Raw genomic sequence first — 144,179 nt, forward strand, 5'->3', positions numbered from 1 at the left:
TTTATACGTACCTATGTGTACGGAGGCACTGGGTTGTACACACTTCCTTCTGTGAGTTAGGTCGTTTGAGAGTCACTGCTGATATTTTCAGTAATGACCCAGAATACAAAGAAAGCTTAGATTATAAAACTATTCTCTTGCCCCCCAAATGACCAATTTAGCTGCTGCCACCGTTTTTTCTTCTTTTTTCCCCTTCGGTTTTAACAAGTAAAATTTGCTGTTGTTCAATGTGGGGTTAATGGACTTCAGCATTCTTTTATGAGACAATGGTTTCCTTTTGAAAGTTCATTTTATTTTTATTTTTTTATTTTTATTTTTTTATTTTTATTTTTTTAATAGTTATTTCCCCAGTACAATTTTTTTTTCTACTATACAGCATGATGAACCAGTTACACATACATGTGTACATTCTTTTTTCTCACATTATCATGCTCCATCGTAAGTGACTAGACATAGTTCCCAGTGCTACACAGCAGGATCTCATTGCTAATCCATTCCAAAGGCAATAGTCTGCATCTATTAACCCCATGTTCCCAATTCATCCCACTCCTTCCCCCTCGGCAAGCACAAGTCTGTTCTCCAAGTCCATGATTTTCCTTTCTGTGGGAAGGTTCATTTGTGCCGTATATTAGATTCCAGATACAAGTGATATCATATGGTATTTGTCTTTCTCTTTCTGACTTATTTCACTCAGTATGAGAGTCTCTACTTCCACCCATGTTGCTGCAAATGGCATTATTTTGTTCTTTTTTACAGCTGAGTAGTATTCCATTGTGTATGTATACCACATCTTCCTAATCCAATCATCTTGTCAGGGACATTTGGTTGTTTCCATGTCTTGGCTATTGTGAATAGAGTTGCAATGAACATGTGAATGCATGTGTCTTTTTTTTTTTTTGTCTTTTTGCCTTTTCTAGGGCCGCTCCTGCAGCATATGGAGGTTCCCAGGCTAGGGGTCTAATCAGAGTTGTTGCTGCCAGCCTATGCCAGAGCCACAGCAACACCAGATCCAAGCTGCATCTGCGACCTACACCACAGCTCACAGCAACACCGGCTCCTTAACCCACTGAGCAAGGGCAGGGATCGAACCGCAACCTCATGGTTCCTAGTCAGATTCATTAACCACTGTGCCACAACAGGAACTCCGAATGTGTCTTTTTTAAGGGAAATTTTGTCCAGATACCCAAGAGTGGGATTGCTGGGTCATATGGTAGTTCTATGTATAGTTTTCTAAGGTACCTCAATACTGTTCTCCATAGTGGTTGTACCAGCTTACATTCCCACCAACAGTGCAGGAGGGTTCCCTTTTCTCCACACCCTCCTCCAGCACTTGTTATTTGTGGATTTCTTAATGATGGCCATTCTGACTGGTGTGAGGTGGTATCTCATGGCAGTTTGATTTGTATTTCTCTAGTAATCAGGGATGTTGAGCATTTTTTCATGTGCTTGTTGGCCATCTGTATATCTTCCTTGGAGAAATGTCCTTCAGGTCTTTTTTGCCCGTTTTTCCATTGGGTTGCTGGCTTTTTTTGCTGTTGAGTTGTATAAGTTGCTTGTTTATTTTAGAGATTAAGCCCTTGTCAGTTGCATTATTTGAAACTATTTTCTCCCATTCTGTAAGTTGTCTTTTTTTTTTTTTATGGTTTCCTTTGCTGTGAAAAAGATTGTCAGTTTGATTAGGTCCCATTGGTTTATTTCTGCTTTTATTTCTGTTGCTTTGGGAGACTGACCTGAGACAACACTTGTAAGACTGATATCAGAGAATGTTTTTCCTATGTTCTCTTGTAGCAGTTTGATGGTGTCTTGTCTTATGTTTAAGTCTTTAAGCCATTTTGAGTTTATTTCTGTGCATGGCGTGAAGGTGCGTTCCAGTTTCTTTGATTTACATGTGGCTAAGTTTTCCCAGGACCACTGACTGAAAAGACTGTCTTTTTTCCATTTTATATTCTTGCTTCCTTTGTCAAAGATTAATTGACTGTAGCTGTCTGGGTTTATTTCTGGGTTCTCTATTCTGTTCCATTGGTCTGTATGTCTATTTTGGTACCAGTACCACACTGTCTTGATTACTATGGCTTTGTATGTAGTATTGCCTTCAGTCTGGAACCATTATGCCTCCTGCTTGGTTTTTGTTTCTCAGGATTGCTTTGGCAATTCTGAGTCTTTTGTGGTTCCATATAAATTTTTGGATTGTTTGTTGTAGTTCTGTGAAAAATGTCCTGGGTAATTTGGTAGAGATTGCATTGAATCTGTAGATTGCTTTGGGTAGTATGGCCATTTCCATTTCTTTGAATCCTCTTTAATTTCCTTGATTAATGTTTTATAGTTCTTAGCATATAAGTCTTTCACCTCCTTGGTCAGGTTTATTCCCAGGTATTTAATTTTTGGGGGTGCAATTTTAAAAAGTATTATATTTTTGTCTTCCTTTTCTAATATTTCACTGTTAGTATACAGAAATGCGACTTATTTCTGAATGTTAATCTTGTATCCTGCTTTGCTGAATTTGTTGATCTGTTCAAGCAGTTTTGGGGTTGAGTCCTTAGAGTTTTCTATATATAGTATCATGTCATCTGCATACAGTGACAGTTTTACCACTTCTCTTCCTATTTGTATACCTTTTATTTCTTTTGTTTGTCTGATTGCTGTGGCTAGGACATCCAATACCATGTTGAGTAAAAGTGGGGAGAGTGGGCATCCTTGTCTTATTCCATATTTTAGTGAGAAGGCAAAAAGCCTGTCTTCTGAAGGTTCAGTTTCCTTGGAGTGGGGCTTGTTGCCTCTGCCTTTACATTTCTGAAATCTCTTTGCATCTTAGGTTAGTTGCACAAATTATAGTCCATATCTCATTCAAGTACAAGGGCAAAAGTCTCCCAGGGTAGTTACTGAAGAAATAACCTTTGAGTCTCCAACTAGAAATGCTGACCTAGAACCAGATAAAAACTCTACTGATAGGAGACCTTTCCCCTTCATGTAGATCAATAAGATCAATCAACAGTTGTACAAGTCACCAAACTAAACAGGGCACTCCAAGTTTCAACATGCGTAATTTCAAGACATAGAGATCACCAAGAAATCTCTGCAGTGACTACCTGGGAGTCATTGCAAGAGGAACTTGGTGCTCTTTGCTTTCATTTGTCCTGGCAGCATGGATGAATGGGGTCTGGTTTTTTTCTCTGCAGCCTCACATAACAGTCTTACTTTTTCAGGTTGAATGGCATTCTCGGTGCTTCTTAACCTCATTCTCTGCTGGCTAAAATTATGACTCATTTATATGTGTAATTGCCTGACAAATTTCATTTTTCAGTGGAGATAAAGAGAGAGAGGAAGAGGAGAGGGAAAAGAGAAGGGGAGGGCAGGTCCTTAAGGGAAAGCCTCAAAAATGGGGTGAAAGGAAAGATACAGTACTAAGGCTGGCAAAGAATCTCAGGATTTTATCTGCTTGGAACTCCGCCTCCCTCCCTTCTGTCTTAGTTTGAAAGTCATGTCCTCTGGGCAGCCCTCCCTTCCAGACAGAACATATCTTTAACTTTCTGTCCTGATCTTTCCTTATGTACTCACGTCAGTGTGTCTCCTACTGTGCCTTAAGGTCACAATGTCTTTGTTTTGCTCATAAGTGATACTGCCAAGATAGCACAGAGTGTGGCTGTATTCCTTGTGCTCAGTCAACCTTTGCCCATAAGAAAATGACTTTTCTTTTCCTACTGTGTACACTAAAGTTCTAACTGGATGTGTATGGCCTGAGGCATGAATCTGCGGTGTTGAGGAAATTGAAGCTTCCCTGGCCCTTAGTGAAATATTTTCCCTTTTCCCCTTGCCTCTATTTCAGTTTTCTTTTTATTTATTTATTTATTTAGTCTTTGCCTTTTCTAGGGATGCTCCCGCGGCATATGGAGGTTCCCAGGCTGGGGGTCTTATCGGAGCTGTAGCCGCTGGCCTACGCCAGAGCCACAGCAATGCCAGATCTGATCTGCATCTGCAACCTATATACCACAGCTCACGGCAATGCCGGCTCCTTAACCCACTGAGCAAGGCCAGAGGTTGAACCCGCAACCTCATGGTTCCTAGTCATATTCGTTAACCAATGAGCCACAACGGGAACTCCTCAGTTTTCTTTTTCATTCATTCATTCCTATCTCAAGTCTTTTTTTTTGCTATTTCTTGGTCCGCTCCCGCGGCATATGGAGGTTCCCAGGCTAGGGGTCCAATCAGAGCTGTAGCCGACGGCCTACACCACAGCCACAGCAACGTGGGATCCGAGCCGTGTCTGCAACCTACACCACAGCTCAGGCAATGCCGGATATTAACCCACTGAGCGAGGCCAGGGAACAAGCCCGCAACCTCATGGTTCCTAGTCGGATTCGTTAACCACTGGTGCCACAATGGGAACTCCTGAATACTCCATTTGAAAAATTCATCTATAGTTTTGTACTGCAGAGAGAAGTTTCTAGAAGGTTCTATCCAAGAAAGAGAGTTTCCATATAAATGAATAAGTGACATTAAATTTCAAACAAGTTGGACATGAGCTGGTTTTATTTTAAAGATTGTCTTATCTGCTCAAATGTGTAAATATGTTAAAGCTGTAACTTATTTAGTTAAATAAAGGGGGAGAAACACTAAGGTATAAGTGACAATTGAAAGACAGTCTAGGAGTTCCCGTCGTGGTGCAGTGGTTAACAAATCTGACTAGGGACCATGAGGTTGTGGGTTTGATCCCTGGCCTTCCTCAGTGGGTTAAGGATCCGGCGTTGCCGAGAGCTGTGGTGTAAGTTGAAGATGCGGCTCGGATCCTGCGTGGCTGTGGCTCTGGCGTAGGCCGGTGGCTGCAGCTCTGACTAGACCCCTAGCCTGGGAACCTCCATATGCCACAGGAAGTGGCCCTAGAAAAGACAAAAAAAAAAAAAGGACAGCTGTAGAGTATCTAGCACCTGCTGAGATTGTAGCATTGGGTTATTTTAATCAGTATGACTTGCTCTATCATGTTCAGGTTTCAAAAAGGTCAGATATCCTTTAATAAGTTAATCACTTGAGGCTTACTTGCCCAGATGTGCAGGAAGTCGGCTTTCTCTCTTGAGGGCCTCTACCAAGAATACCAAAGGGTTATTGCATTGTCCAAACATCTTTTCAACAGAATCTGCAGAACCTTAGCTCACTAATGGATTTCACATTTTCTGAGGCTGTTGCTTCTTTGAATCCCCTTGGTGTATGCTTACATGTTCATCAACAGTTCCCCGAAGCACAGATTCCTTGCCAGGATAGGCCATGCACTCTGCTGGAACCAGCTCTCAGTAATGGAGACCCTGATATGAGTCCTTGAAGTCCAGGCCAGTTTGTTCTTTCGTTCTTGGCAAGATTCCCCTTGCAGACAATCTCAGTTCCTTTGAGAGAATCAGAAGTCCCAAAGGGTAGGAATTGAAAGTCTCTACATGTTCCCACAAGCTCCTGTTTCCCTTTGCAAATTTTCCCACCTTCTCCTCAAAACCGACCACTCCTGCCTTTCATGGAGTAATGGAAGGAGCCTACTTGGATAGTCAAAAGCAGGACAATTCCAACCAAAAATTAAAATTAAAATGAAGGAGAAGTGCTTCTTTAAACAAGATTATTTGCTGGGTGAGAGGTGCTTGACATCGTTTAAAAGGCAATATCTCTAGGTAAATTTAAATTCAGGATCAATCACTAAAACATTCCAATTTATTACTCCAACCCCTCTTGTACTAACCTTATTTTTCTTTAAAGTTTGTGAGTAAATCGTCTCTATTTTTGGATGAAAGAATTTAAGGACCACTCCATAACACATTGACAAAAAAATGAGGCCACCTTTCTAGCTTTAAAATATGTTTTGTGGTATATGCCGCCAAGGAATAGCTCTGAATTTTCTATTTCTCATAATTTAACTTCCTATTTTTGAAGTCTGTACTCAACTTCAAAGGCTCTCTTCTTAAAAGAAAATGGTGAACCAAATCTAGGTTATCTGACTAAAATACAGCAAGAAATAATATGAATTTGTTACAGATGGGTTACAATTTGATTAGTCCTCTCATGCTTGGCAAACCTTGGCAGCTTGACCATAATCAGATGTAGACTTATTATCTGAATCAAATAAAATCGAACAAACCAAAACACCTCTTTAGTTTAGCTATCTTTCAATCAACTTTTGAATAGGATGTTTTAAAGATTCTGCATCTTCATAGTAGGGACGTTTAAATGTATTTTCTTAAAAATGCATGTGTGGCTTTTTTCCTCAATACTCATGCTTTTACTCTTGAATCATCAGAGCTGGAAGTTATTTTCTTTTATACTTTTTAACATAAAGTCTTCTTTTGGGAAACAAAGACTTTCTGTTGCTAGTCACTTATAGGGCCTCCTTTTGAATTTCAAGAATTAATGTTGTTTGAAATCCACTGAAAAAATTTCTCAGTCACATCTAGATGTCTCTAGATTTCAAGGTAATATAAATGATTGAAATATCCCATATGTAATTCTGATTGCTTTATATACAGTTTCCAGTTATTTATTAAATAGTGAACAACTCAAACTTGAAAATTTTTGTAGGATTTATAGAAAACCACTCAGGGTAAAACCTCTGCCGCTGATAATTAAGTTTATCCTGGCCAAGTTCTTTCAAAATGTTTACAAGTTCCTTTTCAAGGTCAGAACTGCATGTATGTGGTATTCTCATACATTGACTTTAGTTGGATTTTTTGGCAGAGTTAGCCCATTAGCAACACTCCCTCTGGCAAGGAGGAAAGAAGATTCTTTGCATTAATTAGGACTTTTTTTACAAGTGACAGAAAAATACCTCTAATTTAGCCAGTGAAGGGTATTTATTGGATCACATAATTAAGTCTCAAGATAGATAGTCTTCAGACAATTTTGAGCTCACACTTCAATCGCATCAAGAAGTATATCATCTCTGGTTCTCCAGGGTATCTTGCCATCCTTTACTCTGCCCAGCAGCTCTAGTGGCAAAGTGACTGTGGCATTCTAAGACTTCACATTTTCATATCACACCTTCTTCACAAACCTAGGGATTTACCATCTCTTTGCCCAAAATTGTGTAACTTGTCCATCCCTGTAAAAATCTCTGTGGCCAAAAGGATGGAAGACATATATAATTTTTTTTTTTTTTTCCTGCATCTGTGGCATGCAGGAATTCCCAGGTCAGGGATCAAACCCACTCTTCAGCAATGACCTATGCCATAGCCGTGACAATGCTGGATCTTTAACCCGTTGAGCCACCAGCAAACTCCAAGACATCTGTAATCTTAATCAACCACCACCCACTTCCCAGAGATGAGATTGATCCATTGAGCAGGGTGTGAAATTCCTGTGGTACCCTGTTGTCAGGAGAAGGGATCATGAATATCTAGGAGGGGCACCCTTAGGTACTATGACACCCTTCCTCTCCATGCTCTTTTCTTTCCCATTGCCTTTTAGTAGGAGACACATGAATGGAGGAAATGCTACAGATGTCAGCAGCCTTTCTAATTGTTTTTGGATGGGTGTCCTCCAGGGTAACCTGTCATCTCTGGCTATTTCCCTAGAGCCAAAAAAAAAAAAAAAAAAGAATGTTTGTACTCCTTGTGGATGTAATTGATTTAACCATCAGTTCATTATTTTGTTTATTCATATATAGTGGTGTACTTTTCTTCCCATCTCTTCTTTTAGGACTGGGTGAAGGTGCAGGGTCTGGCTGAAGGAACTGAATCCAGGGAGAGCCAGTGCACCCAGAGGTGATGAGAGCAGAGGGAACAGTGTTTGAATAATTTTCTTCCTAATATGCAAGCCTCCAAGAACTTTTCCTTATGACTTTACACCTCCACTCCCACTCTTACCTAAAAACACCTGGCGAATTTCAAGGGTTGTTAATTAGCTATTCAAAGATAATCCTTGGGGAATTCCTATTTTCAAGCCAAGTATCTCTTAACGGTATTTGTAAAATTTTCCTCTTAGATAACAAAGGTAATCACTGCCATTTAGGGAACGCCTACAAGGCAGTACTTATTCATTTTACTTATATTATTTTATTAAATCTTTATAAAACTCCAAGGTAGGAATTATACTTGTACCCATGACAAAATGAAGGCATAGAGAGGCCAAGCAAATCTCTCAAGGTAGGAGGTGACAGAACCAGGATGTAAAGCCAAATCTGTCCAAGGTCAAAGCCAGTGCTGCTTCTGTGGGCTTCTCTCCCCCACAGGCATAACCCACCAGATTAGTAAGTAGCCAAGTCTAATTTTTACTATTAGGTAACCCTTAACCCCATCTATCATATCCGTGTCTATTCAATTCAATTAAGTCATTCTGAAACTAGTATCTGGACCTGGAATGAATCTACAATTGCATTTTCAGAATTTAGGTTTTCCAACCCTCAACCCAGAGTTCTTTTCTGGATCCCACAAAAGAAATGACACAGACACCCCCTCACCCACACACCACTTGAGCTTACACTCTAGTTGGAGAGCAAGACTTACAGAAGATGACTCTGCCCTTGGCTATCAAAGCAAATTGTACAAATACAGTAGAACATCAAATAGAATGCTGTCAACAGTAAGAACTGCAGGAGGAACCCCCCTGTACCCCACGCCTGTGCTTTCTTTTACTTTTCACAATTGTTGGGAGAAATCTTATTTTGTCTTGCCTCATTGTTCCACAGGGAAGAAAGCCCGTCAGAATAACACGCCTGCATTGCAATTGAGTTATCTAACTGGAAGATGGCCAGGCTCCCCTGGTTAATGGTGCGAGTTCCTTGATTGGGTAAAATTAATCTATTTAAAATCTGCAAGGCTGTTACCACTAGAGATTCATTCTCTTCCCTCTCTGCCAGACTATTGCAAGGCAGTGATCCCAGATAAGCACATTTGCTCAGGTGGTTGGCCCCATAGTCCAGATGGTGACGTGGGCAAAGATGATTCACAAGCTCTGCCCTTTGGGCCACAGGTTTATATCCATGTTCTCCAATCCACGGCTGCTTTCATCTCTGTTATTCTCCTGTGTCTTATTTCCCAGTTGCTTCAGAACTCCGTAGGGGAAGAAGAAAGTGTTATTATTTACTGACCTCTCAAAACTCCCTAAATATAAAGGATCGACTTTCTTCTTTATTTAAAACCCAGGAACCACCATGGCTTATTCCTGAGTCAAAGGAACTCAATATTTGCTAAGAACCCTGCTCCGTTTTTATCCTTGTTGTTGATTGGCTTTTTCTCTTGGAGTCGCCCTATTTCAGTACTGTGGCAGGTTAGGTTCCCTAGAAACATATGCTGAAATGACCATACAGTACATTTTAAAGGGAATGCTCACAAGATCAACAATTAGGAAAAGAGTGAAGGAAAGGGAGCAAAATTGAGCAGAGGAAGAAGATGGGCTGTGACACAGATGCAACAGGGGCTCATCCCACCAAGAGTCCTGAAGTTGGAAGGGCTCATCTGGGTTCTCCTGAATTGGAGCATAACACTGCCCTTCAAGATACAGAGGCAACCTAAGTGTCCATCAAAAGATGAACAGATAGGAGTTCCCGTCGTGGCACAGTGGTTAATGAATCCGACTAGGAACCATGAGGTTGCGGGTTCGGTCCCTGCCCTTGCTCAGTGGGTTAAGGATCCGGCGTTGCCATGAACTGTGGTGTAGGTTGCAGACGCGGCTCGGATCCCGCGTTGCTGTGGCTCTGGCGTAGGCCGGTGGCTACAGCTCCGATTCAGCCCCTAGCCTGGGAACCTCCATATGCCGTGGGAGCGGCCCAAGAAATAGCAAAAAAAAAAAAAAAAAGATGAACAGATAAAGATATGGTGTATATTTACAATAGAATACTACTCAGCTCTAAGATAGAATGAAGCTTTGCCATTTGCAGCATCATGGATAGACCTGGAAGGGACGATGCTGAGGTGAAACAAGTCAGAGAAAGGCAAATACTCTCTGATATCGCTTATATGTGGAATCTAAAAAATAAAACAGGAGTTCCCATCGTGGTTCAGTGGAAATGAACCTGACAAGTATCCATGAGGACGCAAGTTCAATCCCTGGCCTCACTCAGTGGGTTAAGAATCCGGCATTTCCAGCCACCAGCTACAGCTCCAATTTGACCCCTAGCCTGGGAACTTCTATATGCCATGGGTATGACCCTAAAAAAGCAAAAAAATAAAAGTTAAAAATTAAAAAAAAATAAACTAGTGAAGATAACAGAAAAAGAAACAGATGCACAGATACAGAGAGCAAACTAGTGGACTACCACTGGGGAGAAGAAAAGTGGGGAGGGGAAAGATAGAGTCGAGGTTTAGGGGAACAAACTACTACATATAAAGTAAATAAACTGCAAGGACCTATTGTACACCAAAGGGAAAATAGCCATTATTTTATAATAACTTTAAATGGAGTATAACCTTTAAAAATAGTGATTCACTATGCTGTACACCTGAAACTGATATAATACTGTCAGTCAACTATGTCTCAATTGTTTAAAAAAGCTAGCCTTGGAAGTTCTCCTTGTGGCTCAGCAGTAATGAGCCTGACTAGGAGGATGTGGGTTCCATCCTCGGCCTTGCTCAGTGGGTTAAGGATCTGGAGTTGCCCTGAGCTGTGGTGTAGATTGCAGACTCCACTCGGATCCTGCGTTGTTGTAGCTGTGGCGTAGGCTGGAAGCTATAACTCTTATTTGACCCCTAGCCTGGGAGCTTCCATATGTGGTAGGTGTGGCCTTAAAAAGTGAGGAAAAAAAAAAAGCTAGCCTTGCTTACTTCCTTGGGGACCAGTCCTTGGATGTTGGCTGCTTCTGGGATGAGATCGTGACCCGGGGCGTAGAAGGGTGACTCAGTCCAGGCAATTTCTACGGAGAGCTGAGAGCTGAGGGCTGGTGGCTGCCAACATTCCCAGCAGCTGAGGAAATAGATCCTTCAGCTCTGAAGGAATGAGGGAGAATCTGGGAAGCACAGTGCATCGTCCACCATCCTTCCACCTTCTCTCCTTCTTCCGTCAGTCATTTTCCACCTTCTCTCCTTATTCCTTCACCAGTCATTTTCATCCTCCAAGTCCTGGGCCCTCAGCTCTGTCTAGAGACCTTCTGGGTAAAAATCAAAGATCAAGCAACACCTTAAGAAGGAAAAAGGAAAATCCACAAAAATTGTGGAAGAAGGTCGTCCAGTTTCTTGCGAAAGAAAAATTGCCAAAAGTCTTGTTTTTGTTTTGTTTTGTTTTTTAGTAAATGAAGATTTATAATCCAAAATGTATTTCTGAAACCTTAAGACATTCTTTTCCAGATACACTGAACTTGTGTATTCCATAGGAAATGGAAACTTGATTTTAAAAATAAATCTTGAAGCAATTTAAAAATAAAGAAGACCTTCATTTTGAACGGATGCTAAAAGTTAAGCAGGCCCACAGGCACTGTGAACCAAACTTCCTAAGAGTTTAACATTTGAAAAGATTGGAGTAACAGATGTCTTAGAGTATGTGGCGGGATTCGTAAGTAGTTTGGGAATACTGAGCAGGCAACTGGTTAGAAATGTACATTTTTTTTTTTAAACTTAAAATACATTCTACGGTCTTTCAGACATTATAAAGTTATGTGATGATGAGTGCAAGCCCATTTGGAAGTTTCAGCAACTCAGTGTTAAGTCACTGTTGCAACCTGAGTTGCATGTCCCCTAAATCCCCTAAAAAAAAAGATATGTTGAAGTGCTAACCCCCAGTATCTCAGAATGCACCTTTATGGGGAGATAGCATCTTTACAGAGGTAATCAAGTTAGAATGTGTAAAATAATGGCATTAGTAACACAAAATATAGAGGATTTTTTTTTCTTTTTGTCTTTTTCTTTTTATTTATTCATTTTTGTCTTTTTTTTTAGAGCCGTACCGGCGGCATATGGAGGTTCCCAGGTTAGGGGTCAAATTAGAGCTACAGCTGCCGACCTACGCCAGAGCCACAGCAATGCCAGATCTGAGCCATGTCTTAGAACTGCACCACAGCTCACAGCAACGCCAGGTCCTTAACCCACTGAGTGAGGCCAGGGATCGAACCTGCAACCTCATGGTTCCTGGTCAGGTTCATTTCCGCTGTGCCATGATGGGAATCCTGAGGGTTGTTGTTTTTTGTTGTTGTTGTTTTTTTGCGTATTATATTAGCTAAAATAGATAAGATCTTTTTTTTCCCAGGTGCATAGAAAGTCAAGGCCATCGCATACAGCTCTGATTCGACCCCTAGCTGTCTTCCAACAAATGTTTATAAGTCTAGGGATGGCCAGTTTGACCCTCGTAATTTTTATGCCCCTTAGAGATTCAAGCTTAGCATCATGTCCTCTATCCATTAGTGCCCATTATTAATATTGCTGTTATTTCTCCTTATCAGTTCTCAATGATCAAAGCCATTAAGTCTCCTGAAACAAAGCAATGAATTATCTGGATGTGCTGAAGAAGTCATAAACCAGAAAGACAACAACCTTAGAGCAAGCACCCAGCTTTTCTTTTCTTTCTTTTTTTTTTTAAGGTTTTTATTTTTTCTATTATAGTTGATTTACATTGTTTGGTCAATTTCTGCTGTACAGCAAGACCCAGGCTTTCTTGACCTGCCATTGCAAATCAGTCTAGGGACACCACAGACTAGCTGGCATTATGGGTAATGGTAAAGGAGTCACCCAACCAGAAACAAGCTTCCAGTGTCTTTTGAGGCAGAAGTGTACATGAGGCTTTATTATTTTCAATGCATTTTAAAAACCAGATAATCACCCTTGGTTTGTATGGCACAGAATCTTTCAAATAATACCAAAATATTACAAAACTACTTATAGGTGATCTTTGGAATATTGGTTAGATTTGATTATCTGACTTATTTTCTTGCACTGACAGAGATAAATAAATATTGATTAGATCACAAGATACCACTTCACTCCTATTAGGATGACTATAATAAAAAATATGGAAAATAGCAAGTATTGGATACTTGATATGGAGAAATTGGAAACCGTATGCATTGCTAGTGAAAATATGAAGGTGCAGTGCTGTGGAAAGCAGTTTGGTGCTTCCTCAAGAGAGTTTAACAGAGAATTGTCATATGACTCAACAATACCATTCCTAAGTATTTTCCCAAAAGAACTGAAAGCAGGAGCTCAAACAGATAGACTTGCACCAGCCTTCACTGCAGCATCATTCACAACAGCCAAAGGGATGGAAATAGCCCAAATGTCCATCAACAGATGAATGGATAAACCAAATGCCGTATATTCATAACAATAGAATATTCATAAAAAGAAATGACGTTCTGATACATGTTACAACATGGATAAACCTTGAAAACATTTTAGTAAGTAAAATAAACCAGACACAAAAAGAAAAATGTGTGACTCCATTATATCTAGAATAAGCAAATTTATGGGCTCAAAAAAGCGGATTAGAGGTTACCAGGGGTTAATGGCTTAAACGGTACAGAATTTCTATTTGGAGTGACAGTTTTAATAGATGGTGGTGATGTTTGCACAACATCATACACGTAATATTTTTTTGGTAATGGTCATACCTGAGGCTTATGGAATTTTCCAGCCCAGGGAATTGAATCCGAGCCACAGCTGCAGCAATGCCTGGTCCTTAACCCACTGTGCCAGGCTGGGGATTGAACCCTAGCCTCCGCAGCAACCAGAGCCCCTGCAGTTGGATTCTTAACCCACGCTGCCACAAAGGGAACTCTCATACATATAATTAATACCACTGAATTATATACTTTAAAATGGCAAATCTTATATATATTATATTTTACTACAATTAAATAAAAGGAAAGAAAAGTCAATTACATCATCATTCTATTCTTTTCACATGAAACCAGGGGCTCTATATACATTGATGATCTTATTTCATCTTCACCACAGTGTTTTGAAGTAAGGATCACTCTCTCATTCTGACAGCAAAGAAAACTAAGACTCAGAGAGAGGCTCATTGCTAAACAGCTACCATCTGACAGAACTGGGACTGGCTTAAAGTTCCAAGCCTTCCCCAGTGCTAAGTACATGGTACTTAAATTTCTCTACCTACCATCTATCAAGATGGCCCAAACATAGACATCCATTCTCTCTCCTTGGCAGCATATCCGGGTTAGTAGAGAAGATGGTTCCTGTGGGTTCGTGAAGAAGCTCTTCCGGCCTCTGAAGGGAAATTGAGCAGTTTTCTCAAATCCAGTTGGTGATTCGTAATGATAAGCTTTACCTTGAGAGTGCCACTGGAACTCTTTATATGTTTGTGACCTCAGCTGTCTGGAAGACAGCCAAGGATCCAGAAGTAAGCAAAGTCACCTGCTAGCAACCCATAGGGGAACAGAAATGAGGGAGGCTATGTTAAACTGGCTGTGCTGTTGAGGCTGTAGCCTTTTTGCATATTTTTGCGAAGCCTTTCCTTAGCCCCACTTCCAATCTGAAGTTTTAGCCCAGAGGGGCTGCTGTGCGGAGGAGAAAGAGACAGTTTTTCAAAAGAGAATTACACGTGACTGTGAAGTGAATCAACTATGCCTTAATTAAAAACAAAAACAAGGAGTTCCCATCGTGGCACAGCAGAAACGAATCCGACTAGGAACCATGAGCTTATGGGTTCGATCCCTGGCTTCCCTCAGAGGGTTAAGGATCCGGCATTGCCATGAGCTGTGTTGTAGGTCACAGATGTAGCTCAGATGTGGCATTGCTGTGGCTGTGGTGTAGGCCAGCGGCTATAGCTCCTCTTCAACCCCTAACCTGGGAACCTCTATATGCCATGGGTGTGGCCCTAAAAAGACCAAAAAAAAAAAAAAAACCCCACAAACAAACAAACAAACAAAAAAAACAACAACCCGAAAAACAATGAGGACTTCCCTTGAGGCACAGAGGAAATGGATTCCTCTTCCTCTGAAACCTCGGTTTCTTTCTTTCTTTCTTTCTTTCTTTCTTTCTTTCTTTCTTTCTTTCTTTCTTTCTTTCTTTCTTTCTTTCTTTCTTTTTTTTTTTGTCTTTTGTCTTTTTAGGGCTGCACCCAAGGCATATGAAGGTTTCCAGGCTAGGGGTCAAGTTGGAACCATAGCTGCTGGGCTACACCAGAGCCACAGCAATGCCAGATCTGAGCTGCATCTGCAACCTACACCACAGCTCACAGCAACACCGGATCCTTAATCCACTGTGTGAGGCCCAGGGATGGAACCCGAAACCTCATGGTTCCTAGTTGGATTCATTTCTGCTGTGCCATAATGAGAACTCCTGAAACCTCAGTTTCTATTGTAATGATAGCACCCACCAACCAGTCACCCAAGCCGGAAACCTGGGAACCCTCCCAGATTCTCCTCTTTTCTCCTTTCTTTTCCTTCATGCTCCTTAGTTTTTCTGTCCTAACAACACTATTTCCTGTATATTCATCCCCCCTTCTCCATCCCACAGAGTTTTATTTCCTCCTTATCAAAACCTGCCAGGACCACTGAACTAGCCTGTGCTTATTTCCCTTCCTCCAGTCTTACTCCTTTGCAATCTGCCCTCCAGGGAGTGATTAAACAAACAAAACCACAGTTGGTCATATTTTATTTCTGCCTAAAAACTTTCAACGGCTAATGCTTGCTTGCAAAATAAATTCCGAGCATCCAGACTTGGCATGGCTGACAAGTTCATTCATGTTCCCTTCGGCCTTGTCTTAGGCCACTTTCCTGCACACACCTGAGCTGTAAATTAACCTGGCTTATTTGTTATTCCAAAAATGTCCCATGGCTCACCTTGCCTTTGTGCTTGGGTACATACTGTCCTCTGTGCCTAGAATGTTCATCTACTCCTTATCGTCCACATCTCTACACAATTCTTACATGTTCTTAGGGATTAGTGAGATCGTCATCTTCTCTTAGAAGCGTGTCCTTACTGCCCTGAGCTATAAAAGAACAAATGCTTCTCTTTCATAGTCTTCCCCTATCAGCCTGTCTTTTTTTTGTTTAGCTATTTCTTGGGCCGCTCCCACGGCATATGGAGGTTCCCAGGCTAGGGGTCGAGTCGGAGCCGTAGCCACCAGCCTATGCCAGAGCCACAGCAACGTGGGATCCGAGCCACGTCTGCAACCTACACCACAGCTCACGGCAACGCTGGATCGTTAACCCACTGAGCAAGGGCAGGGATCGAACCCACAACCTCATGGTTCCTAGTCGGATTCGTTCACCACTGCGCCACGACGGGAACTCCTCAGCCTGTCTTAATACTGATTTTCTCATATAGGCTAATTATCATAGGCAGGATCAGGGTCTAGCACTTGTGTGATACATAGAAGTGATGAAAGATATGTTGAATGTATGCTTCCTGCCTGGAGCATTATTCCTTCTCAGCCTAGATCATAGGGGGTTGATAAACAACTCCTCCCAGCATTGACAGTAATGCTCTCACGGCTCACTGAGACTCCAAGTTTGGCGAGAAAAGACCAGTTGTTTGAGACCTAAAAGTCAGAGAATGTTAGGCAGACATTAAAAACTTAAAAAGAACAGTAATGATAATGAATCTAGATTATTCTGTGTGGCTATGTGTCAGGGAAACTTGTGGGCATCTCTTGTTTTCCTCTTCTGGCAACAGTTTTCCTTTCTTCTAATAAGAGTGCCTTGGTACTACCTCCCCCACCAACTCAATCCTTGTGGTTCAGGCGGGGCTTCTGCTCCATTAGTAGGCATAGACCTGGGTCTGTCCAATCAGATCATCCCATTTCCTCTCCCCAAGCAATTGGCTCAGAGATAGGTACATGGCCCAAGCCAGACCAATGACACTAAACACCAAGCATTCATGGAGCTAAACAGGACAGATTTTCTGTCTCTGCTGAGGTTGCTTGGTGGAAGTATAAGGTAGATATTAAGTCTGCAGTGACTGGTTTCCTACTTTGGCTCATATGGGCAATGACTTGAGAAAGACGCCCATACAAAAGAAGGAAGAGCTGGGACAGAAAATCACATTCCTGGAGTTCCTGTTTTGGCTCAGTGGCTAACGAATCCAACTAGGAACCATGAGGTTGTGGGTTCGGTCCCTGCCCTTGCTCAGTGGGTTAAGGATCCGGCGTTGCTGTGAGCTGTGGTGTAGGTCGCAGACATGTCTTGGATCCTGCGTTGCTGTGGCTCTGGCATAGGCTGGCGGCTGCAGCTCTGATTAGACTCCTAGCCTGGGAACCTCCATATGCCACAGGAAGCGGCCCTAGAAAAGCCAAAAAGACCAAAAAAACCCCCAAAAAACACATTCCTGCTGCTACTGTTTGAGTGCCAAAGCCATCTTTGCATGAAGCCAAGCTTGTTTTGTTCTTCTAGTTACGAGATAAAATAACTTCCACTTTTTGCATAGAGTAATTCAATTTGTGTCTCTGTCATTTGCAACCAAAAGAGGCTTTATTAATACTGAAATCAGGGTAGTCAGAAAATCTAGAGAGAAGATGTGAATACAGAGGACCCTGGCTCTGTGGTCATGGGACAAGGATGTGTTCCTTTCCATCTAAGTCATTTCACCCAGTGACCCTCTGGGCATAAAGTCATTGATCCTCTCGGGGTCAATGTAGCAGAGGAAAGAGTACCCTAGAAGGAACAGTGGGTCTCAAATAATGGCCTAGCGAGATGGGACACCCTTATTTCCCCTCCTCTTTGTCCAAAAAAAAAAGTGTTTCAAAATGTATCTTGCCTTATATTTATTTTTAATTGCCAAGAAAATGAATACATTTTTCAAGTCAAAATTAAATTATTATAGAAAATGCAGAATGTCTTCTGACTTTTACTTGGCCATACTCCTGCAGAGGCTACCTTGTATTCAGCTTGTATCCTTTAAACCCTATAACACAGTATCAACACACACAGGAACATCGATGTTTGTTTTATATAGTGGCTATGTGGGGATGGTGACTGTGATGATGTAGGTTCTGCCTACAAATGCACTAAGAGTAAAGTTGCATTAAAATGTCTGAACTACAAAAAATACCTCCCTCTGATTCTATCATCCAACTGTAAAAAGAAAAAAAAAATTTAATAAAAAAATAAAGAAATGAAACTTCCTGGAAAGGGAAGAATGAGTTAAAAATATTTTCTCATGTTTCTTATTCATTTTGTAAGAATTACATATGAATACATGCTTAATGTAGAAGATTAAAAATATATAGAAATACTGGAATAAAAAATGAAATCTGCCCTCGTCTCATGACTTGACCACTCCCCTCTCTCCACTCCCCATTAAATGGTGTATTTTTCTGGTCCTTTTTCTCTGCATTTTCGTTTTATATAAAGAGTAGCAATGTGGAGTTCCCGTCGTGGTGCAGTGGTTGATGAATCCGACTAGGAACCATTAGGTATGGGGTTGGATCCCTGGCCTTGCTCAGTGGGTTAAGGATCCGGTGTTGCTATGAGCTGTGGTGTAGGTCGCAGACGCCACTTGGATCCCACGTTGCTGTGACTGTGGTGTAGGCCTGTGGCTACAGCTCCGATTAGACCCCTAGCCTGGGAGCCTCCATATGCCACAGGAGCAACCCTAGAAAAGGCAAAAAGACAAAACAAACAAAAAAAACCTAAAGAATGGTAGCAATATGTTTTAGAAATTTTATCCATGTCAGTGGAATAAGATTAAAAGATTAAGTTACAAAAAATAGAGAATTTGCCTTTAGGTAATGAGATAGGGTATGGATAAGTTTTGAAGGGGCTGGGGCAGGAAATCTTTGTACAACACGCCTGTATAAGATTGGGCTGCTGGGGTGTGGAGAGTTTGTGTGGTGGCGAGCACTTAGTAGGGGCATTTCAAAAGTAAACCTGACTGGCTCCCCATGTTTTCCATCCTGCTTTTCAAACCTGGAGGCAGGTTGGTTGTATTTCTGGCCACAATTGGACTTAAATTCTTTTATTCTTTTTTTTTTTTTTTTTTGGTCTTTATGCCTTTTCTAGGGCCGCTCCCATGGCAGGTGGAGGTTCACAGGCTAGGGGGCTAATCAAAGCTGTAGCCACCGGCCTACACCAGAGCCACAGTAACGCGGAATCCAAGCCACATCTGCGACCTACATCACAGCTCATGGCAACGCCAGATCCTTAACTCACTGAGCAAGGGCAGGGATCGAACCTGCAACCTCATGTTTTCTAGTTAGATTCGTTAACCACTGTACCTCGACGGGAACTCCCAAATTCTTTTATTCTTAACTTCTAATGAAAGCTCAGTATTTTTTTTTTAAACATAATATCTTTTCTTCCCCTTTTCAGATTAAATCAGACTAGATATCTTTTTTTTTTTCCCTTCTGCACCAGTTTCAAGCATGGCTGACTTGAGATGGATGATCTTTGATGATGATTTTTGTTTTGAGTTCTCTTTTTTTAACTGGTAGAAACTTCCTCTTCCTTATTCTCTCCTTCCTTTTCCTTCATAAGTCTTCCTCCTCTTCCAGTATTCAACATTTTTTTTTAGGGGATAGGGCATGCATTTACTTTATTTTCTTTCCATTTTGGACTCTCATTCACTTCAGACTCAGCTTTAGGATTACTTATCCAACACACTAACTGTTTTACACCAAGGCCTAGAGAAGGCTGATTATACTTCCAAAATATTTGAGTGCATGGACATTTGGTGTGACATAAACATACTATCTGGATTACTAACACTACTGCCTGCTTCTCTGGGATGCAATGCAGTTCCATGGAGAATATTGTGAGCTGGGAGTCAGACGGCCTGGATTAGGGTCCAGGTTCTGCTACACACTAGTTTGAGGCTCTCTAAGAGCTACCTGATAAAGTCTCAGTGTTTTCTGCTGTAACAGGAAAATATTTCACTGGGGGTATTTACTTCATTAAATAAAATAATTTATATGTAAACCACTGATTCGATACATATGTACTCTTTTTCCATCCTAACATTTTGACTTAGAAGATAGTCCGACAGAAATGTCACACTGTCTATCCAGTTAATCAGGACAGAGGAGGAGAGAGTGATACAGAAGATCCGCCTAAAAGAAAACACTGCTTTATGTTTCTCTTTTGCTCTATCACTCAGAAACCTGAGCTTGCCTGACCTAGTGCAGGAAGAAAAGGGAGGCTTAGAAATACGATTCCTGCTTCACAGACAAGGATGACAGACTATATGGTAAATGACCCTGTTTGCCAAACACGTAGCCACAATTGCATAATAGTAACAAGCTACCTTTCTGAGTGTCCATGAATTTCATTTTGAAACCCTTCTTTCGATTTTCTGTTTGTATACCAGAAAGTGTGTGTTATGAATAAGCAAGAACTAGCTTAAACAAACACACACATATACCCATACCCCTCCACCCCCCCACCCCGACACCCACATACTGACTTATTTTGCTGGAAGGAATAGCAGTGGGCTCAAGCGCACACTAGCTTTGGGCTTTCTTACCACTACCTCTTTCCCGAGGTGCATTGGTCTACCTGCTTGCTTCTGAGAGAGAGTTGATCTGATTCAGCAAACTTTCGCCTTAGACCACCCTAACCCAGCTTCCTTCTTAGGATACAGATGTAAAATGCCAAGGATGGACTCTGACTGGGCCTTGCTGGACCATGTCATTGCTCTTGACCCCACTATCTGTGATTGAGTGTGGGAGTAGGATGTTTTGATGGGCAGGTTGGGTCCTGTTTGTGGCCGGTGTTGACAAGATTTGGTGACGAGTAGTTCCACCAGAAATACACAGAGTGGAGAGGGGCCCTTTCCCAAAGGAAGAGATGGATTTTTTTTTTTTCTTTTTGTCCACACCAGCGGCATATGGAGGTTCCCAGGCTAGGGGTCTAATTGGAGCTGTAGCTGCTGGCCTACACCAGAGCCACATTTGCAACCTACACCACAGCTCATGGCAATGCCAGATCCTTAACCCACTGAGTGAGGCCGGGGATGGAACCTGAAACCTCATGGTTCCTAGTCAGATTTGTTTCCTCTGCGCCATGACGGGAACTCCAGGAAGGGATGGATTAAATATAAAAACTGGGGAGTTCCCTTTGTGGTACAGTGGAAACGAATCTGACTAGTATCTATGAGCATGCAGGTTCGATCCCTGGCCTCAATCAGTGGGTGAAGGATCTGGTGTTGCCCTGAGCTGTGGGGTAGGTCGCAGACTCGCCTCAGACCCTGAGTTGCTGTGGCTGTGGTGTAGGCTGGCAGCTGTAGCTCTAGCCTGTAGCTTTGCTTTAACTGTAGCTCTAGCTCTAGCTTGACTCCTAGCCTTGGGTCTTCCATAAGCAGTGGGTGCAGCCCTAAAAAGCAAAAAATCAAACAGAAAAAAAGAAAGAAAAAGTGGGTGAAGATTTGCTGGGAAGACAATGCAACAGATGTCCATGCAAGAGATAATCTCTCTTTTTTTATCTATACAAATATTCTTTTTTTAAAGTAGTGATTTTTATTTTTTCCATTATAGCTGATTTACAGTGTTCTATCAGTTTTCTACTGCTAGCAAGGTGACCCAGTCACACATACATGTATACATTCTTTTTTCTTACATTATCATGCTCCATCACAAGTGACCAGACATAGGTCCCAGTGCTACACAGCAGGATTCCATTGCTTATCCAATCCAAAGGCAACAGTTTGCATCTATTAACCCCAAATCCCTAGTCCCTCCCACTCCCTCCCCCTCCCTCTTGGCAACCGCAAGTCTCTTCTCCAAGTCCATGATTTTCTTTTCTGTGGAAAGTTTCATTTGTGCCATATATTAGATTCCAGATATAGGTGAAATCATATGATATTTGTCTTTAAGAGATAATCTCTTATAAATAAACTTCCAGGTAGAATTTTACTGTGCTTTTATAGATTAAAACAGAGTTTTGAAATGTTATGTATCTTTATCCTCTATGAGAGTATATTTGTCACATCATTACTTCTGGGAAACAAATCCTTATGTACTAAGGGAAACTATTTTCAGAGTGGCTTTAATTGTGGTCGTAGGGAGGGCTATATTGGGGCATCTCACCCCAAAGCAACAAATTCCTACTAATTGTCTGCTTTGTGGTTTACTTCTTTCTGCTCTAGCTAAAAGGAGCTGATTAAAAAGGGCATAGGTGAGATTTATGATTTTGTAGTTAAAACCAATGTGTAGTAGATTACTTTGATTTTCTTGAATTAATACCACTGGTGTAAAATAAGGTTGAGAAGTATATTCTGTCATTGTAGGTACTCACTGGCATCATTTAGACCTGGCGGGGTGAGGGGGCTGAGTGGGGGGTTATCTTTGAGAAGGCTAGGTTCCTCAAAAAAATTTGCATACTTTTTTTTTTTTTGGAGAAATTTGGTTCTTCAAAACATTTGCATACTTTTTTTTTTTCATTTTCTTTTTACTTAGCACAGCTTGGGGGTAGCCGGAGTACCTGATTTTTGGATGAGTAGCAAAGAATCACAATGAACTTCAAGTCTGTCCTTCCATCACCTTTACCTCAGTTTTTTCCCCATCTGTGGAAAGTTCCATTAAGTTCCTGTTCAGCAAGCCAAGGCCCTGGAAATCCGAGTTGCTCTCTCTGTTCTCTGGGCCTTAGAGTTTTTCTTTCTGCACCTGGCTCTCATCTAATCGGCAAGTAATCTCCATCTGGTGGCTGAGGACCCAACAATAATGTTGGATCAGTGCTTCTTGAACTTTTCTATGCACCAGAATCACCTGGGAATCTTGCTACAATGTGGCTTCTGATTCAGTAAATCTGAGGAGGGGCCTGAGAGTCTGCCCTTCTAACAAACTTCCAGGTGAAGTAACAAGGTACTGAAGTCACAGCGAGGTTTTCCTAACTGAAGTCACAGGTTTTTCTAACTGTTAGGTTAGGATTTCCCTGGTTCTAATTAAAGCTGTTTTGTACTCAGGTGAGATAAATTAAGTGCTTGCTAGACTTTTTGTTAAGGCTTTGGTAGTTTCCAGAATTTCTACTTTAGAAATTACGTAAAAAGTATAAAACAGATAACATATAAAGTGTTTCTATAATTGCATGTGGATTCTGGAAATGTTCACAAGATCCTTAGAGATTCAGCATAAACATGAATAAATTAACAATTGGTCAATGGGGACCTACCGTATAGCATAAAAAACTCTACCCAATATTCTGTGATAATCTATGTGGGAAAAGAATCTGAAAGAGAATGAATGTGTGTAAAATAAAATAAATAAATAAACTTCTTGGGAAGAGTGTTTATTTGCATCTTGCTAGTTTATTCCTTTATGTATATACATATATATGTATAATACTTTTTCCTTTTCCCAAGTTTTATTGAAGTATAGTTGATTTACAAGTTTGAGATCATTTCTGCTGTACAACAAAGTTATTCAGTTATATGTATACACACATTCATTCTTAAATGAGAAATTGGAGTTCCCGTCGTGGCGCAGTGGTGAACGAATCCGACTAGGAACCATGAGGTTGCGGGTTCGGTCCCTGCCCTTGCTCAGTGGGTTAACGATCCGGCGTTGCCGTGAGCTGTGGTGTAGGTTGCAGACGCGGCTTGGATCCCGCGTTGTTGTGGCTCTGGCGTAGGCCGGTGGCTACAGCTCCAATTCGACTCTTAGCCTGGGAACCTCCATATGCCACAGGAAGCGGCCCTAGAAAAGGAGAAAAAAAATAAATAAATAAAATCTGTCTTTAGTAAGAAAAATATAAATGATAAAGATTTTCAAGATCTGAAGGAGCAACAGAAAAAAGCTGACTTCTCTGTTTTGACTTTGACCACAGGTCTCCATTCTGTCTATCTGATGCTTCTACCTTTAAGAGAGTAGAAAGAGACAAAGAAAGGGAGGGATATCAGAGGAGAAAGCAAGAAGACAGAGGAGAGGAGGGATATTTCACATTAATTTGTACCTTCTCAAAATTGGGATAGTGAAATGAAAAGACACAGGTCCTGGAATAGATGTTACTGTGTTTCTTTTCCCTCATCTGAGGAACACTTACCCAGAGCTCTTCCTCACTCTAAGCCGATGTGCTCAGTACCACTGCTGACCCAACTCCCAGTCTGGGGACCCTGACTAACTTGAGCCAGAATATTTGCTGTGAAAACTTATATAATGGCTATTTTTGAGGTAGCGATGGCGGATTAATCCAATCATGGCCAACATGATGCAAGATATTCCTAGGATTTATGAAAAATTAGCCATTCTTTATTGGGCTTGACTTGGTGATTTGAAGAGGAGTAGTTTAGGGCTGGGGTAGCCATGGATGATGAAGTCAATCCATGAGGGCGGACGGCTCCAGAGTGAGGAGACTGTCAACATGTGAGTCTGGAGGAAACTGCACCAGAAGCCAAGTCTACCTGGAGAGTTTCAATTACATGACTGAATAAATGCCTTTCTTTATAGAATTAGTTTGAGTTGACAATGTAAATGATTTAACCAGTATTCTTGGAAGCACATGAATATTCTTCTTTATGTCTCTTCCCTCGCTGGGCCCATCACAATGCTTTTGCATGCAGTAGGTGCTCACTAATGAATGAATATAGTGGAAACCTCTCTGGGTTGGAAGCTAAGAATTTAAGACCTGATCATCTAATCCTAGTGAATGTAATCAAGAATGTGTGACTGAGCACACATCACTCACTTGTATGGACCCCATGTTCTCATCTGAGATATGAAAGGATTGGACCACTTCCTGTACAGGTGGCCCTCAGTTGTCTGAGGACTTCACTTCTGTGGATTCAACCAATCACAGACACTGAGAGCTGACTATATTCATTGTACTACCCCACTTTACTTTTTTTGTCTTTTTTTTTTTTTTTTTTTTTTTTGTCTTTTAGGGCAACACCCATGGTATATGAAGTTCCCAGGCTAGGGGTCCAATCGGAGCTATAGCCTCTGGCCTACACCAGAGTCACAGCAATGTGGGATCCAAGCTGCATCTGCAACCTACAGCACAGCTCATGGCAACGCCGGATCCTTAACCCACTGAGCGAGGCCAGGGATCAAACCCACATCCTTATGGATGCTAGTTGGGTTCGTTAACCACTGAGCCACAATGGGAACCCCTGTACTACTTCATTTTATATAAGGGACTTGAGTATCCAGGTGGGCCGCCAGGACTACTCCTCCTCAGATACCAAGGGACAACTGCATTCTGGGTTGATATTATGCCACTTCCCTCCGGTGCTGAATCACTGATAGTTTGCATCCTGTGTCTATTGTGATTTTGTTTGGTCAGTACTTCTGCTGTGCTGGTTACGTATTTTAAATCTCTCTCATCTCAAATGTATTAATTCAACAAACATTTATTGCCTACTACCTATCAGGCACTGGGTTAAGCCACTGAGACCCAGAGAAGAGTGGAAGCACGTGGTCTGCTCTTTACGGCTCAGTGCAGTGCTGATCAATACAATAACCACCAACCATAGGTGTCTACCGAACACTTGAAAGGTAGCTAGTCCGAATTGAGATATGTTATAAATAGGAAATAAACACTGGGTTTAAAAGAGCACTCCTGAAGAGTATCTCATTAATCATTTTTATATTGAGTACAAGTTCAAATGGTAATATCTGGAATATATTGTTACATAAAAATATACTACTAAAATTAACTTGGCTTGTTTTCTTTGTACTTTTTAATGTGGCTACCAGAAAATTTAAAATTACATGAGTGGCTTCTATTGTATCTTCAGTGGACAGTGCTAGTCTAGAGCAGGAAATCCACAGTTCTCACATTTTAATGTGTCTATGAATCGTCTGAAAAATCTTGTCAAAATGCAGAGCTCATCAAGTAGGTCTGGGATAGGGCCTGAATTTCTTTCTTTTCCCTCTTTCCTCCCTCCCTTCCTTCCTTCTTCGCTCTCTTCCTTCCTTCCTTTTTTCTTTTTCTTTTTTTTCAGCTGCGTATGTAAATTCCCAGGCCAGGGATTGAATCTGAGTCACAGCTGTGACCTATACCACAACTGTGACCGATACCACAGCTGTAGCAATGCTGGATCCTTGAACATCATGGGCCAGGCCGGGGACTAGGGGCAACTCTGAAGCAATGAGCTTCTGCCGTCAGGTTTTTAACCCACTGCACCACAGTGGGAACTCCTCAGAGACTATGCATTTCTTTTTTCTTTTTTTCTTTTTAGGGCCGCACCTGGGGCATGTAGAAGTTCTCAGGCTAGGGGTCAAATCGGAGGTGCAGTTGCTGGCCTCCACCACAGCCAGAGTAACTGGGATCCTTTACCCATTTAGGGAGGCCACAGATGGAACCCGAATCCTCATGTATACTAGTCAGTGTTGTAACCCACTGAGCCACAGTGGGAACTCCTTCTGAGAAGAGACTCTGCATTTCTAATGGGATAGGAGTCTTCCAGCCATCTTGCTGCCGGGAGGATGGGGGCCTCAGGATGAAGCAAATCCTGTTTGTCACCAAGGAAGTAGGTCTGAGGAATGAGGAGAGTCAAAACTGCTCTTTCTGGTCCTTTTGGGTTTATATCAAGTTGTCCCTCAAGGCAGAGGTAATCCCTTTAATTTGAAAGATAATAAACTCCATTTGCTTAAGCAAGTTTAATTTGCCTTTTTTTTTTTTCCTTGGCTGCCCCTCAGCATATGGAGTTCCCCAGCCAGGGGATCAGATCCAAATCCTTAATCCATTGTACTGGGCCGAGGTTTGAACCTGCTTTACTGAGTTCCAGAGATGCTGCTTATCCCCCTGTGACACAGTGAGAATTTCTCATTTGCATTTTCTATTCTTTGCAACCCAAAGAGGCCTAAGCAACAAATCAATAGCGTGAAGAAAGCACAGAGAATGGGACAAGCAATTTTGCTTAGGAGTTTCACAGAGCATTTGACATTTGAATTAAATGCCTTAAGTGACAAAATAAGATTGCTTGGACATTTTTGTTCCTTGTTAGGCCAAGTCCATGTGATACAAGAATATGTTCCTATTCTCTGGAAGAGGCTCTCAAGAGTTGGAAGATGATTTCCCTGCCAAAAATCTCAACCAGTTCCTCATTAGGACTTAAATGTCACCTCTCAGAGTTGTCTTTCCTGACCTCTTCATTCAAAACTGTTTTTCCCCTCCTTTCTCACCGTTATCCTGTTTGTTTGTTTATTTATATTTTTTATTTTTTGTCTTTTGAGGGCCGAACCCACAGCATATGGAGGTTCCCAGGCTAGGGGTCTAATTGGAGCTGTTGCTGCCGGCCTACACCACAGCCATAGCAATGCCAGATCCTAGCCTCATCTGTGACCTAGACCACAGCTCACGGCAACGCCGGATCCTTAACCCACTGAGCGAGGCCAGGGATCAAACCCGAAACCTTATGGTTCCTAGTTGGATTTGTTAACCACTGCGCCACAACAGGAGCCCCTATCTCTCTCTTTTTTAAAATTTTATGTTATGGCCACACCTATGGCATATGGAAGTTCCCAGGTCCGGGACTGAATTTGAGCCACAGCTGTGACCTACGCCATAGCCGTGGTAATTCTGAATCTCTTAACCCACTGTGCTGGACCAGGGATTGAATCCACCACTCCACAGCATCCCAAGATGCTGCAGTGGGGTTCTTAAACCACTGTGCCACAGTGGGAACTCCTAGGTTCTTTCTCTCTCTCTCTCTCTTTTTTTGTCGTTTTATGGCTGCACCCGTGGCATATGAAGGTTCCCAGGATAGGGGTCGAATCGGAGCTGTAGCCGATGGCCAACACCACAACCATAGCAATGCCAGATCCCAGCCATGTCTGTGACCTACACCACAGCTCATGGCAATGCCGGGTCCTTAACCCACTGAGTGAGACCAGGGATCGAACCTGCATCCTCATGGATACTACTCAGATTTGTTTCCACTGTGCCATGATGGGAACTCCTAGGTTATTTCTTTTTAATCATATATATCGTCTCTATTTCAGGATACCTTTGAAAAATAATAGAAAAACAACTATTCTGGGGACTTTCATACAACTGCCTGAATTCAGAGCTTTTACAGATATAAGATGGAAAGGAGAGTCATATAAATTGATAAATTGCAGAGAAGTTTTGATAAAAATAATATAAAAGGCTGAATATTCAGAAATTCATACATAGAACAGCAAACAAGTTCAACAATGGGTTTGAAAAGACTTTTGGACACAAAAGTATATATAGCTAATAAATGTTCACTGCCTTAACTGGAAGTTATCATTAATCAAAGTGAATGAGGAATTAAAAAGCATGTGTGGTTACTTTAAAAAGCTAATTAATTTGAGGCTGTTTTAATGGAATTATGACAGGTAAGGGGTGGGAATGGATTCTTTCAATATAGCTTACGATTGTCAGGCCCTTGTTAAAATTTAGGTAGTCTGTTTTTTCCGCCAAATGATGACAAAGGGAGAAGAGGAATAAAAATGACTAAAGAGGTAGAAGATAGCTCATTTGAAAGAGTTAAAAAAAAAAAAGATGGTCTGACCTGGAAAAGAAAAAGTGGCATTTAAAGTATTTCATGAATATGAAGGGTTTCTAAAAGAGGTTGGCAAGTTCTTAATCACTAAAGTGGAACAAAGTTAAATGACTTTAAATTGAAGAAAGAACATTGCTATTAAATTGAAGAAAGAACAGTGTTTATGGAATTCACCGTCACTGAAGACACAGAATTTGAGAATCTCAATCCCTAGACATCTTTATAAAGTAGACAGTGGATGTGAGGGTATCCCTCTGGGGTGTGTCACCCCATGATCAACCATACACACATTTCCTGAAGCTAATACCTATGGTGCCAAGGACTTCCTAGAAAGGACTTCCTGGAAAGGAGTTCCTAGGAAGAGCACAGGATTTGGATACACAGGATCTCCTAGAATTCTCCTGATTCTTTCCTTGAAATTCAGTAACTGGAAAATTTCTTGAACTATATCACATTTTTTTTTTTTAATGAAAGGATAAATGGCAGACACTACTGATTGCCCACCTGCAGTGGTGGTGCCCTGCACATACACCCTGGGCACTCACGTGTCTGATGTCCAGTATATGCTGATGGCCCCTGTGAAGCTCCACCACAGGGTTTTCTCTTTACCAGAGTGTAAGGCAGTCATTTGCTTGTAATGGGGCTGAACATCACCTGGAACAGGTCTGCCAATCCTACTAAGTCTTGCTGGCACCACGGTCTGAGCACTCACAGAGTATCTGATTTGCCATCATGGAACCTTGCATACCACTGATCTGCAACTAGGAAATCCATTTTCTGGCAGAGTTGCATCAATGGACATGTGACTATAGGATCCATGGGTACTACCATATACATGCTGCCTGATAGAATTCTTAAAGGCCTCTTAAAGCCCCAGCTAAAGAGTCAGCTTGAGGATGATGCTTTTTTTTTTGGGTGGGGTCAAAATTTGGCACATACTTTGAACCAAAGGTCAAACGAAGCTGTTTCCCCAGTTGCTAGAATACCCTCTCCCACCCCTGGTGGATGATCTATGACTGAATTAAGCTTATCAGGGCGATTTCATTTGCTAGTGATTAGTTGAGGGGAAGTGGGCTGAGTACATCTTATAAAGATGCAGTGTTCCATAAACACATGCTGACATGTAGGAGAAACCGATTTTCTCTTCTGGCTTTGGATGTAGTATTGTGTAAAGATAATGCTTGGAGCAGTTGCAAGCATTTTGTAACCATGAGGAGAGAGAACATGAGCACTGAGAATGGCAGAGTGAAGAGACAGAAGGGGCTAATGACACCAGGATGCCTTTGAAGCAGTTGGAATTGTCCTCCTCTGGACATTTTAAGTAACACAATAGACGATTTTACTATTTAAGCCAGTTTTAGTCAGAGATGGGTAATTTCCAGTGATATCCATGGCCGACACTGCTAATTAGGCCTTCCCACCGCTGCTTCTGTGTTGACAGTGCCCATGCTCCACTCGAGAGGTCAAAAATGCTGACATTTCCTGGCCACTCTTGAAGCTTGGATATGATCATGTGACCCAATTCTGGTCACTGGGACTTGAAGGACAGAAAGTTGTTAGCCTTCTGAGAAAGGATTTCCTCCTTAATAAGAAGTGGCATTGAGGAAACATGCCCCTATTCTTTGGCCAGATGCTGTTGTGCCTTCGTGTGACACTTGAAACTGGCTGCCATCTGTGACTATGTGGGTCTAAGGATGAAGCCAATGTGCTGAGACTGAGTGAAAGATGTAAAAGCTCAGGTCCTCAACGACCTGGCATAAGCCCTGGACCCATCTTCGATTTGCTTTGCCTCTTGAATTAACTTTAAGTGAGGTAAATAAATGTCATAGTTTAGGTTGACTTTTGTTGAAACTAAAAATAGAACTACTATATGATTCAGCAATGCCACTCCTGGGCATCTGTCCGAAGAAAACCATAATTAGAAAAGATACATGCATCCCAATGTTCATGCAGCACTGTTTATAATAGCCAAGACATGGAAGCAACGTAAATGTCCATCAATGGAGGGATGGATAAAGGCGACATGGTCCATATGTACAATGGAATATTACTCAGCCATAAAAAGAATGAAATAGGCGTTCCTGTTGTGGCAGAGCAGAAACGAATCTGACTAGTATCCATGAGGATTCAGGTTTGATCCCTGGCCTTGCTCAGTGGGTTAAGGATCTGGCATTGCCTCGAGCTGTGGTTGCAGATTCCATGTTGTGGCTGTGACAGGCAGCTACAGCTCTGATTCGCCCCCTGGCCTGGGAATCTCCATATGATGCAGGTGCTACCCTAAAAAACAAACAAAAACAAACAGAATGAAATAATGCCATTTGCAGCCATGTGGACGGACCTAGAGATTATCATTATCATACTAACAAAGTCAGACAGAAAGACAAACATCATATGATACCACTTACATGTGGAATCTTAAAAAAAAAAAGGATACAAATGAACTTATTTAGGTCAATGGGGACCTACTATATAGCCAAGGAACTCTACTCAATATTCTGAATTACCTATATGCAAAAAGAATCTGAAAAAGAATGGATTTGTGTATGTAAACTGAACTACTTTATTGTAATGCAGAAATCATCACAATATTGTAAATCAACTATACTTCAATGAAACTTTAAAAGAAAGAAAAAAAAGGTTGGCTTTTGTTGGATGTTTTTCTCCTTGAAGTCAGAGTCATCTTATCTCCAACATAGTATAGTATGCCACTCCAATCACAGTCCCCTTGCCCTTCCAATCCACAGGAAATGAGAGAAATGTTTTTGTTAAACTTTTAAAATCAGCTGGTCCTGGTTTATGTTATGATGATTATGGAAAATGCTAGTAGTATGTAGTTTGCTATACAATCAAAGACTATTTCTGTGACCGTTCACCTGAGAGAGATCATTAGGTATTCAAGAAAATTACAAAGACATCTCCTCTCAGTACCCTTGTAATTTGGAGAAATAACAGAACTGTAAAAGAAAATGCTGGATGTTGTCATTCAGTTGGCCAATACAGATTCTGAACTGAATTTTTCTTTTTTCTTTTTGTCTTTTTGTCATTTCTTAGGCTGCTCCCGCAGCATATGGAGGTTCCCAGGCTAGGGGTCGAATTGGAGCTGTAGCCGCCAGCCTACACCACAGCCACAGCAACACGTCTGCAACCTATACCACAGCTCATGGCAACGCCAGATCCTTTACCCACTGAGCAAGGTCAGGGAACGAACCTGCAACCTCATGGTTCCTATTTGGATTTGTTAAACACTGAGCCACGACAGGAACTCCCTGAATTGATTTTTCTAAAAAGAAGGAAAATGCAGCCAAATTCTAAAATTTTCTCAAAAGCTCTAAGTAAAAATAAAAATGTACTGAAAGCCCATCTAAAAGAAAAGCAACTGTGCATGTATTATTTTATTTTAAAAATAAAACATGTTAGAGACTGGAAATATTACATTTCTGTTTATCCTAAGCAAATAAGAAGAGAATTTAGAATTTTAATTCCAAAGAATATTTTCTTTTACAAATCTCTCTCTCTCTCCCTCTCTCTCACACACACAAACACACAAACATGGAAAGGGATAATGAAGAAAGATGTTAAGGTGTTGCTGGAATTCTACTAGTCTGCTTCACACTTATTGATGGAAAAAAAAGTTCCTCCTTTGGCAACTACATATTTTGCTAGAGGCTTTTCTTGGTTCTGGAACAACCACTTTTAAGGTATACTTCCTTTTGCATGCAGAATGGTGGCAATCTTTTCAGATAAGAAATTCTGCATTCCATTTATCTCCAGGGTGTATCTTTTGATGGCATTTCCTCAGATTAGGAGCAATGAAACCTCCTTTCTTAGTAGAAGATCAGGTTGCGTGAGTATCCTTTTTTTATCTAGGTAAATTGGCCTGGGGCCCCGAGGTGAGTGAGCCTTCTTTGCTCTCAGCCTCATCACTCCACCTAGCTCAAGTTGAGGCGGCATCACTGATTTTGAGATTTTCTTGAGAAGCAAGCTCCTGCTTTAGCCTGCGGTTGGCTCGTGAACGTCACCTTTCACCTACTTAAAGACAAGTTTTGCATCGCGGGGAGGTTTATTATTCAAACAGCCATTTCTAGCGCCTTCATCACTTCAAAACCAAACCAAACCCTCTAAATGTTTTATTTCCTGTGGTATCATATCTGACAACGTTATAACTTCGTTCACTAATTCGTTGGATTAAAAAAAAAAACCCTTCATCCCACTCCTATTTGTTTAATGAAAGTCAACTTTCTTATTGTGCACCGTAGCTATTGTTTAAGTCATTTGTGTTTTGGTTTGTTTGCTAATGGGAAGGCAGTCTACCTGTGTTCCGTGTCTTTTGTTTTTCCTTCCGTATTGTCTAACGTGGGATATAATGGCAACCTCCTTAAAATGCAGGAACACTTCTAGCTTCATAAGAAAAACATCCAAAGACGATAATTTGGGGTAAACTTTGTCCTTTGAAAAATATCAATCTTTTATAAATAGTGCACTGAGGGGAGAAGGGTTATTTGCTGGGTTCAGAGAAGTCAAAACAGGAGAAATAATAAACATGGTACATGGCTAGAATTTTTGAGCCCCTCTCGCTTCAGCCATTTCCAAAAATCATTTTATTTTAACAATTTGACAAATTTGTTCAAGAACAAAACAAGTAAACACGTTAAGAATGAAAATAATATGCGCATTTCCCTCTGATCTATATTAAGATTTATACATTAGAGTAATAACTGTGTTTGTAAATCTTTTGGGGGCGGGGGGGGTCGGAGTCTTTTTCTCCAGGAACGGCCTCCGCTGTAGACCCGGTCGGACCCTCCTCTCCTCCGCCAGCTTCCCGGCCGCGCAGCCCGGCTCCCCTCCCCCTGCAGCTGTGGTCCCATTCCTCCTAGCCGACGGCTCCCCGCCCCGCGCCGGCTGCGGCTGGGTCCCGTCCGCCGCTGCTCCGTGGAATGACCTGTAGTAACCCCGCCCCGCCCCCGGCCGCCCGCGCCGCGCTCCCGGCCGGAATTCGATAGGCCCAGCCCCGCACGCGCCACCGCCGCCGGGCCAATGGGCGGCGGTCTCTCTGCATATGCAATGAGCGCCGGCCGGGGGAGTGCGTCCCAGGCGGTTCGGCTCAACAGACGCTGGTCTGCCGGCGCCGGGGAGCGGAGCTGTGCCAGTAGCCGCGGACAGAGCTGGGACGACTGGGAGGAGTAGGAGGCGGCGGCTGCGGCGCCGGACCGGGCAGCAGAGGTACGCCCCCTTGCAGCGCGACTGCGGCGGCGGCTGCGTCAGGGTCCCCAGGAGGCGGCTCGGGGAGTGAATGCTCTGGGGGTGCAACCAGGCCTTCGTGGGCCGGAGTCGGGAGGAACCCGGGCCCCGGCGTTGCGGTGAGTGCGGCGCCGGTTGTGGGAGCAGCGGAGCTCGGTTGGCGGCTTGGCCTCAGCGTGCGACCGGGCTGGGCCCGAGGGTGGCGGTGTTTTGGGGGAGGGACGCTGCCGGCCTGCTCGCCCCCCGGTCCCCGACGTAGCCGCCGATCCCGTCGCCGGGGGTGTGCGCGCCGGGGGTGCGGGCTCCCCCCGCGACGTGGGGAGAAGCAGCCGGGCCGGGTGGGAGGCGCCGCTGTGGGATCCGGGAAGCGGCTGAGGTGGGGCTCGGGCCGAAGGGCCCACGTGAACTGGGGGACCGCAGCGGAGCGGCCGCGCAGCCCGGGGGAGGAAGGACACACGGGGTCCCTCCCGGCGTTGCCGGGGCGGGGTGGGGTGGGAGGTTGGCTGCTTTCACTAGCTCGGCTCTGAATGTAGTCCCTGGGAGCGAAGAAACTGAGCCGCACAGGGGGGCGGGGGGCTTTGCTGCAGTGCGTGAGGAGAAATTGGAAGTGTGAGATGCGTCGACTTTGGTGGTATTTGTTCGGGCCACAATCGGTTCTGATGGGACTGGGATTAATACTGTTGTTTCGGGGTTGGAGTTGAAAGTTTACCTCTCCCCAGGTGCATTTTAATTATACACTAGTTAGGGAATGTGCAATACCGAGCGACTGCTTACTGCCAGCAATCCAGTGAGGCTGAGATGATCAGACCCGTTTCACAGATGAGGAACCCGAGGCCCAGAGACATAGAACTCGTTTGTCTAGGCTGCATTTAGAAAATGTGCTCTAAGCTATTGTGTATCGGGCCCTTCAAAAATAGATAGGGCATAACAATGTCTTTGAAATTATTGGAAGGCTAGAGAGGGGCTAGGCTTCTTGTAAGTCATTATAGCTGAATAAAATGACAAACAGCTGACGCTTATTGAGCCTTTATTAACACTCCAGGCTTTGTGCTAAGAGCTTTATGCATAGTATCTCTAAAACTGTTAACATCCTTCTAGGGATCATTTTACAGCAGGAGAAACTGCCATTTGGGCCTAACTTTCCCCCAGATCAGAACAAGAAAGAAAAGCTGGGATTCAGACCCACCTGTCTGAAAATGCAGAGCTCTCACATCTAAGCACTATATAATGCTGCCTCTCCTCGGTAGCTGGCTGAAGTTGTCACACAGTGGATTTTTGTTTGGCTGCCAGGAGAGCTGTAGTTTGATGATACCTTCTTTTTTTTTTTTTTTTTTTTAGGTGCAACTATTTATTTATTTTATTATTTTTTTTATTACTCAATGAATTGATGATACCTTCTGTTTATGATCATCCCAACTTTTTGGTTTCCCCAGATGAGTTCCAAGGGTTGAAGGGTGCCACAGGATGCTGCTGAGTTGTTCCTTAAAGTGTATTAGAAGGTTATTTCAGGGAAGAGGTGTTGTGACCTGAGAGACCGTTGCACAGTTTGTTTTTTTCTTTTGTGTTCTGGCACCTTCCGGTGCAGTTCTCATCCTTAGGGATGAGTGAAGGCTTCTCTAGTCACTCTGGCATTTTCTTTTTAGACTTTTCTTGGTTTCTCCTTTCTATAAAAAGAGTTGGGTTGGTTCTGTAGGATGGCAGTGTTGAGTGTGGAGCAGATGTGAGGGTTATGGTGGCAAGGCACCTAGTATCTTTGGGTTTCAGTTACTGGGTTTGTAAGACATTTGCACTGAATGATTTAAACCTGAAATATTCTGTGAGTTGTGCTCTCCTTGAAGGAAAGATGGAAGGATGGACAGGTTATGAGGGGAAAATCAATCCCTGTTTGGTTTGGGGAGTCAGATCTTAAAGCCCTGAGCTTTTTCTCATTGCTCCTCTGCTCTCTGGTTCTGTTTAAATGACTAGTTCGTTCCTCATTCACTTAACTGCTCACTTAGAGCCTTTAATTCCTGTTCTGTGTCAGACACCATGTAAGGTGCCGGGAATACAGGAGTGAACAGAACTGATGTGATCCTTACCTCTATGGAGAAAACAAACATGAAGCAAATCATCATACAAGTAATATACAATTACAAGTTACAATATGAGCAATGAAGAGAAAAGTAGTATTCAAATGGAGATTATACTGAGAATTGCAATTTAGATGGAAATTAGTCTAGGGAGTTTTACATTGCTTGCTGACTAGACTGAGTACCAATATTTAAAAAAAACCTTTTTATTTAGGGATGATTTTACATTTATGGAAAAGTTGCAAATATGGATCCTTTCTGCATATCATAACCCAGCTCCCCTGATCTAGTATTAATATGTTAAATAACCTTGGTTCATTTGTCAAAACAAATTAATATTGATATTATGCTATTAACTGAACTACAGACTTTATTCAGATAGCACCAGTTGTTCTAATCCCTTTCTTTTCTGTTCCAGGATTGAATCCATGATACCAACAGGCATACTGTCTGTACTCATGTCAAGTTGTCTTTTCTGATATTGAATAGTAATTCTAAAATTTACCTTTTCTGGAAGTTCCCGTCATGGCTCAGTGGTTAACGAATCCGACTAAGAACCATGAGGTTGTGGATTTGATCCCTGGCCTTGCTCAGTGGGTTAAGGATCTGGCGTTGCCATGAGCTGTGGTGTAAGTGGCAGACTCGGCCCGGATCCCGCGTTGCTGTGGCTCTGGCGTAGGCCGGCGGCTACAGCTCCGATTAGACCCCTAGCCTGGGAACCTCCGTATGCCTCGGTAGCGGCTCAAGAAATGGCCAAAAAAAAAAAAACCCAAAAAATAAATAATATTTACCTTTTATGAGTTGTAATAATTAATTTGTAGTGTTAAATGGTATGGACCACTAAGAAAATAAATATATGAATATGTAAAATAAACTTCTATATCATTTTCCAGTGATTCCAATTTACATTCAATTAAGCTTGTTTAGTAATATGGCAGTTCTATTTTTAGTGTTTTTAAAGGAATACTCACACTGTTTTCAATAATGGCTGCACCAGTTTACCTTTCCATCCATAGTGTATGAGGGTTGCATCTTCATATCCTCTCCAGCATTTATTATTTTGTAGACTTTTTGATGCTAGGCATTCTAGCCAAAGTGAGGTGACCTCCTTGTGGTTTTGATTTGAATTCTCTAATAATTTTCAGTGTTGAGCATCTTTTCATTGGCCTGTTTGCTATCTATATGCCTTCTTTGGAAAAATGTCTATTTAGGTCTTCTGCCCATTTTTTCATTGAGTTGTTTTTTTTGATATTGAGTTGTATGAGCTGTTTGTACATTATGGATATGAACCCATCCATAAATGATGTTGGTCTCATCCTTTGCAAGTATTTTCTTCCGTTCTGTAGACTGTCTTTTCATTTTGTTGATTTTCTTTGCTGTGCAAAAACTTTTAAGTTTGATTAGGTCCCATTTGTATATTTTTGGTTTTATTTCTTTCGCCTTGGGAGATTGACCTAAGAAAATATTGCTTCCATTTATGTGAAAGGAGGTTTCATCTGTGTTCTTTTTTAGGAGTTTTATGGTGTCATGTCTTATATTTAGGTCTTTATTTTTGAGTCTATTTTTGTATATGATTGAGGGAATGCTCTAATGTCACTGTTTTACAATATAGCTGTCCAGCTTTCCCAACACTATTTTTTTTTTTTTTTGGTCTTTAGAGCCACATTGTGGCATATGGAAGTTCCCAGGCTAGGGGTTGAATCAGAGCTGTAGCTGCTGGCCTACAGCACAGCAACACCACATCTGAGCAGCACCTGCCACTTATATACCTCATAGCAATGCTGGATTCTTAACCCACTGAGCAGGGCAGGGATAGAACCTGGGTCCTCATGGATACCAGTTGGTATAGTTACTGCCGAGTCATGATGGGAACTCCCAACACCATTTGTTGAAGAGACTCTTCTTCTTGGCAGGTTTTATATTGATATGGTGAGGTATTACTAGGGGTCAATCTTGCATTCTGAGGCTGTGATAAATGGACATAAAGGAAGCGTTTGAGAACTTTTGAGAGACATTATTCTTTTCAGTGTCTATTCTTGCCTAGAATGACTCTCCACCTCACATTGTAAGATATGAAAATGACAGAGGGAACTTTTTCAAGCTGCTTTCAGGGTACTTAAAAGCTTAAATGTTCCCGTTAATTTTAAATTGTCCCCTTTCAATGAACATTTGGGAAGAGAGAATCTTTGTGAGATTTGGGCTTGAGGATGGGATTGGATGTTTTCAGGAAAGCCAGCCAAAAAAGGTGACAGGTTTTTCTAACTTTAGATAAGAATTGTTGTAATTATCAAACATGTCCAGTGTAGTTTACACTTTCCAGAGTGATTTAATTTCAAATTCTCACCTCTAAAGAGACAAATGGTGACATGGTTTAGGAAACTTAAGCCATTAAATATGTGAATATTTCTGTTGAACATGTTTTAATCTGATGTGAATAACTCATTGCAGTCCTTTTTTTTTTGTCTTTTTGCCATTTCTTGGGCCGCTCTCATGGCATATGGAGGTTCCCAGGCTAGGGGTTGAATCGGAGCTGTAGCCACTGGCCTACACCAGAGCCACAGCAACGCGGGATCCCAGCCGCATCTGCAACCTACACCACAGCTCATGGCAACGCCGGATCGTTAACCCACTGAGCAAGGGCAGGGACTGAACCCGCAACCTCATGGTTCCTAGTCGGATTCCTTAACCACTGCGCCACGACGGGTACTCCTTTTTTTTTTTTTTTTTTTTTTTTTAAACCACACCTGGGGCATGTGGAAGTTCCCAGGCCAGGGATTGAAGCTGGGCCACAGCGGTGAAAATACTGTATCCTTAACCTGCTGTGCCACAAGAGAACTCCCTCATTGCAGTACATTTACTGAATGTTATTTGCATTCAGACCACTCTGCTAGGTGTACCATGTGGCATAAATAAAAGGATGAGCTTGATAAAAGTCCTTGCTTTCAGAGATTTAAATTTAATGAATACTAATTATCAGATTTAAGTTTCTCCCCCTTTTGAAAGTGCTGTCACGTTAACCCATTTGATCCTCTTTAGAGTCTACATCGTTAGCGGAAATATTGAGAAAATGGAGATTTAGAGGCAAAATTGCCAGATATGTTGATGAACAGTATATGGCTTGGGAGAAGGAGATGTTGAGTGATTACTAGTTGACCTTTTGGGAGTCATCAGTGTAGAGATCAGAGTAAGTTCAGTAAGAGGCCTGGGATGGAGCTGCGGAGAGGAGGCTGAGCTTGCAAAGGAGACGGGAGGAGGGGCCAAGGAGGTGAGAGGACTGCCAGAAGCAGGTGTCCTTGCACCAAGGGGAAAACAGCCAACACCATGGAAGGTTCCTCTGAGAAGAAAGTTGAGTACTGACCTTAGAATTTAGCAATCTGGAGATCATGGGTGACCTCTGGCCTTGGCAGGAGACACTGATGTGGTGTGCAGAAGCAAATGGAAGGCAGGGGGAGTAGAGACAGTAAGAATAGGAAGCCGATTCCAAGAGTTTTTGATTTCAGCATGTTTAAATGCTGATAAGAAGGTTCCTATTGAGAGGGAGAGGTTGGATGTAGAGGAGAAAGGTGTTACTTGTTTGTGCAAAGTTCCTCAGAAGTCCTGAGAATCCAAAGCAAGGGAAGCCTGTGCCATAGCTGGGCGAGGGATACTTCTCTGCAGTAACACCTGACAGCAGTCAGTCCCTTAGTATGGAGCCCTGAGCAGTTTCCAGAAAATTGACAAGAACTGTTAAATTTCTAAAAATCAGCTCAATTTTTGCTAACTCATGACAGTCTTTTTAGAAAACCGTACTACAAAATGTTGTGTGAAATTGATTTAACATGTAACTTGGTTTTACTTTTTAGCCACCTTAATATGGTATATACTTTCATCTGACTTTTGATGACAGTTCTTTTCTGAGAAAGAAAACATTCTAAATATTAAATCTTGTGATTTCTTCCCTGTGTGCTATTTTTAGTTCAATAAGAAAGTTCTGACTGCTTCTGTTTTCCTAATGTTTTAAGTGCCTTAATTCTTTTTATTAAAGAATTTAACTTCTTTTTTTACTGAAATATGTTTCCTTTAATGTTTCCCATTTTGAGGAATAAAGAATTGGTGGATGATTCATTGGGCTAAAACTGAGCTGCTGGTTTTTTATTTGGAATTGAAGATACGTAAATAACCAAGCTTTTGGACAAATTGCCTCCAACTATAGTTTTCTACTTGTTTGTGAAGGTATTTGTTATGAGGTTATATATAGCACATTGATTTATTCATTCATGTATTCTTTACTGCATATATTGTAAGTCACTGGGGATTTGAAAATGGTTGAGAGTCACTGTTCTCCAGGAGCTCAGGGTTCATTAAAGGAAGTGTGTGAACAGTATATGGTGTAAGGGAAGAAGGTATAAGAGGAGATGTATTACAGTGTGGTATAGCTCTTATAAACAAAGCGGAGCAGGAAAAAGGGGAGACTTTGCAGTGAAGGTGCATCATGGAAGCCCAGTTTCCATGATGAATTGGGCTTTTGCCAGATGAGCAAGGGAGCCAGGGAATAGAATGTTTCACCTTGAATCTGTACCAGGTGTGTGTACACAGATATGTACACAGTGGAGATGTTGTGTAACAATACCAAAGAATATTGTTAGAAAAATAAAAAGCTTAACTTGCTGTTCTAACATTGATTGCTCAAGAGGTAAAAAGCTGCCCATTTGTCTGTCCTGTTGTGGTCAGCTTTTCTATTCCCTGTTTAATTTGGAAAGTAATCACACTTCATTCAATCATACTTTTCTAATACAAAGCCTGGTTTTTCTTTAAACTTCCGGTTAAGGGTGATAGCTACACCTTTATAGTACTTCTTCTGGCCAGGTGCTAATCTGATTGTTCTTTGCAATTTTATGAGATAGGTTTTTGTTTTTGTTTTTCATTCTTATTTCACAGATGAGGAAATTGAGTCACAAGGAACTTAAGTGACTCGCCGAAGGGTGTGCTGTAACTCTTTCCAGGCATTTTCACTCTTAAGAGTCCAGTCGCTGCATCTCCTCTCTGGGGTGACATTTTTGGCTTGAAGTTCATATGTGCCTCTGAAGGCATGATCATATCTGGAAAGGAGTTGTGATGACATTTAGGGACATGTTTATATATCTATTTTTATTACACATAACTTACTACCCCTCCCCCCCCAAAAAAACCCCACTTCCCTCAAAAACCTGTTTTTACAGAGGGGAATGTAAGGAGTAGCAAAACTAAACTGAGAGAATTGAACTAGAATGTTCTTCATGTACTTGAATATAAATACTTCAGAGTACATTCTACTTTAACATTCTTTCACAGGAGTCATTGACATTGCCCTTTTAGAATTTTTTGGGTCAGGAATATAAAGCAATTTTGGATGCCATAACCTGCTTCTTCCATTTTTTTCCCACCCCCCCCCTTTTTTTAAAGTAGACTTGCTTTGTGTATATGTGAGAAATATTTCCTAATATTTGATCCAGAAAGAGAAATTTACTTCCTTCCCCTAAATCCTCCAGTTAATCGCTGATCTGAATTTGGTGTTCATTATTCATATGCATTGCTCTCAATTTTACTACAAATGTATATATTCTATATCTCCAAACAGTGTATGTATAGTATCCTGTGTATTTTTAAACTGGGTACAGATGGTATTGTATATATTCTTGTGTAGCCTGCTTTTTTCTTCAGTCAGTATCACTTAGTGTGGTTTCATCAGTTGAGTTTCATCAGTGTAGGTACATGTCAGTTTAGCTCATTTATTTTAATTAACCTTGCTTTACTTTCATTTTTCTTGTTCTTACTAGGTAATTTTGCAGATGTTAATGTTATTTTGTTTTTTAAAATTCTGTTGGGATAATTCACATGTATCCTTCCTTTTGGGAAATTTTTATGAAACTACTTTTGGTTTAGCCAGTTCTGTATTTTAGTTCTTGTTTAAGAACTTTTCTATAAAATGTGCCTTTTTCCAATGCAATTTTGGTGGGTAGGAACATGGGCTTGGAGTTAAGATTGTTTAGATTTGAATCCTGGTTCTACTTATTAGCTGTGTGACCTTGGGCAGCCTGTTTAACTTCTCTGTGCCCCAGTTTCTTCTATAAAAAAGACATGAAAAAATCTGGTGGTTCCCTTGTGGCCCAACAAGTTAACTGTGTGCAGGTTCGATTCCTGGCCCAGGAACTTTAATGTGCAGTGGATGCATTCCCCCCCCCCCCCCCCAAAAAAAAACAGAAGAAAATCTACTGTATTGTTGTTAGGAGATATATGCCAATGTTCCTTGCACACAGTCAGCACTCGATAAATGTTAAATATTTAAATTTTGGGGGGTTTTTTTTTGGTCTCTTTAGGGCTGCACCCAGAGCAATTGGAAGTTCCCAGGCTAGGGGTTGAATCAGAGCTATAGCTGCTGGTCCACAGCACAGCCACAGCAACTCGGGATCCAAGCTATGTCTGCCACCTACACCACAGCTCACGGCAACACGGGACCCTTAACCCGCTGAACGAGGTTAGGGATTGAACCTGCATCCTCATGGAGACTAGTTGGATTCGTGAGCCATTGAGCCATGACAGGAACTCCATTATTTAAATTTTATTTATTTTTAGAGCATACAGTATTTTCTAAGTCTGTCTACTCACTTTTTCTTGCCTTATCTTTTGAAACAGTATTATCATCTTTATATGGACAAATGTTCTTCAAAGACATATTTAATGTATTATAACCTCTCATTAATGGAGTTTTAGAAGAGAGTGTAAATAGTAAACTAAATTAAGGGACATTAAGTAGATTTTGTTATATTTTGATATCAATAATTAAGGATTTATCTTAACTTTTCTGGAAATGTATGTAAAGCACATTGAAAGTAGGTTAACATAGTATCCTCCTCATTCAGATAATTTAAGAATCCCATTAATTTTAAACACTTCATAATAGCCTGATAACAGTTCAGGTAGCATTTCCAAATGTATTGTCTCATGTCACCAACTTTGTGTTTAGTGGAGAAGGAATCAGTGCCATACATGTGTGTATAACTTGCTGTGTAAATTTGAGCTGGTTACTTAACTTTTCTCTGCCTTTCATTTCAATTTCTGTGGCATAAAGATGTTAATTCTTACCTGACAGGGTTATCGTGAGGTTTAAGGAAGACAACACATAGCAGTTTAGAGTAAACAGTTGACCCCCTCTGTTAGCTGCTTCTTTATTTCTCTTCATCTCCCCCCCCCCATTTTCTTTCATCTCTATTCTTCCTTTCTTCTTTTTCCCTCCTTTCTCTATCCTTTCATTGACATGTAAAAATCTGCACATATAGTTCCCTTTTTGGCTCAGTGGCAATGAACCTGACTAGTATCCATGAGGACACAGTTTCAGTCCCTGACCCTGCTCAGTGGGTTAAAGATCTGGCATTGTTGTGGGATATAGGTGTACAGCTCAAATCTGGTGTGGTTGTGGCTGTGGCATGGGCCATGAGCTGTAGCTCCAATTCCACCTCTATCCTGGGAACTTCCATATGTGGGCCCTTTAAAAAAACAAAAAAACAAAAAACCAAAAAACCCCCTGCACGTATTTAATGTATATAGTTTGCATTTGAATATGTACACACCTGTGCAGCTGTCAACACAGTCAAGGTGATAGACATATTCATCACTAACAGAGTTTCTTTGTGCCTATTTTTTTGTATTTTGTTTTTTATTTTTTTTTTTGTCCTTCAGAAATAGTTTTTTGGTAAGCAATAATGTATTCCGAATCTAGCATATGAGCAAACCCATCATATAAGTAAAAACATACATCACTTAGAGAAGAGTAGGAAATACTAATTTCTTTAGGATGAGAATGTTCAAGGTGTATGAAGATAAATAAAGGATGTGGTTAATGTTGAGTGAGGAATATAGAGGTTGTAGAGGCCATATTAGCCTGAGGAGCCAGGGAAAAGTCAGCTGAGCAAATGAGATGTAGATTGGATTTGAAAAAAGAGTTGAGTTTGAGGTAGAGATGCTCAAATGGGGATGGGCGTCTAGGGCAGTTAGGAAAGAGCAGGATTGACAGATAAAATTGAAGCATCAACTGTTCTGGGCGTTAGAGAAGCTGTGAGAATAAGTCACATCCCTGGGGAGTGGGGAGCCAGAGACTATACTTTCAACTCAGAAAGTACAGTTAGACCCTTGAGCATCATGAGTGTGAACTGTGTGGGTCCACTTAGCCCCCATGAAATATGTACTACAAAATCCAAAGTTAGATATGGAGTGCCGACTAAAGTTTTACGTGGGTTTTGGACTGTGTGGTGGCTTGGTGCCCCAAATCCTGTGCTGTTCAAGGAATGTTCAAGAATGACTGTAAGGTAGTAGGAACAGGGAGACTGAAGAGCCAGCAGGTGAAGAGAACCATGTGGGCTCTGAGTTGTTGCAGAAAGAGCATTTGGGTCTGGCCCGAGTCATGTCTAACCCTGCTTGCTTGACTGTCAGTGTGGCACTGGGCACATTGTCCTGGTGCGGCATTGTCCATGTCTTTTAGCCTTTGTGAAGCTCACTTTCCTTGACTGTAAACCTTTCTTGCTCAACACTGTTCTAAGCTGCTTCTCTATCAGTGCTCTTTTTCTTTTTTTACTTTTTTTTTTTTGGCCCCTGCATTCGGAACTTCCAGGGCCTGGGATTGGACCTGAGCCACAGCACTAACAATGCTGGATCCTTAACCACTAGGCCACCGGGGAACTCCAGTGCTCTTTCTTTTACTTCTCTTTCCATATCTTTCTTTTGTGTGTGTGTGTGTGTGTTTTCTAGGGCCACACCCCAGGCTAGGGGTCTAATTGGAGCTGTAGCTGCCTGCCTACTCCAGAGCCACAGCAACACCAGATCAGAGCCGCATCTGTGACCCACACCACAGCTCTTGGCCACCCGGGATCCTTAACCCACTGAGCAAGGCCAGGGATCAGGCCCACCACCTCATGGTTCCTAGTCAGATTCGTTAACCATGACGGAACTCCTCCATATCTTTCTTTTACTTCTCTTTCCATATCTTCCTTTTACTTGGCTCGGGGATTTTACTATTTCTGTCAAGTTTCTTAGGCTTCTTTGAAACTATCGCTTAGCTTTGTGTATTTCTACCTGTTGTTTATTTATGTGTTTATTACTTGGAATTCACTAGGGTATTTGCATAGGTTTTATTAGATACTGACTACACTGACTACTGCATAGATCTTAACCTTTTGAATATTATTTTAGTTCTAAATTGGTATTGTAGGCATATAGGAGTTCATTTTTCTGCATTTATATTTCTGGGTTATAAAATATTTAATATCATTTTGGCTAGAATTATGAAAAGTTCCTTCTTCAACCGCTGAAATTTCTTATTTTTACTTATTTTACTTTCATTAGGATTGTGGTGATCCTCATTCTGGACCTTGACTTTGGCTTTTCTTCTTGTAACACTAAGACAAGAAATCTTTCTCTTCCCTTTGGAGACCAGCTTGATCTCTAGTTTTGATACCTCCTGTTTGGAGGAAGGATGGGATAGTTGAATGAAGCGAGGAGTTTATTTTAGTTCTATGGAAAACTGGAGTGAACCATAATGAATTAATCTTGGAACTGTACTTGACATTTTAATGTAAAGAGAATTGACATTAATTGGAATTATATCACATGGACCATAATACATGGGATCATTATTTTTTATATGTGGACAATTAATACTTCCCTAGGTCATTTTCCATTTGTCTGTAGCTTTCCATATTGCTAGCCAGTGTGTTAGCATCTTAAGAATTTGCATTCATCATTTACTCTGAAACTAGGCTTGATTTCCAGACTGATAACTCTTTAGACTCTCCTGCTTAGTGCTCTTCAGAATTCAAAATGTTTAGTTTTTACATCGCTTTCTGGGGCATAGAAAGAAAACCTGTTTTCTCCAACCGCATACTGAAGTGAGAGGGTTGTGAGAAGTAATGGCTGGTTGGGAGTGAGGTGTAAGGATGAAGCTCACAGTTCCTCAGGTATAAGGAATGAGATTGGTGTGGTTTTAGAGAGGAGTGATGGAGGGCTTGAGCTTTGTGACCACATTGTTACTTGAATTCCCAAATCAGATTCTACTTCATTCTAGTTTTGTGACCACAGCAAATTACTTAACCTCTAAGCTTCCCTTCCCTTAAGATAAGGAATGGCGTTTGTCTTGCAGCTTACACGTGCTCCAGTGTGTGTATGTGACCCATCTCTGCGGTTCTGGAAGGAAATGTTAAAATTTTTAAAAAATTCTATATTTTATGCATGATTTGTGGTGTTGACAGTGTGCTAAAACAATCATACAGACATACAGTTTTAAAGGTACACATGTTTGGAATGCCAACAGTTTTATTAAAAGGGGCTTTTTTTGATTCTTAAAGTTTAGAGACCATGAGCTTGTACGTAAAAGCTGGGTCTATGCTTGTAGGCTTATTAGTTTGGAGTCAGCTTTATAAATGAGTTGGGCATGGGGTTGAAGAGTTTAGGTGATGTGGCTCTGGGAAATGAATTGAAGGATATTGGATTTAGGGAGAATGTCTCTGCAAGTTCATTTGAAAAATGGTAGACATAGTAAAATTGGCAAGTGTAATGATTTGAGTTACTTTCACTTTGTGAAAGTCTTAAGTTGTGTTTTTATACTGTCTCATATGTTAAAAGATCACGTGGTAGAAATTTGGATGGGACATAACCCAGAAACGTGAGTCAGTGGTAAGGATTTGCTCTTGATATGCATGGATAATTTACCTGCAGATAACTGAGAACTGACTATGTATGTTTAACTTAGTATTCATTTATATTGTGTGATACCAGAGGACGGGAATGTTAACAATAGGTAATTAACTATAGTTTTGTGTTTCTTGTTATTAATTTAGAATTGCATTATGAAATAAATGGATTTGCTGTCTTTTCTTTTTAGATAAGTCTAAAGTATAGTGTGTTTCCTTGCGGCTCCTTCAAGGAGAGTAGCTGTTTAATATAGAAAGAAAACATCTGTGAGAACAGGGATATTTGTGTTTTATTCACTGATGCACACCATATATAGAAGCATTTAGAAGGTACACATTTTTTTTTTTCCTGTCTTTTTGCCTTTTCTAGCGCCACTCCCATGGCATATGGAGGTTCCCAGGCTAGGGAGTCTAATCGGAGCTGTAGCCGCTGGCCTACACCAGAGCCACAGCAACGCGGGATCCGAGCTGCCTCTGCAGTCTACACCACAGCTCACGCCAATGCTGGATCCCCAACCCAGTGAGCAAGGCCAGGGATCGAACCCACAACCTCATGGTTCCTAGTTGGATTTGTTAACCACTGAGCCATGACGGGAACTCCATAGAAAGTACACATATTTGTTCATGGAATCAATCTTTGCCACCTAGTCCAGCAGTGGACATGAGATACTCAGTAAGTGTTTATTAAATTGAGTTGAGGAGTTCCTGCTGTGTGTGCACCATGGGTTAAGGATCTAGTATTACTGCAGCTGTGATGTAGGTTGCAGCTGTGGTTAGGTACGTACATGTGCCACAGGTGTGGCCAAAAAATAAATAGAGTTGAAAGATTTGAACATAGTATTAGAAAAATTTTGGAAAGCCAAGAACTTGACATCAAAAAGACAAGTATACACTTGTTAGTGGGAGCACAGGAATCTGAAAGAGTGGGCTTACTGTTGGTATACATTTGCATAGCTCACTGGTTGGATAATATGTACAGATATGCTTTAAAAATTATGTGATAAAAGCAAGAAAGTGTGATGGATTGTCTCAGGCCAGGCCAGCTGTTCATTGTACTTTTATGTCATAACCTCTTATATAGCCTTTGATGCTCCTGATAGTGTCCTCATTGATCCTAATCCCTGCCTTTAGCTTCTATGTCACTGCTGTTAGTTTCTTTACCCTCTGGCTGGCTTTTCTAATGTTTGTCTTTCTTTAATTCTTTTATCTTATAACTGAATACACTATTTTTGAGGAAATCCTTGGTTTTAACTCTAATATGGGTAGAATCTACGTCTTCTGGAATTCCTGGTGGCCTAGTGGTTAAGGACTTGGTGTTGTCACTGCTGGGGCTCAGGTTTGACCCCTAGCCTAGGAACTTATGCCTGCCTGGGACATGGCCAAAAAAAAAAAAAAAAAAAAAGACATCATCAGCTCTGGAGCCCGAGTCCTGTATTTCTGACAGTATTGTTAATATCCACCCCATCACATGTACTCATATGTATCTGCTCTTCCTCCTGTATTCCTCTTATCCAACATTCTAGAAATGTTGACATTTAATCTTTGCATCTTACCACATCCTGTTGATTTTAACTCAGAAAAATCTTTAAAAAACGGTGTGTCCTGCTGCTTCTGTATGTACTGCCCTAGACCCTGGGCCTCATTACCTTTCACTTGGGCTGTTGTAATAAGTACATATTTGGAATCCTTTCTGGTTTGTTTTCTTTGTTGACCCAAGTAATTATTCTGAAAAAAACAGATTTGGTCAAGTGCCTTGTTTAAAAACCTATCTCATTCTGTCTGCAATGTTTCTGTATGCCCTTTTCATTTCTAACTTCCTCTACATTTCCTAGGTTCCAACTATCTCAACCTACTTGTAATTCTTCATTCTTTGCCCCTTCATGCCTCTGTGTGTTAGGCAGGAGTGGAGGGAGGAATCAGAGCAGAGAGACTGATTAAGCTTCTCTCTCTGGGACCAGGAACTTCACGTGGAGGTTTCAGCTGAATCTTGAAGGTTGAGTTTGCTTTGGCAGCCCTCCTAGCTTCTTTTAATTCTTTTTATTCAATCCTAGTTCCAAGTTCTAGAGAGTGATGATGATGATGATGATCTAGTGATTATTTTGACTACACCTGTGGCATGCAGAAGTTCCCAGGCCAGGGATCAAACCCAAGCCATAGCAATGGCAATGCCAAATCCTTAACTGCTAGGCTGCCAGGGAACTTAGAGATAATATTATTGAATCATCACTTCTGTACTTTGGATACAGGCCTCACAGGTCACAGGCTGCTGGATCCCTGTGGATGCTCATGTTCACTGTAGTCTCCTGGGGTAGAGGTGGTGGTGAAGTGGCATCACGTAGTTCAAACAGAACTGGTGTTTCTCTCCCCATCAGAGCCATAGCTAGGCAGTGTGGGCTGTGTGGGTTTACCGTGAGAGTGCTGGAGATAGTTTTATAATTACAAAAAAGACTTGGGGACAGATCCTTTTTGGGACACGGGAGCTGTGGAAGAGAGGTATTGCTACGCCAATTGCTTGCTTCAAGGATTTGTTCTTCAGTATTCTAGGACTCACATTCAGCCATTGGCTCAATTCTGTTTTTTTTTTCCCTTGATGTAGCTTAATTTATTGAATTCTCTTTCACTCATTGATCAAGTATAAATGTCCCATGACTATTTCTGTTTTTTAAAATTCTGTACCAGAACAATTAGTGTTAATTTTGGCATCTAATAGGCTGGTTTGTACTAAGTATTCTTGGTCTTAGATTTTATTAGCTAATCTTGAAATATTTTCTTCCAGATCAACTTTGGAATTAATATATCAAGTGGCCATACAAAGTTGATAATTAAAGTCCTAATAGGATTTTTATTTGGTTTATAGGTTAATTTTGGTGAAATTATATTTATCCTTTTCACCCAGGACCTAGTATGTCTTTAGTGTCTATCAGTAGCATTACACACACACACACACACACACAATCTTTTAAATTTTCTAACTGATTATTATGAGGATGTAGGAAAACTATTGATTTTTGTTATTTACTTAGTATGCAGATATCTTAGTGAACTTTCTCATTGGCTAGTTTTCAGATGATTCTTTTTGATTTTCTTATCAAACATTAATTATCTGCAAATTGTGATTATTTTGTCTCTCCTTTTCCAGTATTCATACTCATTTCTTTTTTCCATCATTTCATTGGCTAGACTGCAGTGCTGTCCATAAGAAATAAAGTTAGAGCTTCGAATGTGAATCATACCTGTAATTTAAATTTCTTGTAGGCATCTTAAAGTAAGAAGAAACAGGTAACTTTAATATATTTTAATCCAATGTATTCAACATAAAGTCAATGTAAAGATTGTTAATGAGATGTCTTATGTTTTTTTTTTTTTTTTTTTTCATACAGAGTCTTTGCAATTCCTTGTGTATTTTACTTTTGGAGAACATCTCAATTTGGACAAGCCACACTTTAAGTGTTTACTTGCTCCATGTCTTCAGTGGCAACAGGGCTAGAGCCTTCTTAACAGTGTACAATAATTTATAGTCATAGCTGGTCTGGCCTCCTTGTCTTGTTTCTGACTTTAATGGAAATTTGAATATGATTCTTGTTATTAGTTTCTGATATTTTTATTAAGTTGAACTTTTCTTTTGTTTCTGAATAAGAAATTCCTTTTAGTTGGGAACATTGGACAGCCATATGCAAAGGAATAAAACTGGACTCACTGTCTTACACTGTAAATAAAAATTAACTCAAAATGAATTAAAGACTTGAGTGTAAGACCAGAAACCATAAAACTCCTAGAAGAAAACACAGGTGGTAAGTGCCTTGACGTAGGTCTTGGTGATGATTTATTTGAATCTGCCACCAAAAGCAAAAGCAGCAAAAGCAAAAATAAGTAAGTGGGCCTATATCCAACTAAAAAGTGTTTGCACAGTAAGGAAAACATCAAAATGAAAAGGCAACCTTCTGAATGGGAGAAAATACTTGCAAGTCATGTATCTGATAAGGGGCTAATATTCCAAAATATATAAAGAACTCATACAGTTCAGTGGACAAAACAAAACTCAAAACCACAACAAAAAAACCCCAAACAAAACAACCACACAAACTGATTGAAAAATGGGCAGAAGATCCAAGTAGATATTTTTCTAAAGAAAACATTCAGAGGGCAAATGAATGAAAAATGCTCTACATCATTAGTCAGCAGGAAAATGCAAATCAAAGGCACAGTGTGATACTGCCTCACATCTATCAGAATGACTATTATCATAAAGACAAGAAGTAACAAGCATTGGCAAGGATGTGGAGAAAAGGGAACCCCTGTGCCTTCTTGGTGGGGATGTAAATCAGTGCCTCCATGTGGAAAGCAGGAAGTTCCTCGAAAAGTTAAGAATAGAACTACCATGTAATTCAGAAGTTCCGCTCCTGAGAAGGAAGGAAATAAAAACACTAATTTAAAAACATAGATGCCTTACTACATTCATTGCAGCACTGTTTACAATAGCCAAGATATAGAAACACCTAGTGTCCATCAGTGGATGAATAGATAAAGATGTGTATTATACACAATGGATATTACTCAGGCATTAAAAAGAATGAAATCTTGCCATTTTTGACAACATGGATGGACCCCAAGGTCATTATACCAAATGAAATAACTCAGGAAGACAGATGCCATATAATTTTTCTTATATATGGAATCTTAAAACAGACATAAAACCTAAGCTTATAGATACAGAGAATAGATTGGTAGCTCCAGAGGTGGACGTTGGGGGTAGGAGAAATTTGTGAGGTGTTTTTGTCAAGTTAGTATTATTTATTTTTCTTAAATACTTAAAAAACCCCATATGCTGACATTACACCTTTCCCTTCCCTCCCACTTAAACTGTTAATATTACTAATGATAATAACAGTTCTGTGGTATAACACAAAAAATTTATATGGCCCCATTCTTGGGGTCTAAAAACCTTTGAAATATCCTGCTTGTTCGGAGTATCTTCTGTTATTCATAAAAGCTCCTTTTGATCCTACCTGAGTTTATGCTAATGAAGTGACTTAGGATGGGCTCTCTAGAGCACCTCAAGATGGGGTTGGTCACCAGAAAGAACAAATGATGGAGGGTTTGAACTTCCAGCTCTACTCCCTGAACTCCTGCAAGGAGTGAGGAGACTGGAGACTGAGCTCCATTAAAACTCTTGAACAAGGGGATATTCAGTAAACTTCTGGGTTGGTGAACATTTTCCATCCAGGTGCTGGGAAGGTGACACACCTGGAGAGGGTTTGGAAGCTCTGCTGCATCCTCTCCTCCCCATCCCTTGTCCTATGTGTCTCTTCCATTTGCCTGTTTTCAAGTTGTATCCTCTATAATAAACCAGTAAGTATGAGTAATCAGTGTTCCTGTGTTCTGTGAGCCATTCTAGCAAATTATTGAACCTGAGGAAGGATTTTGTGGAATCTCTCTTTACAGCTGGTTGGAGGCTTGTACCTGTCAAGTGGGGAACAGTCTTGTGGGACTACCTCTAATTAACGTGTGGGATGTAGTTCCTGTGAAATAGATTATGAAACTTTGACCAATTCTGGCTTAAAAATTATCTCTATTTTTGTATCAAATGATAAAACTGCGAAAACTTTTTTTTTTTTTTTGCTTTTTTTGGGCCGCACCCACAGCATATGAAGGTTCCCAGGCTAGGGGTCTAATCGGAGCTACAGGTGCCAGCCTACACCACAACCACAGCAATGCCAGATCTGAGCTGAATCTGTGACCTACACCACAGCTCATGGCAATGCCAGATCCTTAACCCACTGAGCGAGGCCAGGGATCGAACCTGTAACCTCATGGTTCCTAATCAGATGCATTTCTGCTGTGCCATGATGGGAACTCCTTTGAAAACTTTTTAAAGTAATATCTTAGTAGAGTGTGTTTGTAGAATCAAATTGTTTGAGTCCTTGCAGGTCTGAAAACTTCTTTATTCTACCTGAAGTTGATCAGGAATTTAGCTGGGAGTAGAATTCTAGATTAAAATTTCCCTCAAAACTTCGTTCATGGCCTTCTAAGCTTCTAGTGTTAGGGAGGCATCTGCCAATATGATTCTTAGACCTTTACAGGAAGGGTGAATGAATATACATCCTGGTTTGTCTGGAACATCTTCAAATGTATTTTATAATAGTACATGCTTTTACTCTCCAAAAAAGTACCCTTCTTTGTTGTTTCATTATAGAATCACTTTATTTGTTTAGTTTTTGTGTTTTGGAAGCTCTTACCTTATTCTTACAGTTGGTGCTCTGAGAATCCGCAATGCTGTCCCTATAGTTATCCCTGCCCCCCCATTCATATCCCCCCTCATTCATTGCTCAGTATGCAGTGTGAAGACTAGTGTTCATCAGCTCTGGGATATTTTATTGTGGAATGTTTCAGCAATTTCTCCTTCTTCCATTGTTCTTTCTTTCTAGTATTCCTTTTAGTGGAACTGGTCTTTTGGATTAATTTGACACCTAATTAAAAAAAAGTCTTTTTTAACCTCCTATTCTTTAATTGCTTTAGCTTTCCTTTTTGGGAAAATATTCCCAACCTCATTTTCTTTCTTTCTTTCTTTTTTTTGGTCTTTTGTCTTCTTAGGGCCACACCCACAGCATATGGAGGTTCCCAGGCTAGGGGTCAAATTGGAGCTACAGCTGCCGGCCTATGCCACAGCCACAGAAATGCCAGATTCCAGGCACATCTGTGACCTACACCACAGCTTACAGCAACACTGGATCCTTTATCCACTGAGTGAGTCCAGGGATTGAACCCACAACCTTGTGGTTCCTAGTTGAATTCGTTTCTGCTGTGCCACAATGGGAATGCCTAGTATTTTTTTTTAGTCAATAAATTCTCAATATTGGCACTAGATTTAATATTATGAAACAGATCAGATGCCATTCTCCTGCATAAAAATCCATATGGCTCTTCAGATAGTTGGGTAATGTCTAAACCACTTACCATTTAGCATGGCATACAGGGCACTCGCAGTGAGGTACAGTGTTTCCCAGAGCCACTGTCACACCACAGATTTGGTGGCTTCAAACAATAGGAATTTATTTTCTTATAGTTAGCCAAAAGTGGGAATCGGTGTTACTGGGATGAAATCACAGGATCGCCAGGGCTGGGCTCCCTCCAGAGGCTCTAGAGGAGAAGCTGGTCGCACCTCTTTAGCTGCCATGACTGCTACAGTCCCTGGCACCACCCCAGGCTTCCAGGCCAGTGCCTTCAAATCTCTCTGCCCAGTCTTCACTTTGCCTTCACTATATGTGTCAAATCATCTGTTGCCTCTCTTTTACAAGGACACTCATGATGGCATTTAGGGCCCACTGGGTAATCCAGGATTGTCACGTTGTCTCAAATGCCTTAATTTACTAACATTTGCAAAGACCCCTTTCCAGATAAGGTAATATTTACAGGTTCCCAGGATTAGGGCCTAATACCTTTTGAGGTCATTTATCAGCCTACAACAAGTACTTAGAATTTTCTTAAGTTGCCCTTTTCTTAAATACCTAAGCTTTTGCAAGTACTACTACTGCCTACAGTTTCTTTTCTTCTTGTCCACTTGGCCAAAGCTGTATGGATCAGTAAATCTTTGTTGAAGAGACTCAGCATTTATTGCGGGTAAATACAATACTTGGCTTTGCCACATTAAAATAATTAACAAAACAAAGAGTTCCCCTTGTGGATCCCTGGTAACAACCTGACTAGTATCCATGAGGGGTGTGGGTTTGATCCCTGGCTTTCCTCAATGGGTTAAGGATCCGGTGTTGCTGTGAGCCATGATGTAAGTTGCAGATGTGGTTCGGATCCTGTGTTGCTGTGGCTGTGGTCTAGGCCAGCAAATGCAGCTCCTATTTGACCTCTAGCCTGGGAACTTCCATATGCCTCTGGTGTGCCCCTAAAGTCCAGGGAGGAAAAAAAAAATCAAGGTAAAGTAAGTAGGCACTTGTGCCAAAGCTTTTCCAGGGCAAATTTCTCAGAAGGGATTTGCTAAGTCATAGGAATTTACCTTTTAGCTTTTATTGCCAAATTGCTCTCCAAAATGGCTGTTCTTCCCTCAAAAATGCCAAAAGTGAGATCTTAATTCCTATGCTTTTCTTGGTCACTAGTTTTTCGTGGTTAATAGATATTTGGAATTTTTTCTGTGAATATACGTAGCCCATTTTTCTCTATTGTGTTTTTTTTTAATAAAAATTCTACAAATATTATGGATATGAATTGTCCATATATGTTGTTGCTGTCCTCATTTGCATATGAGGAAAATGGTGCAAGAAATAAGTAAATTGATAACATCTTAACATCTTCCTCCCTCCCTGTGGACAGATGGATAGATGAATGAATAAATATGAATATGTCTAGAGCCATAGCTTATAAAAATACAAGGATTTTGGACTCAGGTATCTCTGATTTTAAGGCCTGTTATTTATTTATTTATTTTTTTTGTCTTTTTGCCTTTTCTAGGGCTGCTCTCGTAGCATATGGAGTTCCCAGGCTAGGGGTCTAATTGGAGCTGTAGCCACCGGCCTACGCCAGAGCCACAGCAACGCGGGATCTGAGCCACATCTGCAACCTACACCACAGCTCACAGCAACGCCGGATCTTTCACCCACTGAGCAAGGCCAGCGGTCAAACCCGCAACCTCATGGTTCTCAGTCGGATTCGTTAACCTCTGTGCCACGATGGAAACTCCAAGACCTGTCCTTTTTAAAGTATATCTGGCTGCCTTGCAGGGGATGAGGAAATTAATAGTGAGGCAGCGATGTGCTGAATTTTGAAAATACATAACTGTTAGCTCTACTTACTAGCTCTGTAAGTTTGGGCTGATGTTATTCACTATAATGCCAGCTAACTATCTGCTTTGCAAGTGATTAAGAAAATCATTGATAATATATAAAAATACAGTGAAATACTATTTATAAATCTTAATAATTCTCCTTGACCATTTTATTGATGAATGAAAAAGCTCAATATACTTTAAAAGTTTTAGATATACCATTTTATTTATTTATTTTTGTCTTTTTTTGGCTTTTCTAGGGCCGCTCCCACGGCATATGGAAATTCCCAGGCTAAGGGTCTAATCAGAGCTGTAGCCACCAGCCTACGCCAGAGCCACGGCAACATGGGATCCGAGCCGTGTCTGCAGCCTACACCACAGCTCACGGCAACGCCAGATCCTTAACCCACTGAGCAAGGCCAGGGATCGAACCCGCAACCTCATGGTTCCTAGTCGGATTCGTTAACCACTGAGCCACGATGGCAACTCTGGATATACCATTTTAAAAAAGTATACTTTATTTTTTAAGAGTATTTTCTAATTCAAAGCAAAATTGAGCAGAAGGTAGAGAGATTTCCCACATATCCCTTGTCTTCCCATGTGCACAGTTTCCTACATTATCAACATCTTGCCACCAGATTGGTACATTTATTACCATCAGTGAACCTATATTGATGGCATCATCATCAAAGTCCTTAGTTCACATTAGAGGTCACTCTTGGTACATTCCATGGATTTTGACAAATAATGTAATATAAATCTACCATTATAGTATTGTACAGAGTACACTGCTCTAAAAATCCTCTCTGCTCTGCCTACTCATCCCCTTCCTCCTTAATCCTTGGCAACCTTTTGTTCTCTCATTTGTCTCAATACTGTCTTAATAGCTTTGCCGTTTGCAGAATGTCATGTAGTTGGAATCATACCGTATATAACCTTTCAGATTGACTTCTTTCACTTAGTAATCTGCATTTGAGTTTCCTCTACATCTTTTCATGTCTTCATAGCTTATTTCTTTTTAGTGCTGAATAATACTCCATTGTGTGGATGTAGCAGTCATATATTCACTTGCTGAGGGACATCTTGGTTACTTCCAAGTTTTGGCGATTACGAATGAAGCTATTATAAACAGTTGTGTAACTAAATATCAAGGAGATTAATTGTCCAGATCACATGGTGAGAGTATGTTTAGTCCTATAAGAAACGGCCACACTGTCTTCTAAAGTGGCTGTACCATTTTGCATTCCCATCAGCAATAAATGAGAGAGAGTTTCCATCACTCTGCATTGTCAGCACTTGGTGATGTTAGTATTCTGGATTTTGGTCATCCTGATATGTGTATAGTAGTATGTAATAATGCTTTTTTGGTGAGCTTGATAAAATATTATTTGCTAGTGTGATAGATCACATTTCCAGGAAAACGCAGCAGAAATTTTCCTGTGAGATTTGAAGGTGGAAATATCTCCAGGAAAAAGTTCATCTTTGGCTTTGATTAACCAGACCAGGAGTAGTAATGCTTGTCTTCATGTGTTTATTTTGACAGGTAGTGAAACAAAGGCACATATCTTGAAGGCACCAGCACCTCCTACCATTGTCAACTGGTAAAATGCTGATTTCTATTTATTTATTTTTTTGACTACAAAATTTCTTATTAGGTGTCAAATATATTATGTTAAAACAAGTGGGATTAAACTATCAAAGAAAAAGTTATTTTCTTTCCATTTTGTGATTGGAGAGTTATGAAAACCATGAGAAGGTAGCTTTTATACTAATTTTAATTGCATATAAGCCCACTGAAACATTAAGCCTTTGTATTCAGCAATATTATATAGCTTCCTTTTCTCAATTTGAATTTCATGAAGTATCTCTGCAAGAGTTTAAATTCGGTATCCTCTTTATTTTGCAAAGTTTAGCGTTAATTAGACTTTTTTTCCCCCCATTTAGACTTGGCAATGGTCATTTCAAATTTGTGTTTGTTTAAAATTTCTACCTTGACATTTAAACAGAAATCGTAGGTTCAAGGCCAGGAAAACAGCAGTGCATTTTTTATTAACCTATAGCAAGATCTGCCTGTTAATTAGTTGTTATAGTTTTATTCTTTTCTTCCTGTGGTTTCTGAAGTGAATTAGAGTTTGTGAAATTCGGGGGCAAGAATTTAAGGATCAGTAATTTTGTCTCCTATAATTTTGCCTGGATGTGGTCAGGTACATGTAAAGGGGAAAGGAAATTCATCATTTTATATAGGTTAACTATACTATAGAGTAAGTGGAATTTCATGGACTATTTTGGAAACCCAGTGTCTTGAATTCTAAAACTCCACCTCTTCACATTTGAGAACTACAAGTTCTGTCACTTAAGAAATGTTGTAAAAATTGACCTCATTCATATGTGTACATATCCTTTGTGTAATTGTTAGGCTGAAGCATTTAAAACTCCTTTAGAACTCTGGAGAAGCAGATTTTGATTAAAATTTCATTTTAATGCTATTTATTAGTATTCCCCCTAAAAAGGACTTGTGGAATTTGAAAGAGAACATTAAGAAATAGAATTGGAAATGAATAAATTTAGACCCATTATCATCGCTATTAAATAGTGTTTTAAAATCTGTGTTACAGATTCATAGCAAGTTGATTACTCTTTTTTTTTTGATGTTCAATTATATTGATTTAAAAGGAAATTCTGGAGTTCCCGTCATGATTCAGTGGTTAATGAATCCGACTAGGAACCATGAGGTGGCGGGTTCAATCCCTGGCCTCGCTTAGTGGTTCAAGGATCCAGCCTTGCTGTGGTGTAGGCTGGCAGCTGCAGCTCCAATTCGACCCACAGCCTGGGAGCCTCCACATGCTGTGATTGTGGCCCTAAAAGTAAAAAATAAAATAAAATAAATAAATAAAAGGAAATTCTACCCATGATTCTAGTGATTCATAGATAAATATTTTATGGAGTAGACAAGTTTTAGGAGTTAATCACTCAATTCAATATTCCACATTTGCATGGTAGCAGAAAGTATTATCTGTGCATATAGTTGTGCAGAAGAGAGAGTATTCAGAAGCTTTTCATTGGTATTTAAAAATGTTCTAGATTAGAAGTTTGGAAGGAGATGGGGACAGCCGCAGGTTTGCTACTCCCTTGGCTTAACACGAAAAGGTTTCTTAGAGTCAGGCCAAATAGTTCTCATAGCTATTGAAGGTGGATTCCTTTTTCTTAGGCCTTCTATTTTTAAAACACTGTCTAATTTTTGAACATTTATGGAAAAGCTTCAGAGATCGGAAAACTGGGTGCACTGGAGAATGGAGGAAAGAAAAGGAAAGACAGCTCTTTATCATAGTAGCTTTTTAAAACCTGTTTAAAAAAAGCTTTATTAGTGGTAAAATAATTAAGAATTTATGGAAAGAAGAAAATATTTTATGTAAATAATTAAAAAAGGAAAATAAGATCATGTGAATAAAATACAGTAAAAGACTAAGATTGGCTAAAGGAAGTAATTGCATATTTAAACTTTATCCTTAACTATTTAACATTCAGATAGTACAAATAATGAGGTTGATATAATGTTAGTTGTGATATGGTCATTCTTCCAGTTATATATATTTCTATAGCATACTTGCAACTTATAACTATATGTATTATTTGCTTTTTCTTTAGGTTTTAATTTAATGTTTTTTTAATTGACGCATAGTTGGTTTATAGTAGTGTTTTACTTTCAGGTATATAACAAAGTGACTTAGTTTATATGTATATATATATATATATGTGTGTGTGTGTCAGTGTGTCTATAAAACTGAATATATATATTCAGGTTATTTTCCATTATAGGTTACTATATCGAATGTAGTTCTCTGTGCTATAGAGTACCTCCTTGAATCTGTTAATTCCATACTCTTATTTTATCCCCCCACTTCCTCTTTGGTAACCATAAGTTTATTTCCTGTATCAGTGAGACTGTTTCTGTTTTGTATAGATCCATTTGTAATATTTTTAGATTCTACTTATAAGTGATATCATATGATACTCATCTGACTGGGTTATTCTGTCTTTCTTCACCTAGTATGATATTCTCTAGGTCCATCTAGCCATCCATCCATGTTGCTGTAGATGGCAGTATTTCATTCTTTTTTATGGCTGAGTAGTATTCATATATATTACATGAATACACAGCCCTCCCATTTTCTTCTTTTTTTTTTGTCTTTTGTCCTTTTAGGGCTACACCCATGGCATATGGAGATTCCCAGGCTAGGGGTCTAATCAGAGCTGTTGCTGCTGGCCTACGCCAGAGCCACAGCAGCACCAGATCTGAGCCGCGTCTGTGACCTACACAATAGCTCACAGCAACACCAGATCCTTAACCCACTGAATGAAGCCAGGGATTGAACCTGCAACCTCATGGTTCCTAGTCGGATTCATTAACCACTGTGCCACGATGGGAACTCCACACCACATCTTCTTAAACTAGTTCCTGTTGATGGGCATTTAGGTTGCTTCCATTTCTTGGCTATTGTACATCATGCTGCTGTGAACACTGGGGTACATGCATCTTTCAAATTAGAATTTTCATCTTTTCTGGGTATATATCCAGAAGTGGGATTGCTGGATTATATGGCAGCTCTATTTTTAGTTTTTCAAGGAACCTCCATACTGAGTGGCGGTGCCAATTTAGATTCCCACCAGCTGTGTAGGAGGGTTTTCCCTTTCTCCACACTTTCTTCAGCATTTATTGTTCGTAGACTTTTTGATGATGACCATTCTGACAAACTTGGGATGATAACTTCATTGTGGTTTTGATCTGCATCTTTTCATGTACTTGTTGGCCATCTGTGTGTCTTCTTTGGGAAATGTCTTTTTAGATCTTCTGCGTATTTTTTGATTGGGTTTTCTTCTTTTTTATATTGAGTTCTATGATCTATTTTTGTATATTATGGATATTAACCCCTTGTTGGTCACATTGTTTGCAGATATTTTCTCTCATCTGTGGGTTGTCTTTTGTTTTGCTTATGGTTTCCTTTGTTGCACGAAAGCTTTAAGCTTTAAATCCCATTTGTCTTTTTTTTTTTTTTGCTTTTATTTTATTTGCCTTGAGAGACTGAGCTAAAAATGTACTGCTACAATTTATGTCAGTGTTCTACCTGTGTTAGCTTCTAGGAGTTTTATGGTGTCATGTCTTAATTTAGTTAGGTCTTTAAACTATTTTGAGTTTATTTTTGTATATGTTATGAAGGAGTGTTCTAATGTCATAGATTATATGTAGCTGTCCAGCTTTCCCAGAACCACTTGCTGAATCCCTATGTCTGTTTTTGGTGCCAAAACCATGCTGTTTTGATTATTATAGCTTCGTAGTATTGTTTGAAGTCGGGAAGGTTTATGCCTCCAGGTTTTTTTTCTTTTTCCTCAGAATTGCTTTGGCCATTCTTTTTTTTTTTTTTTTGTAGTTCCATATAAGTTTTAGTACTATTTGTTCTAGTTCTAGTCACAAGTATTTTTCGAGGGATTACATTAAATCTGTAGATTGCTTTGGATGATGTGGCCATTTTAGCAGTATTCTTCCAATATAACAGCATGGGATATCTTTCCATTTCTTTGAATCATCTTTAATTTCCTTTATTGTTGTTTTATAATATTCAGCATATATGGCTTTTACCTCCTTGGTTAAGGTTATTCCTAGGTAATTTATTTTTTGATGCAATTTTAAATGGGATTGGTTATTTTTAAACTGCTTTTCAATTTTTTTTTCTTTTTTTTTTAGGGATGCACCCACAGCTTATCGAAGTTCCCAGGCTAGGGGTCGAATTGGAGCTGTAGCTGTTGGCCTATGCCACAGCCACAGCCACAGCCATGTGGGATCCAAGCCACATCTGCGGTCTATACCACAGCTCACGGCAATGCCGGATCTTTAACCGAGTGTGGTCAGGGATTGAACCTGCATCCTCATGATTACTAGTTGGGTTCATTAACTGCTAAGCCATGACAGGAACTCCTGCTTTTCAGTTTTTAATTTAAATATATTTATGGCAAAGGCTTGAATTTTCCTGCCTCCTTACCTTCCCCTCTCTCTCCTTACCTTTCTTCCCCTCTCCCTTCTAGTATGTCTTTAGAGTCAAAATTTTATTTTCCGAGGTTAGAATAAGTATAAGCTTCATAGTTTTCTTAAAAAGACCGAACTATTATTTCCTCATCAGATTTCCTTGTTGTGAATTGAAAGTTCAGTTAATCCAGATGGTAATATGACTCAATACTCTAAAAAAAGTCTGCTTTTTTTTGTCTTTTGCCTTTTTCTAGGGCCGCTTCCACGGCATATGGAGGTTCCCAGGCTAGGGGTTGAATTGGAGCTGTAGCCACCGGCCTACGCCAGAGCCACAGCAACACTGGATCCGAGCCGCGCCTGCAACCTACACCACAGCTCCGGATCATTAACCTACTGAGCAAGGGCAGAGATCAAACCTGCAACCTCATGGTTCCTAGTCGGATTTGTTAACCACTTGAGCCATGACGGGAACTCCTAAAAAAAATGTGTTTAATAGACTTTCTGGTCTAGAATTTCTTGACCTTTTAAACTTGTTGTATTAAGGAAATACTTACATGCATTAATAAGCTTGATTTTCAGTCCCAAAGTCTAATTTCATTCGTAGAACAGTAATAGCTGTGGTGTCAGAGTTCAAAATTTTAAAGTTGTTAAAGATTGTGTTAATACTTGTAGTTTTAGAAAACGAAAATCCTTTTTCTTTCAGTAAAGAATGAGAATCAATGCATACTGAATCAATGCAATAAATTATTTTGTATATTGATATTTGTAAGAATTGAAAAAACTGTCCTACAGTTGGGTGTGAGTGTGTTTTTGCTTTCAGCAGTGGATACAGTTGGTTAAAGTTCTAAAATCATTCTCCTGAAGCAAATATTTATTCATATTTTTATCGGGGTCTTAATATTGGGAGGTAGAAAAGCAAACATATTCATCAGGGCAGGGACCTGCCTCTAAAGAAACTCTTTTCCTGATAGTGAAGTTGCTGGTTACATTTTCCAATACAGCTCATCAGAGCCTGGTTTTGCAAAGGACATATTTACCTTTTTTGATTCTAGTTTCTTACTTCAAAATAAGTAATTTGGATAATTTATCAGAGTCTCTTTCAGTTTCTGTAGAACGTACATGACCATGACTTTTGTGGAAAGGACAATCTGTAAGTAGTGAGGGGCTTTTTATCCTCCCCTCCCTATTTTAAACTAATAATATAATATTAATCCTAGAGTTGAGTGAGCATGGGGAAATGAGAAAGTTTGGGTGGGCTTTGGAACCAAAACATGTTTGTTAAAATTTTACCTCATCTGTTAGATATGTCTTTGGGCGCAGCATGTTTAAAGGTTTGTTTTTGTGACAGATGAGATGATATAAAGGTCCCTACATAGTCCTTGCTCGCTTGGTACTTAGACTTGCTTCCTGTTTATTGCATGCTTGGTGAAAAGTTCTAGTTACATTTCATGCTGCAAATACAGATCCATTGCTGTGCAGTCCACTTATTTACTCCTTATTAGAGACAAAATATTGAGTGTATTTTTTGTTTCCAGGTATGGATAGTTATATAGTATTGATGCACGTTTGGGTGTTGGAGGCTGCAAGGAAAACAGAGGAGAAGATAGGATTGGGTCGTGGGCAAGATTAACCGAGAAATAAATTGTCTGTGGCATGTCAGCATACCCCCTCTGGAGCATTTTCTTCTCACCTCCTCTTTCTCTGCCTCCAGTGAATCTGTTGGAGAATTTCTAAGTGTAGGGGTTCCTTCTCTGCTCTGAAAGTTGAACTTTCAGGTGCCTCTTTTTGGTGGGGCTGAGTGTGGGAGTGTAGAAGCCCTGCTCAATTGGCAAAGTGAGTTTAATGGCGTTATTGACCTCTTCCCTCCTACGGATATTACAAAGGTCTTAGATTCAGAGTGTCTCCCATTTCCAGTGTTGAGCCCTCCAATTTGTGGAGGTTGATGGATTGAGGTACTGCTGTGCTGCGTCTCTCCTGAGCCTACATGGTGTTCATCATTGTAGACAGCTGTAGCCAGATCTAAGCAGGTTGAACCATGTAATATGTTAGTATGGATTTGATTCCCGAGGGAGCTTACTATCTCCCTGCTCCCTGCAATAAATTCAGGCATTTACATTTTTTTCCTGTTACTGTAAAACACATTGTCTCTGGAAACTTTTCACATGAGGATTTGTAGTCTTTTTTTTTTTTTTTTTGGCATTAAAATGGGAAGTTAAAAGAGATTGTATGACTATGATATTCCTAATACTCCTTGGTAACAATTTAAAACATAAAAATTTAACATCAGAATTTCATATACCTCTGAAGCATGTTATTTGAGGGTGATTTTGTAGGTGGGCATTGATCTTCATTACTTTATGCAGTTATTTTCATAACCCCAACCTCTGTCTTCAGTTTTTTGACAGTTACACACAATCCTGTCTACCCTCCTTTCTTCTCCTCAGTCTCTCCAAGTCTCCTGTGTTCTTCTCAAGTAATGTAGGCCACACAAGGAGAGATTTTCCTTAAACTTTATCATTATGATTTAACAAAAACTAAGTAAAATTATATAACATGTGAATAACTTATTTTGACATAATACAATTGATTATTTACATAAAATGTTTTAAAAACATATTTCAGGTGTTTGAACCTAGCTAGTTGTAATCACACAATTTCACCTTTAAAGATTTAGTATTGGCTAATTTATCATTGTGTAAATAATGATGGGTCATTTTCTTTTTCTTTTTTTTGTCTTTTTGCCTTTTCTAGGGCCGCTCCTTATAGCTACAATTAAATTTTTTAAGAATTAATAATATCTGTGGAAGTCCTTCCAGGTTAATTGTATGTACATAAAGCTTTTTTTTTTTTTTTTAAGGGCCACACCTGCGGCATATGGAAGTTCTCAGGCTAGGGGTCAAATCGGTGCTGTAGCTGCTGGTCTACATACGCCACAGCCATGCTAGATCTGAGCTGCATCTGTGACCTACACCACAGCTTACAGCAATGCTGGATCCTTAACCCACTGAGCAAGGCCAAGGATCGAACCTGTGTCCTCATGGATACTAGTCAGATTCAATTCCCCTGAGCCATGACTGGAACTTCCACGTATAACTTGTTTTTAATGGTTGCATAAACATGCACATTGTGGGATGTTTAAATTCTTTAGTCATTCTTTGATTTTAGATTGTTTTCTGTTTTTAGTTGTTAAAAGAAGAATGTCCACAATTTACTAATCGGGTAGTGATCAGCATCCAATGTAGCAGGTAGAAAGGAGCTCCAAAGGGCTATAGGAAGCAAGAGATTTGGATAGATCCCAGTGAGCAGGATCAAGGAAGTTCTACCAGGCATTTGCTGATTGGTTAGAGCAGAGTGACTTTCCTTATATGGAGCAAAAGGTGGTGTTGGATCCCACTCAGGTAACTTGTGTTGAGTAGGCAAGGCTGATTGATTCGCTTAAATCTGCGTTTTTGTGGAGAGCTGAGCATAGAAACATAGCTAAGTTTTGCTTTGCTTACTGGTGCTTAGCGTGAGCAACTCTGTCTTGGGCCTAATCTAGTTATTTTAACACGTATTTTTGCCTTTGAAATAATACTACCACACCTTGCAGGCTTTGCCTTCAGACTGTTCTACTTACTGTAATTCTTTTTCGTTGTAGTCATCTGTCCCCTTATTCCTTACATAGTGGAGTATCAGGTCTACTAATAACCTATCATTATTCTTTTAGTCTTTTGAACACCACAGCCTTTCAGTTTCTTGACCTCCTGTCCTTAAATGATCTCATAGTCCAGTCTGCCTCTGCTACCTTTCCCCTTCCCCCATTATTGCAATCTAGGCATCCCCATGATCAATAACTACATGCCCTCAACAACCTCCATTTCAGACATTCTACTCAGATCATTCATTACCTCCTATGGTTCTAAGACTCCCTTTAGTGCCTTAACTCCAGCAGTTCTATAACCCGAGCTAGGATCTAATTCCTTTGATATGATCTCCTTTCCACAAACGCTTTCCCTTCTCCTGGCCTTCCTTTCTCAACTTAAAATTCCCTGATCAGTCGTTATACTCACTCCCTTGCAAATAGTCTTTCCTCCCTCTCCCCGGTTTTGTTCTGATGCTAGCCTGATAAAATCCCATCCTTGGTTAATTCAGCGCTCTGCCTGATCAATGTTGTGTTCTGTCAGCTGACCTTGGCTGAGAAGCACACAACTGACTTGATTAGTCTCACTTCATATCCACGACTACTACCCTTTTGAGCTACTAGGTGATCCTGCTCTGACGCCTATTCCATTCATTCTCCTGTTGTCCTAAATGACTATGTCATACTTTCTCCTTAATTTTTTAAAATATTTTTCTCCCTCTCAGTGATTTTTTGCTTTCTGTTACTCTGATAGAGAAGCACCACAAGAGGCTCTTCCACCAGCTCCCGTTACCACTTCTACCCACCCACATGCATTTGCATCCCTGTTGCTGTAAGACCAACTTTTCCATTTTGGTACCAACATCTCAGCCACTCTCCTTCCTACCCAAAGATGTGACTCCTCTGCACACAGGCCTTTGATATCTACAGTACAGGTTTTGCATCCACGGAAATGGAGAGTTGACAGTACTGCATTGTTATATGTAGAGGATTGGAGCATCTGAGTGGGGTCCTAGAACCTGTCCCCAAGGATTCTGAGAAATGACTGTAATTCTTTCCTTTCCTCTTTTGGGTCATAGCCATAAGGATGCAGAGAAGCTGCGTTGTCTCATTTTTTATTTTGTATCTATTTATTTATTTTTTTTGTCTTTTTTTTTTTTTTTTTTTTACTATTTCTTGGGCCACTTCCGCGGCATATGGAGATTCCCAGGCTAGGGGTCGAATCAGAGCCGTAGCCACCAGCCTACGCCAGAGCCACAGCAACGTGGGATTCGAGCCGCGTCTGCAACCTACACCACAGCTCACGGCAACGCCAGATCGTTAACCCACTGAGCAAGGGCAGGGACCGAACGCGCAACCTCATGGTTCCTCGTCGGATTCTTTAACCACTGCGCCACATCGGGAACTCCATGTCTCATTTTTTAAAACAAAAGGATTTGCTTTGACCTGTCCTATTAATTCATTTCCCCATTCCTCTTTAGAGCTCTCTTCCTATTCTTTTATTTTATTTTATTTTATTTTAAGGGCTGCACTCATGGCAATATGGATGTTCCCAGACTAAGGGTCCAATTGGAGCTACAGCTGCTGGCCTTCGCCACAGCTACAGCCACAGCCACACAGGATCCGAGCTGCCTCTGCGGGCTACACCACAGCTTATGGCTATGCTGGTTCCTTAACCCACTGAGTGAGGCCAGGGATCACACCTGCATCCTCATGGATCCTAGTTGGGTTTGTTACTGCTGAGCCATGACAAGAAACTTCTCTCTTCCTATTCTTGAACTCTCTCCATTTGGGCTTTGATCTTTAACCACAGTTTTTTTCAAGGTTAACAGTGACCTTCACATCCTCAAATCCAATATCTAAGTCTCAGTACTCACTTTTTTTTATTTTTAAAAATTGTAGTAAAATATACATAATAAAATTTACTGTTGTAATCTTTTTTTTTTTTTTTGCTTTTCCAACTTTATTTAGAAAAACAAATCCAGGTCCCAGTGACCCCACGCCCTCCCCCACCCTGTAATCATCTTTAAATGTATAGTTTATTGGCAGTAAGTATGTTCATATTGTTATGCAACCATCACGATCGGCCATCTCCAGAATTTTTGCATCTTTCCCAACTCTGTACCCATTAAACAAACACAGAAGCGTTCTCACAGTGGTGGTGGTCTGCCAGGCCCTTCAAGATCTGGCCACATTCTCACTGTATCCTCTTCAATCTCATCCTTCCACTGTCCCTCTTCCTCCATTGGCTCAGCTGGTGTGCTCTTCTCCCAGGTATCCAGGTGACTGTCTACTCATAACATCTGAGATGCCTTGTCTTACTACTTTATGAAGCAGCAACCTTTTCTCCCCCAGTTTCATCTCCTTTAACCTGCTTTGTCTCGATAGCTCCTGTTACTTCTTTTTCTTTGAATTAAAATTTTTTCTTAATTTAAATATTATTCATTTATAATGTTAGTTTCAGGTGTACAGTAAAGCAGTTCGGTTTTACACACGCACACACACGTACACACACACATTTTAGGTTCTTTTCCCTTATAGGTTATCACAAAATATTGACTAGTTCCCTCTGCTATACAGTAGGTCCTTATTGGTGTGCCTGTTACCTCTTCATTTAGTTATTTATTATGTATTTAGTTATATTTTGTTAATGACTATGACTGCATCCTCTGGAACAGTTCTGGGTATGAAGTCTATTCAGTATATGTTTGGCAAATAAATGAGTGATTGAATCCTTGTTCATATATGCTTAAGAAGCACTTGTTTTTCTGTAGACTAGAGTTCTGAGTGTGAGATTGCAAAAGGTGTGTATGTGTTAAATATTGCTGGCTTCAGTATACTCTGGATATTGTAGTATTTTATGCATTTATGAAACTATTGGATGAAAATTAGCATGGCTTCATTCTAGCCTTGATTACAAGTTAAATAGAACATATTGTCTGTATGTATTATCCTGCATTTCCTCTTTTTTGGCTTCTCTGTACATATTTGCTCCGTTTTCCATTGTTTGATATATTTTTTTTAATTTATGGGAGTTCTTTGTACATTTTGTGGTATTTTTCTAAATCTTATTTTTCTTTTGATTTTTTTAAACAATTGTGTCTCATCATACAGAAATGCTAAATCTTTAAAATTTATATGGAAATAATCTGTAAGAATTGTTAAGAAAATTTTGAAAAATATGGCTGATAAGGGTCTTACCTGATATTTAAAGCAGTAGTTCTCAAACATTAGTGTATATTAAAATCACATGGTTGCTGTTTAAAACTGAGTCTGCCAGTAGTTTTCAGTTTGTAGGTGCTGAGAAGATAAGGGGTAGGGGGAAGAGACATGTCTGAGGAATCTTCTTTTTAAATATTTCCTAAAGTAATTATGATTGGTCCATGGATCACAGTTGAAGAAACATTGCTGTAAATCTACTATCTTCGGTAGAGGATGGTATTAGCAAACCAGTAGACAGATGGATCCAAGAAATGGAACAGTGTCCAGAAATGGATCCAAGTGTGAATGAGAACTTACTATTGATGATGACATTTTGGTTAATTGATAGAAGGATAGTTTATTTAATAAATAGTTCAGACAGTTCATCTAGAAAGAAGACGTTAGTTTTCTCCCTTACACAGTGAAGAAAATAAACTTCATGTTGATTAAAGATCTAAATATAAAGATTATGCAGATAATAGAAAAAATGTAAGGTACTGGATGAGGCCTTTTTAAACTAGATTGGAAACCTAGAAGATGTGAAGGAAAAGATTAACAGATTTAATGGTTCAAGTTTACTTTCTGAAAGGTGATACTCATATTCCCAAAAGTGGCAACTGGTACCTATGACTAATTACCTAGTGTAGACAAAGTCACCTGCTGTATTGGTAAATAAGCCATCAGCCACTGTAGCTGCCTCGACTGTGCACCCTGAAGGGGATTCAGGATAGAAGGAAAATGAAATTCTGGCCATGGATGGGTAAGGTGCATATCAAAGGAATGATTTCAGTGGGCCCAGACACTTGCATCTTCCCATATATAGAAAAGTGCTAATAAACTCATTAACTCGAGCTATTTGTTTTTTCTTTAATAAGCAGAAATCTTTTGATGTTCAACTACCTTCCCCCACCCTCCTTCAAAACCCCTATATATCCTGGCTCCTCACATACCTCTTTGGAACAGACCTTCAGAGCTATCTGAGAGTCTGTCCTCTGGGCTTAAGTCCTCAGTATGTCCACTGAGTAAAACATAATTCTAAACTTTTCAGCTGTGCAACTTTTCCATTGACACTAGTCTGCGTTTGCGATAGCAGTTGGCTAGTTTTGTTACTTTACCTAGTTTATCTGAAACACTTTGGAAAAATTAAATGTCTTAATTGCATGTGGCTAATACATCTAGGCTGTGTTTGACATTGCTTGGCTCTGACCTGCTTTTGCTTTCACGACACTGCCCTCCCAGTTCTCCTCCTTTATTGGTCTTTTCCAGTGGGATTTTCCTTCTCTCAGTCTTGGCATTGGTTTGCTTCCAAAAGTTTTCTGTCCTTGAACTTGATCTTGGAGATTTCCTTTGTGGCCTCTTTGGGCAGCTCTGACCCCTCTTAACTTTGACAGTGTATTTGGATGACTCACAGACATCTTAAACCCATGCTTTTCAAGACTTGTATTCATCTCCTTTCCACCAATCATCCAACCGCTGACTGACCTTTTCGTTGTTTATGTTTCTGTCTTTGGTCTCCCAGTTGAAGGCACCAAAACTATTTTCCCTCCTTTCACTGCCTCTACTCTTAATTTGCAACTCTATTCTGATTAGGATTCAGATATAGTACCACTTGCACTATATTAAGCAGAAACGATTTCAGTGGTTGGGAAGGCTGGAGGAATAGCTGCTACCCCTTGCCACCCTCTGGGCAGTCAGGAGCCAGGAATCCCAACTGTTGGCTTCATGCCATACCCACCATAGCCTCCTGATGTGGGGGTAAAGGATCATTTATTTTTTTTGTCTTTTTGTCATTTCTTGGGCCGCTCCCCCGCGGCATGTGGAGGTTCCCAGGCTAGGGGTTGAATTGCAGCTGTAGCCACCAGCCTATGCCAGAGCCACAGCAACGCTGGATCCAAGCCGCGTCTGGGACCTACACCACAGCTCACGGCAACTAACCCACTGAGCAAGGGCGGGGATCGAACCTGTAACCTCATGGTTCCCAGTCGGATTCGTTAACCACTGCACCATGATGGGAACTCCTGGTAAAGGATTACTTATCTTTTATGTAATTTCCTTCCCTCCAATTTCTGCTGCCTTCAGGTATCCTCTACATATAGTTATTGTCTAAAACTGTGTGTTTGCATACATTGGAATGCAAACCCAAGTTCCCTCCTCAGCACCAAAGGCTACAACAATTTGATCTTTAAAATTTGGGACCTTTAATACCCTGCCCTCATCTCATCCCTATGCTGCTCTACTGGGTAGCTGGTGATTTCCTGAACACCTGTTGCTTTTGGTGCTAGTTCAAGTGCTATGGTATCATCTATTCAAAGTCTCCATTCCTCTGCCCTGCCTACCTCCAGACTTTTAAAAGCATAATAAATTGCTGTTTGGTCCAAGAGAACTTCTCAGAAAAGCAGAACTAGCCTCTACCATTTACTCTTCTCTTCCTGAAACACTGTGTATACTCAGTGATTAGTACTTACTAAGTTTTATAGTTTTGGCTCTTATATTTAGGCCTGTGACCCATTTTAAGTTAATTTTTTTCTGTATGGTGAAAGGGGTGCATTTTCATTGTTTTATGTGTAGATATCCAGTTGTTCCAGCATCATTTTTGAGTGTGTGTGTGTTTTTTTTTTTTTTTTTCCATAGGGCCGCTTCCTGCAGCATATGGAGGTTCCCAGGCTAGGGGTCTTATCGGAGCTGTAGCTGCCGGCCTACACCAGAGCCACAGCAACACCAGATCTGAGCCGCATCTGTGACCTACACCACAGCTCACGGCAATGCCGGATCCTTAACCCACTGAGCAAGGCCAGGGACCGAACCCGCAACCTCATGGTTCCTAGTCGGATTTGTTAACCGCTGTGCCATGACAGGAACTCCATCATTTGTTGAAAAGACTATTTTTTTCCCTATTTAATTTTTTGGCCATTTTGTTAAAAGTTGGTTGTCCATACAGGAAGGTGTATTTCTGGACTCTCAATTTTATTCCATTGATCTATATGTCCTTTTGCTAGTTAACACACTATCTTGATTACTACTGCTTTCTAATAAGTTTTGAAATTGAGATGTATTAGCCTTTCAACTTTGTTCTTTTTTGAGATTTTTGTTCTTTTTAAAAAGTTTTGGCTGTTCTAGCTACCTTGAATGTCCCTGTGAATTTTAGGATCAGCTTACAAAATTCCACATAAAAGTCAGCAGAGACTTTGATATTGATTGTGTCGAATCTATACATCAGTTTGAGGAATGTTGCCATTTTAACAATATTAAGCCTTAGAATCCATAAATTGATGTTTTCTATTTACTTAGGTCTTAAATATCTTTAAACAATATTTTATGGTTTTCATATTACACATTTTTCACTTCCTGTTATTATCTAACCTAAATATTTTTGAAAGTGTGGTAAATACAATTCTTACCTTCATTTTCTGATTATCCATGGCTAGTGTGTGGGAATACAATTGATTTTTGTATATTCATATTCTATTTGGCAACCTTTGCCGAACTCTTTGTTCTGTTAGTCTTTCAGTGGATGGTTTCTTTAGGAGTGTCTGTATTAGTCAAGTCTGTGGGTAAAGGTATTTTTTAAAATCATGATTTTTTTAGTTCAAAATACAAATATGCAGAATTAAATTTCGGAGTACTTGGTGAGTTAACATCATTCTCCTGGGCTATTAAGGGTCATCTCTTCTTTAAGCTCTGATGTCCTGGAAGTAGCAGGACCATTGTTTTTTTTTTTTTTGTGCTGTCTTTCTGTACAGAAACCTCCAGCCTTTTCTGGCTGAAATCTAGATTCTCTGGGCTCATCCTCCAGGGTACCACACAGTACATTGTCTAGAGAAGAGCTTGGAGTGGTGGACAGAGCCCAGAGACCAGTTGGGTATCTTGGCTTCTCACCAGCCCTGTGTAGGCAAATTTGGAGGTGTTTCTTATCGTGTGAAGTTTCAGAGTTTGTGTTTGTGTAAACTGGGCATTTTATATATTTAGATATTTAGCAGCTCTGAATATTAATTACTCCCCCCACACACACCTTCTTGTATTGTTTTCTTGTTTGTTTTAGTGACTTAGCTGGCCTGTTTTGGAGTTTACTTTTTCTGCAGTGTGTATCCTCTGATGGTAGTCCTTTGAGGGAACAGCCTTGGGACCCACACAGTTACTTCGAAGTGCCCTCTTCAGCGGATGACAGCTTGACGTTAGTAGAGCTCTTGAACGGTCTCCCTGATCTGCCTCTGTTGGCACCACATCCCGCAAGCACTCTCCGCTGATAGCTAGCCAATTGTTTTATTGTTTTGAACAAAGCCCTGGGGCATAAATTGCCGGACAGTGTGATCCAGTTAAATTAGATGTGGCCTACATGGGGATTGTATTTGAGGCCAGTCTTTCAGCTGCCCTGGCTCTAGGAGGTTTCTTCCTAGTGTCTCTTTCCCCGACTCCACTGAACTTCTCTTGATATGTTCTTTTGTTTGTTTCTCTCCTGGAACTGCCAGCCTCATCTTAGTCACCAGAAGTCTCCATTGTTTCCCAAAGTGCCATTAGGCTTGAATTTCTCCATTCTCAGTTCCAACTAAGGTTAGACCTCTTAGGGGTTGCTTAGGGGTTCTCTGTTCTTACAGCCTCCTTCTCTGGCCTGTGGAGAACATCTGAGTTGGGTCCTGGGTTGTGGATGTAGCCACAGGTCTCGGGAGCACCTCTCCCTGAATCTACCTTAGGAACTAAGGTGCCTAGTTTCTTGGCCTGCTGCATTTGTGATAGAGCTTCTGCCTGTGAGTGGGGACTGGCGGAAAGAAGGGATTCCTCAGGTATCTTGGCTATACTTTCCTGGCATAGAATTTCTATAGCATGGAGATGATAAATGCTAGAAGTCATAGTCCTTCTATGGATTTGGAGCTGGGTGCAGTAATCAGTAGTTTGCTTCTGTCTTGTTTCTTCAAAAATGCTGTTATTCCTTACCTACCGTACAAAGGCTGTTTCCTCTGCCTAGTGCTCTTCTCCTGCACTCTCCCTCTTCCTCTAGGTCTCAGCTCATATCTCACTGGCCAGAGTGTCTCTCCAGCCCTGCCCAGTCACTTAGCATTTCCCTATGGTGTTTGTTTTCCCTGTAGAGTTTATCACTGTGACATGCATACATGGATGGATTTGTCTGCCTCTCCCAAGGAAGGTATAGTTTGCGAGAGAGAAGAGACTGTTATAGTCCCTGTACTTAGAGTACTGTCTTAACGCATAGTAGATTCTCAGTACATCTGACAAATGCATCGTGTAAAATGACCAAAGGTTACTACCGTCTTGCTTCAAAATTTAACCTGCCTAAATTGAAAAATATCTAGAATTACAATGGAAAGAGAATTTGTCTTGTTTGCCAACTCTAATTGCTCACCACTTGAAGTAAAGAATGGGTTTTCCTGGAAAAGAAAGCGGTGCTGATTTAGCAGTGGCTGTGAGAGCCATGAGGGAGGAGAACGTGGCCTGTGTGCAAAGTGTTTGCCGTCCCCAATGGAATGGGACCCTGAAGGACAGGAAATGGGTGCGCGGTTGGTCTCCATCTGATGTAGGTCTTCTAGCTGCTTCCTCCTCACCGCTGGGAAGTATTTTTTGATACTGGGTGTTAGATTGGAAAAGCCACCTGTTTTCAGAATGATGTGGAAACTTTTCTGTGGAAATCCCATTGTTAATCAGTAGGGCACAAATGAGTGTCCTACAAATACAGGAGTGGCCAGGACATTGCTGGCGGCCAGTATACTAGCTGCTGCTTATTGGGAAAAAATTGTCTGCCTATCTAATATAAAGACCTTTTCTTTTAAAGTTATTTAAGAATGGTTTTTGACTAATAAACTTTCTTTCTCTTCCTTCTAGATTCTTACAGAAATCTGTTAATTCTACTTTTTGAGCACTATGAATAACCACGTATCTTCAAAACCATCTACAATGAAGCTAAAACACACCATCAATCCCATTCTTTTGTATTTCATACATTTTATAATATCACTTTATACTATTTTAACATACATTCCATATTATTTTTTATCTGAGTCAAGGCAAGAAAAATCAAACCGAATTAAAGCAAAGCCTGTAAATTCAAAACCTGAGTCTGCATACAGATCTGTTAACAGCTTGGATGGTTTGGCTTCAGTATTATACCCTGGATGTGATACGCTAGATAAAGTTTTTATGCATGCAAAAAACAAATTCAAGGACAAGAGTCTTTTGGGAACACGTGAAGTTTTAAATGAGGAAGATGAAGTGCAGCCAAATGGAAAAATTTTTAAAAAGGTAACGTGATCTTTCATTGCCTTTGAGTTCCCTCTGAATAAAATGTATGCTTAGAAATGGTGGCAGAGGGCAAGCATGACCTGCTTCTGCTGGAATTTGCTGATGTAGGAGGAGAAACCGTAGAAGGAGACTAGGCTCTGCACTAACCTCTTTCTGTGACTCCAGCATGGATTTGTTCCAGATTTTACAGAGATACTGAGATCACCCTCTAGTGTGGGCTACTTCTGTACCTGACTGTCTTCCAGGACTTGGAATAGAATGTTTGGGCACTTTGGCATTTGCAGCTATATTCCCTGGTAGATCTAGAAGCACATGTGTATGCTTGAGATTGCTGTGGGTTCTGGGGTGTGGCTTGCTTTTTCTGATTGTCATTTGGGTTCTGTTGGATGCTTACTATCTTGGTACTTTGGTTATGGCATATGCATGGTTTTTAAAGAACTTGTAAAAATAAATCTATAAAAACTTGCCATTGTTGGTTTGAAACAGAGGATAAGACATCCTTAGAGGAGGGGTAGCATAGTGGTTAAGAGCCTGGACTCTAGAAGCAGGCTATGGGTTTGAATCTTCGCTTTGCCACTTCCTAGCTGTGTGACTTTGGAAAAGCTGCTTAACAATTTTGCCTCAGTTTCTTTATCTGTAACATGGAGGTAATGATCATTGCTGACACTTATTAGCATTCCTTATGAACCAGGCTGTTTTAAGAGCTTTACCTCTATCACCTTGTTTAAGATTTACAGTAGACCAGCCGGTTAGTGTTATTAGGACCACCCCCCCCCCCACCAAGACAGTAACACGAGTGAGGCGCAGATAGAACATCTGACATGCCCAAGGGCATTATAGCTGGCAGGTAGTGAAGCTGGGACTAGAACTCAGGGTTAAACTAATCCCAACTTGGAGTTGTTGAGAGGATTAATAGTGAGAGAGTATGTATGTGTATGTTCTACACAAGTGTGTGTAGAATAATTTGTGGCATCTAGTCTAGACGCTTTAGCTTTTATTATCTTGGGCGTTTAGTGGGCAGAGTCATATGAGTGAATATAAAGAGTTACATCATGGAGTCGCGTAGCACTGTGAAGGATAAGTATAGAAATGGCATGAAAATGCTGTTCATGAACTTGGGTACATCCCTTTCTTATAAACTGTTCTTGAAGCTCTGCTTGGTGAAAATTGAAGATAAAGATTTTTTTAGAGGTAGGTAGATCATCTGTGGTTAATTGATAATTTGGTTAGGTTTTAGGTTTAAACGTGTTTAGGCAAAGTTGTTTTTTCCTATCCTTTTTTTTCCCTGACTACATCCTGACCCCAGTTGCCTTTTTCCTGTCAGTCATGAGGGAACTCTCACATCTTGGAGGAGAGTCCGGATAATTACAGCTATGGAGTGAAATGCTCAGATTCCTTTCTGTTACTGCAGGGCGAATGTGTGCGTGTGTGGTGGGGCGGTGAGTGTGAGGTTGTTTAACTTCATGGTCTATTAATTTAGCCACTTGCCGTACAAATTCCAGTCACCATCTTCTAAACATAAAGCATATGGCAAGCAAGTTAATGTCAGTAACTCAGAAATTAAAAACATTATTTTAACTCTTGACAACAGAATCTGTATGTGTTCCTGACCTTCAACTAGAAGGATGCTTTAATCTTGTTTTACCGGTTCAGACATGAATAGTGTCCCCTTACATTACAGTCTGAAGATGATTTGAGTAAATTTTGTGGTCACTCTACTTGTAAGACGTGTTTCCTCTTTCTTTTGCTGACTTAGTTTTGCCTCACTTACGTGATTTTTTTTTTTTTTTTGTCTTTTGCCCTTTCTAGGGCTGCTTCCCGTGGCATATGGAGGTTCCCAGGCTAGGGGTGGAATCGGAGCTGTAGACAGGTCTACACCAGAGCCACAGCAACGCGGGATCTGAGCCACATCTGCGACCGCTACACCACAGCTCACCGCAACGCCGGATCTTTAACCCACTGAGCAAGGTCAGGGATTGAACCTGCAACCTCATGGTTCCTAGTTGGATTCGTTAACTACTGCACCATGACAGGAATGCCAAATGATTTTTTTTTTTTTTTCCTATATTAACTTAAGATCTAGCTGGGGTTAGTTAATAGTACATCCCGAGAAATGGAAGTCATGTAGTTAAGCATGTTTTTACTGTTCTTTAGCCTATAGGTGATAATTTGAAAAATGCTGTCATAATGCTGTCTGATTTTTGTCACATTTAGTTGCTACTTTTTATGGTAGCACCCTTGATTCTGTCTTTGAGAGATTGGGTAGTTAATAAAAGGTGCTGAAAACACTACATTTTTTGGTGCTAAAGTTTTCCACTGCTCTACCTTTTTTTCTATGCTCCTCATATCTAAAGTACATATTCATTTTTGTCTTTTGACAATCCCTACTGCTATTTGAATTCAAAGATTGGGTTCTCTTACTATTAATGAAAGCATATGTAGCAGAAATCCTATTTTAGCAGGAAGCTTAATTTTTCCCACATGTATTACATGCATTTTATGGAGCTAGCTGTCTTTCAGTCATTGAGTACTCATAGCAACAGTCTAGTTCCCAAGTATCTAAAAAGGAGGAAATTAGGGTGAATATGCAGTTTCTTCTTAATTCAGGTATCGGTATAATTAGGACAACATAAAATCCTATAGCTAACATAATTGTTCTTTAAATGTGACCTGATAACACAGTGGACAAATGGAAAGTCTGTTGTGTGTCCATGTTGTGTGTGTGTGTGTGTGTGTGTGTAAGTGTATGTGGCTCTTTCCTCCCTGTCCTGACCATGGTGCCCTTTTATTCAGTATTTATTCAATAGAAAAGTATTTGAGCACCAATGGAAAAGTTAGAAGCTGAGAAAAAGTTCAGTTACAGTCTTTTCTGTCTGTGCTACATCACCCCAGATACCATTGACATTTGCCATCAAATTCGCATTTGTGATTCATTGAACTTTTTTCAGAAGTCTGTATTAACTCTGGTCTAGAAAACACATTATATTTTTCTTGTTTGAAATTAGATTCATTGGGAAAGTAAAACTTTTAGGTTTTGTGTATCATAAATGAAGCACATATTTCCTGTTAGCCTTACTTAAGAAGAAAGGGTACCATACCACTGGTTACCTAAGACTTCGGTTTCACTTGGCCTCCACTGCAACTGTACAGCGCTCTGCAGACTCGGGGGTGGAGGGGTCAGGGGGCACCTCCACTGCGTGTCAAAACAAGCTAGGCTTCCCCCCTCCTCTTGGTTTCTTACTTACATGCATTGTTACTGCAGCAGTAGCAGCACCTGCTATGGAAAATAGTGTTAAGGGGACCTTTTATGACCTGCACTTGGTTGTCAGAGGGGAGTTGCTTAGGCGGTGTGGCCTTAGCCCAGAGTACTGTCTGAGAGTGGGACACAGACATATTTTTGATGGAGTGTATCTTCTTGTAATAGTTTCCATATTTGAAGATAATCTTATATTGGAAAAGAAAACTAATGATTAGGAACATCTAAAAGTTTTCTCTCTGTTTTGGGGGACTGAGCTTTGGAGATTAACCCTGGAATGTGTCTGGTATGGTTCAAACAAAGATACTCAGATCTTTTTTTCAAATCAGTGGACTCTGAAGCTTTGTTTCCATATTATCCTAAGAGTCTTGTTTTATGCGCCCAAGGGAAGATAAGTGGCAGAAAAGAGAGTAATGATGATTCTGCTGTAATTTTATGTCCACAATAGCATGACCATCGGCTTCACCAAGATGGGTCCCTCTAGGGGCACAAGTAGAAAAACAGATGGCAAAGAAGCAGAGGCTGCTCTGTTCTTGAGGCTTGACAAGCTTTTCCAAGACTATTGTGCCATCATTTTAAGTTTCATATGGTTTATAAAACTAAGAAGCATATAGGACATATGTCAGTAGCTCCTGAATCCAGCCTTCTCAGTAGCAAATGCTTGTACTGTCTTTTGAAATGAAGAACAATGAAATGATTGGTTTCTAGAACATCTTTAGAATAAATGTACCTGAAATAGAATAAAGTTGCAAATAATAAAAGTAATTTTGTGAAACAGAAAACATAGACCAGCTCAAAGATTTAGTGATGTAATTACCAGAGATAGCTTATGTTTTTTTCTTAGGTATTTTACACACATTAGCGAGAAGAAAATAGAAGAAATTATGCAATCGTAGTGCTTAAAGATTTCACTATGACATTCTCTCTAAATTGATTGAGAGTAGAAATACTTATTTCTCTCCTCAGAAGTTGACTTAACTTCTTTTTCCTCTTACTTATTACCCACTTTTGTGGTGTTTCTTTCTAGATTTATGTTTTTATCCTATCTGCATGTGTGATGACATTCATTTTTTGGCACATTAGGACATTTACAAGATTAATTGGCCAATCTTTTTGGCCAGAATTTGTGGTGTGGTTATTATATTAATGCTCTCCCCAGCCAGAACTCTTGGTTTTTCTTTCCACACTTCTTCCTCTCCCTGCCATTCCCCTGTTAGTTAAGGGCACCATTGTGTACCAGTGGCTCAAGTCAAAAAAATAAGGAGTCTGATTCCCTTTTATTTTATGGCCTTTTTTATGACCTATGCTGCAGCTGCAGCAACGCCAGATAATTTTAACCCATTGCACCAGTTTTTTTGGTTTGTTTTTTTGTTTTTAATAAACAGGCCTTCTGCTTCCACTCTTTGCCTGTACTATAATTCACTTAAACACAGCAGTTGAAAGGATCTTTTACAACTGTTAATCAGGCCACCTTACCTGCCCAGTAACAGCCTATCTTCTTTCCATAGTTGCAATTAAAACATTGTGATTTAGTACTTAGATTCTGCAAAGAGTCTACCTGGGCTCATATTCTAATCCATCACTTAATAGCTGTGGGATTTTGAGTAAGTTACACTTATTTGCACTATGCCTCGGTATTCTCATCTGTAAAATAGGGATAATAGTCACTATCAATTATCGTGAGTTACTTGCAGTGTACCTAGTACACAGTAAACAGTAGTAAATCGTCAGTGTCATTCCTTTTCCTGACTCTTCGGACAGCCGAACTTATTTATGTCTTGTGAGTCACTGGTAATATTTAAGGGGTGGTAGCAAAGGGTGTATGTGATTAAAAATGGTCTTCAGAACAAAAGAAGCCATGGGGGTTAAGTGATCAGGTGGACATGAACTTTTTTGTTGATTTTTTAGGGCTGCACCCTAGGCATATGGAAGTTCCTGAGCTTGGGGTCGAATCTGAGCTACAGCTAAGATGGGAACTGCAGATGTAGACTTTTTAAACAAAGCAGTCTTTTTAAAAATGAGGCTGCTCCGGGAGTTCCTCTCATTGCTCAGAGGAAACGAATCTGATTACCATCCATGAGGATGAAGGTTGAATCCCTGGCTTCGCTCAGTGGGTTAAGGATCTGGCATTGCTGTGAGCTGTGGTATAGGTTGCAGACACAGCTTGGATTTGGCATTGCTGTGGCTGTGGCTACAGTTCTGTTTTGACCCCTAGCCTGGGAACCTCCATAGGCCTTGGGTGTGGCCCTAAAAAGACCAAAAAAAGAGGCTGCTGGGAAGTTCTCTTGTGGTGCAGTGGGTTAAAAATTCAGGGCTACCGCTGCTGCAGCACAGGTTATAGCTGTGTCACAGGTTCAGTTCCTGGCCTGGGAACTTCTGCATGGCACAGGCCCCAAAAATGAGGCTGCTGGAGGAGGGGTTGAAAATTCCAGGCTCACAGTGAATTGAGATTGTTTTGTTAATCGGTCCATTCCACACATTTAGCAAATAATTGCTGAGTGCCTACCTCTGTGCTAGGTACTGAGCTAGGCACTAGGAGACAGTAATGAATAAAACACACAGATTAGATTACCCCTCTCTGAATCTTGTATTTGTATGGAAGGAAGAGAGACGATAAATAGTAAATTGACAGATTTAATAACCATTGTGAAGAAATAAAGCTGATTGGAGATGAGGGATAGCCACTCTGGGTAAGTGATGGCTTAAGTGCAGGCTTGAAGGACATGGAGGAGCCAGCTTCGCAAAAATTTGGTTAACAAACGCTCTCTGCAGTGGGACAGGGTTGTGCAGCGGGAGGGTGATATTTGGGTAGAGAGAAGATTTCAAATAGCCATTTCAGTGGGTGAGAACATGAATGTATATACCAGAGAAGCTTAGTAGGATTGCTGGCTGGTGAGATCTGTGGTCCTGGATTTAATAAGGTCGGTGTTCTTCAGCAGCGTTCAACAGTATAGGCAGAGAATAAATGCATGTGTTAAATCTGAGAGTGGGCTGACCATAGGGACAAAGTTAGGATTAGAAACCTTTTCTCGCACAAACCATATATAATTGTGCGGTAGATAGGGGTCCCTTAAATGTAATCTTTATGGGAAAGATCACTGCTAGAAAGTCCAGTGTTTTTTAAAGAAGTAACTGAGATTCAGATTTTGATAACTCTTGAATTAAGCTCATGGCCTGAGTTCTGTGCCATATGGTGGCACCATCATATGGTTTGGCATATTTGGATTACATATCTATAGCTTTTTCAGAACTCTGAAAGTTATAAAACCTATTATTTAGATTCTAGAATCTAGGAGGTAGCTCATGCTTATCTTTGGAGAGTAAAATTCTTAATAATTGTAATCCAGCTCCTGGCCAAATTCTCACCTGTCTTCTCACCCCCAGAGAGCTTTTGAAGTCATTGGAGCTCCCCGTGCTGAGCATTTCATGGGGGTGCAGAGCCAGGTGGGAATTTGGGATGACAGAAGTTAATTATTTTTAAATTCAGTTTGCTTTATCCATCAAAACAAGAATTTATTTCTCTGGTCCAGTTTGGAATAGGACACTAGAGGGCAGTATTTACCTGCTTTTCCATTTTTATCTCCATCCAACCTCTTGTTTCTAGAAATCACGTAAATGTTATATGCATTTTAAAAAATGAATATAGTTAGATGGTTTTAAGGTTTGTGAGGCATGTGTTAATGATGCAGCCATGTTTGAGAACAGTGTATATATTTTTGCAGTGAGAGCAGCTTCTTATCTATATATAATTGGGGATTTGGGGTCTGATTTAAGTTGGCAAAAATTCAAAGAGGCACTTTTGGTAAGAACAAATGAAATGCTGAAAGCCATGCCGTGCCAGTGCGCACTGAACAGAGGGACTTTGGTGAACAGTATAGCTAGTCCTCACCTCGTTGTATAAATAGAGACTTGTTTACTTTGCTTATCTGATTTAGATGCAGCAATTCAAATTGAACAACTAGTTCTTTTAGCTTGGGCCTGGCAGGTTTCTGTTTGTGAGTCGTTTAGTAACTGATACTGAAATCCAGGAACTCTTAAGTAGAGGGAAAGTAAAATTGTGGTATCACTTTTACCTGACACTAAGCTAAATTGTAAACTAACATCTAAATTAAGTAAATGAAATCTGTGAATGAGTTATTAATATACATGCCTTTGGCCAGAAAGTTGGCTTTTAAGATCCCATCAAACCCTGAGTATTTTTTAAAAGACTCCCCCCATTACAGTTAAAGATTCAGCAAAAGATTTGGGTTGTTATAGAAGATATCACAAAATAACTAATTTTCAAAATAGACTTTTCACTTGAAAGTCACTTTCTAGCTTTTTGTTAGAACCAAATAGTTTACATACATAGCTTTCTGGTTGGTCAAAATTTGAAACACATCCTGGCTTCTTTCTAGAAATTAATATTTTTGTTATATTAAAAGCTATTTGTATGTTTTTTTTATTTTATCAGGTTATTCTTGGAAACTATAATTGGCTGTCCTATGAAGAAGTCTTTGTTAGAGCTTCTAATTTTGGAAATGGCTTACAGATGTTGGGTCAGAAGCCGAAGACCAACATTGCTATCTTCTGTGAGACCAGAGCAGAATGGATGATCGCTGCACAGGCCTGCTTCATGTATAATTTTCAGCGTATGTGGGCTTTCTCTTCTTTAAAGTGTGGACTTAAATGTTGTGGGAGAGATGATACTAACTCCTTTTTTTTTTTTTTTTGGTCTTTTTGCCTTTTCTTGAGCCGCTTCTGCAGCATATGGAGGTTCCCAGGCTAAGGGTCTAATGAGAGCTATAGACGCTGGCCTACACCAGAACCACAGCAACCTGGGATCTGAGCCGTGTCTGCGACCCCACGCCACAGCTCACAGCAATGCCGGATCCTTAACCCACTGAGCAAGCCCAGGGATCGAACCCGCAGCCTCATGGTTCTTAGTCGGATTTGTTAACCACTGTGCCACAACGGGAACTCTAACTTCTTATCATAAATATTTACTCCCAAGAGATTAGAATTCTGATACAGCTTTTCACTTTGTATCCAATCAGTGGGTAACCCTTTGTTATAACTTAGAATTATTGTCTGTTTTGGAAAAGGAACCAGTTATAGAACAAATGAGACTATGCAGTAAGGAGACTTGAACCTATTTATAGGGGACTTTCGGGGTCTAGGAAACTAGATCTACACAATGGGTCGTTTGCTCTGCTTCCACCTCTCAGAATTCCCTCTTGAAGTTAGTGTCATTTTCTTATGTCACTTCCTTTTTTTCTTTTCGGCTTTTTAGGGCCACACTCAGGGCATATGGAAGGTCCCAGGCTAGGGACTGAATTGGAGCTATAGCTGCCGGCCTAGGCCACAGCAACACAGGATCTGAGCCACGTCTGCAACCCACACCACAGCTCAGCTCACCGTAACTCACTGAGTGAGGCCAGGTATTGAACCTGCATCCTCATGGGTCCTAGTCTGGTTCATTAACCACTGAGCGATGAAGGGAACTTCCTGTTATGTCACTTCTGTCAGTAATGGCTGAGCTAAAACACTTCCAGTACTCAAACCTAGCTGCTGTGTCAAAAGATAGAGAATTTTTATTATTTGAATAGAGGTCATGATGCCTCAGTCTGTGTGGTAGTCTTGAAAGATTAGTCCAGAGGTCTTGATGCCAAATATGGTGTTAAATATTATCTTTCAGGTGAAGCAGAAAACCGTACTTTTACCAGATTTCTGGCTGGAAGTGTCTCCACTTTTTGTTTGTTTTTTTAAACTGGCATACCCTTTTGTTTTCACAGGTTTGGGTTTACAGTATGTTTTAAGAAGCTTTAATTATCTCTTAAAGGCACTTTTCTTTCCTGAGTTAGGCAGAAAGCAAATAAACATCCTCCTTTTATTATTATTTAATTGTAAGATTTCTAAGAATGTTTTTCTTTAGATTTTTCTATTTTAGAATAAGCAATACTACCACCTGTTCATGCTATTTTCTTAACGTATAAGATCTTAAATACAATATTCAATGTGTTATCTTATGGGTGTATTTTTCATATTTTAGTATCAAGTAATTAACAACTAAGACTTTGACATTTTAGATGTCAGATATAATTCAACATGATGGTCTCAGAGTAGCCTCTGTAGATGAAACAAAATAAGACAAACATTTAAAACTTTGAAAATACTGGAGTTCCCGTCGTGGCGCAGTGGTTAACGGATCCGACTAGGAACCATGAGGTTGCGGGTTTGATCCCTGCCCTTGCTCAGTGGGTTAACGATCTGGCGTTGCCGTGAGCTGTGGTGTAGGTTGCAGACGCTGCTCGGATCCAGTGTTGCTGTGGCTCTGGCGTAGGCCGGTGGCTACAGCTCCGATTCGACCCCTAGCCTGGGAACCTCCATATGCCGCGGGAGCAGCCCAAGAAATAGCAAAAAGACAAAAAAAAAAAATTTAAAATACTGAAATTTGGGGAGGGATTACAGAAAGATGAGTAGGTCATAATGTTGATTATGTTTTAGAAAAACAGCATAGTTAGATCGCAAACTATGGATATAACAATTTACGGTATAGTATACTCCATTAGGATTCATGTCTGTGATCAGAGGCTTTATTTAATTGCATTTAGTACTTCCATGAAATGTTCAAATATTTGACATGTCCTTCTTTTCCCTGTAGTCGTTACGTTATATGCTACTCTAGGAGGTCCAGCAATTGTTCATGGATTAAATGAAACAGAGGTGACCAACATCATTACTAGTAAAGAACTCTTACAAACAAAGTTGAAGGTGAGGACTCGTTTTCTAATAACTGCTCCATACTTTAGAATTTTCAGTGTCGGGAGCTCATTATTGATACTTAGTTCTTTTATGAGCTTTAAAATCCTTACTATCTTTGTTACTTTTGGGAATATCATATTTTATTCTCCTTTAGAAAAGTAAAAGTGGGTTTCATATATATTTATAAGTAGTACAGCTACAAATTCATTGTTATTATGTCCATATCTAAGGTGAAGGGATTTCTGCTTTTCCTTACTATATGTTCTCTATTTTCTAGCCTATTTTTAATAAATTTGAAATTATAAGGGTTTTAAACTAGTGGTTCATTTATTTCTGAAGCATTGAGTCATTATGAGTTTCAGACTTTTTAAAGGGAAGAAAAGGACTTTATGAAACATTAGGAGAAAGAGGTTTCTTTGGTCAGCTCCCTATGAAAATGATAATATCTGATCTGATTTTTTTTTTTTTTTTCCTCCTGCATCCATGGCATATGGAAGTTCCTGGGCTACTGTTCCTGGGCCAGCATTTGAAATGGTGCCGCAGTGACCTGAGCAGCTGCAGTGACAACACCAGATCCTCAACGCACTGTGCCACAAGGGAATTCTTTCTTTTTTTTTTTTTTTTTTAAATACAAATTAATAAGAGAATTCCCTTCCTGAATTTCCTTCCTGTCCACCCTCCCCCGCATCTTTCTTTGCCTCTTCCAAGCATGAGGAACATTTGGCTACTCTGTAGTTCAGGGTTTGTTTACATGCCCACTTCGTAAGGAACTAACTTTCTTGATTAGGATTTTTACCAAAGGACAGGGCTATACACAGTAAATCTAATGTTAAAGTAAAGCGGTAACTTACATTTCAGGCCAGCAGCTCTCTATCTGAAAAAAGGAATATTCATTCCAGTATATCCCACTCTTGATTTTTTTTTTTTTTTTTGTAGGCAAGAAATTACTTTAATAATTTGCTGAATACTTTTGTTGTGTCCTGGACTGTTTGCCAAGCTGTTTCGTGAGGATTGATGATGAGTGTAATGAATGCTTGTGTCTTTCCAGGATATAGTCTCTCTAGTGCCACGCCTGCGGCACATCATCACAGTGGATGGTAAGCCCCCGGCCTGGTCGGAGTTCCCCAAGGGTGTCATCGTGCACACCATGGCTGCAGTGCAGGCTCTGGGAGCCAAGGCAAGCGTGGGTACGTCGTGGTTTCCCACTTCCTTGTGTACATTCTGCAATGACCATGTTCTCCAGAAGTGCTCCGAATATTTGATTCTAAAGTTAGATCGAGCGACAAACCAGTCAGTTCTCTAGACCATCACTTAGGGAAGAAAGGTCACCCTAAGTATGCTTTCCTCTGGCCTTTAAAGAAAGGCTTAAGGAAAAATACGAACATTAATTTATTACTATTCTAAAAGTAGTATGTATTTGAAATTAATTTAAAATACTTTTTACATTATACGTTTTTCCCACTTCCTTTTTACTGATTATTTTGGATTATTATTATTATTTTTGTCTTTTTGCCATTTCTTGGGCTGCTCCCGCGGCATATGGAGGTTCCCAGGCTAGGGGTCGAATAGGAGCTGTAGCTGCCGGCCTACGCCAGAGCCACAGCAATGCGGGATCCGAGCCGCGTCTGCGACCTACACCACAGCTCACGGCAACACCGGATCCTTAACCCACTGAGCGAGGGCCAGGGATCGAACCCACAACCTCATGGTTCCTAGTTGGATTTGTTAACCACTGTGCCATGATGGGAACTCCTGTTTTGGATTATTTAGTCTTACCTATAATGCCATTAAACTTGTCCTGTGTGAATTATCTATAAGTATTAACAGCTAGAGTGGCTAAGCCTGGATCCTTCCTTTTATTTTCTGCTCCCTCTGCCATGTCCAGAGGGGACATCTTTCTGTCCTCCAAATTTCCCACCCAGGTGTGGTGACTCTGGAAATTTCCACTGTCAATGAAATGTCAGAAAATGTTAGAAAAAGTAGTGATGTTTAGGATGTCACAAAAGCTGTTAGGATGTTGGGACTGTACTTCCTGTATTTTATTATAGGTAAAAATAGAGTGATGAATTAAATATAAGCATTTGCTCTGTTTGAAAATGGGGTATTGCCTAGGTTAATTTTGGGCATATTGAATTTAAGGGCTAATAGGACATTCAAATGTAGGTATATAGTAGGGAATGGCACATGGAAGTCTAGTACGCTGCAGTTAAGTTTGGAGTTAAAAAAATTTTGAAGCTAGAAACAGACTTTTTTTCCCTTTTTTTTTTTTTTTGGCTGCCCAGTGGCATATGGAGTTCCCAGACCAGATCCAAGCCACAGTTGCAACCTATGCTGTAGCTGCAGCAAAGCTGGATCCTTTAACCAACTGTGCCAGGCCAGAGATTGAATCTGCATCCTGGTGCTGCAGAGATGCTGCTGATCCTGTTGTACCATATTGGGAACTCCTAGTAAAAGATTTTAATTAAAACTGGGGGTATAGGTGGGATCAACCCCAGAGAAAAGTGCCTCTAGAGGATACTGAGAATTGGTCCAAGAGGAAGGAAGAAACATGCCTTGTGCGGCTCATGAAAGTTGAGGGAAGGGAGCCTCTCAGTGAGGCAGGAGTTTTTAGTAGGACCAGATGCACTGGAGAAACCTAATGACACAGGGATTGCAAAAGCACCATTGGACTTCTTAGCAAATGTCACTTTAGAGACAAGTAAGAAGTGGCAATGGAGAATGGTGCCATGGGGTAAAGGAGTGAACAGTGAATTAAGAAGCAAGAGTTTGAATAATAACAATTGTCAAGATATATATCTTGGCAGGGAAGAGAGAAAGGGTTAACTTGGAAACATAATTAAAATGTTTTCCCCTATTTATTTAAGAAGTCCACGTTTAGGGTAATTACAAGATTAATTCAGATCAACAGTGCCATCCATGGCCCACATCTCTCTCTGTAGGATAGGATGTAGGCTGCTGTTCTTAGGCTTGTTTAAGTGGGGGCGTTGTCTTCTAGTCCAGGATTCTGAATGTAGCTGAGCTAATTTCACCACTGGGAAGCAGAGAACATTTTTAAGCAACATCTAGGTGCCCTAGTCTAGCCACCCTTATTTCTTAGTTGAGTTGCTGAAAGAGCCTTTTGCCTCTCTACCTCTTTTCTTAAGTTAGGTCGTTACACAACAGCCATATGGTCCTTGTCACAGGTAATGACAAGCCCCTGTTGAGAACAACATTGCTTTTCACCCAGAGTTGAAATACAGAGTCCTCACTTTTCTCACAGGCTTCTGAGACTGTACATGATGTGGTCTTGGGGGCTTCATCATCTTCATTTCCTGCCACTTTGCTATCACCTTCTCACCTTATCTCTCTTCATTTTTTTAAATAGCTCTTGTAACATAGATGTCCATATGTCTTTCCCAATATAATATGTCTCTCATGTGCAGGGGCTTGATCTGTTTTGTTGACCTTTGTATGACTATAATGAATATTTGTTGAATTGAGTTAAATTTGATTATGAAAAAAATTGTTAATGTTGTTAATTGTTAAACAATGAAAAGAATCGCTGAGTGTGTGTGTTTTTTTTCCTCCAATTCAGAAAACAAACCTCAGAGCAAACCGATGCCCCTAGATATTGCGGTGATCATGTATACAAGTGGATCCACAGGACTTCCAAAGGGGGTCATGATCTCCCACAGTAACATCATTGCTGGGATTACTGGAATGGCAGAAAGGATTCCCGAACTGGGGTACGTCATCATTACGAAATGTGGAGGAGTCCAGTATTTGGTATCTGTTATGGACAGTTGTGTCATCTAGTAGTATATGGTTAAATTAATCCTTCAGAGTCTGTTTACAGTCAGCAGTTCTTCAAAAAAAGGACCTTAAAATTATGAAATAACAATTTCATAATTTTATAGTTGTGCAGTTTAAAATATAGTTTATAGGTAACATTCTTAATATTTACTTTTTACTTTAAAGCGCAAATTTTAAGTGAGTTAAATGCCTTAAATTATTTTAATCAGTTGATGTTACCTCTAGTCATTTTTTAAACCTAAATATATAATAAGTGAGCAAATAATATATCCAGTAAGTATTTATTGAGCTTCTGTATTTGGGTTTTCTTTGACTTTTATTTTTATGACACATTCTAGTAGTAGCAGGGGGGATGTGGGGTGTATTGGAATGGGATGTAGCCCAGTGGAGGAAACCAGACGGGAATTTTTTTATGTGCACGTGTGTATGCATACATCTTATTACATAAGGCATAAATTAATTCTCAGAACAAGAATCTCTTTTTGTAAAATTCCTGGTAGAAAGTTTTGGATTCTGTTTGAGATTTCTGTTTGATAGCCCGTTAACTTTATTTTTTTAATTTTTAAAGTTTTTCTGATAGGCAAGAAATGGATTTATTAGCATAGGACACTTGTGAGAGATGCAAGAGGGCAGGCACGGAAGCTCTGGACACCCCCCCCCCCCCGGTTAACTTTAAAGACTAGTTCCTCCTTGGAGGATTTCTCCCCCCCCCCCACCGCCCCAAGACCATATTTCTTCTGCCTCAGTGCTTTGCTTCTGCAGCACTTACAACTTGAAAGCATCTTCCAGTAGGACTGGAAACAAGAACCACTTCCTTAGTGTCTGCCTCCTCAGTTGTAGGTTGAGCTGATACCCTAAGTGTCTGACACATACACGTGCGCGCACACATGCAAGGAGCCCATATTGACTCCTGAGGACCCTCCCATGTGCCTTTTCTTCCTCCTCTTGCAGTCACTCTCAGCAGAAACAGGACCTAACCATTGTTTCCTGTATCTACCTTTCCTTTTAGGGAGAAGGATGTTTACATTGGATATTTGCCTTTGGCCCATGTTTTAGAATTAAGTGCTGAGCTTGTCTGTCTTTCTCATGGATGCCGCATTGGCTACTCTTCACCACAGACTTTAGCAGATCAGGTAATTAAATGTTCGTGTCTTGAGATACTAGAAAATCATAATTATCTTTAATACATTTTTTAGTCAGTATGACAATATGGTCTAAGGATGACAGTTAATCATGTACTACTTAGAATATGAGTGAATTAAATGATGAATTTGTAATGTGCTTTTTGATTTATGAGTTCCATTGGATTTTTAAAATAAGGATTATCTTACATAGATCACTTTGTTCTCTCTCTAGTCTTCAAAAATAAAAAAAGGAAGCAAAGGGGATGCATCCATGTTGAAACCGACACTAATGGCAGCCGTTCCGGTAAGGATTGACCATTAATCCACAGTGAGTGCAAGAAAGTATCTGCAGAACGTAGATAGTAGTAGAAAAGATACTGTCGAGAAGGTAGTTTACGTAGGATTTATTCCTTATTGATTTTATTGCCTTGAGCTCTACAGGAGTTATTCAGTCTTGTTTTACTTTTTTTTCTTATTTATTAAACACTAACTTAGTTTCAGCTTCCATATGATGTTACCAGCTCCTCTCCCTAAATGGTTTCTTGAGTAAATCATTTTTGTGATAGATGTTTGCTATTAGTAGAAACCTGAAGCCCAGCAGGAAATTGGAGGGAAGTTTTGAGATCATGTCCTTCTAAGCAAATCATATAATTACCTCCTGAGTCCTTAGGGAAAATCTGGACTAGACACCAAAAAAAGTGACAGAGAAGTTGGCGCAACTTTGAAGCACTGTGTGTCTTAATTTAATACCAGCCATAGGGAGGGGCCTGGAAATAAGATCAGTAGAAATGGGATAGCAATGATTTTCTGTTCCCTTAATTTAAATTTTACGTGCTTTCTGATTTTGTTTGAAAGTATTGGGAAGTATAATCAGATACCTGAGTGTTCACATCCAAGCACAATTACATAGTTATTCCAAAATCAAATGTAAATGACCAGTAATTTTGGAGTTTCGGTGGGTATGTAGTTTCCTTAGTAGTATCTTTCTTTAAAATTTTAGTTAAATGTACACTGAACTGTTAAATATCATTTAAAATTATAAAGAGAAACTATTTCAAGTCGCTAGTGTATATTTCATAGTAATAGTCCTAGCAAACAAAATGCAGTGCAGAAAAGGAAATTTTCCTCGATGTAGCCTTAAAAATCAAACAAGCAACCAAAATAACCCCATGGTCTCACTGTGAGGAAAGAATGTAATACTCTATATCTTTATAGGATAAAATTATGAGAATTTTAAAAAGCATAAAGTTGGTCATTTATTTAGTGAGTTTAGTTGTTAGTTCAGAATAAATAAGATAAGCAAAACAGTATAAAGAATCAGTAGTGGCATATTGCTGCCTTAGATTTTTAATATCCTCCCCCCCTTTTTTTTTACTACTATTAAAAATTACTTTGGCAAAAATCTCATTTTTAAACTAATTGTTGCTTTATTTAAAAAATGTATTCTTGATAGAATATATCTTTTAAAATGCCTCTATTGATGGAAGTAGTAATCTGATGTTAAGATTCTAAATAAAGCATCTGATAGCATTATCAACTGTATTAACTCTTTTATATATCTAGGAAATCATGGATAGGATCTACAAAAACGTCATGAATAAAGTGAATGAAATGAGTAGTTTTCAACGCAATCTATTTATTTTGGCATATAATTACAAAATGGAGCAGATTTCAAAAGGGTGTAGTACTCCGCTGTGTGATAGGTAAGTAAAGGCTCTCCTTCTCTTTGATGGTTTGATTGCTTTGTTCACACTAATAGTGCAATTGATTGAGATAGTTATAAGAAAAAAATGTATCTTAAAGAGTGAAAGGGATTCTAAGAAAAAACTCTCATCTTGAGTAAAAATATGAGCAATTAAAAAAAGATTGCAGAGGGAGGGAGTGGTAGGGATCGGGAGCTTGGGATTATCAGACGCAATTTAGAATAGATTTACAAGGAGATCCTGCTGAGTAGCATTGAGAACTATGTCTAGATACTCATGTTGCAACAGAAGAAAGGGTGGGGGAAAAATGTAATTGTAATGTATACATGTAAGGATAACCTGACCCCCTTGCTGTACAGTGGGAAAATAAAATTAAAAAAAAAGATTGCAATATTATTTGAAAGAAATTTTCACTAGAAGTCACACTGTATTAATAGTGTACTAATATTTTCTGTGGACACTTAATATGATTTTAATTATTTTGAGAAGTAATTTCTCTTTGAATGTGAATATAAAATGGCAGCCAAATATGATTAAATATTTAGTGTTTAAAGTGTTAAGTGAGTTTTACCACAGACTGTTACTATTTTTTTTTTTGTAACACTAATACAGTAAGTAGATTTAATTATATAATAGTTTGGGAATTAGAAAATAAAAGTATGACATTCAAATTTTTTTTTATGGGAATATTAGTATAGTTTCCAGATGTTTCACATTATTTGAAACTTTCAGGTTTTTTTTTTTTTTTTCTGTCTTTTCAGTGAGATATGTAACTACTTTTCGTGAGCCACACAGGAAGCCCGGGATATGTAACTACTTTTTAAAGCCTATTAATATGTATTTGAATGATTGCCTCCTGGTCTTTGCCTTTTTCAAAGATATTAAAGTACAAAGCAAAACCCTTCCCCCAATCAGGGTGGTAAGCAATATTTTAATTAGTGTTTTTTTCAGAAACCTTTTTTTCTTTCAGGGCTGCATGCACAGCGTGTGGCTATTTCTAGGCTAGGGGTCGAATTGGAGCTGCAGCTGCTGGCCTATGCCACAGCAGTGCAGAATCTGAGCTGCAGCTGTGACCTATGATGCAGCTTGCAGCAACACCAGATCCTTAATCCACTGAGTGAGGCCATGGATCAAACCCACATCCTCATGGACACTATGTCAGGTTCTTAACCCAGTGAGCCACAACGGGAACTCCTAAATGTAACTTGTATACATACTGGTGAGCCAAAAAAATCTGTGTGACTTGCTTTATTGTGGTGTTAACTTTCTTGTGGTGGTCTGGAGCTGAACTCCAAATGTCTTTGAGGTGTACCAGTGTAACACAAATGGGAGATTAGTCTAAATGATCTGGAAAATCAGCTTTAAATTCTGTGATTAATCTTAGATTTTTTTTTTTAAGGTTTATTTTCCGGAAAGTTCGAAGCTTGCTGGGTGGAAATACTCGGCTTCTGTTATGTGGAGGTGCTCCTCTTTCTGCAGCCACACAACGATTCATGAATATCTGTTTTTGCTGTCCCGTTGGTCAAGGATACGGACTCACTGAATCTTCTGGGGCTGGAACAATTACAGAAGGTTAGTGTTGTCCACAAAGTGGTGTGTCCAACAGAGGCTGGGCTACAACTCCAGGCATTTTTTGGTATGGGTTGGTTTTTTGTTTTTTTGTTTTTTTTTTTTTGCAAATATATAGGAGAAGAATAGTTAAAATATTCGTGTAAATTCCAAGTACTGTGATTGTTGATACCAGTTTTTAGGCTCTTATTAGATGTATCTAGTTGTCAATAATTCATCTAGAGGAGTTGTTCATGTTAAACTATGATATGTAGTATTAAAAACTACTTAGCATTCTGTGAAAGAAGTTTTAGTGACAAGCATTGGCTGTTTTGTATACACTTATCTTTTTACATCAGTTACTGAATTTCTTTTCATGTAGAAAAATTAATGTGTTTTGTTTAGTTGCTTATGTTTATTAAGGCTCACATTCAGAAATGTTTATGGGGGAGTGGTCTGTATTAAATGCAGAGAGAAACTAGATTCAGGTCTAGAGAATGTAGTTTCCAGAGTTGATCATGGTGGTGTGGTTGAGGGGGCGATTGAGAGAACTCCCTGGTGCCTCTTGCCCTTTCGTGGAAGAGAGTTACTGTGTTTTCCAATAGCAGAAAAAACTGTGCTTCTACTTGGTATTTTCTAGATACTGATAGACACTAAACTGCATAACTTTACATTTTCCCCTGCTTACTGTGAGTGCTTTTGTGCACCACTTATGCCAGGTTTATCACGCATTACTTCTGTATTTTCCTATCTTCAGTTGTCTTCTCTATACTTCGTGTATTTTTGGAAGCTGCTTCTAAGTCTTGTTTTGCAGGAAGGAAATAAGCAATCTTAAAAAAGCATGCCTATTCGATTACTGAGGAATCTTAATTTCTTCTGTTTTTAAGGTTTCCATTGGATATGATTAATCAGTTACAATTTATGTTGTAACTAAAATATTCTGTAAAGGAGTTCCCATTGTGGTGCAGCAGAAACGAATCTGACTTGTAACAATGAGGTTGCAGGTTCAATCCCTGGCCTCTCCCAGTGTGTTAAGGATCTGGCATTGCTGTGGCTGTGGCATGGGCTGGGAGCTGTAGCTCCAATTTGACCCCTAGCCTGGGAACCTCCATATGCCATGGGTATGGCCTTAAAAAAGCAAAAATAGATAAGTAAAATGAAATAAAATAAAATATTTTGTAAAATATTAAATTTGAGCCTTTTATTTCTTTTTCTTTTTTTGCTTTTTAGGGCTGCACCTGCAGCATATGGAGGTTTCCAGGCTAAGGGTCGAATTGGAGCTGTAGCTGCTGGCCTATGCCACAGCCACAGCAACACGACATCCAAGCCGTGTTTGCGACCTATACCACAGCTCATGGAGTTTCCCAGATCCTTAACTCACTGAGCGAGGCCAAGGATCGAACCTGTGTCCTCATGGATGCTAGACAAATTCGATAACTGCTGAGCTGCAGTGGGAACTCCTGAACCTTTTATTTCTGATATTTGAGTTACCTTTGAAGAAGAAACCTAACGCAGTAGTAATTCTTAATGGTGGGTTCTTGTCCCAGATCCTCAAAAGTTAATAATCTTAATTCATAGCCTAGTCTCTGAACTCTTACTGTGCATAATCCGATGTGGGGGAGGCATCAGAGGTTTCACTTTGTAATAGTGACATGAGGGAGAAGATTGGGTTATTGTACTGTATATAGAGGTAGAGGTATATATTATACTTGGAAAAGAAGAGGTTATTGTACTGTAAATCTGTTTGGTTTTATAAGAAAATGGAATTGGTGTAAACCATTGTGCTCCTTTATTCTTTGTGATAGGGAAGGCAACTTCAACTAGCAGCTACTTAGATAAGTAAAGTGAGCCCTGGTGTAGGAAAAGGTGATGGGTAAAGAATGGGGGTATTGAGGGGAACTATAGCAGGTTTGCTCCCTCCTTGAGGGGCCGTAGTTGTTGCCCAGTGCTAGCAATGTGGGCTCATTGTTCTTGGAGATTCCTTGCTTATACGTAAAACATCTTGACTTTTAAATCTCTATAGCCAATTCATATTAAAAAATAAAACAGGAGTTCCCGTCACGGCGCAGTGGTTAACGAATCCGACTAGGAACCATGAGGTTGCGGGTTCGATCCCTGCCCTTGCTCAGTGGGTTAATGATCCGACGTTGCCGTGAGCTGTGGTGTAGGTTGCAGACGCGGCTCGGATCCCGCGTTGCTGTGGCTCTGGCGTAGGCCGGTGGCTACAGCTCCGATTCGACCCCTAGCCTGGGAACCTCCATATGCCGCAGGAGCGGCCCAAGAAATAACAACAACAACAATCACAACAACAACAAAAAAGACCAAAAAAAAAGACAAAAAAAATAAAACAGAACAGAATACCTCAGTGTGGACCACACAGTCTGGTTCACCAGTGTGCAGCTTCTGCTTTTAAGGATTTTCTAGGGAATATCTAAGCTTTGGGATAAATCATTGTTTTTTGGTATTTAGAAAATGAAGCAATTTATTAACTACTGTAATCAGATACTTTTTTTTGTTTGCATCTTAGTGTGGGACTACAATACTGGCAGAGTGGGAGCACCATTAGTTTGCTGTGAAATCAAATTAAAGAACTGGGAAGAAGGTAACAATCTAGTTTAACCACAGAGCATTTATTTGTACGATGTTAAACTTTAAAATTAGAATTGTGCTTCATTTCCTTCCTTAGAATATAAAATCACACTCAAGTGCTTACTTTTGTCCTTTATAATAGAAATACATTATCTAGAGCTATATGACTGCATTTATTTGGTTGTTTCAAAGATGATTTTTGAAGAATTGTAATCGTTTCTGTTTTGCTTATTTTATTACATAAATGCAAGTAAGAATAATGAGGAAAGCTTGAGAAATGTACTAAATTATGCCCATAACTTATAAATGATCATAACTTTATTTTGTAGAATCAAGATCATAAAATTTATTCTCTGAAATTGAAGATTTTTACCTGTTTTTCTCTTTTTTCTTTCTCTTCTCTGAGGGCTTAAACCTAAAATTATCAGAAGGAAATTTTCACTATAGTTCTATAAAAATCTATTGCTCATGCCATTTAAATATTTGGCACTTTTATTTTTTTATTTTTATTTTTTGTTTTTTTAAGGGCCACACCATGGCATATGGAGGTTCCCTGGCTAGGGGTTCAGTTGGAGCTGTAGCTGCCAGGCCTACGCCATAGCCACAGCAACGTGGACCTGAGCTGTGTCTGTGACCTACACCACAGCTCACAGCAACTCTGGAGCCTTAAACCACTGAGCAAGGGCAAGGATCGAACTTGGGTCCTCATGGATGCTAATCAGTTTGTTTCTGCTGAGCCACAATGGGAACTCTAATACTTGGCACTTTTAAAGATTAAAAGTAATGCTATTAACATGTACATATTATCTGTGATTTGTTTGGGTGCACTTTATTTTATTTATACAAAGAGATTTTAAGGCCTGGGTGTCATTTTTCACCTGCCTTTTAGCAGAATCAGTGAAAATGTTTAATAACCTTTAACTTAGAACCATTCTGAAATTATCTCTAAGGAATAAATCCTCTAAATATATAGTAATTTGATTTTATATATTCTCACTAAATGCATGAGTTAATTCTTTTATCAGTTAATTAGTATCATATTTCAGAATTTCTACAGAATTCTTAAAGGAATTAACCTGTATAATATACATATAATTATTTCATACTATTGATGCTGGATGTTTGGGTTCAATTTTTTTCCTGGAATAGTAGTTTAAAAACAGAAGTGTTTATAGGTTAAGCAACTGAAAATTTGCAACTGGTTTTGTCTTTGAGCTTTGTTCATAGTGTCTGCTTTATTTCCTTTGGGAAAGCCCAATTGGATCAAAATCAGATGTCTTTATTAGAAACTAATAGTTTCAAATATTCATTTGATGTATGTAGGGAAAAAACATTGAATTGACTATAAATTATTCTATTAGGTGGATACTTCAATACTGATAAACCACATCCCAGGGGTGAAATTCTTATTGGTGGCCAAAATGTGACAATGGGATACTACAAAAATGAAGCAAAAACAAAAGCTGATTTCTTTGAAGATGAAAATGGACAGAGGTGGCTTTGTACTGGAGATATTGGAGAGTTTGACCCTGATGGTTGTTTAAAGATTATTGGTGAGTCAGCTCATACTCCTTTTTTTTAAGTGGATGCTTCTGAAATAACTTTTCAAAAGAGACTGTATATTTAGAGACGCTGTTTAATAACAGAAGAATTCATCTTTATGTGATGGTGTGGTCTCTGTTGCATCATCCTTAGAAAATAAAAATTTATACTAGAGACTGCGGAATTTAAGGCTTGACATACTGTGAGGTCTTAAAATCTGTTCAGTAGCAGTGGTATTCTTAATTACTGTTAGATAATCCTTAAAAAGTCCAGTTCTTAATAGGGAATATTCATTTTTATGAATCCTTTGATATCTAGAGGTATTGGGCTGTCTCCTGTGAGAATTAAGGAAGGCCTGACAGCTCTGTCTTAGGACCCATAGGGTCAAAAAATACCTTCCCTGCTTCTCCTCCTAGGTTCTTTCCCTCAGTTAATGGCATTTCTAGCCCAGTCGTGCCATCTAGATACTGGGAGGAGATGAGGGCCTCTTCAGCTGCTAGCTCCCCATGTCTAACCCATATCCCACTGTTTTACCTTATGAAATGTGCCTCAAGGTCATTCCCGTCTGTATGTCCCTCTTTCTGTGATCACAGGTGAGGCCTGTGCTGTCACCCTATTACAAGAAGTTCTTTTTTGTTGCCATGCTTATCCCCACTAAATGCACCTGCTCATTGCTACCACATGATTACTCAATGCCTAAATCACTGCGCTGCTTTCCTGCTGAAAACCTTTTAGTGGCTCCCAGAGGCTCAGTTCATGGTGCTCTGTTAGGTGGCCCTGTTTGCCCTGCTACCTCTATCTCCATTGCTTCCTCCTTTTTTATACTGCAGTACTTCCATACCTCTGTTCTCTGCCAGTGCTGTTCCACTTGGCTACTGCTCAGTCTTCCCTTAAGACTCAGCTCAGACCTCACTTGTAGAAATTCTTTCAGAATCAGCAGGTTGGAGAGTCTTAACACTTAGTACTACCGTATTGTATTGAAGCGATATTTTTTTTTCCCCTCCTGCTTCTCTCCAGATAGAATGTGAGCTTTCAGATTGGGCATTGAGTATATGTTCTGGTGTTAATGTATACCAGGAACATAATCTATTCAGCAGAGCATAACCTAAGGCCCTGATGATGGGTCCCTTAATCAGAAGCTAATTTTTTCAAAAGAGTATATTTAGTAGTACAGAAACTAGGGCCTGATTTTGTTATGTGTTTTTAATTTTAGCATAACTATTATAATGAACTTAATTGATAACAAATGACTTGGGGAATGGCCAATATTTATATGTATTAAAGGTGTATTAATATTATCCTCCAATGCACCCCACCCCCCGGCCTTGTTTTGCACAGATCGTAAAAAGGACCTTGTAAAACTACAGGCGGGAGAATATGTTTCTCTTGGGAAAGTTGAGGCAGCTTTGAAGAATCTTTCACTAATAGATAACATTTGTGCATATGCAAACAGGTAAGAAAGTAGAATTCTTGCTATTTTACTTAAAACATTTGGTGTGCTGTTGGCATTTCCTTCCTGTATGGGCCTTCTTTGTAAAATTATACCAAGAACTCTTTCTTCTTATCTGTTATCTCTGGGAATGACCTCTTCTCATTAGCCAGTAGCTGATTCTTTGCTTGCAAGTCTTCCTCGTCTTATCTTTCTCTGTCCCTCTTTTCTGTTTTACATCTCACTGCAGTGTCCTGTGTGACAGGGAGGTGAAGAAAATAAAATCTTCTTCCCTGCTGCTTTGACCTTAGATACCGGCCTGTCCTTCTGCACAGGGAAGCTTCCCATAGCCAGTCCAGAGGAGAGGGGAGTAAAGAAGGAAGTTGGGGGTGGGGTCAGTGAGCATTGCTCTGCTCGGTTCTTACTGCCCTCCTGTAAATTTGAACCTGCTTATTAGCACGTTACCTAGAACTTAGGGCTTCCTTTCCTCCTTAAGCTACATTATTAACACATAGCATCTCTAGCCCATGATGATATAGAGGCAGCTGGGAAGGAGAGTTTAAAGTTACAATCTCAGAAATGCATTATTGGGAAATGTGCTGGAATTTCTGATTGGTACTTTGATTATTTTTTTCCATAACAGTATTGCATGTGGCAAATATTCTCCATTGTTAATGATTGGATGTTTTGTGGCCAGCCTAGGAACCTTAGTATAGAAGTTGACTTAATACTTATTATGGAGGAAAAAAATCGTATACTACAAGAACCATTTTAAAAATAGAATTTGAGGTACAGCCCATGTTAAAGATTTACTACATTGATTTATAAATGATTCTGACCTTTGTTCGTCATGAAGTATTTTCTTTAGTGATGCTATAGTTCCAGATTTTCTTGTGTGATATTCACCAGAACCATTCTTCTCCTTCTGATATTGCTGCCATTTCTTCAGGTTGCTGCCTACGGTGGGCCTACTCAGAGTCCCTCTCGAACACAAATTCTCATAACAAAAGAAGAAATATACACCATCACAGTATTTCGATTTGCTGCCATATTTTTTTAGGAATAGTTTTATTTACATTAGCTTTTATTTTTGTTTAGCCTATTGGTGTGATTTGTTGATTTTTTTTAAAAGATAGATTTTCTAACTTTGTCATTTTCTTTTAAAAACATAATTTATGATAGTTATACATAGTTGAAATTTATCATAAAATGTCAGATTAAGGTTTATTTAGCAATGACTTCTGCCAAAGCATCGGAATGTGTTATGAACCAGACAGTAAAAGTGCCTGTTGTGTGAACTAAGTGCGGCTGTACCAAATATACCTCATGCATTTTAACATAGTAAATGTCAGTGTAATTAGAAACTGCAGTTAACATGATGTGCCATTTAGAGCCTTAGCTAAGTTATCCTTCATGTATTACAGTTACCATTCTTATGTCATTGGATTTGTTGTGCCAAATCAAAAGGAACTAACAGAACTAGCACGAAAGAAAGGACTTAAAGGGACTTGGGAGGAGCTGTGTAACAGTCGTGAAATGGAAAATGAGGTACTTAAAGTGCTTTCTGAAGCTGCTATTTCAGGTGAGTATGTGTTCAACTGATTCTAAGAACTGAGATGGGAAGAGAGTACTTAAAATGTATTTATCCTGTGGTGTTACAAGAGCTTAGGTTGCATTTCCTGCTTAGAAACCAATCATATTTTCCTACCATTAGTAGGGAGAGGACCATGCTTATCAGCGCCCCATTCAGGCCCTCTAGGGACACACACATCATCATCGCCCACCACTGGTGCATGTATCAGAAGATTGTCTTGTCGAAAGCTTCTGTTTTCTGGGTTGTCCCCTTTTCCACTCGTCTCGGCTGTTTCCAAGGCCCTGCTCAGCTTCCTGGACACCACAGCCTACAGTGAACATCCAGGACTCTTTTCTGCACTATTGATGTGCTGCTAGGTTGTTATCATATGTCGTTTATCCGCCCTCCCCCTGCCCCCCTTTTTGTGTGTGTATTGGGGGATGGGTGCAAAGAGTCCAGATTAGTGTTGTTGGTTTCATGAAAACAGTTATACCTCTGAGTTATCAGCGTTAAGTATAATAGCAGTATGTGTTTTTATTCTCCTTTGATATGTTATTCAAGATTATGAAATATCTAAATTGCATTTAATCAGATGAAATCATTCTGATCCTTTATTTCTGTGACAATTATGTTTTGTAGTATGCCAGCTTGAAGGTAATTTTCAATGTTTCTAAGTAACTTAAAAACCTTGGACTGATGCTAAACTTAAAAACCTTGGACTGATGCTAAATTGAGTTAATTAATGGATATTATATTAGAAAGCCTACATATCTTTATGCATAGTTGATGGAGTATTGAAGCAAGGTGGAATACTGAAATGATAATTAAGCATAATTTAAAATTATATACTTTTGCTTTTTTAAAATGTTATGTATATTTTAACAGCGTCAAGATACAATTCACAATCATACAACTCACCCATTTAATGTACAACTCAGTTGGTTTTAGTATATTTACAGAATTGTACAGCTGTCACCATTGTCAGTTTTAGAACACTGTCGTCATCCCAAAAAGAAGTGCTGTATCCATTAGCTGTCGCTCCTCATCATACCTCAGACCTCCTAGTCCTTGGCAACCACTAATCTATCTCTCCGTTTCTATGGATTTGCCTGTTCTGGAGATTTTATATAAGTAGACTCGTATTTTTTTTTTTTTTTGTGACTTTTTTTTTCCTTAGCATGTATGCATGTTTTCTTGTTGGAGCACGTATAAACACTTCATTCCCTTTTATTGCCAAATAGTATTTTGTTATCTATTCATCAATTGATGGACACCTGGGTTGTTTCCACTTTCAGCTGCTAATTAATAATGCTGCTCTGAACATTTACATACAAGTTTTATGTTTTTTGGGGGTTCTTCTTTTCTTTTTTGTTGTTGTTGTTGTTGTTTTGTTTCAGGGCCATACCTGTGGCATATGAAAGTTACCAGGCTAGGGGTGGAATTGGATCTGTAGCTGCTGGCCTACGCCACAGCCACAGCATCACCAGATCTGAGCTGCATTTGCAACCAAAGCCAGAGTTCACGGTGACACCAGATCCTTAATCCACTGAGCAGGGCCAAGGATCTAACCTGTCCTCATGGATGCAAGTCGGATTTGTTACTACTAAGCCATGACGGGAACTCCTCTTTGCCCATTTTGAAGTGAGGTTATTTGTCTTTTATTATTGAATTGTATGAGTTCTTTATATATACTACATTTAAGTCCATTGTCAGATAAGTGCTTTGTAAGTATTTTCTACCATTCTTTAGGTTGTGTTTTTACTTTCTTGATAGTATCTCTTTTGAAACACAGCAGTTTTAATTTTTATTTCTTTTTGTTGCTGTGCTTTTTCTTGTCATATCTAAGAAACTGTTGCCTAATCCAAGTCACAAAGAAATAGCCCTATTCTAAGAGTTTTATAGTTTTAGCTCTTATATTTGGGCCCTTAAGCCATTTTGAGTTAATTTTTATACATGATGTGAAGAAGGGGTGCAGCTTCATTTTTAAGCAAAATCTATACAAGGTTTACACCAGAGATACAGAATCAGTAGGTTAACTGTATTAACTTATTGCTAGGAATTGGCTTGCATAATTATTGGGGATTGGCTTGACAAAAGTTGGAAATCTGTAGGGCAGACTATTGAGAGGGTGGACTGGAACTCTTAGGCACGAGCTAAAGCACCTGTCCACAGGCGGAGCTGCTTCTGATTTGGGGAAGCCCCAGCTCTGCTCCCATGGCCTTTCAGCTGAGTTAATATCTGCAAAGCACTTTGAGAGCAACACCTAGATTAGTGTTTACTTGAAGAACTGGGACTAGCACAGACAATACGTAAAACTGACCGTCACAGTCCACCCGTTGTCAGTTTGGCACCCACTTATGTTTCCTCAAGCCATAGTTAATTTCCAAGTAAAAACGTTAACAAAGTCAGACTATCACTAATATGCATCTGTCCTGCATACACCTGAAGGACATCAGCCTTTTCGCAGAAGAGAATACACCCCTTGAGTGCTTGTTACTCTTCCCCTCTGATATCCTGTGCCTTAAATACTGTGATATAAAGTTAGCTTATTCATGCATATTATGATAGTAGGAGGGAAGAAAATGAAAATATTTGCTTAACGTATATACAAACATATTCACAAAATAAGGAAGAAATCCTCATAATTATTACAGTCCTCATTTCTCCAATTGCTCATATTGATTATATGACCGGTTGGAGAAGTACGGTTTATTTTTCTAAAACCTAGCCTAGATGATATCACTGTGCATCTATCTGGTCATAGAGTGTAATGCTGAGCATTTAAAACCTCAGGTTTTCCAGTGCTTGCTTGTGAGTCTTCCCCATGTCTCAGTAGTATCACACTCATGTGTCTTAGGTGCTGTGGTCCCTGCCTTACTGCTTTTCCCTCTTGGAAACCACTCCTGAAATATTTTTAATTTTCGAAGACTAAAACCTTGTTTTCTATCTCTCTCTCTCTCTTTTTTTTTTTTCTTTTTAGGGCTGCATTTGTGGCATATGGAGGGTCCCAGGCTAGGGGTCAAATCAGAGCTGTAGCTGTCAACCTATGCCACAGCCACAGCAATGGAGGATTCAGGCCGAGTGTGCGACTACACCACAGCTCACGGCAATACTGGATCCTTAACCCACTGAGCAAGGCCAGGAATCGAACCCGCAACCTCACCGTTCCTAGTTGGATTCATTTCCGCTGCCTCACAATGGGAACTCCATGTTTTCTATCTCTTTATTTTCACATGTTAGAGTAAATATATCACTTTTGTTCTCAAGGCACTTATATCTTTAAATTAGTGTTTTGTGTGTGTGTGTACACATATATATTATGGATAGGTGTTTACCTATTTCCTGATAGTATTCAGTTGAGAGCAGAAACTATTCATTTTTGTATTTTTAAAGAATGATTTTTTTTTTTTTTTTTTTTTGCTATTTCTTTGGGCCGCTTCCACGGCATATGGAGGTTCCCAGGCTAGGGGTTGAATCGGAGCTGTAGCCACCGGCCTACGCCAGACCCACAGCAACGCGGGATCCGAGCTGCGTCTGCAACCTACACCACAGCTCACAGCAACGCCGGATCGTTAACCCACTGAGCAAGGGCAGGGACCGAACTCACAACCTCATGGTTCCTAGTCGGATTCGTTAACCACTACGCCACGACGGGAACTCCCTAAAGAATGATTGTTAAAGCACTTTACACAGTAACTTTTTTCCAGTTAACATTTGTTAAGTGAGTACTGGAAAAATAAATCAGTCTTGCTAAGGAAATATGTCTCTCAAGACTGCATCTCTCTTCCCACCTTCTCGTCATCCCTCCATTATTGAGGATCTTACTGGGTATCAAACAGCATCTCAGGAAGATAGTAGTGAGCCAACATCCTTCCTCATAGCTTACAGGGAATATCCTGGTTCGGTGACAAGATTGTCTTTAAACTTGATATGATATCATTCTTTAGTTTCTAAACTGGTTTTTACAATAAATTGAAAGAAAACAAATAGGTGTAAAGTAAAAGTGACATTTCCTTTTCCTTAATCCTGCATGTTATCCCCTAGAGATGTATATAGTTTAGTTTGGTGTGTATTTTTGTCCTACACATTTAGTTCATAAAAATAAGTTTATCTAGTATTAAAAAATAAAACTTAAAAAATCTAACAGTATATTGTAATTATCTTTACACGTACCCAATAGATCTAACTCTATTTAATTTTTTTAGTTTTTATTTTATTTTTTATGGCCTCACTCATGGCATGTGGAAGTTCCTGGCCACGGATTGAATCTGAGCTGTAGCCGTGACCTACCCCACAGCTGTGGCAATTCTGGATCCTTTAGAACACTGTGCCAGGTGGGAGATTGAACCCACACCTCCTCAGTGACCTGAGCCACTGCTGTCAGATTCTTAATACATGGCACCGCGGCAGGAACTCCAAACTCATTTTATTTTTCTTCTTATTATTTTGTACTTATTTTTTGGCTGCACTGTGGCATGTGGAAGTTCCCAGGCAGGGATTGAATCTGTTGCCACAGCAGTGACCCAAGCTACTGCAGTGACAATTCTGGATCCTTAACCCACTGTACCACAAGGGAACTCCTGACTCATTTTAAATGACTGAATTGTGTACATTTTATGCTTATATTGTAATTTCTCCAACCTCATTCTATTGAGGGACATGTAGATGTTCTAGAGCTTTTTGCCATCATAATTCTCATACATACCTATTTTTTACTTCCAGTATGCCTAAGGGATAGATTGATTCGAAGTGAGGTTTATCAGCTGTTGGCTGCGCATTTTGATGGGTGCTCACAGACTGAGGAAGTTAAATTATTTGCTGAAAACTTTAATCAGTTTTCATGGCTTTGCATTTACTTTTATTTTCTTTCTATTTTTTCACCATCTCAGCAAGTCTGGAAAAGTTTGAAATTCCAGTAAAAATTCGTTTAAGCCCTGAACCGTGGACCCCTGAAACTGGTCTGGTGACAGATGCCTTCAAGCTGAAACGCAAAGAGCTTAAAACACATTACCAGGCGGACATTGAGCGAATGTATGGAAGGAAATAATTATTCTCTTTCAGCATCAGTTTGCTGCAGGGAGCTCAGATCAAATAGGAAAATACTTGAAATGCATGTCTCAAATTGTGAGGCAAACTCCATTCCTCCTGTTAAACCTAAACTGTTGTTTCTCATGACATCATCATTTTTAACTGACAGGATTAGTAAAATATTAAGACGGCAAACTTGTGTCTGTCTCTTCTTTCTTCCCCTCCTCCAAGTTACTTTACCACCTAGGACTGCACTTGTCAGCATGAAGACTTTTCCGAATCATATTGGGGGACAGTGATTTTAAAACCTCAAGTTTTTAAACATGATTTATATGTTCTGTATAATGTTCAGTTTGTAACTTTTTAAAGTTTGGATGTATAGAGGGATAAATAGGAAATATAAGAATTGGTTATTTGGGGGGCTTTTTTACTTACAGTATTTAAAAACGCAAGGGTATGGATGTGAAATTATGTGAATTTCATTCAAATGCTTATGAATCAAATCATTGTTGAACAAAAGATTTGTTGCTGTGTAATTATTGTCTTGTATGCATTTGAGAGAAATAAATATACCCATACTTATGTTTTAAGAAGTTGAGACCTTGTGAATATATGCCTGACAGTGTCTTCTTTATATATTTATTTTTGCTTAGAAAAAAAATGAAGTTTGGTTGGTGCTGCATGAAACAAAAGTAGCAGTAGAGGGTTATGGTCTCATAGTGAAGAAGGAAACACAGCAAGGATAGCACCAGAGGATAACTGATCTCTAGTAGCCACCATTGAAATATCCAGAGTCTTCAACTTTTAGAATTGGAAATAATTCTAAAAGGTAGGGTAGAATTTAAAAAAAAGGATGGGAAGTTATTCTTCATTTCATTGACCACACATACAATGAGTTGTCTATATTTGTGACACATTAATTATGGAAAATTATCTCACTCTTCTACTTTTAGTCTAGCTGTTTAGTCATATATCATTTCAAAAATAGGATTTTTTTTTCTTGGATTGTTTGCACTGAGTATTGTGTGTGTCTGTCAGTGTCTGTTTGTAGCTTATTAAAAAGGCACCTTATCCTTTTTACCATAAGCTTTCAACACTAGAAAATGAGAAATAATCTAGGATGCTTCTAAGAATAGCATTCTTACTATGATACATGAAAAGTTAACTTTATAATGAGGTGACTTAAGATTTAATTTACAGGCTTTTAATGTCAGTGTGGAAATTATTTGTGATTCTGAAAACATTGTATGATACATAGTCAATCTTTGCATATGTATTGCTTGTCTGTTTAAGTATTATCAAGAGTGATATTGTTCCAATTAAGATGTGTTCAGATTAGGATGTAAAAAAGTGATAGGTACCATGTTTTTCATGTCATATTAGTTATTTTCTTAATTACATCAGTTATTTCAGGCACCAAAAGGCAAAACAAGCGAGTAAAAAATATCCACGTAAAAAAATATGAACATAGATCTGCCCAGGCCAATGGGAGTGTTGAGGCCCTGGGACCTTATGGTTTTTGGTCACATCACGAACACATCCTATTTGGAGATACTGCAATTTTTTTTTCTTGTTTTAAACTTGTATTCTTGTATATATTTGTATTATGTTTGGAATGCTTTCTTGTCATAAATTTCACAGTTTGGAAAAACTGCCAAGAAGAAGCAAAAATAGGGAAAATTTAATGGACCCCTCTCTAAAAATGCTGTGATCTAAAAATTAAAGTCAGCTTGGGTGGAGAGAATGTGTTTCTGATGCTTTATCTTTAGAATAATTACTTGCTTTCAAATGATGTTTGAAAAAATATTTAGAAAAAAATGGTTCAGTGCCGCAAAGGAGAAATATCAGTGTAATTGTGACTGAAATAGTGTCAGTTGAATGTGTAGCTTATCACTGATTCAGAGTAAAAGTTGTTCCTTTTCAAAAACATCTAACAAGGCTGGCTTAAAATCTGTACGTTGTCCCCTTTTCATTTTTTAGTTTCCTTTCATTCCTGAAGTGTCAGATGCCACGGCAGAATTATGAAAATCCCTTTTGCATTAATTTCTGACCCAAGCCATCTTCAGTGACTTGAAAATATTATTATCCTTTCAAAAAAAAGTTAATTTTTTTTGGGGGGGGGGGAGCCACCCAACAACTGTAATTTTATTAGAAGAAAAATACTGATTTTACCAGGAGATACTTGGAGGGAAACTCAGGAATTTCAAAATAAATTGCTAGTGCTAATATATCTAAAAGTAGACTATATATTCTAAAAGAATGTTTTCTGAGAACTATTTTTTTTTTTTTCTGGAAGGAAGCTCTCTGAAGAACTTTCGAATCTCTCTAGTAAGTCTTGCAGTTCACATCTGATAGATTGTGAATTGCCACCTCCATTCCTCCCTGTCCTCTCCTCTCCCCATTATCCTCCTCCCCCAGCTGGTATTTCTTAGCTTAAACTCCTTTAAAAAGTTTTGACTGTGACCAGAACAAACCTGAAAGCATTACCTACTTCCTAAATACTATTTTAAGTCATGAATTTGATATCCATCATCTTTTAAAGCTTGTGGTTTTTTCAGCAATGTTTAAAGATAAACCTGGAATAACTTTGCTTCCAAGATACATAAGATTTTATAGTTTTTAAAGAATTACTCCCTGTGATACAACTTTAAAACTTAATCTCTGTGTGGCTTCTTTTGTAAGAAAAATGATGTACATCTGTGATGTTTTAAAGGGAGACACTTTTAAACAGTGTACATATCAGACCACACTGAATTGTAACGCACCCTTTCCATACTTGGTTACTCACTGTGAGTTCAATTTCAATGTATTCTTGGTTTATGCTGTTTCTGCTCGAGGGAGTGTGCATCAGAAGCAGTATAGCTACATGGTTTGAACTGTTTTATTTGTAACTTGACATGAAGTTGGAAGAATAAAGATATGTTAAAAATTTCTGATATTAAAACTCAATATTTTGTTTTTCTAAAGAATGAAAAGCTCTCTCCATAAAAATTGAATATAATTGACAGTCCTGAAATACTTACTGAAAAAGGGGTTAGGAGAATTGTCTCTTCTTGGCCTAGCAATCCATTTGAAGGGAGATTTTGTTGGAGAAATTCTGTTCTTGGTCTACTCTATTTCCTAGCATTCTGTACTCATTTGCCCTAAACCTCCCCGAGTTCTCTTTTCCTGTCTTCCCTTTGGGTTTTAACTGCACACGTGCTGTCAGCTAAGTCAGTGGTGACAAAAGGTTTTCTGTGTAACAGTCACATAGCATGAATTCTTGAGTTAAAAGTCAAATTTGGTATTAAAATTTGTGGGGTAGGAGTTCCCATCATGGCTCAGCAGAAATGAATCCAACTAGTATCCATGAGAATGTGTGTTCGATCCCTGGTCTCGCTCGGTGGGTTAAGGATCCAGCAGTTTCCGTGAGCTGTGGTGTAGGTCGCAGGTGTGGCTCAGATCCCGCGTGGCTGTGGCTGTGGCTGTGGCTGGCACCTACAGCTCCGATTCACCCCTTAGCTTGGGAACTTCAATATTCTGCAGGTGCAGCACTAAAAAGCTCCCCCCCCCCCCCAAAAAAAAAGGTGTGTGTGTGGAGTGAAAGCAATATGGCAACAGTGAACTATCTGGATTTTTGTGCCTACGTTCACTCTTGGGGCTGAGGAAGATGGCGGTCTGTCCTGCTGTCCTCTCTCAGACCAGCCCCTCCCTGCCTTCAGCTATGGGCTGGTGTTTGTTTCTGACAATACTGACACACTAAAACTTTTTATAAACGTAGGTCTTTGTATGTCATTTTCTAACTATAACAAAACACCTGGCAGCTTCAGTGTTCTTTTGTATCAATTTAATAAGACTGTCATACCTCATTTCTCCATAGACTTTATTAAACATAGGTAGCTTAATATTTCTACCATGCCAAATACACCTATAATTGTGAGGTAGGTAGGTCTCTATTATCATGGAAGGATTCTTCTGACATAACCATATAAGAACAGTAGACTATATATATACACCTACATCTTATTACTTTTAAGTAGTAAAAGCATGTTATCTTCAATCTGATTCCCTCCCAAACACCTGTGTGTCTCAGACTCCCTTCTCATCAGCCCAGGTGCAGGCATGTAGGCTGCAAAGATGTGTCTGTTTAGAAGTTACCTTTGCCTCGATGCTTTGACATGGGACTGAATAGGTGTTCATTAACTTTGAGTTAAAGTGTAAATCTATAACAATGGATATAGGTCCACGTTTAATGTTGTGTTCAGACCTGAAAACGCTTTTCAGCAAACCCTTTCCCATCAGTGTTGTTCTTTTTTTTTTTTAAACAGATACCTTAGAACACTGTTCACTGGTGGGATTCATTCAGAAATAGCTTCTCCCATTTGGTAACTCCTCATTAGATTAATCTTCAGTTTTTTGTGAAGAAAGTTTATTCTCCTGTGTAAGTTTTATGTTACGCAATAAAACAGGGTCTGAAATTGAAGCCTCTTCTGCATCGGTCGCCTTTATAGAGATAGTGTTTTTTCACACAAAGGTCTTTCCGCGTTTGGTGCATCTACAGATCTCTTCCAGGAATGTGTCCTCTCCTGTTGAGAAAGGGATGAGTTACAGGTTTTCCAACACTGTCTGCATGCACAGGGTTTCTTCACCCTAGTGTGAGTTCTTTGATGTCTAGTCAAGGGCAAGCTGCAAGTAAAGATTTCCCCACAGTGACTGCATTTGTGGAGTTTCTCCAATACCCATTTTTTGGTGTTAACTAAAGGATAGATTATAGTTAAAGATTTTCCGACTTTCTTTACATTTGTAAAGGCGTTATTTTTTAATTTGAATAAGGGAGGGATGGTCCAAAGTATTGATATTTTACAATCACAGGATTTCGTACCTGACTTCCAGACCTCTTTACAGTTAAAGAGATTATTGACAATTATTGAAGACCCTAGAAGGGTTGTGTGGCTTATATGTATTGATTCTGAAATCACAATGTTCTCTCTAAAGAGTGTGCTTTAGCATGAAACCTGTAGAATTTTAAAGTCATTCACTTTGGCTTTCCTAGGTGACCACTGTCATATTAAGATAGAAAGTTATAGGGGTTTAAAGGAAGGGGTGTTATGTGTGTAACCCCCTTTCCCCTGACTCCCAACTTCCCAGTGGGGGGAAAAATGTTGTTACTATAAGAATAGAGCTGTGAAATATTTGTTCTGTGATATTGCAAAGCCCCAAATTCTTCATCAAAATAGGAATGAAAAACTTGCCACTGTCTTGTCCAAAAAATTTGCTGCCCCAGGTTTCAAGATTTTATTCATAAAAGCCTGTGGCTCCCATGCCCTTCCTAGCTGCCCTGCTTCGTCAACCTTCATGGCCATTGTCTAGACCTTGACATCCCCCCAAAGTACTCACTGTCTGAAATGGGGGAGCAGGAGGATGCTGAAGACAAAGGTCTGAGTGAGATCAGAGAATGGCTCTCGTGAGAGCCTGGATGAGCAGGGGGTCAGGCTGGGTTGGAAAGGATGGAGAGGGGCGGGAAGGTGCTGATGTATAAAACACCAGCCCTTAACAGTCCAGCAGCCTGTGCGCTGGGAGCCCCTGTCTGGAGCTAAGAGCCGGGCCTCATGTTCCCAGAGCCCCCCAGCCTACCGCACGCCCTCTCCCTTTGGGTACTTCCCGGTGAGCCCAGGGCATGTTCGTTCCCTTCCTCAGCCACATTCTTGGCCTGCCTTCCAAAATAGCCCTCTGTGCCGCTGCAGCGCGGACAACAGTATCACTCACCTACCCCTCCGGGTTCTAATGATTTCTGCTTCAAGAGGAGTGTGGCAAGACCTCGGAGAATGAAAGAAAAAATTCCCACAAATGTAGGGAAGACTGCTGTGCAATAGCCACGGTCACAAGTCGCCACTAGAATCTGATTTAAACTTGCTGGGTTGATCAATAGTTCATCTTATTTGTGGAAAGCAAGATGCAGCAGAGGCTGAAAAAGTTCTTATGGTTTTTTTTCCCCTGTTAATGCCATTTTTAAAAAGAAACCTAATAAAATACCCAAGATGTGGATTGAGAGTTCCTGCACAAAGACCTTCGTTGTGAGGTTGATGACAGTAATATCTAAACAGCCAGATGTCATAGAACATCCACTTTGTTGGTTATAGAGGCAAGAAAAGTGTCGCTAGAACTTCTTATATCATGAAGATTATTTCATATTATGAATTACTTGGGGGGAAGAAAGTGAGACTGAAAATCTAGTAGCCTTTTAGGTCTTGAAATTGTGTGTGTGTGTATGTGTGTGTGTGTTTGTTGTGTGAGTGCATTGCATGAAGACTGGAAGGAAATGGGTTAACGTGGTGGTGGTTTTGGAAGTGTGGCTGACTTATTTTTCTTTCTGCTTTATTAAAATCGCTACAATGGCATTTCTTACTGCTGTCATAAAAATCCAAGCTAGTGAGAATAAATAGTTTAAAGCTTTAATATTTTTCAGAGTTCCTGTTGTGGCTCAGCTGTAACGAATCCGACTATTATCCATGAGGATGGAGGTTCAATCCCCGGCCTCGCTCAGTGAGTTAAGGATCCAGCATTGCCATGAGCTGTGGTGTAGGTTGCAGAGGTGGCTTGGATCCTCCATTGCTGTGACTGTGCTGTCGGCTGGCAGCTGCAACTCTGATTTGACCACTAGCCTGGGAACTTCCATATGCCGTGGGTACAGCCCTAAAAAGTCAAAATAAATAAAACTTTAAAATTTTTCTTATCCTGGCAAAATTAATTTATATATATATAAATTATATATATACATATAAATATATATAAATAAATATATATAAATATATATAAATAAATAAATATATAAATATATATAAATAAATATATATATAAATATATATATAAATAAATATATATATAAATATATATATAAATATATATATAAATAAATAAATATATAAATAAATATATATAAATATATATAAATAAATATATATATATAAATATATATATATTTGTCTTTCTCTTTTGTTTTTTCTAGGGCCACAACTGGGACATATGGACGTTCCCAGGCTAGGGGTCTAATCGGAGCTGTACCACTTGCCTACACCCAAGCCAGCAATGTGGGATCTGAGTCGCGTCTGCGACCTACACCACAGCTCATGGCAACGCCGGGTCCCTAACCCACTGAGCGAGGCCAGGGATTGAACCCGCAACCGCATGGTTCCTAGTCAGATTCGTTAACCACTGAGTCACGATGGGAACTACCCCAAATTAATAATTTGTAAGAAAAATAAAGTCTTGAAATTGTATCGTGTTTTGGTGAAGAAATAGCCAGAAACCCTTATGTTTTCTAATCTCACTTGTATTTATATTAGTTTCCTAGGGCTGCTGTAACGTGGGACCACAAATTGAATGATTTAAAAAACAGGAATCTGTTCTCTTACATTTCTGGAGGCTAGAAGTCCAAAGTCAAAGTGTCAGCTGGGCCAGGCTCCCTCTGAAACCTGTTAGGAGAATCCCTCCTTGCCCCTTCTTTTGCTTCAGGAGGTTTGCATGCTGTTTGGTCTTCTTGGTGTAGATGCATGGCTCTAATCCTGTCTTCACATGACATTCTCCCCATGTCTTCACATTATCTTGCCTTTGCAAATATCTGGGTTCAAATCCCTCCCCCTTTTTTACATTTTTAAAAAATTACTCAAGGAATTTTATTACATTTATAGTTGTACAACAATCATCACAACCAAATTTTATAGCATTTCAAATTTCCCCTTTTAAAAATTAAAAAAATTTAAATATAGTTGATTTATAATATTAGTTTCAGGTGTAAAGTGATTCAGTTATACATACATATATGTATGTGTGTATATATATTTTTTTCAGATTCTTTTCCATGAAGGCTCTTACAAAATAGTGTAGTTCCCTGTACTATACAGTAGGTCCTTTTTGGTTATGTCTTTTATATATAGTAATGTGCATATTTTATTTTTTTCTTAATGAATTTTATTACATTTATAGGTGTACAACAATCATCACAACCAAATTTTATAGCATTTCCATCCCAAACCCTCAGTGCATCTCCCCACCCCTCAATCTGTCTCAGTTGGAAACCATAAGTTTTTCAAAGTCTGTGAGTCAATATCTGTTCTGCAAAGAAGTCATTGTGTCCTTTTTTTTAGATTCCACATGTCAGTGAAAGCATTTGATGTTGATGTCTCATTGTCTGACTGACTTCACTTAGCATGATAATTTCTAGGTCCATCCATGTTGCAAACAATGCCAGTATTTCATTCCTTTTAATGGCTGAGTAATATTCCATTGTGTATGGTGCCCTATCTTCTTTATCCATCCCTCTGTCGATGGACATTTAGGTTGTTTCCATGTCTTGGCTATTGTATATAGTGCTGCAATGAACATTGGAGTACATACATCTTTTCGAGTCATGGTTTTCTCTGGATAGATGTCCAGGAGTGGGATTGCTGGATCAAAGGGTAGTTCTATTTTTAGTTTTCTGAGGACTCTCCATACTATTTGTAATAGGATTCCTTTTTCTACACACCCTCTCCAGCACTTATTATTGTTTGTAGACTTTTTGATGATGGCCATTCTGGCTGGTGTAAGGTGGTTGCACATCGTGGTTTTGATTTGCGTTTCTCTAATAATGAGTGATTTTGAACATCTTTTCATGTGTTTTTTGGCCATCTGTATGTCTTCTTTGGAGAATTGTCTGTTTAGATCTTCTGCCCATTTTTGGATGGGGTTGTTTGTTTTTTTGGTATTGAGTGTAGGAAGTGTTTATAAATTTTGGAGATTAATTCCTTGATGGTCGATTCCTTTGCAAAGATTTTCTCCCATTCTGTGGGTTGTCTTTTTGTTTTGTTTAGGGTTTCCTTTGCTGTACAGAAACTTTGAAGTTTGATTAGGTCCCCTTTGTTTATTTTTGTAGTTACTGTCATTACTCTAAGAGGTGGATCTGAGAAGATGTTGCTGTTTATGTTGGAGAGTGTTTGGTTTATGTTTTCCTCCAAGAGTTTTATAGTATCTGGTCTTACTTCTAGGTCTTTAATCCATTTTGAGTTTATTTTTGTGCATGGTCTTAGGGAGTGTTCTCATTTCATTCTTTTCCATGTGGCTGTCCAGTTTTCTCAGCACCACTTACTGAAGAGGCTGTCTTTTCTCCATTGTATATTCTTGCCTCCTTTGTCATGGACTAGTTGACTGTAGGTGTGTGGGTTTAATTCTGGGCTTTCTATCCTGTTCCACTGATCTCTATTTCTGTCTTTGTGCCAGTGCCATACAGTTTTGTTGACTGTAGCTTTGTAGTATAGTCTGAAGCCAGGGAGCCTGATTCTTTCAGCTCCATTTTTCTTTCTTAGGATGACTTTGGCTATTCTGGGTCTTTTGTACTTCCAAACAAACTTTAAAATATTTTGTTTGAATTCTGTGAGAAATGTCCTTGGTAATTTGATAGGGATTGCATTGAATCTGTAGGTTGCCTTGGGTAGTATAGTCATTTTGATAATATTGACTCTTCCAATGCAAGAGCATGGCATGTCTTTCCATCTGTTTGTGTCATCTTTGATTTCTTTCATCAGTGTCTTATAGTTTTCAGAGTACAGGTCTTTTGTCTTGTTAGGTAGGTTTATTCCTAGGTATTTTATTCTTTTGGATGTGATGATAAACGGGATTGCTTCCTTAATTTCTCTTTCTGATCTTTCATTGTTAGTATATAGAAATACTGTTGATTTCTGTGTATTAATTTTGTATCCTGCAACTTTGCCAAATTCTTGGATGAGCTCTAACAGTTTTCTGGTAGAGTCTTTAGGATTCTCTAGGTATAGTATCATGTCATCTGCTAATAGTGATAGTTTTACTTCTTCCTTTCCAATTTGGATTCCTTTGATCTCTTTTACTTCTCTGATTTCCATGGCTAGGACTTCCAAAACTATGTTGAAGAGTAGTGGTGAGAGTGGACATCCTTGTCTTGTTCCTGATCTCAGTGAGAATTCTTTCAGATTTTCACCATTGAGAATGATGTTAGCTGTTGGTTTGTCATATATGGCCTTTATTATGTTGAGGTAGGTTCCCTCTATGCCCACTTTCTGAAGGGTTTTTATCAGAAATGGATGTTGGATTTTGTCAAAGGCTTTTCCTGCATCTATGCAGTGGATCATATGGTTTTTATTCTTCGGTTGGTTAATGTGGTGTATCACACTGATGGATTTGTGGATGTAGAAGAACTCTTGCATCCCTGGGATAAATCCCACTTGATCATGATGTACAATCCTTTTAATGTATTGTTGGATGCGGTTTGTGAGTATTTTGTTGAGGATTTTTGCATCGAAGTTCATCAGTGAAATTGGCCTGTAGTTTTCTTTTTTTGTGGTGTCTTTGTCAGGTTTTGGTATCAGGATGATGGTGGCCTCGTAGAATGAGTTTGGGAGTATTCCTTCCTCTGCAATTTTTTGAAATAGTTTCAGAAGGAGAGGTGTTAGCTCTTCTCTAAATGTTTGATAGAATTCGCCTATGAAGCCATCTGGTCCTAGACTTTTGTTTGTTGGAAGTTTTTAAATCACAGTTTCAATTTCAGTTCTTGTGATTGATCCATTCATCTTTTCTATTTCATCTTGGTTTAGTCTTGGAAGATTGTACTTTTCTAAAAATTTGTCCATTTCTTTTAGGTTTTCCATTTTATTGGCATATAGTTGCATATAGTAGTCTCTTATGATCCCTTTGTATTTCTGTGATGTCCGTTGTTACTTCTCCTTTTTCATTTCCAATTTTACTGATTTGAGTCCTCTTTTTTTCTTGATAAGTCTGGCTAAGGGTTTATCAATTTTGTTGATCTTTTCAAAGAACCAGCTTTTCATTTCATTGATCTGTTCTATGGTTTTCTTCATTTCTATTTCATCGATTTCTGCTCTGACCTTTATGATTTCTTTTATTCTACTAATTTTAGGTCTTGTCTGTTCTTCTCTCTCGAGCTGCTTTAGATGTAGAGTTAGCTTGTTTATTTGAGCTTTTTCTTGTTTCCTGAGGTGGGCTTGTATTGTTATAAACTTTCCTCTTAGAAAGGCTTTTGCTGCATCCCATAGGTTTTGGAGTGTTGTATCTTCGTTGTCATTTGCTTCTAGGTATTTTTAAATTTCCTCTTTGATTTCTTCAGTGATCCATTGGTTGTTTAGTAGCATGTTGTTTAGTCTCCACGTATTTGTATTTTTTGCAGTTTTTTTCTTGTTGTTGATTTCCAGTCGTATAGTGTCGTGGTTGGAAAAGATGCTTGATATGCTTTCAACTTTCTTTCTTTCTTTTTTTTTTGTCTTTTTGCCATTTCTTGGGCTGCCCCCATGGCATATGGAGGTTCCCAGGCTAGGGGTCTAATCGGAGCTGTAGCTGCCAGCCTACGCCAGAGCCATAGCAATGCAGGATCTGAGCTGCGTCTGTGACGTACACCACAGCTCATGGCAATGCTGGATCTGTAACCCACTGAGCAAGGGCAGGGATCAAACCTGCAACCTCATGGTTCCTAGTCAGATTCATTAACCACTGCACCATGATGGAAACTCCCCTTTCAACTTTCTTAATGTTACTGAGGATTGATTTGTAGCCCAGGATGTGATCAATCTTAGAGAATGTCCCATGTGCACTTGAGAAGAATGTGTATTCTGTTGCTTTTGGATGGAATGTCCTATAAGTATCTATTAAGTCCATCTGGTCTAATGCTTCATTCAGGAACCGTGTTTCCTTATTGATTTTATGTCTGGATGATTTGTCCATTGCTGTAAGTGGGGTGTTAAAGTCCCCCACTATTATTGTGTTATTGTCGTTTTCTCCTTTTCAAGTTGTTAGCAGTTGCCTTATATATTGTGGTGAACCCATGTTGGATGCATAGATATTTGAAATTGTTATATCTTCTTCTTGGATTGATCCTTTTGTCATTATGTAGTGTCCTTCCTTGTCTCTTAAAATATTCTTCATTTTAAAGTCTATTTTGTCTGATATGAGTACGGCTACTCCAGCTTTCTTTTGATTCCTGTTTGCATGGAATATTTTCTTCCATCCTCTCACTTTAAATTTGTATGTGTCCCAAGAAGTGAAGTGGGTCTCTTGAAGACAGCATATATATGGGTCTTGTTTTTGTATCCATTCAGCCGGTCTATGTCTTTTGGTTGGGGCATTTAGTCCATTAACATTTAAGGTAATTATTGATATGTATGTTCTTATTGCCATCTTATTAACTGTTTTGGATTTGTTTTTGTTGCTTTTTTTCTTCCCTTCTTTTCTTGTTCTCTCCTCTTCTGGTTTGATGGCTATCTTTAGTGTTGTATTTGAGTTGATTTTTCTTATTTGTTTGTGTGTCAGTTGTAGATTTTTGGTTTGCAGTTACCCTGAAGTTTTTATATAGGAGTCTATATATGTATACACGATTGTTTTAACTTGTTGCTGTCTTAATTGCAAGTGCATCTCCAGTGTCTTGCATTTGTACCCTCCTCTTCTCATGATTTCTGATTTTGGCAGCATAATTGTGCATGGATGATTTCATGTATTTACTGTATATATACCTTTACTGGTGAGCCTTGTCATTTGCGGAATTTTTTTTTTCTGATTGCAGCCTTTGCTTTTCTGCCTAGAGAAGTTCCTTTAATATTTGTTGTAAAGCTGGATTAGTGTTGCTGAATTCTCTTAGCTTTTGCTTATCTGTAAAGCTTTCGATTTCCCCTTCAAATCTGAATTAGAGCCTTGCTGGGTCAAGTAATCTTGGCTGGAGGGTTTTTCCTTTCATCACGTTAAGTATATCAATCCACTCCCTTCTGGCCTGCAGTTTCTGCTGCAAAATATGCCAATAACCTTATCAGGGTTCCCTTGCATGTTATTTATTTCTTTTCCCTAGCTGCTTTCCACATTTTCTCTTTGTCTTTAATTTTGGTTAGTTTGATTAATATGTATCTCAGGGTGTTCCTCCTTGGGTTTATTTTATATGGTACTTGTTGCACTGCCTGGATTTGAGTGAGTGGTTCCTTTCTCATGTTGGGGAAGGTTTTGGCTATTATCTCTTTGAATGTTTTTTCTGTCCCTTTCTCTCTCTCTTCTCCTGGCACCCCTATAATATGGATATTGGTGCATTTAACGTTGTCGCAGAGTTCTCTGAGATTCTCTTCATTTCTTTTCAATCGTTTTTCTCTTTTATGTTCTGCATCAGTGAATCCCCACTAGTCTGTCCTCTGCCTCAGTCATTTTTTCATCCCTCCTGTATTCTGCTGTCAGTAACTTCTAGTGAATTTTTTATTTCAGTTATTGTATTTTGCCTCTCTTCTTGTTTGTTTTATATCTTGTATTTCTTTGCTCAGTGTTTCCTGTAAATTATCCATCCTTGCCTCCAGTTTATTTCCAGTGTCTTGCATCATCTTCAGCATCAACAGTCTAAAAGTCTTTTTCCTGGAGGCTAAGAATCTCCTGATCACTTAGCTGTTTTTCTGTATTTTTTTTTTCTTTCTCCCTCATCTGAGTTATAGTTCTCTGTCTTTTCATTTTTATAGGTTTTTGGTGTGCTGACTTTTTGCAGACAATAGAGTTGTAGGCTCTCTTACTTCTGTTGTCTGCCCCCCTTGTGGGTGAAGTTGATAGGGGGCTTGCTGTAGGCTTCCTGATGGGAGGGACTGATGTCTGCCCACTGGTAGGTGGAGCTGATTCCTATCCCTCCGGTGTGTGTGGGGTTTTGTGTTTGGGTGGGATTAGAGGCAGCTGTGTGCCTGGGAGGTCTTTAGGCAGCCTGTTTACTGATGGGGGGGGGGACTGTGATCCCACCTGGATTATTGTTTGGCCTAAGCCTTCTCAGAGCTGATGGGTGGGGCCAGATTTTCCCAAAAATGGCCACCTCCAGAGAAACGCAGACTGGTGAATATTCCCAATAGCTTTTCCTCCAATGTCCTTCCCCCACAGCAAGCCACAGTCACCCCATTTTCCCAGGAGATCCTCTAAGAACAGCAGTCAGGTCCTACCCAGATTCCTATGGAGACTTTGCTTTGCCCTGGGACCCAGTGCACGTGAAAGTCTGTATGCGCATTTTAAGAATGGGTTCTGCATTTCCCCCAGCTGCATGGAGCTCCTGTGCACAAGCCCCACTGGCCTTCAATGCCAGATGCTCTGGGGGCTCTTTCTCCCAGTGCCAGATCCCTGGGCATGGGGATTTGATGTGGGGCTCAGAACTCTCACTCTTGTAGGTGAGTCTCTGTGATAAAGTTACTTTCAAGTCTGTGGGCTTCCCACCTTTTTCCCAATAAGTATGGGATTGCTTATATCATGTAATCACCCCTCCTACCTCTTGATGTGGCTTCCTCTTTGTCCTCTGGATTAGGATATCTTTTGAAATTTTCCAGTCCATTTGGTTGAAGGTTGCTCAGCATTTGGTTGTAATTTTGTTTTTATGAGAGAAGTTGAGCTCCAGTCCTTCTATTCCACCATCTTAATCCCATCTTCCTCAGTAATGTATTTTAATCCCAAACTCCTAATATATCCCCCAGTTCCCCTTTGCTAACCACATTCATTTTCGATGTGAGTCTATTTCTGTTTTGTAAATCAGTTCATTTGTATCATTTTTTTTAGATTCCACATGTAAGTGATATCATATCATGTTTGTCTGTCTCCATCTGACTTACTTCACTTAATATAATAGTTTCTAAGTCCATTCATGTTTCTCTTGAAAGTAGCTCCAGACGTGAAACCTTGCCAAAATACAATATTTTTTAAAGAATTGTTGATTTAGCATAATAGATGCATTTATGCTCATTATAAAATTTCTAGGAATTCTCATTGTGGTTCAGTGGGTTAAAAACCCGACATAGTGTCTGTGGGTCCAGTTCCTAGCCTTGCTCAGTGGGTGAAGGATATGGTGTTGCCATAGCTGTGGTGTAGGCCGGCATCTGCAGATCCGATTTGACCTCTAGCCCGGAACTTCCATATGCCGCAGGTGTGGCCATAAAAAGGGAAACAAACAAAACAAACAAACAAACAAAAAACCCCCACAAAACTCCAGCAATTCACAGCTATAGATTAAAAATGAAAGTGTTCCATACACAAGCAATTTTTTAATAGCCTATAATGGGCTGAATTATATGCCCATCACCATCCCCAATTCATGTGTTGAAGCCCCAACTCCCAGTACCTTAGAATGTGACTATATTTGGAGATGGGGTCTTTAATGAGGTAATTCAATTAAAATGAGGCCTTTAGAGTGGGCCCTAATCCAATATGGTTGGTGGCCTTATACACAGAGATAAGGACACAGGTACACACAGGTAAGAACATGAGGAGACAAGCCAGGGAGAGAAGCTTCAGAAGAAACAACCCTGCCAACCCCTTCATCTCAGACATCCAGCCTCCAGAACTGTGAAAAAGTAGAGTTTGGTTAAGCCCCCCAGTCTGTAGTGTTTGTTTTGAAGCCCTCATAAACTAGTTCAGAACATAATTGGACCATGGTGTATATTTGGGAACTTGCCTTTGTCATTAAGAGTGTACATTGGGCATCTTCCTAGGTCATTATGCCTAAATTACCTTAATTAATTAAAAAATTGGTCTTTTAAAATAGCTTCATAGTATTGCATAGCATGGGTATATTCTAATGTATGTAATCATTCTTCTGTTGCTGGGCATTTAGGTTATTCCAATTTTTACTCCTAGGATAATTGTGAAAACAAACAGCCCTTACTAATATTTTTGTGCCTAAGTGGAAACTCATCTCTTACACAGCTCCCTGGTAGTGGACTGCCTGAATCAACCCTTAGAATTTTTGCAACCTATCAATTGGTATTTTGTTTTGAATGTATATATCCTAACTCTTCTGGTACATTTAAATTCTGGAGGATGTGGGTATTTTAGTGATTCTTTGTATATCCTTAGTCTAGCGTAAAATATCTTTTCTCTAGGAGATTCTGAGTGTTTGCTACAATTTCACCTTCACCGGTTAGCTTTTAAACCAGGCTAAAATGCATGAACAAGGGGAAAGTTGGTGAACAGTATGACCTGGCAGGCCCATCCCCCATGAGCCACTGTGGACACAGTGTCCGGTTAGGTTTGTTGGGTCATTATTTCCTCCCTCACTCCCTCTTTCCCTTCCTCCCCCTCAATTTTTTTCTTGATTATAAATCATAATTTCGTATGCCTTTTGAGTCATTTGTGGAATTGTTTTGTTCTGTTATTTCCCAAGAATACAGTAACAATGAGTAACAGAAAACCCAATCCAGTGCCATTAATCCAAGAGAGACTCACACAGGCATTTTCTGTACAACTTGAGGCAGCCTTGCCATGGTGTATCTTGCCTTCCCTCCTCCACAGCATTTACAGGAAGCAGCAGTGTGAGGATAACTGATGTTGCTGTCTGCCACCCGTTCTCCTCCCATGAATCACCAGCCCCAAGATGCTCTCCACCATGCGTACTGACGGTTACCAGCTGCAGCTGTCCCATCTTCCCGAAGTGGTCTAGACACAGAGCCTTTCTCCTTCAGACTCAGGGGACTCAGGAGCAGCAGAAAAGGGAGAATGATGCACACAGACTCATCTTAGTAAGACCCTCAGGACCGCTGATCCCCTCCCTGCCCTTGATATTGAAGCTGATTATGGATGTGGGAAGAAAAGGATAGTGTTGGGGTTGTGGTGCTCGTAACAAGAATTGCCTTTTGAATCTTATGATTGGTCTCTCCCTCTTTTTTCTCCAAGTCATGTGTGCTTTTTTTTTTTTTTTTTTTGCTTTTAAAGATATAGAAAAAAATGATTTCAATTTTATTGGAAAAAACTCTTGGGCAGCCATGCTCTGTGAGACACTAAATTGTCATGCTTGTGGGCTCTGGAATAATAATAATAATAATAATAATAATAATAATAATAATAATAACTGCTATTATAGTTAACCACCGAGAATTCTCCAGGTATTTGATGTGTGTTAATTCCATGACAGTGCCAAAGAAAAAAAAGGTGGCCTTAATTATCTTGCTTGTCAGGATGAGGAAGCTGAGGCTTACAGAGGCGAATAGCAGCTAAATGAATAGTGACTGAGCTGGGTTTGTTGGAACTTAGTCTCCTAGACCCCAGACTCTCTTGGTTAATGCTGCCGAACCTTTTCAAGTTGTCCTGCTGGTCTTGGACTGGCCACAACAGTGCGAACCCCCCTCATCCTTGCCACAGTACCTTACTGACCCACGATGCTCACTATTCTGCCCACTTAGTCTTTCACTGTGCTTCTCCTGGCCTGACCCGGTGTCCAAGAGTGGCACTGATGTCTTCCCTGAACTGTCAATAAAATGACAGCCATTCAGTAGATGGGCTCACTGTGTGCCTGGCACCGTGCCCGGCACTTCACGTAGACTAGGTATAAATGAAGACATGGGCTAAATGCAGACAGGAAGACAGCTACATCCCGAGAATGGAGTTTTGTTAACTTTGGTTTAGGGTGGGCAACCTGGTTATCTTATTTCGGACATGCAAATTCTGGTAATTGCTATTTCTGTTTGCATCTGAAAATTATGGCCACGTTTCCATTTAAATTTTCCATCCATTGGTTTCCTTTTTCTTTCTTTAAAAACAGCTTTATTGAGGTATAATTTATATACCAGAAAATTCACCATTTTAAGTGTGTAATTCCATGATATTTAGTCAATTTATAGAGTTGGGCAACCATCACCACAGTCCGGTTTTAGAGCATTTCCCTGACCTCAGAAAGATGCCCCATGCCCATTTACAGACCCTCTAGGGACTTTTTTTCTCCCTTCTTCCCACACTCCCCCATCCTGAACTTTTAAATACTTTCTCAAGGAAGGGGGAAGAATTTACATGGTGGATCCTCTAGGATTTCCTTCTCTGTTAGCGCCAGCTGTGGTGCCTGGCATCAGCACTGATATTCGGTTTGTTGGTCTTCTAAACCTGGTGGCTTCAGATGCTGGCTCCATCAGGGGAAACTCAGATACCATCAGCCTCTCGTGGTATGGAGACACAGGCACTCACTGTAGCCTCAGCAGGATTACCCCACATACCAAGTCTTTCTATGGAGCTCTTTCACCTTGATGGGGAGATTCCGGGGGAGGAAAGAGAGCTGGCCTGTCCTTAGGTACCATGGGCAGCCTTCTCTGGGTTCATGGTTGGCCCAGACCTCCCTACCCTGCCCACTTCTGCTCAGGGAAATGGTGATGGTGGTGGGTGGGTTTGCTTTTTTGGCTTTTCCCGGCTCGGGAGGCTGTGACATTATCTTCCCATGGTCGTCCTTTAGGTTGCGGCAATGCTGGAGTGGCTTGCCAATTCTGCTGATGAGAAGAACACTGGTGACGTGCAAAGGGACCCCTACCTTAGCTCAAGAGATAGTCAAGTGACAGTATGCTGTGTTCCTATGTAATGCTAGACCCCTCCGCTCTGTCCCACTTTATGTATTTGTTTGTATGCAGAAGTTGCCAAGCAGATGCGCCTCATATGATCTGTACTGAGATCCTCACACCAGGACATGGGCTCCTTGAGCTGAGCTATAGAGAATATAGAATCTTCACTTTTACTTGGTGCTTTGTCCACAGGAATCCCTTCACCATTTGTTTGGGTACTTCACTCATCAGTGTTACATGTACATATATGATCCTGAGGTTGAGAAAAGTTGAGGCTCAGAGACATTAAGTAAATTGGACATGGTCACACAGCAGAGATATACACAAATTAGGTCTGTCCACAGACTGGGGAGTAACAAGGCACATGGAAGAAACCTTGTATCTCACACCAGCAAAGTAGATTAAAATGAGGTACAATCCTATGATGGACTATTAAGCAGCTATTAAAATTCCTCTATTTAAAAATGTTTAATTGAACAACTGAGGCTGCTGGACAAAATGGAGCTTATGAACATGCAGAGTGAAAAGTTAAGACCAGCATGAGATGTGTAACATCCACAGATAAAAGCTCATGCAAACAAAAGGGAGAATGGAGATAAAGAAAATGAATAAAAGAGGAACTGTTGAAAACTACAAATATAATATAGACAAAAGCATGTCAACTCAGCAATGGGCTAACAAAACTCCACCTTTAAAAAATTTTGATACCTAAGTAATGCTTATGGCAGTACTTCATAAAATAATACCAGGAGCATATAAATCTGTATGTAAAGCATGATCTGATCCAAATTGTATAAAAAGCCATCTACAAGTGTGCAAAAAATATAATGAAAACTATCATTTTCTGATTTACATCTTTCTGTATTTTTCACATTTTTTGAGTGTCATTTTAAAAAAATAAGGTTATGTAATAGGGAAATAGCAGAGTTAAAATGTGAAGGAGTACTAGTCTAGGCAAACTGTATTATTGTCTCATAGTTCCCTTTACTTTCGGGAGCCCTGATCTCCTGGACAAGTGTTTACATGCAGATGAGCTGTTACAAGCAGCCACAGTCCTGTGGCATCTTCAGAACCCCTGGGCTAATATTCTTTATTATGCTTCTTAACAAAAAACATTATGTTTTGAAATAATGTCATACTTAACAGAAAAGCTGCAAAAACATGGTAAAAGAATTCCAAAATACCTTTCATCCAGATTCTCCAAATGCTAACATTTTAGTCTATTTGCTTTATCAGTCTCTCAATTATTTTCTGAGCTATTGGAGAGTAAGTTGCAGACATGCCATTCCTTTATGCCTAAATGTCTCAGAGTGTAGTTCCTAAAGAGCAATGGCTTTCCTATCCTCAAACCAAAATTATCAAAATCAGTGCATTAACAATGATATAATACTCTTTTTCTTTTTATGGCCACATCTACATCCTACGGAAGTTCCAGGGCCAGGGATTGAATCCAAGCCACAGCTGTGACCTACCCCAAAGCCACAGCAACACTGGATCCCTTAACCCACTGTACTGGGCAGAAAATTGAACCCGCGTCTCTGCAGCAACCTGAGCTGCTGCAGTTGGATTCTTTACCCACTCTGCCACAGTGGGAATACCATCTATGGTACCTTTTTCTAATCCACAGATTTTATTCAAACCTTGCCAGTTGCCTTATTCATGTCCTTTATAGCATGAGAAAATGTAAATAAATAAATCCACCTTCTCCCAGGGTCCAGGATCCAATCTAAGATCTAGGTGCTGGGTGTACTCAGTGCTACTGGGGGGCTGGGCTCATTGCTTCTTGCCCCTCTCAGGGGAAAGCATTCGTACATATACATATTCACATTCTATTTTCCTATCTTTTTTATTTCTATTTTCGAATCTGCTTCCTTTCTTTCCTTTCTTCCCCCTCTCCCTTCCTACCTCCTTCCTTCCATATTTCTCTCATTTCTATCTTCTATCCTTCCTTCCTGCTATCACCCACCCACCCACCCACCCATCCATCCATCCATGACTAGCATTTTCTTGGAGCATTTTAATCAGTCACTTGAACTGCTCCACAGTCTGCTTCTGGGGAACCTAATCCAAGACACATCTCTTCCCCTCTCACTCACTCCTCAGCTTATGACAGTCTGGCTCTGGCCCCATGGCTCTAATGAAGCAGTGGTTGCAAGGGCCCTGATGACATGATGCTGCTAAACCCAATGCATACAGCTTGCTTCTCATTTTCTTTGACTTCACAGCACCGTCTGATGCCATGTACTTTCTGTGAAGCACGTCTCCCCTCTGGTACCATTTCCCTGCCTTTCCCCCTAACATTTCTAGGTATTTCTTTGGCTTCCCCTGTGTGAGTGTAACCTCCTCTGACCAGCCACTTAAATGGAGAGTGTTTCTCAATCCTAAACCTTCTTCTCTCCCCAGTTAATCTCGTCTAAGCCCAAAACTCATTGCCACACATCTGGTAACTGCACATTGCTATCTTCTCTGAGTGCCAATCCTGTGTCTCCGTTTGCTAAACATCTCTACTTAGGTGTCCCCAAAGCACCTCTGAATTAAATCCATAGTGATCCTGTCCATAAAAGAAGGCTTGGCCCTTTTGGCATGCTTAGTGAATGTAACCATTTATCCATCTAGCGATGACCTGGCACCATCTTGGACACGTACCTGACCCTTATTTCCTAGGCAACCAGACATCAGCTCCTGCATATCATGCCTTCTAAACCTCCCCAGAATGGTTCACTGCTCCATCTCTAACACCACCTCTGTAGCACAGTCTGTCATCAACCCCCAGCTCGATTATGATAATAGCCTCCTCACTGGTCTTTCTATGTTCATTTTTTACACTCTGAATTTTTCCCACACTGCTATCAGGCTAATCTTTCCATAGCATAAATCCAATCATGCCTTTAAAAAACTCCAGTCTTACTGAGATGTAATCCACATATCATACAATTTACTTATTAAAAGTATAAAATTCATGCTTTTTAATATATTCACAAAGTAGGGCAAACATCACCATAATCTAATTTTAAAAATATTTCCATCACTCCCCATATCTATTAGCTGTGTCCTCTCATTACCATATATTCCCAGCCCTAGGCAACCGCTAATACTTTCTGTCCCTGTGGGTTTGCCTGTTCTGGACATTTCCCATAAATAAAACCATGCAGTATGTGGTCTTTTGGGATTGGCTTCTTTTACTTAGCATAAAGTTTTTAAGATTCATCCATATTGTAGATAGATACTTCACTTCTTTTGGGAGGGCTGAATAATATTCCATTGCATGGCCATGCCAGATGTGGTTCATTCATTCACCACTTGATGAACATTTGGGCTATTCACACTTTTTTGGTTCTTAAGTATAGTGTTGCTATGAATATCTGTGTATGTTTTTGTGTGGACATGTTTTCATTTCTCCCGAATATGCACCTGGAAATGGATCATATGGTTAATCATATCACTTTTACAAATTTTTCAATGGATTCCATGGCTCTTAGGATGGTGAATTCAGTTCCTGCTTTCTTGGTGCCCCAGTTCTCATAAAATGACTCTACTTGCTTTGCTAGTCTTTCTCTCCATGCTCCAGGACTTGGACACAGTGGGCCTTTTTTTGGTCCCTTGTTCTCACTAAGCTATAGGTCTGGAAAGCTCCTTGGACTCCCATTCATTCCTCCTTCACTTAGTTAAATTCATTCATCCTTCAAATCCTAGCTCAGGCATCACTTCTTCGGGAGCTCCCTAGAGAAGGAGCTCCCTAGAGAAGGAGCTCGTCTTTTCAACTTCCCTTTTTCACACTGCAGTGGCACAATATTTCCCTTCTTTATAATTTGTCATCATCGCAATTTTATATCTTGTTTATGGTTTTTACTCTAATGGCTTTCTTTCCTAATGACTTCATGATCTGGGCCATGTCTATTTTTTGTCTCACATTTGCATTGCCAGCATTTACAATGTACCCAGCTCATAGTAGGTGCTCTGAATTTGTTGAGTGAAGTGTTTCATGGTTGCAAATGTCATCATCTCCAACTTCCTGATTGAATCTCAAGCAATATCCAGTTGCCTACGGGTTTCCTGATCTTTATGTCAAGGAAATACCATAAATCAGTCAAATATTTTTTATGACTGTTTCAGCTAAAATATGATATACGTATTAGTAATAAATGGCACAACTTTCTCAAAGACTACACCAGCAGCCAAGTGGAATTTTACTGGTGAGAGGTGACTTCTCAAGAATGCTTAACAGGAGGCTTATTGAAAAATGAATTCCCCAGGGGTGAGAATATTGTTTCCCATGGAGCAAGGAACCCCAAAAGCCACCGCTTAAGTAAATCATTTGAGTAAGAAAACATGTATATTTCTCAGGGTCAGAGACATAGCTTAGTTTGAGACATATACCTCCATTGACTTCCTGTCTTATGCCTGCATCCCTCTCAGATTAGGTCAGAATATATAATGGACCTCTTCTTCCCCTGCGTCAAACTATGAAAGAAGAAATTTAAAAGTGAAACCGCCATCCTCCCATTCTCCAGCGTCTCTTAGACAGTAAAGAGGAGATAAAAGTAGTTGAACTGAGAGCAAAAGTCAAGCTTCCTACTAACTCTGAATCTTCCTTCTTACAATTTTCTAAACTCTGTGACAGGAAATCACTTCATGGCAGGTAAGTTTTGGAGCAATAAAGTCCAGCCTTTGGAGGAGCCCCTAGGGAATAATAGTGTGGAAAAAATGACATCAGATCTCCTACGGCTCAGAAGAATATTTCTAGGACTCCTGGGAGCAGGATTGCAGCCTCGCTGGGTTGAATATATGTCCTGTGGAGTCCCTGGTCTGTGCTCTGGACTCTGGCCTCAAGGCATATTGCATCACACCCCATGTGCAGATCTGACTGCTCATTTCCACCCATTCCTTCTCCTCCTGCTCATGAGGCTTTTTCCCTCTTTTCCTCCAGTCTCAAGTTGGGATCCTCAGAGGCAGAACTTGAGATGAGGATTTGTTTACAAGTTATAGATTAAGAACACTCCCAGGTCCCAAGGAAAGAGCAGTAGGAGAAGCAGGAGAGGAAGTCAAGTGTGCACGGTTTTAGGCCACATCCATGGAAGGTGCTTCCACACATCCTACAGGGGACCCTTGAGATGAAGTTCTCCTGTGGAGATGGAGCCGAGGCAGCTGAGCTGGGTTGTTAGATCCCAGTTTCATTCATCTTGGACAAGAGCCTGTGTGATGGAAAGCCCAGAGATTGTTTTTTTTTTTTTTAATGATTTTTATTTTTTCCATTATAGATGGTTTACAGTGTTCTATCAATTTTCTACTGTACAGCAAGGTGACCCAGTCACACATACATGTATACATTCTTTTTTCTCACATTATCATGCTCCATCACAAGTGACTAGACATCCCAGCAGGATCTCATTGCTTATCCATTCCAAAGGCAATAGTTTGCATCTATTAACCCCAAATTCCCAATCCATCTACTCCCTCCCTCTCCCCCTTGTCAACCACAAGTCTGTTCTCTGTGTCCATGATTCTTAATTTCTGTCATCTGTACCTGGGAGCATAGGGCTGGGCTCAGAAGAGGAGCTATAGGTGCTGGCTATTGAAAGCAACAGCACAAGAAACAGAGTGAGAGATACAAGAATGGTAAAAGGGAGCCAAGGGCACCTGGGCAGAGCATGGACAATGCCCACCTATTCATTCTAGGGTGGGTATCATGGCTAAAGTACAAGGATGGAAGGGCTCTGTGTGTTTTTTCCAGCCTCACGGACAGATGCTTGTCTTCCTCACTCTTCCACCTCCATGGCCACCACTAGGTGCTGCCCCAGATCCTCATGCAGGAAACATAGCCATAGCTTCATAGGTCTTTTTTTTTTTTTTTTTTTTTTCCTCCCAGACTGGCCAACTGCTGCCAGCTTAGTCTTCCTAAAACAGGATTTTCACCAAGTAATTCCATTTTTAAAAACCTCCAATGGCTTCTTATTGCCATAATGATACAATTAAAACTTCTTTACTTCATATTTGAAGCATCTCAAACTCTATCCTCCACTTGCTTTTCTGGTCACAGAGCCCTCTTTTTCCTTGTGAGAATCTTCAACCCCAGTTGAATGAATGAGTGATGGACTTGGGGCAGGAGGACATAGTGGGTGATTCTGCTCTAGCACCAACCAGCTGTTTGATACAATTGTCCCTCAGTACCTTCAAGAATTGGTTCTAAGATCCCCTCAGAGAGCAAAATCCATGAATGTTCAGGTCCCTCATGTAAGTTGGCATGTATTTGAATATAAACTATGCACATCCTCATGCATACTTTAAATCATCTCTAGATTACTTACAATACATCATGTAGTTGGCACATGGCAGATTCAAATTTTGCTTTTTGGACATTTCTGGAATTTTTTTTCCCAATATTTTCCATTGGTCATTGGTTGAATCTGTGAATGTGGAACCAGTGGATACAAAGGGTTGTCTATACATGGCTTCTCTCTCCTAGGCTAAGTGTCCTGATCTGTAAATGAGAGCTGCAAGCTGGTTGTATGATTCCACTGGCTACAGTATAAAGGGGCTTAGACTAGTATCTGGAAATGCCAATGCTAGGGAAATGGTAGTTGAACCTGAATCTATGTAGTTTCCATGGGCACAAATCATGCTTTTCCTGGTTTAAACTTCTGCTTATAGGGCTTTGTACCTGGCAATCTCTACTCTTCCCTATTGGTCAGAATGCTGCACATCCTTCCAGGCTGAACTGAAACTCTCCTCCTTGGTGGCGTATTTCCTTATTATCTAAACCCTTAATGATCAGTCCCACCTCTGACATCTCACTGTCCTGTATTATTTCTTTGATAATTTCATATTCTCCCGTGTTTTTTCTTGAAGTCCTGTTTGTTTGGTTTTGGATCCATGCATTTATCTTCTAGGTTTGTTATCTTTTTAATTTTTTTATTTTTATTTTTTTGGTCTTTTTAGGGCTGCGCCTGCAGCATATGGATTTTCTCAGGCTAGGGGTCTAATTGGAGCTGTAGCAACCGGCCTATGCCACAGCCACAGCAACACCAGATCCAAGCTGGGTCTATGACCTACACCACAGCTCACAGCAGTGATGGATCCTTAACCCACTGAGTGAGGCCAGGGATGGAACCTGAAACCTCATGGTTCCTAGTCAGATTCGTTTCCAATGCGCCACGACGGGAACTCCCTCTAACATATATATATTTATTGTCTCTTGTACTTTGGACATGATTTTTGGAAAGTCATTTGTGTTTTATTTTCCAACTCATGAATTTTTCTGTTTGTAGTCATTTAAAAATTTTCAATAGCTCTTATTTTGGTCTATCATTTTCCTTTTTATTTATTTAGCATCCTCTTTTTTTATGGATGCAATTACTATAAGTTTTCTTTTTTTTGTTATCGTCTATAATCCATTTTTCTTTAAACTGGTTGAAGTCATTAAAAAATAAAGGTGTCTATCCTGAATAGACATTCTTGTGTTCACTGAAATTAAATTATGAGGTAATAAAAATGTCCTATATGTAGGCATGACCTGTCAACTGGAGCACTTTGAAGACTGAGAGTATCCTAAATACCAGAAAGCAGAATGTTTCCAGTGGGACAATTTGGTTTGTTTTGAGAACTCTCTGATAATTAGACTGAGGAACTGGGCGGGTGGGAATGCTGCCTGGCTTCCAGGTGTTTTAAGTCAGTGCAATGTGGAGGCAGCTGCTTCTTTTACAATGATTTTTTGAAATTAAAGTGTAGTTTTTTTTTTTTTTGAGGCTTAAAAATTTTTTTTTATTATAGTTGATTTACAATGTTCTATCAATTTCCGCTGTACAGCAAAGGGACCCAGTTATATATATTATATCACATTATTCTCCATCATGTTCCGTCACAAGTGACTAGATATATATCCCTGTGTTATACAGCAAGATCTCATTGCTTATCCACTCCAAATGCAAAGGTTTCCTCTACTAACCCCAAACACCCTGTCCATCCCATCCCTCCCCCTCAGCAACCACAAGTCTGTTCTCCATGTCCATGAGTCTTTCTTTTCTTTAGACAGGTTCATTTTGGCATATATTAGATTCCAGACATGATTTCATGTGGTGTTTGTCTTTCTCTTTCTGACTTACTTTACTTAGTATGAGGGTCTCTAGCATGTTGCTGCAGATGGCATTATTTTGTTCTTTTTTATGGCTGAGTAGTATTCCATCGTGTATATGTACCACATCTTCTTAATCCATTCATCTGTCCATGGACGTGTAGGTTGTTTTCATGTTTTGGCTATTGTGAATAGTCCTGCAAAAATTAAAGTAGTTGATTTACAATGTTGTGCCAATTTCTGCTGCACAGCAAAGCGACCCAGTCATACATATATATATATATATACATTCCTTTTCTCATCTTCCATCATGTTCTATCCCAAGAGATTGGATATATTTCCCTATACTATACAGTAGGATCTCATTGCTTATCCATTTTAAATGTAGCTTCTGAACACTGCAGACATGGCAATAAAATTAGATAAAATAAAGTGGGTTAGTAGACACCGTTTTATTTTATTTTATTATTTTATTTTTGGCTGTACCTGTGGCATTTGGAAGTTCCTGGGCCAGGGATCAAATCCGTGCCAGAGCAGTGACCTGAGCCTCTGCAGTGACAACTCTGGATCCTTAACCTGCTGTGCCACCAGGGAGCTTCTGGTCACCATTTTAATGAGAACTCAGAAGAAGGAAGGAGTTAAACATATTTAACCTTCCATCTAGAACTTTTTATACTAATTATTTATTTATTTATTTTTTTTGTCTTCTTAACTTTTCTAGGGCCGCTCCCGTGGCATGTGGAGGTTCCCAGGCTAGGGGTCTAATCGGAGCTGTAGCCTCCAGCCTACACCACAGCCACAGCAACGCTGGATCCTTCACCCACTGAGCGAGGCCAGGGATCGAACCCGCAACCTCATGGTTCCTAGTTGGCTTTGTTAACCACTGAACCACGACGGGAACTCCTATACTACTTATTAAATTAACTATTCAAGTCAGGATAATTTTGTGCTTATGAGACTGGATTTTTAAAAATGAAAAACTGGATTGTTGAGGATCATGTTTATTCTTTATTTCCTGGAGACCAGCCCAGTATCCTCTAGATGGGTGTTCAGTTAATGTTTCTCAATTGAGTCGGCTTTAACATTAACCTCCAGTCCTTTTCTTCCTGTTGTGTTTTCATCTGTCCTCACAAGTGTGCTTCCTCCTGAAATGGACTCACACCTGGAGAGCCATTTGGAGATCCATTGTATGGCCTTGTCTATGTTCTGTCTTTTTGTTTTGTTTTGTTTTGTTTTTGTATGTATGTTCTGTCTTGACTGTGCACTTCTGCAGGATTTGAAAGAGATGAGAAAATATGCTAAGAGATTCATATTCTGTAACTTTTCTTCAAAGCGAGAGTCCTCTTGGCCTACTTTCCTTCCAGGGAAGATCACAACCTGGACATTTTATCCCTTATCTATTTATTTATTTTTGGCTCACTGGAGTGAGTAGGTTATGTCCTCTTGTAAGTTCCAGGGTTCTCTGGAACTTACAAGGTGCCCTCCGTCCTCCCCCTGGCTCTGAACATGTGGCCATGTGCCCTTGCAGGCCTCCCCCATCCCCCACGTACTTTTAGTATACTCCGGATGTTTTTCCTCAGAAGAAAACTAAATTGGTACTTTTATCTCATCCGAATATAAACCATCAAGTGTAGCAGGCTGACATGGTCCTTATATCCCGCAAATCACATTTTTGGCAAATAGCTGTGTCCTGTAACTGCCATTCCCATAGTGCCTGGCTTACTCATCATCAAATGCATGACATTTTCTTGGTCTTGGAATGTTCCATCTCAATTAAAATTGGAGGAAAAAAGTCATTCTCCTACACTGCACATGAAAAAAAAGTGCATCATTGAGACTTTTCTCACTGAACTATGGAAGAAGAGATATTACTTGTCTTACTAGGGTTTCCCAAGGGAGATGGCTGGTCCAGCTCTGGAGGAACACTGGAAGATTCCTTTCTTTCTTTTTTTAAGTTTTATTAAAGCATAGTTGATTTACAATGTTGTGATAATTTCTGCTGCACAACGAACATAAGATTCATTTCTATTTAATATTGTGTCCTTGGAAATATTAATTGTGGTGATTTTCCTTTTTGTACTTCAGTAATTGATAAAACGACCCCAATTAATTCACAACATCCATTCAATACATTTTTGCATAGAATAAAATTTAACAAATTCATAATCCAGCGCATTTGGAATTAGATAACATAGTAGAAAGAACATTGATTTAGGGGGCTGAGTAAGAAAGACATGACTTTAAATAATAACTCAGCACCATTCTCTTTCTATCATCTAACTTTCTACTTATTTATTATTGTAAAATATATGTAATATAAAATTTACCATTTTAACCATTTTAAGTATGCAATTCACACCTTCACAATGTTGTGCAATTATTACTGCTATCTGTTTATAGAACTCTTTTATTACCCCCAACTGAAACTCTACCCATTAACACTAATTTCCCATTTCTTCCTCCTGCCAGCTCCTGGTAACCTCTGTTCACCTTTTTGTTTCTGAGAATTGAATTTGCCTCTTTGAGGCTGCATTTAAAAAGAATCATACAATATTTGTCCTTTTGTGTCTGTTTATTTCACTTAGTGTAATATTTTCAAGGTTCATCCATGCTGTAGCATTTGTCAGAATTTCATTTCTTTTAAAGCCTATATCAGTTTTATGTGTGTATCACATTGTGTTTATTCATTCATCTGTTTATGGGTATTTGGGTTGTTTCCAAATAATGCTTTGAACACTGGTGCACAGATTTCAGTTTGAGGTCCGGCTTTCATTTCCTTGGGGTGCATCCTCAGAAGTGGAATTGCAGGACCACAGGATAATTCTATGCTTGACGTTTTGAAGAATCATCAAAATTGTCCCAACATCAGCATCAATTTATGGATGAGGAAAATGAGGCTTGAGGAGGTTACTTTACTAGGTCAAGGCCTCTGAAGAGAGTTATTAAATTTAGATAAATAGGTGTGTAATATGCCTAGATAGAGCTTTCCACAAATTGACTCTCAATAAATGTTTATTTTCTTCCCTTCTCATTCCAGTTTAAATGCATTTATCCTCATTCTTTCATTTTTTTACATATCTCACAATAAAAACACCTCCCACCCACCACAGCTTGGCTAATGTGATTCAAGAACCTTCTCACACTTCAGAAATGCAAGCTCCTTGCCAACAACTCATGTGCTAATTACAAACCACCCATCTGTGTCTATAGCCTTTTCCCAGGCAGACTTTTGTGGCTGCAGTGAATTTGTAGTTTGGGGTTCTTGAGAGTAATAGAATTGCTTTATGTATTATTATTATTATTATTATTTGCTTTTTAGGACTGCATCTGTGGCATATGGAAGGTCCCAGGCTAGAGGGTGAATCAGAGTTGCAGCTGCTGGCCTACACCACAGCCATAGCAACCCAGATCTGTGCTGTTTCAGTGACCTACACCACAGCTCATGGCAAAGCTGGATCCTTAACACATTGAGCAGGGTCAGAAATTGAACCCACATCCTCATGGATAATAGCTGGGTTCTTAACCCGCTGAGCCACAATGGGAACTCCACTTTAAACATTATTTTAATGTTGAATTTTCAAGAAGGAGGATTGATCTGCCCCCTCTCCCTCTCCCCCTCTCCCTCCCCCAACCCCAAATACACAGGGGGCAAGAAGTGAGGTCCCTGTGCAGGTAGGTAGGTAGACTAAACAGGAGGCAAGTTGGAGGGTGTGTGAAGTTGCTTTGGGAAGCTTTGCTGACCTTTCTTTGTCAGAAGCCCTGCCCTTGGGGTCTACATTTAGACTTTGCCCTCTAGGTGACACGTGACCTTTCTTCTCTTTAACACCCGCCTGTAGGTTGGTTGGTATGTTTGGAAATCAAGCTGTCACTTCTCCTACAGCTTGAGTTCTGATAGTGGAATAAGAGGCAAGCTACAGAACTCCCAACAGGCTGGTGGGTGTTGAGTTTTGGGAACTGAGGGGGGGAGATGGTATCCCATGATGACATGGAAATTGGCCTCTAGGACAGCCACTTTGGATATGAAACAGTGAGGTCACCTGCAGGGTTTCCTGACTTACGGACTTGAATTGGGTGAAGCCGATAAGTGAAGAGTTTGGGAGAAGTCAAAATGTCAGGCACCTTCAGGTCTCTCCTTTTTGGCCCAGGAGGAAATTGGTTTTTTTTTTTTTTTTTCCCAGAAAAGAGTGAGTCACCAATCTAAAACACTCCCAGACATGAAGGGGTTTGAGAGCGTCAGGACGATGAGGAGGGGAGGCCTTATATTGCTTTTGGGGTAGGGAGGAGACCAGTGCACAGAAGCAGCTTTTCCCACGCGTGAGGACATAGAGGACCCTTTTTTCAGGAGATGTAGTTCCCAGATCGTCCACAAGATGGTGCAGGAACTCCGCTCTCAGCCTCTCCTCTGCTGCTTGCTTTGTTGTCTCAGCCAGACCCCTGGTTAGATGGATAAAGTGGTTAGGAAGGCGTGATGAATCCTTCACTGTGGCAAAGATACATTTTGACATTTTAAGCATTCAGATTGAATATTCAATTAGAAATGAATTGAGTTCCTAATGAAGTAAATGAAATTATGAATGTGTACAAAAGCTTGCACTGTGCCTGCCTATATGAGGGATCAGTCTCAGGAAGACACAAAAAGAACAAGATCCTGAGTGGGTGATGCAAAGCCTCTCACATTCCCAGAAAATCCTGAAGTCTAACTGGGGATTTGTTTCCTTCATCACGTTTATTGTGGGCAGCACTACTCCGGGTGCTGTGCAGACAGTAGTGAAAAAAATTCCCAGCCTTTAGTGAGCTCACATCCCATTGGGAGGATTAGACCGCAAGTTAGATAAGGAAAATATGGTGAGAAGCACCGTGGGAAATGTATTGAGACCCATTACTGGAGGTGGAGGGCTACAATTTTAAAACCTCTGGTCTTTCTGAGAAGGTGACATCTCAATGAGACTTGAGGCATTGGTGGGGCCAGCCATGGGGACGTTAGGGGAAGGTCATTCTAGGCAGAGGGCACAGCAAAGTCAAAGGTCCCGAGTGGGGATGTGTTTGGCAGGCCAGTCTGTTGCAGCGTGAAGGAGTGTAGTAGGATGTGAGTCAGAGAGATGCTCTTGGGGGTAGATTAGGGGATTTTGAAGCAGATGGATCATGTAAAACCTTGTATGAAATTCTAGGAACTTGGGGTTTTACTTTGGCCCTGAGAGGAGCCGTTGAGGATTCTGGACAGAAGTGACATGATCTGAGTCATGTTTTAAAAGGATCTCCCTGGCTGATTTGAGATGGGGACAGAGGTGGGAGCAGGGAGACCAGTTAGGAGATGAAGATGATGTGCCAGGTCCAGAGATAATGGTGGCTTGGGCCAGGGTGGTACCAGATTTCCGATCTATTTTTGAGTCAATAGGATTTGATAGCAGACTGAATATTTGAGAAAAAGAGAAGCATCAAGGATGACTGTAAATTTGTTGCGCTGAGAAACTGGGCAGATGGAATTGCCATAAACGGAGGTGAGTTGGAGGAGCAGATTTTTAGGGGAAAGAGCAGGGGCTCACATTTGCGTGTGCTGAGTTTGCGAAGCCCTGGAGACGTCCCCATGGAGATGAGTAACATCCATGAACCCGGACTTCAGAGGGGCAGTCTGGGCTGAGATTTAAAATCATGGGGGGGATCTGGATGGGTCTGCAGGTATTTCAAGGCATAGACTGGAGTGAAAATGTGTGGAGGGATGCGCCCAGGGACCCGGGCCAGTACACATCAATGTTTAGAAGCTGGGGAGTTGAGGAAGGGCCAGAGGATGACTGACAAGAGGATGGACCAGTGTGGTTGGAGGAAACCAGAAAAATGTGGTGTCCTGGACGCCAAGTAGGAGAAAGGGTGAGTGGAGGGAGAGCTCAGCTCTGTCACCTGCTGCTGCTGCAGCGCCAGCAGATGAATCACACTCTTGTGGGGAGGGTTTCTCGACCTCAGCACTGCCGGTGTTTGGGGCTGAAAATCCATGGTTGTGGGGCTATCCTGTGCATTGTAGGATGTTTAGCAGCCCTTCAGCCTCTTCCCACTAGATGCTAGTTGTACCTCCCTCCCGGTGGTGACAATCAAAAATGTATCCAATGGGTGGGGTGCTTGTATCTTTTTAAATTAGAGCTTTCCTGGAGTTCCCATCATGGCTCGGTGGAAGCGAATGTGACTACAATCCATGAGGACTCAGGTTTGATCCCTGGCCTTGCTCAGTGGGTTAAGTATCCAGTGTTGCCATGAGCTGTGGTGTAGGTTGCAGACACAGCTTGGATCTGGCATTGCTGTGGCTGTGGCTGTGGCTGGCAGCTACAGCTCCGATTAGACCCCTAGCCTGGGAACCTCCATATGCCTCGGGTGTGGCCCTAAAAAGACAAAAAAAAATTTAATCATTAAATTAGAGCTTTCTCATAGTAGCACAATAGCCAAGATGCGGAAGTGACCTAAGTGTCCATCAACAGATGAATGGATAAAGAAGGCATAGTACACACACACACACACACACACACACGCACACACACACACACACACACACACAATGGAATACTACTCAGCCATAAAAAGAGTAAAATATTGCCATTTGCAGCAACAGGGATGGACCTAGAGATTATCATACTAAGTGAAATAAGTCAGACAGAGAAAGACAAATACCATATGGTATCACTTATATATGGAACCTAAAATTTGATACAAATGAACTAATCTACAAAACAAAAGTAGATTCACAGACAAAGAAAGTAAATGTATTGTCTCCAAAGGGGAAAGGAAGCATAAAGTAGGAGTTTGGGATTAGCACATACAAACTACTATATATAAAATAGATAAGCAACAAGGACCTACTGTATAGCATGGGAGCTATGTTCAGTATCTTGTAATAACTCATAATGGAAAAGATGTGAAAAATAATATACAACTGAATTGTTCATCTGTACACCAGAAACTGACACAACATTGTAAAAAAACTATTCTTCAATTTAAAGAAACCAGTGTCCAAGCATCAGGATTGGTGCCCAGGCTGAAGGCTGAGTTGCTGCTCTGCCCCAGTTACTCTCTGTCAATATTCCACTCGACCTTCAAAGTCAAATTCAAATTTGTCAGCTTCTCCTAAAGCCTCCTCTTCCCATGGTTAGAGGGGATCTTCCTTCCCCTGAATGTTAGCTGGAACTTGAGTTGGAGCCATGGTTCTCCACCTGAGGTGACTTTGAAGGCTGGGTGGAATATTGACAGAGAGTAACTGGGGCAGAGCCTCATCTCAGCCAGGGCACCAATCCTGATGCTGGATACGCGTCTCTCTTTGGAGACCCCAGCATCTCCTTCTGGAGCCATGGAAACAGTTCTATCATCATTTTTATTGACTCTTGCTTTTGGCACAGGCACGGTTTCCATGACATCTTTTTTCCTCACAAAGAAAGACCAGAGGTTACTGGATTTTTTTTTTTTTGGTCCAAAATATGATTTAGGGATGTTTAGGCATGGCAACACATGTCATATGTTTTAAAAACGTGATTAAAAAAGAAAAACGACTCTCCTACTCTCCTCACCTCTGCTACCTTCCCACCTCTGGCATCTTTCCAAAATGATAAAAGAGAAAACTCTCTTTCCCCTAGTTTCTAAATTTGAGGTGTTTTTCCCCGATGAATACATGATTAATTTATTGCTTTGCTTAAATCTGACTCAAAATCTCTCCTCCTCCATAACACACACACACACACACACACACACACACACACACACACACACTGACCTGAAATAAACAATCTTTTTTTCTTTTTTCTTTTTTAAAGCAGAAAATCCACAGGCACATTAGGACATTTTCCTGAGCACCTATAGGAGTGATTATTTCCCCCTGATTCTCTTATTGGACATTTAGCTGTCGTGTTCCCAGGACAATGTCACGTTGCATTTTCAAGACCCTTGTCAGGAAAAGTCTCAGCATGAGAAGGGGTAAACTGGATTCCACTTTGAGAGCAGGGATATTCAGATACAGCTCAAGGTAATGGCCAAATTCAGCACAAAATATTGGGACTCCGGAAGATGGACTGTGGCAGCAGAGCGGCAGGAAAACCCCTGCACTGGCTGTTGGCATCACATTATCTTCTTGGAACTTTCTGAGCAGCTTCCCCATGGTGAGTTATGAAGACACCTATTAATGAGGAGATGGTGTTTAGGTGCAGACTCTGTAAAGCTTGACACAGAAACGGCTTGTTCTGGACACAGAAATGGAGTTCCAAATGTTGGTCATCCATCATGGTCATCGGGGTGCTTAAAATGTTGGGGCCACACCCCTGAAGTCTTAGCCTAGTCTATGGAGTTAAGCCCCTGGCATTTGCAATTTATAAATATTCCCCAGGCGATTCTGACTGGCTCTGGATTCCACATTGGCATTTGGGAATTATTTGCTGAATTTTCAGAGAACTGAGTGAGTTCTAGGTCTTAGACAAGGGAGAGGTTCTGTGACTTTGTGACTCTGACTCTGCCATTTTTTTTTCAAGTCAACAACTTGGTATCTAAATGAAGATGATACGATCAGAGCAGAGATACGGATGGAAAAATGATTTTTCCAAGTGTTGTTTTAAGGGGACTTCCATTGAGCATGAGGCAAAATTTTTCATGCTGTAAAAAAAAGTCATCCACTCTGTCTTGGCCATGAACACTGCCGCTTAGCATTACTTGTGCTTTGGTCCCTGAGGCCCTGTCAGGTGATGCTGGTGCCTAGTCTCAGGCACTGAGAGTCGGCTTGCCAAATGCTGATGTGCATTTCTCGATCATCTCGGGTGATGTGACTTCACACCTTCTCTCTTTTGAGATCTATCAGCCTCAGAAAAATGCCCATCCCTCATGTTTCCCTCTAGAGAGTATGCTCAGCAAGAGTATCCTTGGCTGTGCCACTCCATTCATCAGGGATGGGTAAAGCCAGATTTCCCTAAGGAGCGGCCACGGTCACTCCAACCCTTTTCTGTTAATGACTATGCAAACTTTGTGAATCCCACACAGCTTTCATGGTATATGCCTTCACTGCCTTCTGTCTGCCATCCCTATGTTTATGCCACATTCTAGGCTCAATCCCAGAGATCTTTCTCCACAAGCAAAGAACGAATCTGACTAATGGAAAACCACTCTTGAAATATTTAAGGAGTGTCTCCTCTGTAGAATCTTTTTTTTTTTTTTTTTTTTTTAAACTTAAAGACATTCTTGGGAGTTCCCATCATGGCACAGCAGAAACGAATCTGACTAGGAACCATGAGGTTGCGGGGTCCATCCCTGGCCTCGCTCAGTGGGTTAAGGATCTAGCGTTGTTGTGAGCTGTGGGGTAGGTCGCAGATGTGGCTTGGATCTGGCATTGCTGTGGCTGTGGCTGTGGCGTAGGCCGGCAGCTGTAGCTTCGATTTGACTCCTAGCCTGGGAACGTCCATATGTCACAGGTGCAGCCCTAAAAAGCAAAAAAAAAAAAAAAAAAAATTATTGAGGGATAATTTACATACAATAAAATGCATCCATTTTTAAGTATTTTTTTTTGTCTTTTTAGGGCTGCACCCGCGACATGTGGAGGTTCCCAGGCTAGGGGTCTAATCAGAGCTGTAGCCACCGGCCTGCAACAGAGCCATGGCAACACAGGATCCGAGCCATGTATGCAACCCTACACCACAGCTCACGGCAACACTGGATCCTTAACCCACTGATCGAGGCCAGGGATTGAACCCACAACCTCATGGTTCCCAGTCAGATTCGTTTCTGCTGCACCACAACGGGAACTCCATTTTTAAGTATGTATTTTGATAGGTTTTGACAAATGTATATGCCCATGAAACCACCACCACATTTAAGCTCTAGAACTTTTTTTCTTCACCCCCAAAACATTTTCTTGTGCTTTCTTTAGGTAATTCGCCCCTCTTGGAGCTGCAGTAAACCCTGATCTGCTTTCTGTCACTATAGTCTAGAACTTTCTTTTCTAGAGTTCCATATAAAAGGAATCCAACACTATGTATGCACGTATGCTTTGGCTTCTTTCATTCAGCATAACTTTTTTTTTTTTTTTTTTCTTTTTTGGCTACCCTGTGGCATCTGGAGTTCCCCGGCCAGGGTCCTGGGCCAGAGCCCTGGGCCAAGGATCAGATCTGAGCTTAGGCCTATGCCACAGCTGCAACAACGCCGGATCCTTAACCCACTGAAGGCTCTCTGCAAAGTTCTAATTAGCCTTGATCAAAGCGTTGTCTTCTAAGCTTGAAGGTAGAAATCTGTGCATGCATCCAGTGTGGTTTTCCACTGTCAGGAGGGCTCTCTTCTTCTTTCGCTAAATAGAGTAATGACTGCAAAATGGCTCATTGTCTGTGAAGAAAGATGGTTTACTTACGAGGCATTTTCAGAGATTAACAAGCATAATGGTAGTATTATTTATTTCTGTTAGCACTTATCAGGATTAGACACTCCACGAAGCCTTTTCCAGGCCTGTCTCTTCTCATCCTTGCACTCAGGAGGGAGGTATTAGGATCATTGCCATTTTACAGATAAGTGAGACTGAGGCTCAGAAGGGTTAAGAAACTTGCAAGAGGCTGGAAAGGGGCGGCCAGGCATCAAACCAGGTCTGTTGGCCCTTGACTTCATGTTCTTAAAACGTCTTTGCTCTGCTGCCCTTTGTGGGCTTTGGGCATGATCTCTGCCCTGGAGTGGCACCAGGTCCAGAGGCAGGCTGGCCGGCAAGGATTCCTGCACGTCTGACCAAAAACATTATCTGTGCGTGAGGACTGCTGGCCTCACCATGGCTGCTGTTGGGGTGGGGGTGGGGGGGGAAGGCAAGAGAACAGAATTCTTTATTCCTCCTGATTTACTGCATTGTCCATATACCCACAGAAAAATGATCAGTCTCGTTGCTGAGCGTCTAATCCCCTCAGGATGACTAAATGATCGGTAAAATAAAATAAAATGATCCGTCTTGCTGCTGATTGCCTAATCACCTCAGGAAATCAAGTTAAAGATTAAATCCTGAATACACGAATATCATGGGGTGTCACCAGCAAGGGCCTTAGCCCAATGGATAACATCAAGTCCCCAGTACGTCACTGATTTTTTAATTATCAGCGAAATAAGGGGAGACAAGCTCCATGACCCTGCGTCGTCCTAATTGTCAATCGAGTTGCTCTCAGAGGGCATGCTCTGTCTATTCTGGAATCCTTGTACTGCCACAAGCTACGTCATGATCACCCAGGAAACTGCCAAACATCTTTAAAGGATGTTACTTTCCTGTGAGTGTTATTTCCACTAATGAGACCAGAGGGCAAGGCGACCTTGTTTTTCTCCTTCAGAACTCCGTCTCTATCCTTCGCTGGCTGCTTGTTTATATTGCCACAGGGGCTGTCTTCACCTGGTCTCTGATTCACAGAAATGTCTTCTTGAATTTAAACAATTTATTTTCACTTCTCTCAGAGAAGCAGCAATGCCTCTGGCTCATGAAAGTGTGTTTCAGCATCTCTGGATGCCTGCAATGCAGGGTCCCCAAAAGGGGTCTGTTCTCACAGCTGAGGTGAGTTCAGGCTGCAGACATACCTGCTGCATCTGCAGTCAGTGAGATCCAGGGGGGTGCAGACCCAGGGGAGTGGGTGTAGACAAGAGGAAGAGACCTGGTTTCTCTTCTCAGGAAGTTTACAATCTAACATGGAGGAAAAGAAAATCATACAAATAAACACACAAAACAAAGAAGAATGCAATGGATGTTCTAAGAAGGATTTTTACAGATACATGCACCCCAGTGTTCATTGCAGCACTATTTACAGTGGCCCAGGCATGGAAGCAACATAAATGTCCACTGACAGATGAATGGATTAAGAAGATGTGATACATATACACCCTTGAATACTACTCAGCCATAAAAAGAAAGAAATGATGCCATTTGCAGTAACATGGATGCAACTACAGATTATCATACTAAGTAAAGTAAGTCGGAAAGAGAAAGAAGAGTACCACATGACATCACTTGCATGTGGAATCTAAAATATGACTCAAATCAACATATGTAAGAAACAAAAACAAACTCACAGGTATAAAGAACAAACTTGTTCTTGCCAAGGGGGAGGGTAGGTAGGGGAGGGAAGGATTGGGAGTTTGGGATAGTAAATGCAAACTATTACATTTAAGATGGATAAACAAGGTCCTACCATAGAGCACACGGAACTATACACACACATGTATATACAGATAGTATATACTTATATAATATATACATATATGTGTATAATTGAGTCACTTTGCTGTACAATAGAAATAAACATCGTTAATTTTTAAAAAATAAGGAGTTCCCTGGTGGCTCAGCAGGTTAAGGATCTGATATTGTCACTGCTGCTGTGGTGAGGGTTACTGCTGTGGTGAGGGTTCGAGCCCTGGCCTGGGAACTTCCATATGCCATGGACCACATATGTCATAGCCAAAACAATTTTTTAAAAAGTGGGATATTTAAAAAATAAAGCTTTGTTATCAAAGTGCTATAGAAATCAAGAAGGGGAAATGATCCTTTTGTAGAAGCCATGTTCTTCATACCCATCATTGGAACCCACTATTTCTCAATCATGATGGTAAATACATTATTTACCCTTCACTCAGCCTGATTCTGATTCTTTCCTACTATTGATCATATACTGAAAAACAAGTTGTTTCACTTGACTGTGGATGTTGATCAGTATAGCCTACCCTTCATTCAGCTCCTTTCTTCCCTGCATTTGGCTTGGTGCCCCTACTGGTCACCCTCATGTCTGGGTCAAGGTGGCAACCTGCCTTCTGCAGGTGGGAACAGGCTGTTGGGTGGTTATTTCTGAAGGGTCCAGAAGAGGGGGTCCCCAGCTTGCTCTGGATTCTGATGGTAGTGCCCAGACATGACTCACACTTACTTTTGCTTAGAGACCTAATGCTTCTCCCACAAGCGTTAACATCACCGAGATAACTTCTAGACCTGGTGACAAGACTTTTCTGTGTAGGTTATGGCCTGTAATGTTGCTGGAGGGTCTTTTTATACCATCACCCTGTCCCCATCCTTCATCATGTCAGGTCATTAAGAAATACTCTCAACTAAAGTGGAGTGGGTCATAGATACACATAGGTGCGGCATTTGCAGGTATTGACACATGGTTTTCCAAAGTGATTGTGCAAACTTGCACACCCACCAGAAGTGTAAGAGCATTCTAACTGCCTCTTATTGTCACCAACACGAAGTACTATCATACATAAAATTTTAGCCCAATGTAGTGGATCTGGAGGTATATTTCACCTGCATTTCTCAGATGATGAATATGTTGCACATTCTTTCATAAAATTTTTGGTCATTTTATTATCCTTTGTGGCATGCCCATTCATGATTTTTACCTGATTTTTAATTGGTTTGTTT

General features: G+C 40.1%; 1 protein-coding gene across 3 annotated transcripts; it reads left to right on the forward strand.

Annotated features, from left to right (window-relative positions):
* Positions 1-33,341: 33,341 nt before the first annotated feature.
* On the forward strand, positions 33,342-107,375 carry ACSL3 (acyl-CoA synthetase long chain family member 3). 3 transcript variants are annotated; one of them, XM_047773629.1, is made up of 16 exons: positions 33,342-33,607; positions 56,568-56,625; positions 73,693-74,109; positions 81,819-81,996; positions 84,009-84,118; positions 85,158-85,296; positions 87,684-87,834; positions 88,911-89,034; positions 89,258-89,329; positions 90,589-90,728; positions 92,128-92,300; positions 94,804-94,878; positions 96,227-96,418; positions 97,746-97,860; positions 99,261-99,418; positions 104,299-107,375. In XM_047773629.1, the coding sequence occupies exons 3-16, from the start codon at positions 73,732-73,734 to the stop codon at positions 104,454-104,456; spliced, it is 2,163 nt and encodes a 720-aa protein (XP_047629585.1). In that variant the 5' UTR covers positions 33,342-33,607; positions 56,568-56,625; positions 73,693-73,731; the 3' UTR covers positions 104,457-107,375. The 3 variants fall into 3 exon arrangements, with proteins under 3 accessions (XP_047629585.1, XP_047629584.1, XP_047629586.1); XM_047773628.1 differs by having other exon boundaries at positions 33,342-33,470; XM_047773630.1 differs by lacking the exon at positions 56,568-56,625 and having other exon boundaries at positions 33,342-33,470.
* The last annotated feature ends 36,804 nt before the right edge of the window (positions 107,376-144,179 follow it).

This window comes from Phacochoerus africanus, chromosome 3 (assembly GCF_016906955.1).
Source record: "Phacochoerus africanus isolate WHEZ1 chromosome 3, ROS_Pafr_v1, whole genome shotgun sequence".
NCBI lineage: Eukaryota > Metazoa > Chordata > Mammalia > Artiodactyla > Suidae > Phacochoerus > Phacochoerus africanus.

Excerpts from the sequence above, each read along its gene's own strand:
- ACSL3 (XM_047773629.1), top strand. The coding sequence starts at position 73,732 with ATGAATAACCACGTATCTTCAAAACCATCTACAATGAAGCTAAAACAC. Across the intron at positions 74,110-81,818 it reads ATGGAAAAATTTTTAAAAAG|GTTATTCTTGGAAACTATAA; the intron begins GTAACGTGATCT and ends TTATTTTATCAG. Across the intron at positions 97,861-99,260 it reads ATTTGTGCATATGCAAACAG|TTACCATTCTTATGTCATTG; the intron begins GTAAGAAAGTAG and ends CATGTATTACAG.